The sequence below is a fragment of the Talpa occidentalis genome, unplaced genomic scaffold (assembly GCF_014898055.3).
Source record: "Talpa occidentalis isolate TD23 unplaced genomic scaffold, MPIMG_talOcc4v2.1, whole genome shotgun sequence".
NCBI classification, from domain to species: domain Eukaryota; kingdom Metazoa; phylum Chordata; class Mammalia; order Eulipotyphla; family Talpidae; genus Talpa; species Talpa occidentalis.
Genome location: NW_026555331.1, coordinates 33,914,438 through 34,058,616, shown reverse-complemented (window position 1 = coordinate 34,058,616; position 144,179 = coordinate 33,914,438). Strand labels below are relative to the sequence as shown.

General features: G+C 42.4%; 3 protein-coding genes across 7 annotated transcripts; 1 reads left to right on the top strand and 2 right to left on the bottom strand.

Annotated features, from left to right (window-relative positions):
• Positions 1–51,883: 51,883 nt before the first annotated feature.
• Positions 51,884–57,834, bottom strand: LOC119239346 (cytochrome b-c1 complex subunit 7). The gene is made up of 4 exons (XM_037503828.2): positions 57,732–57,834; positions 55,545–55,616; positions 54,652–54,818; positions 51,884–53,972 (listed from the first exon to the last, which is right to left on the bottom strand). Exons 1-4 carry the CDS (start codon positions 57,748–57,750, stop codon positions 53,895–53,897), a joined length of 336 nt encoding a protein of 111 aa, XP_037359725.1. The 5' UTR covers positions 57,751–57,834; the 3' UTR covers positions 51,884–53,894.
• Positions 57,835–60,848: 3,014 nt separating this feature from the next.
• On the bottom strand, positions 60,849–74,078 carry MTERF3 (mitochondrial transcription termination factor 3). 2 transcript variants are annotated; one of them, XM_037503816.1, is made up of 8 exons: positions 74,033–74,078; positions 71,369–71,717; positions 70,542–70,694; positions 65,812–66,001; positions 63,864–64,011; positions 63,445–63,516; positions 62,163–62,324; positions 60,849–61,109 (listed from the first exon to the last, which is right to left on the bottom strand). In XM_037503816.1, the coding sequence occupies exons 2-8, from the start codon at positions 71,700–71,702 to the stop codon at positions 60,915–60,917; spliced, it is 1,254 nt and encodes a 417-aa protein (XP_037359713.1). In that variant the 5' UTR covers positions 71,703–71,717; positions 74,033–74,078; the 3' UTR covers positions 60,849–60,914. The 2 variants fall into 2 exon arrangements, with proteins under 2 accessions (XP_037359713.1, XP_037359707.1); XM_037503810.2 differs by lacking the exon at positions 74,033–74,078 and adding an exon at positions 73,347–73,465.
• A 398-nt stretch (positions 74,079–74,476) lies between these two features.
• Positions 74,477–132,178, top strand: PTDSS1 (phosphatidylserine synthase 1). 4 transcript variants are annotated; one of them, XM_037503780.2, is made up of 14 exons: positions 74,556–74,793; positions 86,494–86,585; positions 95,388–95,432; positions 97,386–97,510; positions 102,135–102,293; positions 104,394–104,545; positions 107,073–107,214; positions 108,272–108,384; positions 108,872–108,937; positions 111,963–112,028; positions 118,656–118,755; positions 126,299–126,367; positions 127,025–127,085; positions 129,382–132,178. In XM_037503780.2, exons 1-14 carry the CDS (start codon positions 74,615–74,617, stop codon positions 129,489–129,491), a joined length of 1,479 nt encoding a protein of 492 aa, XP_037359677.1. In that variant the 5' UTR covers positions 74,556–74,614; the 3' UTR covers positions 129,492–132,178. The 4 variants fall into 4 exon arrangements, with proteins under 4 accessions (XP_037359686.1, XP_037359677.1, XP_037359667.1 ...); XM_037503770.2 differs by having other exon boundaries at positions 127,025–127,094; positions 129,382–132,175; XM_037503789.2 differs by lacking the exon at positions 108,872–108,937 and having other exon boundaries at positions 74,477–74,793; positions 127,025–127,094; positions 129,382–131,059.
• The last annotated feature ends 12,001 nt before the right edge of the window (positions 132,179–144,179 follow it).

The window sequence follows — 144,179 nt, the reverse complement described above, 5'->3', positions numbered from 1 at the left end:
ACCTGTCACCCCTGGGGTGCATGTGGTCTGGTCTGGCCTGCTCTGAATCCTGTTCCTTACATCCGTCTCTGGATTGTCATCCCGGAGAGGCTTCCTCCTTGTGGTCTCTCTCCATCCCTTCCCTTGGGGGAAATGAACACTTGTGGTTTTCGTTATCAGCATTTTAATTTCTATCAGTATGGAGTCTGGTTAATGATGATTCATGGCTTCAGACCCTTTATTCCAATAAGGATGTTTCCTGCCTGCAGCTGCTGCCCTGCTTGTTCTCTCTTCCTTTTGCCCACAGCACTTGTTATCTTCTACAAGTTATCGGTAAACAGGAAACAAAGTAATGAACCTATTTGCTGTGGCTTCAGATCTCTCAGCACATTAGATGGTCATGTGGAAGAGTGAATGACTCTGGGACAGGGACCACAAAGAATATAGTCTGTCCTCCAAGCCTCAGGATTCCACAGGCAGACTGGACCCACCTTTGTTGCTGCCAGCCTCTGGTCTGTGCAGGGAGAATGCTGGTGGTCTGCGCTTGAAAGGACTGCCATGCTCATTCACAGGTGAGTTACAGAGGGACAGACACACTCAGGAAGGGCACCAGAGCCAAACTCTTGCCAGGACTAGGAGACTAGGCTGACTCCTAATCTAGTGCTTCCTTCTATTAAAAAAAAAAAAAAAAAAAGAATTCAATATGTTGACAAGCATCTACTATAACAAATAAATCCTTACCTCTTCCCCCTCATGGGTATGTTCCAATAGAATCCACCCCAGTATCAATTTGACCATGCCAAGGAGCTCTCTCTCTTAAAAATATACAAAGAGCAAGCTTCAAGTCAAAATCTTTAGATCTTGTCAGAACATTTTACAAATCTGAAATAATGCTGCAAAGTTTTCAATGTGGCCTTAGATTTCCCTCCTAATTCTTCAACAGTTTTTTTCTATAAAGAACATTAAAAAGTGAGAGGCTCTTGAGCTGGAGCAAGTGGGTGTGGTATAGGCATCTTTAAGAGTGTAATTGGGGCCCTCTTAGATTTTTCCCCTCCCAAATATAAGGAGACAGAGACAGCTGGGCAGTGTGGTATGTGCTGCCCCCTTGTGGACTTTGAGGAAGTAACCGGAGCAAAACAAGTAATGCAGGATGTGGGAATATTTATACACACAAGATGAGCAAGGGACAGTGACATCCATGAACGTAGTTTTAACAAATTAAGAAAGTCATATATAAAAAATATATCACATTTACAACCAAACATCCATAAATGAGAGCTCTGCCTGCCCAGAGATACAGCACCAAAAACAAATAGAATTACCTTGTTACTCTCTGAAATCTGTGCTGTTATTGTTTTAAATCTATTATCTCATATTTGCCCAGGGAGAGAAGATTCTCTGCCTGAAGCTGCTGCTCTGCTTGTTCTCTCTTTGTTTTTCCCACAGTAATTGTTATCTTCTACAAGTTATCAGTATGAGCAGGGAAGCTTATATCTCTTGCTCATCTCATTTTTCATTGAAGTGTTCCTTGAAAGTCAGCTTTTATAAAAGTGGCTTCAGAGATTTGACTTTTAGTAAGGGACCTACCCACAGGTGAAATAACAATCTAATTATTGGTTTAATTGAGATATGATTTCATAAGGTCCCAGTTAGAATACAGATGTCAGGGTCCCTATTCATATTTTACTATCACTGGTGCACTGTTCCAAATATAATCTGAAAAGATTTGCGAGCAGCGACCTATGTGGTCCAAAAGAATTACAACTTGTAGCTTTTCACTTAAAGAAGGTTGATGGCAAAAAGGCCCAATGTGCTGACATTTAAATTCTGTTGTGTTGAACCTTTAGAATTTCTAGGAAATGAGGAAGAAATGAAGCAGGGAACTCACACTGCCCACACTCACTTCAACAGAAGAAGTCCTTCTCTTACCTGGTCCTGATATTTTCACACAAATTCATTAAAGAAAAACTCAAAAAAAATGAAAGCCATTGGCATGAATGCTGGGTAATGTTCCTCAAAGATGGGCTTCTTCGTCATAAATTAACTGTTCATATAGGTGTAGGTTTATTTCTGGGCTCTCAATTCTATCCCATTGGTCTATATGGCTGTTTTTTTTATGTTTTTTTATGCCAGTACCATGCTGTTTTGATTACTAGAGCATCACAATATAATTTGAAGTCTAGAAGTGATGCTGCCTCACACTCCCAGACTTCAAACTATACTACAAAGCCATAATCATCAAAACTGCATGGTATTGGAACAAGAACAGACATACAGACCAATGGAATCGAATAGAAAATCCAGAAATAAACCCACAGATTTATGGTCAACTAATCTTTGACAAAGGAGCAAAGACTATGCATTGGAGCAAAGAAAGTTTGTTCAATAAATGGTGCTGGGAAAACTGGGTCGCTACATGCAAAAGAATGAAGCTTGACCACTACCTCACACCATACACAAAAATCAACTCAAAATGGATTAAAGAACTAGACATAAGACCTGAAACCATAAAATACATAGAAGGAAATATAGGCGAAACACTACGGGATTTGCACATCAAAGACATCTTTACAGACACATCACCCAAAGCAGTGATAGTGAAGAGAAAGATAAACAGCTGGGACTACATCAAATTAAAGAGCTTCTGCACAGCAAAAGAGACAATAACAAAAACAAAGAGAAACCCCACCAACTGGGAGAACATTTTTGCACCCAACACTAATGATAAAGGACTGATCACAAAAATCTGCAAAGAGCTGATGAGACTCAGCAACAACAAAGAAAATAATCCAGTCAAAAAATGGGCAGAAGAGCTAAAAAGAAACTTCTCTGAAGAGGAAATGAAAATGGCCAACAGACATATGAAAAAATGTTCAACATCACTTGTAATCAGGGAAATGCAAATCAAAACTACCATGAGATACCATCTCACACCAGTGAGAATGGCACATATTAAAAAAACTAGCAACAACAAATGTTGGCGAGGATGTGGAGAAAAAGGAACTCTTGTGCACTGTTGGTGGGAGTGCAAACTGGTCCAACCACTATGGAGAGCTGTGTGGAGATTTCTGGACCTACTAAACATAGAGCTTCCATATGATCCAGCAATTCCACTCCTAGGTATTTACCCAAAGGACACAGAAACATCAATTCCAAAGAGCACCTGCACTCCTATGTTTATAGCAGCACTCTTTACAATAGCTAAGCTTTGGAAACAACCCAAATGCCCAAAAATAGATGACTGGATCAAGAAGATGTGGTACATATATACCATGGAATATTACTCAGCATTCAAAAAAGATAAACACATGCAATTTGCAGCAACATGGATGGCGCTGGAAGGGATCATGCTCAGCGAAATAAGCCAAAAAGAAAAAGAAAAATACCGGATGGTCTCACTCATAGCAGGAATCTAGAAAACTTAAATAAGGGACCAGGAAAATGAATATAAGAAAGTGAAAATCAAAATCAACAAAAAAACTATGAACCAGAGACACTTTTTGGGGGTGGGGGGCGGGAGGGGAAGGATTGGGGTCAGAATGGGGCGTTTGCAATTGTATGGGGAATATAAAAATAAATTTAATATTTAAAAAAAAAAAAATAAATAAAGATAGCTGTTAAACTTTAAAAAAAAAAAAAAATAGAAGTGATGCTGCCATTCTTCCTCTTTTTTTTTTTTTTTTGTCAGGATTGCATTGGCTATTCGGGATCTTTTGTGATTCCATATGAGTATCAGTAATGTTTGTTCTATTTCTTTGGAAAATGTTATTGAAATTTTGATAGGAATTGTATTGAATCTATATAGTGCTTTGGGTCAGATAGCCATTTTGACAATATTCTTTCAATCCACGAGCAGGGAATCTCTTTCCATTTCTGTGCATCTTCTATTTCTTCTAACAATATCTTATAACTGTCTTTATATAGGTCCTTCACTTCTTTGTTTATTCCTAGGTATTTTTTTTTTTGGTGTAATGGTAAATGGGATCATTTTCTTAATTTTTCCTTGTCTACTTCATTGTTTGCATATGCAAAGGCAACTGATTTTTGTGTATTGATTTTGCAACCTGCCACTCTGTTGAACTGATTTATTGTTTCATGCCCCTACACCATGAAATAGGGGCAAACTCAATTAGTTTTTCAGTGGAGTCTTTAGTAGAGACAGTTAAAATGAAATGGAGTAAAGGGTTGTGCCTGGTGGATATAGTATGTATAATCTCTCTGGGTCTCAGTTTCCCCCTCTGTCAGCTGACTTAGAGATTCAGTGGTCCCGTGTCTGCTATAAGTATGTCAGAACTGAGATTGGCAGGGAATTCAAGTTCAGTTCTGGATATTGAAATAACTATGATGGCTCACTGCAAGTATCAAATGGACCCAATCGCTGTTCTTTGGTTCCACCTCAGGGTATGTAGATAGGCAACCATTTTATAGTTTCTCAATACCAGTGGTTCTCAAAGTGTGGCCCCTGGATCAGCAGCATCAGCATCACCTGGAAAATTGCTAGCAATGTCATTCTTAGGTCTCACCCTAAGGCCTCGCCTTAAGTCTCACCATCATCTAGTGAATCAGAAAGTCTGGGACAGTGATCTAGGCTTTAACAAGCCCAGGGGGACTCTGATGCCTGCTGAGGTTTGAGACCCACTGGTATACACCATGAAATAGCAAACTGTATGCCAAGAACTTCAAGAAATGCTTTGATTTTTAAGAGACAGCTGTAAAGGAAATGCACAGTGTGCATCTTTATTCTCAGATTAATGATTCTCATTCCTAATGAGCAAATCATTTTCATTCCCCATGCAAACCAGGTGTATTTAATTGCCTACAGTCATATCATACCAGGTCAAACATGGCAGATCTGACCTGATCTCTAAAATAAGCAGGGTTGGTCCTGTTTAGAACCTGGAAGAGAGACAAAATCATGTCAGAAGAAGCAGGGACATCTTATATGCTACTAAACAAAAGGGAAGGGACTTGAAACTGATGGTTCCCACCAATCTGTCACTTCACAGTTTATGACCTCAAAATCTCCTAACTTTTGTTTTATTGCATCAGATGGAGATGAAAATATATCCCTCTGGGTTTTTTTTAATGCAGATTACATACAACAACCTATATAAATCCTTATTACAGATATCAGTAAGTATGGTGAATATTAATTGCTCAACCATTTGGATTTTTAAAATATCAAATACTTCCCTGTTAATCTTGGTACTCATTTTTTATAGACTTTTGCTCAGGAACTGCATTTAAAAATTTCAATTTAACTAGCTTTCATATCTTTTTAAGAGTTTCTTTTTGTTAAGTAACTTCTCTAAAAAGGCTAAGTTTGTTTGACATAGTGAGCTTTTACTGTATTTCACTGTGAATTTGTGGTAACACTTTTCTTCTGTAATGATTCGACATGTTTTATGTTTGTCCAAATATTCCAGATTAAAAACACATTGCAGTTTGCTAATGGGTATTGAACAGACAAAATGCCTTCTCAAATGAGCGTATAGGATGCTTATGAGAGTAAAGATGATTAAATTCTGGGAATGATTTGATCCTTGCCAAATCTTGCATAGAAAATTACAATTACATAGGAAATTGTCTTTCCTGTTTAGGATCAAATTTGGTTTTAAAAATTACTACCAACTTTGTAAACATTAAAATAGAAGCAATAAAGATGTGAAATTTCACACAGGGGTCCTACAATATCTGGATAATTATAAACATATGGCTACTTTACATGAGATCTCTGTTAAATGTGTATTTACTAGGGCTCTGGGAAAACAGAGGTTCTCAAATTCAGGGTTTATTTACATGCACTGAGAATGTTGCATTTACTACCAATTTATCATAATCTATTTTTGCTTCAGAAAACTAAATAGCATTAGCTAAATGATTGCACCATCTTTTGCTTATTGCTTTCTTCTCTGTTAATGTAGCAGGTTTACTTGTTAAAGAAATCACAGAGAACAGTGAACACCTGGAGCAACAGTGGTGACTACTTTCTCAATCACTCTTAAAACAATTTCAAATATTTTACGATAATATTCAGAGCATGAGCCTGACTAGCTTCAGTATATTCTAGTCAAATAGAAATGACTGATGCAACTATAAATTGCCATGTTGTTTTAAATTTTTTTAAAAAAAGATTTATTTATTTATGCATACAAGAACTGGGGTACAGGCCAGTGGTGTGGGAGGTGAGAGGATTCACCAGAGACAGAGCGGGGAGCAGACCAGGCAGACTGACAAAATACACTGCTGAGGGGAGCAGCAGGCAAGACGGGAGAGGTCTGCCGTACCCCATATGGGTTTCTCCCTGGCTGGCCAGGGATTGGACTCGTGCTGCAGAGGCTGCGGATTGCTTCATAGTACGGTGCTTAACCCCCTGTGCCACCAGGGAGGCTCCCATGTTGTTTTTATTTATTTATTTTTCCTTTTTTTAAGAGCTGGGGTACAGGCCAGAGGTGTGGGGGGTGAGAGGATTCACCAGAGACAGAGTGGGGAACAGAACAGGCAGATTGATCAAAGTACACTGCTGAGGGGAGCAGCGGGTGAGTCAGGAGAGGTCTGCTGTGGGTTGCTCCCTGGCGGGCCAGGGATCAACCTCATGCTGCAGTGGCTGCGGATTGCTTCATAGGCTGTGTCTTAATCCCTTGCGCCACCAGGGAGGCCCTCCATGTTGTTGTAAAAACAATACTTCAATGTATCTGTTTCTAGGAATCAATAAAAACAAAGATAAATGTGTTGCTTATTTATATAGAATTCATTAAATTAACACTTTAATCTGAGCAAGTTGAAATTTCATTTTGAAATAGATAAATATAGAATTGAGAGTTTGAATGGTGGTGACTTAGGGTGGTGGTAGCTTGTAGCCATGTAGCTCTTTTCCTTTCTTGAGCTCTTAACCCATTTCCCATGTGCCTTAATCCTAGTTGCTTAAGGAAAGACAGAATTGTAAAGACAAGATAGTCTGATGACCTCTCCTTTTAGAGACTAGGAGCTATGGCTCAAGAAATTGGTCGGGGCCTTACTCAAGCTGCCTCAGTTCATCCAGTCAGAACCCTGGTCCCTGGCTTGAGTCCAGAGCACACCACCATGACTTTTTGGCACTGTTCTCCCCTGAGTGTACATTTGAGTGTCTTCACTCAAGGAGACTGAGCACTACGAAAACAATGTAGGTGTTTCGTATACTGGACGAGTTCCCCACTAGAGTGGACAGATATGATGTAGAGATTTAGTCGCTCTATATTTACAGATGTTCAATATAGGTGTTTACATGCTTTATATACCTTTAAGTGGTGAGGCAGACATGATACAATTCTCAGTCTATATGGTCTGTATCAATATCTGTGCTGAAATAAACTGATCTCCACTTTATCTTGCTCTTTCTCCTACAGGACAAACTCCACAAGCATTATAACCCTTACTGAGCATTTTGCTACCTTGAAAACCATTATGGACTCGTGACCAATTTTCTCTCTTCCTTGCTGAATAATCCTGGCTTCTTCAAATGTTTCAACAGAATCCGCTGTTGCCAGGAAAATCCCACCCTCCTATATAAAGACTGGGGTGAAATTTAGTCTAGGTGGATGTCAGCTACATTCCAATAATCGAATCCAATCTTCAAGGATTTTTTAGTTCTGATCTTCATCACTTCTCACACTAGAAAACAATCACTAAGGTGGAATCTAGCTCAAGTCCATTCATTGAGATTCACTGTCATTTTAACATTGAAGAGGAACTGGAGTTGCACAAACGGTGGTTATTTAGCAATCAGTGATTTAAGAGAGCAAGGAGAAAGGACAAGACCCCCAGCCTGTCAATGAAGCAGGGGTTTGCTCTGGTCTTTCCCACTCCCCTGACTCCCGAGACCTGCAGATGGCAGCCTGTTCAGGGTGCTCTCGCTCTGCTTAGTTCAGCCATACAGTCATTGTCCTGCCTCCAGGTCTTCATTCCTGCTGCCTCCTCTTTCTCCCATGCCTTATTTTTGCCTTCCTCATCCCTCCCTCTTTTTTAAAAAAATATTTTATATTATATAACTTTTACATCATTTTTCATCTTTGCACAATGTATGCATTTTCATCATGGTTATATTCCCCATATAACTGCACACCCCCCTTATTTTGACTCTAGTCCTTCCTCTCCCTGCCCCTTATCCCCCCCACCCCCAGTGTGTCTCTGGTTTATAATTGCTTGTTGATTTTGATTTTTACTGTGCATTGATTAGTCTTTTTCTTGGTCTCTTATTTAGGTTTTCTAAATTCCTGCTATGAGTGAGACCATCCGGTATTTTTCTTTTTCTTTCTGGCTTATTTCGCTGAGCATGATCCCTTCCAGCACCATCCATGTTGCTGCAAATTGCATGTGTTTATCTTTTTTGAATGCTGAGTAATATTCCATGGTGTATATATACACCACATCTTCTTGATCCAGTCATCTATTTTTGGGCATTTGGGTTGTTTCCAAAGCTTAGCTATTGTAAACAGTGCTGCTATAAACATAGGGGTGCAGGTGCTCTTTGGAATTGATGTTTCTGTGTCCTTTGGGTAAATACCTAGGAGTGGAATTGCTGGATCATATGGAAGCTCTATGTTTAGTAGGTCCAGAAATCTCCACACAGCTCTCCATAGTGGTTGGACCAGTTTGCACTCCCACCAACAGTGCACAAGAGTTCCTTTTTCTCCACACCCTCGCCAACATTTGTTGTTGCTAGTTTTTTTAATATGTGCCATTCTCACTGGTGTAAGATGGTATCTCATGGTAGTTTTGATTTGCATTTCCCTGATGACAAGTGATGTTGAACATTTTTTCATATGTCTGTTGGCCATTTGCATTTCCTCTTCAGAGAAGTTTCTTTTGTCCCTCCCTCTTTCTATCCCTTCTCCTTTAGCTAGAATTTGGGACTGGAGCACATTTAAAAAACTTTTCTCTCACATTGGTCCTAACTTAAGTACCAAATGAATTGAATTTTATATTTTCCCCTTAAAAAACCACCACTTGAAATTAAACTACTTTTCCTTTTATGTAAAAATGTCCCTTGATAGATTTATTTTCCCACAGTGGCCTTGAGAGGGGAAACAAATACCCTACCTCTCCCATAAGGATTTTATTACTTGATATTTGTTTAAATATGGCATCAAATAAATACTGATTCTTTCCCTGTATGTTATATTTTTATAACTAAATGGAGCCAATACAATTATTCCCTTGGTGCACTTTTTTAAAAGTTCAAATGCCTGCCATGGATTATTTGACCCTCTCTTAGAAGTTAACTCATATTTGAGCAATATTAGGCAGTACCCAACTTGCCAAGAATATCACTTCAGGAGTGTAATACCTGAAATTATCACTTTAATGCTAAAGGTTTCTTCAATGAGCACTGAGCTTCTGGCATCCAGAGTCTGTTGCAGTCTAATCTTAATTTCTTGTCCCAATGCTCCTGAGCACACACCTGCCTGTCATGGTGATATATGAGGTCCTGGAGCCCTCTGAACCTGTGTGCATTTTCTCATCATCTACCTGTGCCTCATCAGGAAGGCTGGCTTGCCTGCCTGCCTGCATCCTCTCTACCACCTGCTCTTAATATTGACACACACACTGTGTCATCAACCTCTGCCACAGCCCCTGCTGTGCCCCGCAAGGGGCAGGAGAGTTTGTGGAGATGATGGATAAGGGGGAATAAATCTCCTTGGATGGTTTGATCAGTTTTCCTGCCTTCGTGTTCCCAGATCACCTCCATATATGCACATACCCCTTGTTCTAGAGCAAGAAAACTAGGGTTCATCTTATAAAAGTAATATTTCTCTCAGGCTCTGTATCACAGAACATATCCAAAGAACTCCAAGAAGGATAATTTCATGGGAATCACTTTTGAGAAACTTCTAACCACTATGACAAGAATTTTTAAAAGTCAGATTCAAGAAAGAAAAACCTAAGGTATCTCCCAAGATGTGAGTGTGACCTGGCTGTGTCTTCTGTCACCACACTCATCACCAGGGGAGATTCAACCTAACTGGCTAAGTGGGGGGTTCCTTCCTCTGTCACTTCCCCATGCAGATACTGCCTCCATAGAGGAGGGCCATTTGGTCCATGGTACACCAATCGCTGCACTCTCCTGATAGAATCTCCAAACAAGCACACAGGGGACATTTGTAGGAGAATGTAGGGCAGCCACGCTTCTAAGACTCCAGACATACCCAGATGAGGCACTACATGTGGCAATTGTCTTTCTGAAAATAATCACCCAGCTCAAGTAGCAGGAGGAATGATGATACAGTTTGCCCAGACACAATCTCTGTTCTGCCATTGTGGATCAAGACCCTTGCCATCTTCTACAACCTCTCCTGGACGTGACAGCTTCAGCTATAGTGTGAGGTCACCATAGCATCTAGCTCACATATTTGTGGTGAGGGGTAAATGAATGAATACTGGCAAAATACTAAGAGGCACATAGAAACATTTTCATTGTTAATCATATTACTATCTTATAGACAAGAGAAAAAAAGTCCTACACAGGTTTCAGACTTGGCAGCAGAGCTCGTACAAGAGCTGGAAAGGGAAACCACACCCTCGCACACCCCATTCAACTAGAGAAGAGGAGGGTGCCTTCATGAAAGTCATAGTGATTCTTTTATAAGGATGATTCAAAAGATCAGAAAAGGACTGATCAGAGGGCAGAGATTCCTGATGCCTTCTAGTCACTTTCCAGGCATGCTGGAATAAAAACAAATTGAGAATTTTAATATCACCTCTCAAGACCAAATGCTCTAGATGACAGTGTTTTACACACTGTGGATTGTGACATGGTAGTGGGTTATGACCTCAGAATATTAATAACCAATAGTTTTTGAACTAAAGAGTGGAATGGAATGGAAGATATTAGATTGGTATGCACAGTACAAGTGCAACCCTTAGAAAACTTGGTGACATGTATATATGTATGTGTGTTGTAAGAAAACCCATAAAATTCTAAGGGACATAGTTAAAATTGTTTTGTGTTTTTGAAAAACACTTCTTTAGAAAGAGTCTCAAATACTTTTTAGCACAGCACAGAGCTAGAAGATAGGAAAACAGTGAGGAAAAACCACCCCCTTAATTCCCTTGGGCTAATTGTTCCATTAGCAAAGCCTCTTCTATTCTTTCTTCTGTGTGGGTGCTAATCTGCTTTACGAAGTCAAATGTTCCATGCAAAAGAACCAGGAGAAAAGAGCACTTGGGGGTCATGGAGCTGTAGGAGATGCTGTTCATTGCTATCATTTTTCAGAAATCTCTCCCAAGGGCCAGCTAGTCCCACCGCACTGAACCAAACTTCTAAGTTTCCAATCAAACAAATTGCTTTGGCCTCATGATTGATGACTGAGAAAATATTAAAGCCATCAGCAAGAGTGAAAGGATTAAACGTTGGAGTCAGTGACTCCCAGGCTAGTCTCACCCAAGAAAGCCTGTCCGACAAGCCAATGTTTCCTTAAAAGTTGTCTGCAAAATGTGCCAACTGACAAAATGTTTACACAATCCCTAGTCCTCCACCAGCTAGGTTTACCTTTAACAACTTGCTGAGATTACTCTGTAATCACCACTGTTCTGTGATTATCTTACTTACATGGCTAGAGATGAAAGAAAACTAATAACCGGGGCCAGTTAATTCCACCTGCCATTCTCCCCCACAAAGAAGATGGTCACATTAACTGTTTAAAGTGGTTATTTTGACTCGTTTTATAGAATGCAAATACAGAAACAGTGAATGAATATACCCTGGTTATTCCACACCTTATCCCTACTCCCCACCAAATCACTGTCTGTGAAATTTTTTAATTTAGAAAAATTCAATCCATTCCTTTATCCTCAGGGAACACTAACATGTGCCAGAAGCAGGTTGATGACCACCAATAGGGAAATTAACAAAAAAGCCTATTGGCAATCCCCAGCTTGGTGCTTGAGAACTAGTGCTGACTTAAAGCCACCCACACATTCAGCTGCCTTGTGGGGTATCCTTTCTCTAGTAATTGACTTTAAAATGTCTGGACTGTCCATCCCAGATAAGGTTGGAAAATCAGCATCTCACCTGTTCTTGCTGTTTTGGGGCGGAGGTGTTCTTGGGGCACATGTCTGTTCTATTCCCCTTATTCCAACATCCTGGTTATGCTGAGTTCTCCCTCTGTCCTTCTAAGATTGACTCTTCTTGCATCTCAGCCTTGGATGCAGTTATCACCCTTCTAGCATCTAGCTCCCCCAACACACCAGGCTGCCACATATGCTAGATATTACTGAAGTGTATAGCCCCTGGGCTGTCTCATCCCCCTGTCCCCCCCCCCAGCAAATGACTTAAAAGGCATCATTAGATGTCATTGTTCTTAAGCAGTCTGCATTTGGACCTACCTCTGCCACTTCCTCTCTGCCATCTCTGTACTCCATCCCTTGGCCTCTGCATTGTTTACACACACTTCTCCATACACTGTCCAGAGAATCTCAAAATCCACTTTCTTTATTCCATAAATTAGTTTAGTTCTTGTTTCTTCCTCTCCTGCTGCCCCAGAGATACTTCAATACCTTGCAACAGTCAACCACATGGCCAACCTCTATTCATGACAGGAAGAAGCCCACACACCTCTTGAAATTAAAAGCTTATTTTTCCTTAGAATCAAGCTAAGTTCTTGGGTGACCTGATCTGAGATAGGCTGCTTGATCTTAGTAAAGAAGGAATAATATAGGTTTCCTAAAAATGGGTTTTTCAGTGTTTCTCTCATCACTATAATGGATATTAATAAACTTTCCTGACTCAGGAATGGCTTTTTAAAATATGTGACACAGAGTTTGTACAAACCAACTGTGCTGAAGGACTTCTCTGAGCAAGGAAAGAGGTGCTCAGATTTCCAGAACTCCTTGAGGCAGCACTTTGTCGCTGCAGTGGTTATTAATACCTTCCAGCCAGTGCATTTCCCTTTCTGGTGAAGGGACCGTCATTCTTCTGGGAACTCTGGATTTCCCCACTCCCGCTACCTCTCATGCCTTCATTGGGAGGGCCCAAGACTGACGTGGGGTCAATCATAGTGTTACAGGGCAAACCCCGATATAAAATGGGGTTGCCTGACTGTGGGTCCTCACCTGCGCGCTTGAAGGGGACTTATGAATGCTAAACAGACACACACAAAAGGTTGATAAAAGGTTTATTTACAAGGGAAGGGGAAGTGGGGAAATGAATAACTCAGGGAGAAAAAGAGGGAGATAAGTTCATAAATGTGTCCTACCCATTCTGCTGACCTGGAATCCCAATGACCCGCCACGCGAGCAAAAACCTAGCATGCCTGGTGGCTAAGCCAGCTGCCCCCGGCCACATGGCCAGTTAAATACCCAAACCACAAGGCTAGTTGTTTAACAAGAGCCTAGTTGTTTAACTCTGTCCTCGGGTCCTCGCAATCTTCCCTTTGGCGATCATGGGATTTGTAGTTCCCAGTGTCGTGGGGGTGGAGTCCACAAAGCCTGTTTGGAGTTTGCGCAGGACATCCTTTCCCCTATCAATAACATGAAAGACAGGTGCTGAGCCAATCAGGACTCTTCACTGAGATTTTTCCAAACGAAGTTGGGGAGGAGGCTGGATCCCTTTTTCTCTCCTGGCAAAGTTGAAAAGATGTTGGCAAAAAATTGCCAGCTGTGTTAGTTCTAGCCGTGTTAGTTCTAGCCCCTCAGAGAAAGTTGGCACATTGTAGGAGGGAAAAGAGCCCATATCCCAGGAAGGCTAAGATGACAGAGCATCTATGGGGCAACCTCCTTCCTTCCATCCCTTTATGATACCACCCTGCCCTTTTTGGCTGAAGTTAGTTTGGGTTGGGTTTCTGATACTTGCAACCAAAGGAGCTTTGACTAATGAAGTTGCTTCCAGCCTCTGAAGTCCTCAGAGCTAATGCCAAAGCATTATGGTCTTTCAGTGGTCTTTCAATTCTGGAACCCCCCACACTCCCAACGCCCCATCATTCCAGTAAATCCTGATCTCAGTGTGAGCATGTTCAAGCTGGGTGTCTCAGTCTTGCTTTTTACTTTTCTAGATCCATTTCCTCTTTTTTCAGCTTCTCCATGGGTTAGTGACCCTTAGGAAGTAAAGTTTTTCTGCTCTTCCTCTAGAGACATATGACCCATTTGGTTCCATGAGTGTAGTCAAGAAACACCTCTTTCTGGTCAAAAAGTAACAAGGCATAGCATCCCCAGGTGGGCCAGTAGACTCTCCCAGAAGTCTCCTCAGAGAGGGACTTGTCCTGCAAATGAGCCGTGGCTGGTTAGTTTTGAGAGCTTACAGAGCTCCAATTGCTCCAGGTTCTTCCAGCCTTATGACCAATCCCTTTGCAGCCACATACTATTAAAGTGTGCTGGGAATGGGAGAAAGCAAGAGGGAAGGGAGCACAAAGGTCTGTGGTGATGGACTATAGATGAGTTGGTGGTGGGCGCACTCATTTTTTTTTAAGATTTATTTTTATTTAATTATGCATATTTGAACTGGGATGTAAGCCACAGATGTGGGGGAGGGGGGAGAGGATTCACCAGAGACAGAGTAGGGAGCAGAACAGGCAGACTGAGTGAAATACACTGCTGAGGGGAGCAATGGGTGGGACAGGAGAAGTCTGCTGTGCCATGTGGGTAGCAAACTGGACAGGGATCGAACTCATGCTGCAGTGGCTGGGAATAGCTTGATAGTACTGAGACTTAACCCCTTGCCCCACCAGGGAGGCCCAAGAGCACTTTTTTCATAAACCTACTCTGATTCAGGCCAGATTAAAAAAACAGACAATGTCTACTATAAACTGATGAATGCTGTTGGTCTCTCTGGTAGGTTATTTGCCAAGTAGAGCTCAGCTCTGGGAACAATACTGAAACAGGCAGAATGCAGCGAGACAATCTACGATTTGGTTTTGAGATGAGTGAAGTGGCAGATCCTCAAAAACTTCTCACTGAAATAATTAAAAAGATTTCCTCATCCTTCCTAGAAGCTTCCTCGCTTCTAGGGCTCAGAATCACTATTATTTGCCCTTGTGCCTAAATTATCCCTGGAAACTAAACCAATCTTGTGGTTGCTTATTAGTCTTGACATTGGGCAGACAGGAACCAAGGAAGTTCTGTGTTACTTTGCTGTGACCTGAATTCATAGTGAAGAGTCAAGACTTTGCTCTAAAATTGATCTAAAATACTGGGTTTTTGGGCCTCCTTGGTGTGGCAAGGGATTAAGCACAGCACTATAAAGCAATCGCAGCCTCTATAGCATGAGGTCAATCCCCGGCCTGCCAGAGAGAAACCCACATGGCGCAGCTTGCTGCTCCCCTCAGCAGTGTATTTCAGTACATCTGCCTGTTCTGCTCCCCACTCTGTCTCTGGTGAATCCTCTCACCCCCCCACACCTCTGGCCTGTACCCCAGCTCTTGTGTGCATAAATAAATAAATCTTTAAAAAAGATATATAAAATACTGGGTTTTGTTTCACCGAGTGATAATTGTCAGGTTCTAACTCTGATCCAACCACAGCGAAAGCAGAAACCAGGCTAATGGCGCCCCCTGGTGTATGACCAGCAACATGACTCTTTGTAATCCTGGGAGCTCAAGGAAGGGACCCCAGAGAAGAGTATGAAAAACCACTCGCAGGGAGAGCTGCAGCCCGCCCTGCACCTTGCCTGTCATAATCTTGTCCTGAGTGGAGAGGGAGGGTCCAGCACTGCTGCCCTGGAAACCCCGTCTGATAACGCTGCATTATCCTCGGAATTTGTTGACTTCCTTTTCTGTTTCAAAGTATAGAAAGTCACTCTTTCCTCTCATTGGAGAAAACATTGCTCCACTGTCCCCCCACTCAGTGAGTTCCCCATATCTAAACAGAAAAGACTGCCCACTTTACTGTGTGTAAGATGGTTAAACATGCTAACAATGGGTACGGGTGTGGTAGGAGAGGCATGCACAAGGGAGGCACCGACGCGTCTTGGCTACCCTGCGTGGGCACCACTCAGAATCCACTCTAGTTTTACTTCCCACCCTGAAGTGATTCAGCTATCAAGAGGCATCCCAAATACATCTGCTTTCACCTCAGAGTGTCACAGAAGCAGCACATGAGCTTGGTGCAGAGGCGCATAGGTGTAACCTGCAGGATTGCCCAGCTCAGTAGGAACCCAGGCGTCTGGACAGGGGCATCTCCATGGCGACCACATGGGAGTGATCGCCAGACTGGATCCCCCCCCTCTCCTACTTTTCTGAAGATTATGACTCCAGGACACTACTGGCACAAAGAATGATGAAGAAGCCACAATAAGCAACTTACACTGAAGTGTTCACCTCAGTTGGAGAATGGGATCCTGAGCAAGTTTACATTTAGAAAAGTAAGAAAATGAACAGTCTTTTACCTTGTGGCATGGAGCAACTCCTGTCTGTTATAGGAATTTATTAATTCCCCCCATTCCACTCCATTCCACAAGGCTTTGAGCTATATAAGAAAAAAAATTCTCCCCAATAACCATTGTGATAACCATTTCAGCGCATATGTAAATCAAATCATTATGCTGAGCCTTAAACTTATACAGCACACATTGCCAATTATATCTCAATGATCTGAAAGGGAAAGACTTCACTCAGTTAAGTCATTCTTTAGAAGAGACATATTTTTAGTTTTTCTAGTACGGGTGGTATAGAATTTGGAATATTTAGGAAAAAAATAGTGAAGAACACACCTCCATAGTCGTTTTTCGTCAAAGTTCATAGGGGTTGAGTAGCACCCAGTTTAAAGTTACTGACTACGTGCAGCACTATTTACAATATGCAGGACTTGGAAGCAGCCTAAACACCCATCAACAGATGATTGGATCAAGGAAATGTGGTCTATTCACATTTTGGAATACTATTTAGCCATAAGGAAAGATGAAATTCATCATGGTAATATTACTTAGAAATAGAATCTTGAGGGTGAGAAGTCATTTTGTCCACCCTTCTGCCTCAGAACTGAAGTTAACTCAAATGGCTTCAGATAGATAAAGGCCTGGTGACATCTAAATATCTCTTCACAGATGGAAATTGCTGGCTGTCTAGATGAGAATCTAGACATATAGAAAATGATCAATAAACATTCCCAAAGTCAAATAGAAATGCAACAAAGCAAAGCTCGTGTTCAAGTAGATTTACTACAACAAGGAAACTACCCTTCTCATCCACACCTTTCTGGGTTTTGCCCTGGGTACTGGGCCACCTGTTAGAAAAGGAATAATAGTGTTTGTGTTTTCTCCCTCTAAGACAGCCTTTGACAGCTGGATGCAGGGAGAGGTGGCCACAGAGAATACAAAATTTGTGGTTCCCAAGTAAAAAGGTAGCTATATGTTTGGTTCCTCTCTTGATGTCCAGCAGGTGAACTGAGCTCATATCCTCTCAGTCTTATAACAGCAGGTAATTTGGGGGGCCTGAAATTAAAAGGTTTTGGTTGGGCTTTCTCCACGGGGGGCATCAAACCCTGATCTCATGACCACTGAGGATCTGCAAGCCACAAGAGACATCTCTAAACCAGTGCTTCGCAGCCCTGGCTATACAATAGAATTATCAGAGGGCTATAATAAAAATATCATCACCCAGGCTGTTCTTCAAACCATTTAATTCAAAATCATTTGGGGGTAAAATCCAGACATAGCTATCTTTGAAACAACCCAGATGATTCTAGTATGTAACCAAGGATGAAAATCACTGATACAAAGAAAGTTGAGGTTTAAGCAATCATCTTCTTCATCATCATCGTCATCATCTCCATCCTTTTACCCTATTTTTTCTCCCAATGCCACATATTTTGACATAAGAGAAAAATTAGTTGTCTGACAATAAGGTAAGTTGGGAATTTTAAAATTCCATTACTAATGGAATTAGTAATGTGATCCTAATATCAGAATTACTAATGTTACAGATGATGATGACAGCTTAAAATTATTGCACCCTTTGTGCCAGAAACAATGCTAAGAGTTTTACATGCCTTATTTCAAGCAATCCTCAGAACCAAAGCAGTATAGTAAACATCATTTTACTAAAGAAGAAACAGAGGTCTAGGAGGTAAATTCAATTGTCCAAAAATGACAGAATAAGCAACAGAACCAAGATTCAAATAAGTTGTCTGACCTAAAAGTCCATGTTCTTAACTACTTTTTATTACCACCTCCCTCAGTAACTTACAGAACTGATAAATCAGAGAAGATCCATTCTGCCCAACTTCAAAAATCACTCTTTAACTAGTATGTTGTACTACATACCAGTAACTCATGTTATCAGCACAAAACTTAATTCAGGTTGGCATCATTCCTTCAGACCTACTCACTTTCCTGGAAAAAATGTGGATGATATTGAAAAAACAATCCATGGCTAGAAGGATTTAAACAATCAGTCTAGTGGAAATGGTCTCTGTATTGAACTGCAATTCCAGGGACAGGCAACTGAGTCCCCCATTTGCATGTGCAGAGATTTATATTTGTCAGACAAAAAACACTATTCAGAGGTAAGATTTAGGACCAGAAACTGCAGGTTTGCAGGCTGGTAAATTTTTCTCGCACTGTATTCCATATGGCAATGGCAAATGGAGTCTCTGATTGCTTTCATTTCTTTAGAGACTATAAAAAGTATACATTTGCAAAAATCAATATGTGTTTCCTTTTCTGCCATTTGACATAACAGACAAACACAACCCCCCATCCCACCATAGAAATTACGTCGCACTTTTAGATCGCCCCAGAAATATGTACATAGCAATGTCTAAACTCATCAGGCAGTTTAATCTCAAAGTGCTCTGGTGTCCTGGGCTGAAATCTCTGGAGAGTATGTATAATATATATTCAGATGGTTCCTGGGAAGCTTCGAGGACATCTAAGGCAAGGTCTGAAATTGATTAGAGCAATATATTCCAGGAGAAATATTTTGCATGATCTTCCTGGAGCAGGCTGTCACCACTCAGGAATAAGACCATGAGCCCACAGTAACTCACACCTGATAACAGGACCTGGTAGGCAGGGCTGGCAAGAGACTCGTGGTCTTTTCAATGGTATGTGGCCAAGGGATGGGTGTCTCTCTGTTGCATCCATGTGAAGAAAGCACCTTAAGTGTGTGTGTGTGTGTGTGAGAGAGAGAGAGAGAGATAGAGAGAGAGAGAGAGAGAGAAGGAGAGAGAAGGAGAGAGGGAGAGTTGGGAGGGAGTCTCTGGAAGTTTATTTCTTGCAAGTAGGGTCCTATAACATGCCAATCATTTGTGATGTTTAATAGAGAGAGGAGGGAGGGGTTGCCTAAAGCAATGAAAAACCAGCTTTGGAGTCCTGCTACCTTCAGGCTCAGAATCCACCTGGGCGCTGTTGATTAGTCTTGTGTTCATTCACACCTTCTCCTCTCCAAATACCGAGTCCCTAGTAGGGAATCCGAGCCGGCAGTGGAGTAAGCAAAAGCCCCATCCGATGTAGTCGCCAGTCTAAGGTATGAGATAGACAATTGATAAAACAACAAAATAGATACATAATATCATGTCAGGAGGGAAAAAGAAAAACCCAGAGTAAGGGATTGGGGGGGGGGGCGGTGTGCCTGCTGAGGACATGGATTTCCAGCAGAGCCCTGAACCAAAGGCGAGATTGAGCCTGCTCTGGCAAAGAGCACTTCAGGCAGAGGGAAGCTTGAGCAGGAAGACCTTGAGGTGGGTAGTGTAGGGTGAATGATTGTCAGGCTTTTCTGCCCTCAGGCCACTAGGATTGATGATGGATCCCTGCAGTTCTGAATGCATGCCTGATGGTGGGCACCTGGAGTAGGGTGTGGGCATGCGTAGGTGGGTACACCTGGGCTAAGACTGGGCTTACAAGGGCAGCGTCACGGAGACGCCAGCAGAGCGAAAGAAGGAGAACAAGCAAGAGAACGCCTGGAAAACCCACAGAGAGTGAAGATTTGCTGGGGGTTGGGAGGCTGGCCATTGAAGAGAATCAGTGATCCTTAAAATCAACCTAGTCACACCCTGGAAGTAGTTATTTTAACAATAGATAACAATTTCACAAAGCAATGAGCCCCTCCCCAAAAGAAGAACACCCTGTCAGTGCAATTTCTGCACCAGCCAGAGGCCGCTCCCTGCCCTGGACTGCCCGCCTGGCCTGTGTCTACACAGGCTTCTCTTAACAAATCTGTCCCTTCTCAGCACAGCTCTTCCTGCCTTCTTGTATCTGTGCAAGCATCTTCTTCTCCTTCCCTTTTCTATCTTTCTTTCTTTTTTTTTTTTTTTTTTATACAATGAACCTGCCCTTTTGGATGTAATGAAACATCTCTGCCTTGTGGGCTAACTCACTGCATGCTGCTGAAAGGGGAAGTCTGGTGAAACTTTTCTCAGAGGGAACCCAAGGACCCTGCTCACTGAACCCAACTCCTCTCCAAACCGACATCAGGACTGGTTGCTGCTCTGGCCCCAGGTAATGTAACCCTGGCTCTGACACAGAAACATGATAGACTTGCAAGATAGCCACGATCGAACCGAATGTGCACAATCTGAACGTGGTACTTCAGCCTCACTGATGTGCTGTCTATCTATGTTGCAGAAATAAATTCTAGCCTTTTACCCAGGCAGGGGAAGAACAAGCGGTACTTCAGGAATGGTGAGGTCAGGAGAAGCTTTATTACTCATGCATGAGGTCCCAGACCTGGGCAGCCCCGTAAGGTCTGAGCACCTGTCTGGAGACAAAGGGCTTCTTTTACACACAACCGTTGTCACTTTTACAGTGATAACATTGGTTAGCAAGCACAACTGTTTGTTGTAAAACTCCTAGGAATCTCCTTTACCCCATCTGCTTGGGTCATAGAGATCTGCACTGTGCCCATCCTGCCGCTACAGTATGTGTTTGGCTTATCAGAGAAACAAGAAAGATGAAAACAAATCACCCTAGTTAGGAACAGAGGACCAGCTCAGCAAGTCAGAAACACATCACCTAAGTCTACCACGCAGGCTCCAGGTGCCTCTACTACATCATCAGTGATGGAGGCTGAGAGCAGAGAATTGTAGAAGAAGGCGTCACAGACTAGATACTGGAGGTAAGGATAGAAATGTAACCTCGTTTAGATAAGCTAAAACTTAGATGGAAAGCTCACTAAGGAAAGGTTTATCAAGTAAGCAAACTTGTTATTTACAATTGTAGTTGGATTATTTACTGCACCAGGCCTAAGACCCTTTAGCAGGAAAGATTTGCTTAGCAGTTCCTTTTCATCTACACTGTGTAGCTGTTCTCTGCAGATACACGCAAGTCACAGCGAGCAGAGAATGCTGTGTGAACATTAAAAAGTGCAAGACTTGCTTTTTATTCAATGCAGGGTTAAGGTATCTAAGTAAAATGTAGAAATTTAAAGTTAAAATTAAGAAGCTATTAATATTTGACATAACTATGCCTGCTCAGTAACTTTAAATGCCATTTACTTAAATAAATTGGAATGTATAAAATTACATAGGTGAATCAGCAACTAATGTAAAATAATATAATAATACAAGCAATGTAATTAAATTGAAACAAATCAGTGAAGATTATTTTTCCAGGAAAAATAAAACAACTGGGAAATTATTTCTTAAAATTATTCACAGTGAGCTTTTCATTTTAACTCAATATGCAAAAGTATATCTTAACTGCTGCTGAATAATCATTTGATATTGTGAATTGTTTTGCTTTTCAGCACTTAACATAAATACTGGTGGAAGAATTTTGCAGTTTTCTTATTCAATGAACTGTTAATTGGCTATTTGTCAACTATTTTATTTAATTCTCAAAGACAAAGTCTCAAGAGCAGGCACAAACACCGTTACAGGGCAGCTAACAGCAGCCCATGGGCAAGCACAGGCCACCTGAGAAATGACTCCAAGGTCATGCAGTGAGGTGAGAGCAAGCCCTCCAACCACAGGCATGTGTTCATCGTAGTATTGTAGCACCCATCTAACACTTGCTTTGTGCGTTTTCCTTAAACTCAGTGTCAGTGATGTTGTTGTGATACCTGAGAAAACCCAACTGACGGAAGCTAAAAGTAGAAAAGTTGAGAAGGAGGCATCACAAGACCAGAAACTGGCTCACACAAGGCCAGAAGCTGGAGGGAGGGGTAGAAATGATTAACATAATTGTTAAACAAGTTATATAGAAATGTAAAGTATCTAGAGGTGCAGAAGAGGTGAGGATATGGAGATGGAGGGTCACTGTAAAAAAATCACCTGTCCTTTCAAATTGACCTAGTCAAACCAAATACAGAAAAAGCCTTTAGATGCCAAGCCTAGAAATAATTAACTTAACGGCAGCTAACAACCCCCCAGAGGAATGAGCCCCTCCCAAAGAGAAGACTTCATCAGTGCAAGTTCTGCACTGACAAGATGCAGCAGCCTCCTGCCCGCCTGTGACTATGCAGGTGTTTGTCTTCACCAACCTTCTGCAAAGCAGCAGAGGCAGCTCTCCTCCCCAGACTGCCTGTCTGCCACTGTGCAGGCCTCTCTTTTAACAAACCTGTCCCTTTCGGGCAGCTCTTTCTGCCGGCGCATGTCTGTGCAAGCATCCTTTACTTCCCTTCCCTTTTTACAATAAACCTGTCCTTTTGAATGTAACTAAATGTTTCTGCTTCTTAGGGAAATTCATCGTGTGCTGCTGAAAGGAAAAGTCTGATGAAACTTCCTCAGAGGTCACTGCAGGACCCCGCTGAACCCAACACCTCTCCAAACTTATGTCACCAACAGTGGAAATTAAATAGTAAGGAATAAGATTTTGTCAAATGGGGTTGAGCTTTGGAGAGCCATATATTAATCTACTAAGATTTTTTTTTGCATCCCACCCAAGAACCAGTTTTCACCCCAAGGTGCAATATTGCTCTGCTAAGATTGCTTATCCTAAATTGTGAGCTCTTCAATCTTAAGGTCTATGTCCTTCTCATCTTTGTATTCCATACCAGTATGGGCAATTGCATAGAGGTGATAATCCAAATATTTGATGAGTAAAAGAATGAGAGAAGGAGATAAGAGTAGATTAGTGAAACAATAAACATTAATCCAAGAGACCATTGTACACTCAAGTGGTCAGTGGGAAAATTATGAAGGAAGAGAAAGCACCAGGAGAGGGCTTTCTTGACAGAAGAATCGTGGAAAGGAAGGACATGGAGTGAATTTCAAACAAGTGAGAAGAGGATCTTGGGCTGAGGATGATAGGGTTCTGGGTTGAAGAAACAACATAGCCTGGTAGGAAAGTAGCATATCTCCTTTTGGAAACTCACTGATTCAAGTCCAGCCATAACATTGATTGGCTTATGACTTAGTGCAATTCACATAGCCTCTCTCTCAATATTCTAACCTGTAAAATGGACATAACACTGACTTCATAGAGAAGTGATCAGATATAAACAATACACGTCAAAAGCTGTGAAAGTAAAAATAATCCTAGAAATATGGTTATAGAGCCTTACATGTGGAGAGAGACTGTGACAAGCCAGACTGTGACAAGCCCGAAATACCCCACAGAGATGTAGAATTGCCCAGGAGCAGACTACTAGGTTATTAAAAGGCAAGGGAGAGATGTTTATTGACCATCCACTGTGTAGTAGCACACACCTCTCACACACCTTGTCTAAACTCCACGGCCTGCCTTAAAGTAGATCTTAAAGTTCTCACTGGGCTGCTGAAGATACTGAGGCCCAGGAAGATTAAAGAGACAGAATTTTCTAATGGATTGGATATGGGGTGTCAGAGAAAGGGAGGAATTAAGGATGTGTTTTGCTTTAACATGAAGTGGATAGTGGTGATCGTTTTGAAATTAGGAACACAGGTAGGAGAGGTGGTAGCAGAATTCAGCAGCTTTTTGGTGGGCATGTTGTGAAGTGGGAGGTGACTTGGAGACTTAAATGGAGGAGAGTAGGAAGTGGGGTGTTTTATTTTTTTTTAGATATTTTTTTATGCACATAAGAGCGGGTGTACAGGCCAGAGATGCGGGGGTGAGAGGACTCACCAGAGACAGAGTGGGGAACAGAACAGACAGACTGACTGAAACACACTGCTGAGGGAAGCAGTGGGCAAGACAGGAGAGGTCTGCTGCGCCATGTGGGTAGCTCCCTGGCTGGTGGGGGATTGAACTGGCACTTCAGAGGCTGTGGACTCCCTCATAGTGCGGTGCTTAACTCCTTGTGCCACCAAGGAGGCCCCAGAAAGTGGGGGTTTTTAGTGTGCAGCTTGAAAGAGAGGCTAGAGATGGAGCTACACTTTAGGGACTCCTCGGTATAAATGTTGGGTTTTAAATATTTTTTTAAGCATATTATTGAGACCACAAGGAATTATGGTAGAGGAGAAGAGAGGATTTCCACATTTAGAGGCTGGGATGAAAGAAGCAAATAGAAGGATGTGGTGCCTTGCACTGGCAGCCGAAGGGATCAACTTCTGGTTTTTGTAGATTGAAGGGGGAACCAATTGGGACAAATGCTGCTGGGAGGTAGAAGATGACAAGTGAGAATTGACCTCTGCATCAGCATGCAGGTGACTGCTAGCCTCGTCCAGAAGGACTTCAAAGGAATGAGGCAGCAGATTCAATTAGAGAGAACAGAGAAAAGAGTGGGAGATGAGGGAGTAGAAGCAGTAAGCATTCCTTTGCAAATACTGTCATGGGAAAAGGAGAGATGAGGCTATTTGTATCTGGAGGAGGAGAAGGGGTAAAGGTAGTGTCCTAAATGATTGAGGACTTTTCAAAATGTTGGTATGCAGAAGGGAAGGATGACCCAGAGAAAGGGAAAGTTGCAGCAGCAGAGTTCTTGGATAACTGAGAAATGAGGGGACCTTGCACGCAGGGGAAGGGCTCCCCTTCTAAGGGAGATGGAAAACCAACAAAAGGTTGTCCACGATGGCAGCAGGAAAGGCAGGCATGTGGGTAAATGTGTGGACAGGTTCTGGTGGTAGGAAGATGCAGTAGTCCTCTTCGGGCTGCTCCTTTTTCCTACTTTCTGTGATGTAGGAGAGGAGGTGCAAAATAGTTGTCTTGGGGAAAGAAAGCAAATTGGGGAGAGGGTGAGATCAGTGTGTGGTAAGGAGGAGCCACTCAAGAACTGTTACCCTTCAAGGACCACATTTTTTCCTCAGTTGAGCCAATTGGGTGGAAATAGGCACAGAGTAGCCAGAGTTCGTTTTAATTAAAATTGGGGACTTTTCAGGGGGCCTCCCTGGTGGTGCAGGGGTTAAAATCTCAGCATTATCAAGCTATCACCAGCCACTGTGGCGTGAGTTCGATCCCAGCCAGGGAGCTAACCAGCATGGCGCAGCAGACCTCTCCTGTCTTGCCCTCTGCTCCCCTCAGCATCATGTTTCAGCCAGTCTGCCTGTTCTGCTCCCCACTCTGTCTCTGTGAATCCTCTCATCCACCCCCCTCACCTCTGGCCTACACCTCAGCTCTTGTATTCATAAATAAACAAAATAAATCTTTATAAAAATAACTGGGGGCATTTCAGGGGAGCATGATGGAGCAAAAGAGAAGTCACAGAGTTGAGGGCATGTGTAAGAGAGGGATTACCCTGATGGACTACAGAATCCATGCTGGGTGCCGAGGGAAATGAAGAGGTAGGGGCAGAAGAGGCAGTGGTGAGGGACAGTGAGGTCAATGGTTTGAGGTCCTAAGAAGAATAAAGAGTTTTTGATGTCTGAGTACTAAGCAGGGGACTATGGGATGCTGGAAATCAAGTTGTTTTTTGTTGGTTTTTTTTTTTTTTTTTGGAAAATGGCAAGATTTGGGGTAAGACCATGGGAGTAGGGGTCTAAAGAGAGCTGCAGGAAATGATCATTGAAATAATGAGGCTAAGTAATTGAGGCCAGAATGTTGATTATCTGTGTGGATGCTGAAACCACCAAAGCTTCAGAGATGCTTCAGAGATCCATCTTTAGCTCCCTGAGGCCTGCCCATGCCATAGTGTTTTGTGATCCCCTGGGTATTCCGTCTTTACTGCAGAAGCCAGCATTTCTGGAGCTATGCTGAGAGAGTTTCCATCCCTTGTAACCATAGGATACAATAAGAATTCCCCAGGAATTCCTCCTATTTTCTGCTAGCAAGTCATGTTTTGTTTTATTACCCTTGAGCTCCGCTGACAGAACCTGGGAGTTGGCATATGATATATGATGAGGCTGGATCCTGAGGTGGGCAGAAGAGGAGGGAAGGCTGCATACTGTGTTCTTGGTTTATCTTTGGCAGTAGATTAGCAGATTGCTCTAGAATTGCCCCTAACTTTGCTGTTACAAGATGTCTCTTGCATGCATGCTCTAGTCATGGTGAGTACACACCGTGTTCTGCACATGGTGGTAAGCTGTATTATGCTTTGCACAATTTTCAGACTTTGATCTACATCTTAAATTCCTAAACACCATCGTTTTTGTAGAGGAACTACAGAAAGTCTAGTCAGATCTAATATTTTATAGGATTCTCTTGACTGTGGGACAAGATTTATGATGAGATAAAACTCAACTGAATCACCTAAAAAGATTCATGCTCAGAAAAATAAAAGAAAGGAATAAATGAAAAAATATACACAATGACATCATTTGACAGATCCTGCTCCATTGAAATTCATTGGCACATCATTGACAGTGATTGAAATTTTCAGCAACTCCTAAGTTGGGGCTGCCTTCGATAGTTTATAACCTGCAGGGAGACAGAGCTGCAGCTGTCCATCCAAAAGGAAAAGAAATCATTCTCTGAAATGGTCATTTAATGTGTGGCAGATGTGACCCATAAGATAGAATATCATCAGAATTCTGGTTTTTACCCTGTTTCTCTACAAGGAAACCATGTAATAGAAAGGGATTTATCAGGTGTATTACCACTAATGTTCTTTGGGTGCTAGCGTCCCAGTGGAGTGGCCCAATGGCTTAAAAACAGCTGCCAGCTAACAATTAGGACACATGGAACATGTGAGCAAGTGTAGCAGGTAACAATGGAACAAGAAGGAAACAAAATCCCGAAAGAATTTTGTTGGGCCATCCTGATCATCAGAAGGCCCTTGGCACATGGAATATTGCTTTCCTCTCAGGCCCAGCACTAGCAGTCAGATGAGGTAGAACTCAAGGCTCCTGCAATTTTGTCTGCCTTTCTCTCACCAAGGAGCCAAAGGGCATTTGGGACATACGCCAGAAAACTTGTCTACAGGTTTCTATATCCTGGGACTAACCATGCTGTGAGTTAGAGCTTTATGGGCCAAAACACCAGCAATCCCAGCCCAATACAAATCCTGTCATGAAGAGGTTTTATTTTGTGACTTATTTCCAGGATGTTTTCTTAATGCCACCGTGTCTCTCTGTGTGTGTGTGTGTGCGCGTGCGCGCGCGTGTGCTCTTGCATGTGTGTTTAAACTCTGTTAAGTCCTGAGATTTTCTATAGAAAAAGGGAAGAAGACAAGAAAATTAATCTCCTGGGTGAGGTAGTGAAACATAGAAATAGAAGTCTGTATCTGCAATTACCAGAGGAGATGTAACACTTGGTGGGGAGCGCCTTAAAGATGCCAACTCTATCTTACTCATCTTTGACTCTTTAGTGCTTTGGAGATTAAGAAGAAATAGTCTATGACTGGAACACAAATTGCATGTTCCAGGAATGTTTGCTGAAATTAAATGTGTCAGGCCTATAGTGTTCCAGGCACATATACCACCTCATGTTATCCCAGACACTCTGCAATAGATGTCATTATCCCTCTATCACAGATAGGAACACAAGCTCAGACAGGTTCAGTCACTTTTTCAAGGTCCTACACAGCTGATAATAGAGTAAATTCAGTAAGTTGAGTCTTTACATCCTAGTTCATGATCTTTCTATTATGTCATGCTGCTTCCTTTTCAATTATAAATTGGTGGCATCATCACTACCCTGGTTAAGTCAAACCTTGATGACTTAAACATTGCATTCAAATAGTGTCTCTTTCTTTGTGTTTGCAACCAGAACATGAATTCCATGAGGACGGGGACTAATCTTAGTTCATACCTCCAAAGGAGAACACTCAACCTGGGGCCAGATATGCAGTTGTCTCATTTAGCTTTGTGTTCAGTGTCTGTCTCAAGGCCTGGCACGTTGTATGTAATACTGTGTAATAAAAACAGTATAAATCAATAACCAGTTGCTATGAACTGTTTGGAATTTCATATATATTATTTAATGATTCTGTGAGTCTTACCATGAAAACTATTTCTCAGTGATTCATTCTTCCATGCCTCCAACAATGTATGACTTTGTAGCCATAAATATAAGGAATCAGACTTGAACTCTCAGAAGTTTTAAGAGAACTCTGAAAGAATAATCTCCAAGCCCAGCCACACCTGATGATGTGGTTCTTGTCAACTTCCCCAGCCCCATTTTTCCAACTGCCTGTCACTTTCTTGGCCATCCCTGATGTTCCAAAGGACCTGTAGTCTCCTCAACCCCCAGCCCCACAACACCATTAGCCTAGCTCCCACTTCCTTACCTTTTCTCACATGGATCTTTACCCTGGATTCCTTCTCCCTGGGCCCCCCTCTGCCTGTCCATCCCAATCTCTTATTTATATCTTATGAACTAACTTGAGATGACACCTCTTTCCGGAGACCTTTCTGGATTCCCCACCCTATCCTGACAGAGGTACCACATTTTTGGAGCTTCCAATTACCTCCTCATCATTACATTTCCATTTTCCATTAAGTTGTATGTTTCTCAAGAACTAATATGTTTTATTTATCTTTGTATCACCATATCACAGAAGACTAAAGAAGGGAGGAAGAGAGGGATCTCCCGTACTTGATGCGTTTGGGACAAGGAAGCAAAGGGAAGAGAGTAACAGTTCCCAAAATTAGGGACAACTCAAGAAAAGACTAAGTTGGCTTGAACATTTAAAAATAGGATGGGGCCTCCCCTGGTGGCACAGCAGTTGAGTGCTGGGCTGCGAAGCTGCCCGCAGCCTCTGCAGCGCTGGTTTGATCCCTGGCCACTAGCGAGGGTCCCACATGGCGCACAGACCTCTCCTGTCGTGCCTGCTGCTTCTCTCAGCAGTGTATTTCTTCAGTCTGCCTGTTCTGTTCCCTGCTCTGGCTCTGGTGAATCCTCTCACCCTCCTGCACTTCTGACTGTACCCAGTGCTTGTATCAATAAATAAATCTTAAAAAATAAATAAATAAAAATAGGATGTAATTACAATTGGGCCAAAAATGGGAGAAGCAGGAAAGAAGAGAATGAAACTCCTGGTATTTGTTGCCCACAGCAAGGGAACAGGCAACAGGAGAAGCAATCTGATTCTCTAGTTATATAGACACTGCTGGGGTTTTCATTCTCATTACTTAAGTGATTCTTACAGCATGTGCTGGACTTTTATAAGCTTATATGACTGAGCCAACTTTGCATAGTGCACATATTCTGTGGAAATGAATATTTATGCTGAGATAGTTGGACAAATACACAGCTTGTTGGAGTTTCTTTGCACAAAAGGTATCAAACTGAAAGGAAAGTCGACTCATGTATAAAGGGATTTGCTGAATGTTCATCTCAGGGTTGTGCCAATGTGGGACTAGTAGAAAAGTAATTCTATGTCTATTAGGTGGTTAAAAAGCAGTTGCATAAAATCATCACCAAGTATCATTTTCATAGGGCCCCAATTCACTCTCACCAAGTAATTCTAGAGTTAGGAAACTTTCCAAAGAATTCCTGCATAGCTATACCGGGATAAAATCTGGCCCATTGTGAATATAAAATGGCAATTTTATTTAAACAGTTGTAACTCCTTGGGTCTCTCCTGGCTGACTCTAACGTTGCTGCTTCTCTATATACTTTGGACACATTTTCACTTTCCTCTAAAAAGAATTTTACTGCTTAATCATCTTCCTCTTGCCACCTCTCCCTTCTAGTGAGTTCTGTGTTGCAACAGTGGAATAATTTTGGCTTGGCAGTGTGCTGATCTCCATAAGAAAGTTATCCCTAAAAATCCCTAATTCATGCCCCTGATGTGGCACACTGACCAAGTCACTTCCCCTTCCTCTGCCATCATTTTTCCAGCTGTATAATTCAGCTGATAAGTCTTCATGCCTCAAGTCTCAACTGCAAAAGGTTCTGCTATGTAGAACCATTTCTTTGCCCAGAGTGAGTAATGGCTTTCAACAGGCAAATTAGAAAGGCTGACTTCAATTATTGTCCCACCTGTGTCACTTCTCTGGCAAACATGGACTAATAAAATGCATGTGACCTTTAGTAGTAGAATGTTTAGTAGTTTTTTGCAGGGTATTTCTAGTTTATGACCATGAACTTGAATGGACTGTGCATTGACCAGTTAATCGCATCATCAGACTTAGCCATCAGGATGAGTTTAAGTTTCATCTAATAACAGATCATGATTTAAATTTTTGAATAGAGGGGAAAAAAAGATTTACATGCAGACAAAAAAATAATTCTTGGATATATACTATGTGCCAGGCATGATGAAGGATAGTGAGAGTGTTGGTTGTTTTTTTCTTCAGTGGTAAGACTGAGCTAACCAAAGAGTAAAAGTCATGTGCTTTGGGAATGTGGGTAAAGCAGTTTCCATGGCAATGGGTGCCTTTAGGTATACCCAACAGGTTGTGTCTGACAAGGCTCCATCTTTTTTTTTTTTTGTGGGACCCTTACTGGTGGCCGGGGAACAAAACGGCGCTGCAGAAGCTCTGGACAGCCTCACAGGCCAGCGTTCAACCGCTGCGCCACCTGGGGAGGCCCCAAAGCTCCGTCTTTCCTCCACTCTCCTGATACCAACTCAAGATGGCCTTGACATGATCATTTTTTTTCTACCAACCTCTTAGCCAGATCAAAGAACCAAACACACCTGCCTAGGAGGAAGGGGCTCCAGAGCAGCACCTACTACATCAGCTGCATCAGCCTAAATTTGCAACCTTCCTAAAATCTATTCTAAAAAGTCTCTGCTAGTAAACACATAATCTTTCCTTCCCTTTGCAACCAAATATCTTGAAACAGAAACCTATGCTTGCTGCGGATGTCTTTTTATCCCACTTTGTTCCTCTTCCAGTTCATCTTCAATGTCACTCATTATGGGACCCAGTCACTTAACTTTACTACGCAAAAAGCTTTAGTGCTTAAGAGCTGACTCCCTATATGGTGACCCCCTATATGGTGACTGCATGCCCTCTGGGGTTTCATGGCACCCCATCAGGCTTTGAGAGATCAAGTATTTTGTTTCATAATCTCAGTAGGTTGCAAACTCCTTAAGGATAAATACCTTGTGCTCATTGCACCTGAGCATGTGTGTTTTGGCTCTATTTCCAGCTCTCTGAGAAGTCTTTCCTTGCACCAACCCACATGCCATCCCTCATTCCCAAGCAGAATTAAGAAAACCATTCTCTGTCCCCAAAGTATCACATTTATATCTCCAGCAAAGCCCTTGTACTGCAGTTGAGTTACATGTCCTATCTGTCTACCACCTGACCCCTAGTTATATCTCCAACATGACCTCCTTTACTGTCCACTTTGTTTTTTTATACTGCAGCCACCCTGGCCACCCATCCATTTCTCAACAAAGTACATTCCCACCTCTGAGCTTTTTCCTTTCTAGAAATTCTCTTCCCTTGGCACCACATGGCTTACTCTCTCATTGTCTTCGGCTTTCTCCTCAAGGTTCACCTCCTCAGAGAGGCTGCACTTCTATAGTGATAGAAGCTGTGGAGCTTCTATCACTATATCATTGCAGGATAAATGATTGTCAGGCTTTTCTGCCCTCCTGCCATTAGGATTGATGATGGATCTCTGTGGTCCTCAATGCACGCCTAATTGTGGGCACCTGGAGTAGGGTGTGGGCATGCGTAGGTGGGTACACCTGGGCTGAGACTGGGCTTATAAGGGCGGCATCACTGGACGCCAGAAGAGCAGAACACCAGACAGAGAACAAGAGAAGAGAACGAGAGCAGAGCCAGCGGAGAAGCAGAGGCCACAAGAGAACTCCAGAGAGCCCAGAAAGAGTGAAGATTTGCTGGGGGCTGGGAGGCCTGCCAGCCTCCTGGCACCCCTGCCTGCTGTGTACCTGCTAAGATCCCAATAAAACCCTGAAAAAGACACCAAGGGCTCCAGGATGACTCCTCTCACAGTCTGCTCCAGTTGTAGAGAAACTGCACTGTCTCTTCCTGCCACTACAATCATCTTCTACCATCATTCTCTACTTCCTGGTCCCTTCATAGCACTGACCCTGACCGGCTTGCTATTATTCACTTCTTTGTTTGTATGACTGCTCTCACCTACAGTAAAAGGTAAGCTCCCTGAGGGCAGGGATTTTCTCTATTGTCTCTTAGAACAGTGCCTGGCATGTAGTAAGCAGGTATTTACCTGCCAAATATTTGAATGAATGAATACAGTAATGGATTTCCTAAGGGTCTGTGAAAGCCTCCAGAGCCAGGATTGCTCCTTACCCTTTAACCTCCAGCAGCTGCTAGTGACTTTAGCCTTGTTGTAACTTGAGCTTGTTACCTGATTTCTGATGCAAATTAGAGGTGTGCACAAAAGCAACTGACTTTTAGGTCCATCCGTGATGGGTCTCTGCTATATGACTTGGGATAATGCTGTTTTCATTTCACAGTTTTATAAGGTATTTGCTGTGGCCCCCACTTAGAAGGGAATGAGACTCAGCAAAGGATGGACTTGGGATTTGAATGTAGTTCTGACTCCAACTCCTATATTCTTTCTTCAACTTGATGCCTCTCCTGAGACCCCAGCTCTATATTTAAACAAATGGATATTTGACCCGTGAAGTCCTGTAATTAATGAAGTAAGTCAAAGTAGAAATTTTAGAAAATTGTTTCTAAGTAATCTATTTTACTTTCTTTGATTTTTTAATTTATTTCCCCCTAAGTCAGTGATATTTTCAGGTTCCCTCTTGAGAAAGAAGTGGTAATGATCATGAACATAACAGTCATTGAAACCAATTGTGACCATAAATCGCAGCAATTATGAAACTAAAGTTATTGTGCCTGCTTTTGAATTTGCTTACTCATATTTTTCTGAGAAAAATTAATTTACTTGCCCTTGCAGCTCTTTCAGTGTAACCTTAAGTGTTCATAAAAGTTTATCATTTAAGAAAAACAATGGATTTGCAACATTCCATTCTCCAGTTCTCAAAGGCTTCCTTTCTTTAGAGGTATGCTATTTGGATGCTGGGGTATGAGGGAGAAGAGTAGCAACAGACTGAACTTGTTTAAACTCTTCGTGGAGAACTTCTTGGAGATGAGATATTTTGCAAGAGGAGTAAAGTTTGGACTGATTTTACAAAAGTACTGATTTTTAAATATTTTGAATTTTCCTAAGTCTGAAGTCAGTATCCGCACCAGATGACGTCATTATCTTGGCGATTGTGGTTCAGGCGAAGCTCCCCAGTCAATTAAGGACTTATCAGGAGAAAACCTGGGGTCCGTGACATCTGGAGGTAGACATTTGTGCTGTTTTCATGGAATAAAGGGTTTGCAATGTGATGGTTCTGCCATACAAAATGAAACAGACACCCCCATTTGTTTAAGACCCAACTTGGATTTAAATACAGTCTGTGGGTTGTTAACGCCTCCATTTACGTTGCCTACAGAACCTCTGACACAGACCCCTCACCCAGCCATCAGCTGCTACTTGGGTTCCCCTTTGGGCTTCTAACAAGCGTCTCAGATACCTCACGCTGGGCACTGCACTGCCCTTTGCCTCTACCCACCCAAACCAATTCCTGCTGTCCACCTCATCTCAGCAGTGTTGACTCTGCCCTTACAGAGGCTCAAGCCAAAATCTTGGCGTCATCCTTGACTCCTCTCTCTCACACCCTGCGGCTAGTCTACCAGAGAGCCTGTTGCCTTGTATCCAAAATCTGGTCCTTCTCACTAGCTTCACTCTGCCCCTCTGGTCCTGGCCACCATCACCACTCATTTGAGCTCTAGCCATTGGTCCCCCTGCATCTGCCCCTTGTGACCATACCCCAACATCATCCTATAGTGATTGATTTTTCTTTATTTTTTAATTTTTTTAAAGATTTATTTATACAAGCACTAGGTACAGTCAGAAGTGTGGGAGGGTGAGAGAATTCACCAGAGCCAGAGCAGGGAACAGAACAGGCAGACTGACGAAATACACTGCTGAGGGAAGCAGCGGGTGTGGCAGGAGAGGTCTGCCGCGCCATGTGGGACCCTCGCTGGCGGCCAGGATCTAATCGGCGCTGCAGAGGCTGTGGGCAGCTTCACAGTGCTGCACTCAACTGCTGCGCCACCAGGGGAAGTCCTATAGTGATTTTTTAAAAAAATAAATCAGATCATGTTATTCCACTACTCAAAGCCTTCCAAAGACCCCCATATCAGAAAGCCAAGATCCTTAATATGGCCTCTAGGGGCTGTGCACTTTCCTTGCAAGTTGCTACAACCTTAGTAACTTAAAACAGCAGAAATTTATTCTTTCACAGTCTGGAGGCCCAGAGTCTGAAATCAAGTCCCCAGCTTCCCGTGGAAGCTGTCGGGAAGAATGCAGCACTTGCCTCTTCCAGCTTTTGATTTCTGCGGGCACCCTTGGCTTGCTGCTCATCACTCCTTCTCCATCTTTCCATTGCTTTCTCTGAGTGTCTGTCATAAGGACACAAGTCATTGCATTTGGGGCCACTTGTATAATCTAATATAAATGCCTCCTCTAAGGATCCTTAATCATATTTTTACTATATAAGGTGATATTCACTTTTTGCCAAATAGGAGTCTAGTCACAGGTTCTGGGGATGAGGGCACAGACATCTATGTGGGAAAGGCTACCACTCAACCACTATAAGGCCCCAATGCACTTCCCCCATCACCTCTCTGGCCTCATCTTCCCCTCTCACCCTTTTATGTCCTCTTCATATTCCAAACCTCCTTGCTGCAGCTTATGTAGACCACGCTTATTCCTGTCCCAGGAACTTTTCATCTGCTGTTTCCTCTGCAAGAATGCTGGCTCCCTCCCTCCCTTCAGGTCTTTGAAGTTATCTCAGTGAGGTTCTCCCAGGTAACCATCTCTAAGTTTCAGTACATGCTAACATTTCATTTATATCTTTCCTGCTTTCCTCATCTCTAGAACTTTTAGATTTCATCATCTTATCTGACTTATTATAGATTTTACACAATTATTTACTGTCTGTCTTCCCCAACAGAATGAAAACTCCCAGAGGGCAGAAATTGTTGTGTCATTGATCTGTGTCCAGCACCTTCAACAGTGCCCCACACATAATCTTCCTGTAACCATCTGTTGAAAGAATAAAAGTATTTATCATGTAACCACTAGTAAGACTCTGTACTAAGGGTCATACATGTATTACCTCATTTAACCCTAATAATAGGATTCCCATTTTTTCTAAGGAAACTGAGGAGTCCGGGTTTAGTAAGTCAAGTTCACATAGCCAGAAAGAAGTTCAATCAGGGGACACAAACCCTGTCTGATCCTAAAGCCTGGGCTCGCTGAATGCAAATACTGCTACTGCTGTATTCATTTACTAGACCAGCCATAACAAAGCACGACAGACTGGGGGACTTAGACAACAGAAGTGTATCTCCTCACAATTCTGAAGGCGGGAAGTCTTGAAATCCAGATGGCACCAGGGTTGTTTCTCTGGCGATTTCTCTCCTTGGCTTGCAGATGGCCATCTTCTCTCTGTGTCTTCACTCCATGTTTGCCTGTCTTAATCTTCTGATAAAGACACCAGTTATATTGGAGTAGGATCCACTTAAATGACTTCATTTTACCCTAATTTTCTTTTTAAAGACCCTTTCTGTATATGTAGTCATATTCTAGATATTGGGATTCAGTCCTTTAACTTGTGAATTTGGGGGCACACAATTCATCCCATAATATTACTTCTTCATCAGAAGAGCAAACAAATTTAAGGAAGGGCTCCCATCTCTCAAATCCTTAAATTCTTAAATCCTTGTTTCATAGCTCATTTCTCTCTGCCACCATTAAACTTTCTATCTTCTGTGGCTCCTTCTCCTCATCAACAAATACAAATACATTTATCCAATTTTTTAAAATTGTGAATCTTTCCATCCCCTTCAAGTTTGCATCCACTCTCCTTCACTATCAAACTTCAAGAGCCTCTCTTGGTCTTGTTTTACTCACTTGAATTCATTCTCCCATCTTCTGTTGGCATTGCTTTTGCAAAAGTCACAAATCCATACCTGTGACATCTTCTTTATCTTCATTATCTCTTCACCTTTCCATTGCACACCATTCCCCAGACCTCAGGCTTACACCTCATACCATACATTTGCCTCTGACAATTATGACTCTTCTTTGGTTGATGAGGAAAAAAAGGAGGTCAGTGGGCAAGTTCTGCTCTTGACCTGGTTCAGTTGCCACTTGTTAAGCAAGAGCATCGAAGTATCATTGCAGTAAATGGTGGTGGGATTGGAGCAAGTTTTCTCATCCCTAACCCTCCATCTCTAACCTAAACACCCTAGTGTTTTATTAAGTCATCGTAACTAAGGCTCAGTTTACCGTAGCTTGTTGTCTGTGAAGAGTTGTTCTTTGTGCTTATATCATTAAAGTGGATTTGCCTTCGATCTTTAAAATGTATCTCTTAATCAAAGTTCTCATTATCTTTAAGGTAAAACTTCTAAGATTTCAAAAAGTCTGAAGCCTCTATTGTCTAGAAGACCAAAACAAGTCAACTGACATGATCTGGTTTTTTAAGGCCAGATCTGAGGTTGGGAAAAAACATCTTTGCTCCTTAGAAAGATGCTGATGGAGCTATTCAGAAAGGAGCTCTAAGGATTCCAGTTCTAAACAAATTCTAATAACAAAGCACTCTCGGCCAAAAGAGAAAGCCAATCTCCTGACATAAATGGTGCCAGCAAACCACCTTCCACCCCTCAGTGAGGCTGCTGACGCTTAATGACGCATCTTCCACCCCATTTGTGGGAGAGCCAATCAGTTCCCTTTGAATGAAATCTTTATTCAACTGTTTAAATCCTCCTGGGGAAAGGGTGGGGGAGGATGGGAGAGGTATTTCAGAAACAAATGAAACCCAAACGCCAAGTTTCTGCTCTTGTGACTGTTCAGGTTTTGGCCCTGTGAAGAAGGTCTCATTTCCATGTTTTTCATTAAGCTGGTTTGTTTGGCAAAACCCAATGATAAATACAAAACTCTGAGGTCAGTTTCACCTTACTCGGAAAGCTGGAGTTGGGAAGTTCAGCTTTCTGTGGTCAGGAAACTTTGGAAGTCACTGATCTGCTGTTGACAACAGGAGGCAAAGATATGGGCCAGATAATTTTTGCTTTACAAATGTACAAATCTAGGACTTTTCCCACTTAAAAACCTGACAGACAGGCTATCCTTTGTTGAGCTATGCTTTGTTGATAGTCCAGTACCAGTGGTTAGGTGGGGGAGAGGAAGCAGGGAAGATGCTCAGTAGAATAAGCACATGGAAGAAGCACCAACACTGACCCTGGCCTCTCCCAGTTTTTCTGATCCTCAGCTACTCAGAGGCAGCCATACCCCAAAAAGGATGAGATTTTAAAGGGAACTGGGTAGGAGCAAGGCCTAAGCAGACAGGCTAGTCAACTTGGAGGGGTCACTGTTTACTATCTGGGACCAGCTCCTTTCCTGTCGTTGACCTCCAGGTCGCCTGTCCCCACTACTGCTTCTCTCTAGGTTAGTAAAATAAACCTTTTTTCTACACTTACCAGTGTCAGTTACTCCCAGTTAAAAATCAAAAGATTCTAGGCGTGAAGAATCTGGTTTAGTGCTGGAAATCTAAATATTTAGTTCTTTATCATAACCTGTGAAATCCTAATGGGTAATACATCTTAAGTGCCACCGTCATGCACTGTTCTGTTCTTACATATGTAATCATACAATCTGATATAATGAATAATATTATCATCCCTATATTTTATAGATGAGGGTGACAGAGGCACAGAGAGGCCAAGTGGCTGGTCTTAGATGCCACAGCTGGTAAAGGGCAGAGCTGGGATTCGAACCCAATCTAAGTTTAGGGCTTTTAACCACCCCCACACAGACTCAGCCTTCCCCCTAAGTAAAGGTTTATGATGATGGCCTCACAGCCCAGGCAACAACCTTCCCAGCACTTATTCCTTGGGGGGAGGGCCTTCTAGCACAGCAGGAACAACCACATAAGAAGGCAGTGGTAACACTGATTCATTGCACAAGGTCTTGCCAAAAACACAAGTCTCACTGTGTGAAGTCAGGCACAGGGACTGTGCGTGCCAGCACCGCAGAGGCCTTAACTTTATGCTATTGGAAGTGAATGAGCAGGCACCCTGATGGGAGAGAAGGCCTAGCAAACTGTCCCCCAATGCAAGAGAAATTGTAACACTGATCCCAGATGAGAATGGATGTATGCTACCAGCGACCCCCCGAAAGATATGGAGCTTAGAATCAGTTTGTGGACTAGAAAACACAAAGCTCGAGGGCCTCCCCTGGTGGCGCAGCGGTTGAGTGCTGGGCCGCCAAGCTGCCCCCAGTCTATGCAGCGCTGGTTGGATCCCTGGCCACCAGCAAGGGTCCCACATGGTGCACAGACCTCTCCTGCCGCACCCACTGCTCCCCTCAGCAGTGTACTATGGTCCTTCTGCCTGTTCTGTTCCCCACTCTGGTGAATTCTCTCGCCCTCCCGCACTTCTAACTGTACCCAGTGCTTGTATAAATTAATTAATTAATTAATTAATAAAATAAAATAAATAAATCTTAAAAAAAAACACAAAGCTCGATGATCACAACACAACCAAAAGATCTGCTAGATGTCATTTTACTCCCTCTGGGCTGTTACCACAGAATACCATAGACTGTGGTTTAAAGAGTACGCATTTGTTTCAGTTCTGGAGGCTGGGAACTCCAAGCTGCCAACAGGCCGGTGTCTGACCAGGACTGGCTTCCAGGCTTGCAGATGACTGTCCTCTCATGTTCTCACATGACAGAAAGAAAGGACGGAAGCAAAGCTCTCTCCTGACTCTTCTCATAAAGGGCCAAGTGCCATTATGACTGATTTACTTCTCAAAGGCTCCTTCCTCAAATACCACTGGGGATCAGAGGCTCAACATAAGATTGGGGGGGGCGGATAAAAACATTTGGTCCATAGCAGGGGCCATTCTAGAAGGCTTCGTTGGCACTATACATGATTGGGAGGGGGAGAGGTGGAGAGGAGAGAAGAGGGAAAAGGAGGGAGAGAGAAGGAAGGAGGCCTGGGTCAAGTTCACAGGCTGCCTCGCCTCACAACTAGGCACTCAACCCTCATGCAAGCTGAAAGTTCAATTAATTCCCTCATTGTTCCCAAATGGCTTTTTAATGTCACTGTGTCACTAGGGCAGACAGGTTATCCGCTCTTTTCCCCACTGCATGCCCAGTGTTCCCTAGCTTGGGACATGGCGGAGCTCAGCTACAACTGCTGAATTTCATTACTCAGACTCCCCATTCCTGCACGTAATCAAGGTCTATCTTGAAATTTCCAGTGTGTCCAAGCCTTATGCAATGTCTCCAGAGTCTGACTAAGCTAAGCCACTTCAGAGCAGAGATGGCTACAATTTGTAGCCAATATTTTCATAATTAAAGTATTTTTCATAATTAAAAGGTTCTAGAGAAAAGATATTACTGGTTCCAATTAATTTAAATACTTTTCAAATTGTCAGAGAGAAACCTAAATACACTATCTATTTTTGTTTAACTCAGGCACATTCCCTACACTTAAAAAACAGATTTATCAAGTGAAAGACTCTCTTTGGATATTTAAATGGTTGTGTTTATCAATCCCTCTCCTTTCAAACCCTATCTTAAGTCTCTGAACCTAAGTCTGTGGACCCTTTCTTCATAGGTACAAGGGAGCTATGGGGTTGAGGTTATAAATTCAGTCAAGCCCCAAGACCAAGTTCCAATTTGAAGTGTTAAGATCTAATGTTCATATTTTATTGTTTAACCAAGAGATAATTTGAAACAGTTGCTCACTGGCAAATTGGTTCTCTTGCTTTTTCCTGATATTCAGATAACAGTCTCAACAGTTAAGAGATTAAAATATGGGTCAGTGAGCTAAGCTCTGTTTTAGGATCAATACTCAAGTTAGTGAACAGAATCTTATACCAAAATTTCAATGTGGATTGGAAAGAAAAGCAATTTGGGAGAAAGAAGAAAAAAAAATCATTGCCCCCAAATGACTATTCCTTCTTTTGGCTCATCCATTTGTGCTGTAAATATTTGAGCAAGGTAAAGACAGAAGGCACTCTCTCTTAGCCCAGAACCAAGTTCCAGTAAATAGTTCATATTCTCTGCCTTCTTAATTTCCAGAGGAAGCTCTCCCCCTAGGAAAGGCATCAAAAAGTGTTGCTTGTATACTGAGTTTTGCTCACCAAGTGAAGTAATTGAATCTCGCAATTTTCTAATTAAGGGGTGTAAAGATTTGACCCTTGCTCTGGAAGACGGATGATCTTCAAGATGCTCTTTCTGAGGTTAGCAAACTGTTCCCAGACTTCCAAGTAGGAACAGGAAGAACCACTGTCTGGTTGCTGAGCATTTGGACATTATTTAAATGGTGGCAGAGCAGCTTTGACTTGCTACCCTGGCAGACTTGGTTGGAGGTGTTCTGCCTGCAAGTTCAACTGCCAATACTCTATACTGTTTATAACAATGACACAAGAAATATTAAAGTGAGGAATTTCCAAGATACATGTTAGAGAGAAAAGTGCTTTCTGGTAGGTGGTGTGCTAGTAAGAAGTGAAAAAGAGGTGAAGAAATGAAGGGCAGTATCAACCAATGTCTTACTTATGGGAAAAAAAAGAGACAAGGCATGAGAGGGAGTTTTGGAATTTGTTTTGTCTCTTGAGAAATACATGCATGTTTGAAATTATTCTGTATCAGTGATCCTTAGCCAGGGGCACCCAGATGATTCTGATGATCATTATTTATTTGCATACTGAATCAAACTCTGTGGGGTGGGGGTGTTGTCTGGGTGTGTGTTTTATGGGAAAGTCATTACTGGTGCTTCTAATAGATGCTACTGGTTAAGAAAATTCATATACTGGGGCCTCCCCTGGTGGCACAGGCAGTTGAGCACAGTGCTGTGAAGCTGTCCACAGCCTCTGCAGCGTAGGTTTGATCCCAGGGCCAGCGAGAATCCTTCATGGCGCGGCAGACCTCTCTTGTCTCGCCCGCTGCTCCCCTCAGCAGTGTATTTCAGTAGACCTGCCTATTCTGCTCCCTGCTCTGTCTCTGGTGAATCCTCTCACCCTCCCACACATCTGGCCTGTACCCCGATTCTTGTATGCATGAATAAAATAAATCTTTAAAAAAATTTCATATACTGAATACATATTTTTTCTTTATTTTATCCTAATATCACACCTTGATTTTTCAAATACCATTAGTCTTTTTTTTTTAAAAAAGATTCATTCACTTATGCATACAAGAGCTGGGCTACAGGCCAGAGATGCAGGGGGTGAGAGGATCCACCAGAGATAGAGAGGGGAACAGAACAGGCAGACTGACTGAAATACACTGCTGAGGGGAGAAGTGGGCGAGACAGGAGAGGTCTGCCGTGCCATGTGGGTTTCTCCCTGTCTGGTCAGGGATGGAACTGGTGTTGCAGAGGCTGCGGATTGCCCCATAGTGTGGTGCTTAACCCCTTGCGCCACCAGGGAGGTCCACCATTAGTTTTTTTTTTTTAATGTTCTGATTATTAAAACTGCATTGAAAATTTGAAAAAGATGAAAAATCATATATAAAAAGTTAAAATTATCTCTAGGGCCTCCCCGGTGGCGCAGCGATTGAGCGCCGGGTTGCAAAGCTGCCCGCAGCTTCTGTAGAGCCGGTTCGATCCCCGGCTGCTCCCCGGCCACCGGAGTGGGGTCCTGCATGGCACACAGACCTCTCCTGCCGCCCGCTGCTCCCCTCAGCAGTGTACCTCGGTCCTTCTGCCTGCTCTGCTCCCTGCTCTGGCTCTGGTGAATTCTCTCACCCTCCCGCACTTCTGACTGGACCCAGTGCTTGTATAAATAAATAAATAAACATTAAAAAAAAATTATCTCTAATCCCATTAACCAAATGTCCTTTTCTGTTCAGGGAGTCTAAATGTAATTGAGAGCGTCCATGGTTTACAACTCTAATGAAAAATTACTGTCTTTTCCCCTTTAACATATATACAGCTTCTATAATATCAATATGATATTGTATGTTTTATTCTGAATCTGTTTTCAATTAGGACATTTCCCCATATCCTTTGACACCCTTTGGGAATATCACTTTATTTATTTATTTTTTTTTAATTTTTTTTTTTTTATAGAGGCATGTTATTTATTTATTTGTTTGTTTGTTTGTTTTGTTTATACATGCACTGGGTACAGTCAGAAGCGCGGGAGGGTGAGAGAATTCACCAGAGCCAGAGCGGGGAGCAGAGCAGGCAGAAGGACTGAAGCACACTGCTGAGGGGAGCAGCGGGCGGCAGGAGAGGTCTGCGCGCCATGTGGGACCCTCCTCCAGTGGCCGGGGAGCAGCCGGGGATCGAACTGGCGCTGCAGAGGCCGGTTAGCTTCGCAACCCAGCGCTCAACCGCTGCGCCACCGGGGAGGCCCGGGAATATCACTTTAAAGGGTGAATAATATTCCATTCACCATTCACCACTGTTGCACAATACCCTTACCCATGTCATGTCTGCTATTATAAACAATGCTGTGATAAACATCCTCATACATAAACCTTTGCGTCTTTGTTCTCCTTTCTGCCCATTCCGAAATGTAGAATCAACTGGGTCAACTGGTATGTTATTTTAAAGGCTCTTGGAAACTGCTGCTTTTGAGAAAAATGTTGTCAAACTGTACAGCCACCTAGAATGTATATTAAAGTGTGAGTGGTTCTAGCCTTTTGCATGTATGCTTTGAAAATATATTGTGTCTTCTATTTATTGTCAGGTCCCTTTTATTAGTAAAGTTCTTTGAACATGTCCTTGAATGAGTTACCAGAAGAACAGAAGTTCCCTGAGTTCCCGGAATGGCCTTCTTCAGCCCTTAGCCCAGACATGTCTTCCTCCAGGATGAGCCCCTGGGAACAGCTCTCTCCTGCTCTGTAGCTGTATCACATGTGGTCCTGCAAGGCCAAGTGAGGGGAAATGCCACAGCATGGGTCCTGGTGGAAGGCAAATCCCACTTCCTGATCTAGAACATCAGGAGGCATCTGCCCACAACAGGCAGCATGGGGTGCCTGCGTGAACGTGGCAGGGATTGCTGAGAAATCACTCAGGCCAGCAGCGACTGCAGGGCTTCAGTCCTGGGCAGGACCTGGACGGTGTGTACTTGAGCCATCATCAATTTCTGAAAGCTTCTTCCATGCCTTCATGGTGCCCTGGATAACAACGTTTTTCCTCAGAGATGTCCTTGTCTTACTGGTCAGCACCTGTGACTATGTTACCTTCTATGACAAAAGGGACTCTACAGATGTGATTCAGTTAAGAATGTTGAGATAGAATATCCTGAATTATTCAGGTGGACCCAGTGTCACCACAAGTACTGAAAGAGAGGAAGGAAGCAGGAAAGTCAAAGGTCAAAGAAGGTCATGCTGATTCAAGTGAAGATTCAAGTGCCCATGACTGAGCCAATGCTGGTGGCCTCTGGAAAAATAAAGAAGCTGGAAAAATAAAGAACAGGTTCTTCAGAGGTTCCTGAAGAAACCAGCCCTGATGACACCTTGATTCTAGCCCACCTCCAGAATGGTAAGACATAAATTTGTATTCTTTTAAGCTTTTAAGTTTGTGGTAATTTATTATAGCAGCTATGGGAAACTAACACACTATTGTGATTCTACGATGTTCTCCCAAAACAAGGTCTGCTCAGTTAAGCCACAATCCACTCTATAGATTATCATCAACCGAGTGTCACCCTCCTCCTGTCCTCATCTCACACCATCCAGGGAGCAGGTGGGTTCACCCTGAGGGGTGACTGTCTCCTTACTGGGCTATCTCCCCCTCCAGATGGTGAACTCAGGGCAAGGACTGAATGTGTTTCATCTTTGAAGCCCAGCATCTAGTGCATTGGATGAGTGTTGATTGAATGAAAAGTTAAAACTTATTTGGGCACAAATGCACGCAAAAGGTAGAAATGGGTTAAGGAAAAAAACTGAATAGATAGAGAAACATTCTTATTAGACTCTTTCTTTAGACAGTGGTATTTATTTTAAAAATAGCATACTTATCTATTGAAAAGGAAATTCTGTTCTGATTTATGACACCATTTTTTAAAGTTGACTTTTATGTGAACATAAAATTCTAAACATACAATATGTTAGCTAAATCGCTTGGACAGAACTGAAAGCAGAGCAAATGTAATCAGTTTGTGATGTTATTAAAACCTAAGGGGAAATGAAATGTCCATTTCAGTAACTCTGGGTGTGTCCATGTTTCTCACACTTCGGTGTTATTGTAGGACACTCCAGCAGCTGGTTGCAAAATCTTGATGGTCTGCTAAACCTGGCTTTATCCAGGCTGGTGTGGAACATGCAATTGAGATGCTTGGGCTTAAGAGTTCTTTCTCCCTTGCATGACAGGGAATTTTAAAGGATTTTTCCCCCTCCCCACCGACCATGTACCCTGTCTAAATTTTTTAAGCCTTTGGATTCTGTCCTACAAAAATGCAAACGCACAAGTGCACAAGGCTATTGACTACAGCTCTATTTGTATTAGCATTCCATTGGAAGAGACCCAAGTGTCAATCAGTGGGAAAGTGGTTGAATAAATCATGGGACATTCATAGTCTGGAGGCTTATGCATTCCTTAAAAAGAAAGAGGTAGTTTATACATACTACTTGCTTGAAAATCATAGTTCACTGTTCAGCTTAAAACCCTCAGGGCTTCCAGTTGTATTTATGTAAAATTCAAACTCTTTCCCCTGGTCTAAAAAGCCGTCCACTGGGAGACTCTCCGATTCTCTTTGACCCTGGGCTTGCCCTCTCCCCTCTCCGCTGGGGTTCAGCACCTCGCTGCCTTCCATCAGCTTCTCCTTTGCTGCTCCAGCTTATTGCCACCCCAGGGCCTTTGCACTGGCTCTCCTCTCAGCTGGGATCATCCTCATCTACATCAGTGTTTCTCTGCCTTAGTTTCACATTAAAACTATCTGGCTCCCAGGCCACCTCCCCAAATTATCAACTCAGAACCTCCAGGATGGTACCCAGGCATCGGTTGGTTCGTGTTTGGGTTGCTGGTGTTCAAGCTTCTCAGGTAATTCTCTGCATGGACCAGCTTAAGAACCAGGAGACTTCACACAGTGGATCCTCTTCAAATTCAGGGTGTGGTTCAAGTCAAAGACTAAAGATTTCCTTTGACTAATAGTGTTTCAAAAGAAAAATAAAAGCCAGAGAGGTGCACAAGTTGAAAATGAATTTTTTTTCTAGAAGTTATAGTTCAGTCTTTTTTTTTTTATTTTTATTTAAATATTTTATTTTATATAATTCTTACATCTTTTTTCATCTTTGCACAATGTATGCATTTTCATTTTGGTTATATTCCCCATACAATTGCCCCTCCCCCCTTATTTTGACCCTAGTCCTTCCTTTCCCCGCCCCTCCCTCCCCCATCCCCTCCCCCAGTGAATTAAATGCAAAGAAGGTAAACGTGAGGCAGCACAACAATGTTGAGGTGCATGAAATTTAAATTTCAGTTTGCTCACCTGCTAATTATGACCTCAAGCTAGTTACCTAACATTTTTGAGCCTCGTGAAAAGCAGATAACAACCCCCCTTCAACAACCCCCCCCCCCCCTTAGAGAGCTTTTTGTTTTTTTAAGGACTAAATGAGAACAGGCTAGGCTCATAGTGAGCGCTAAGTAAATAGTTTTTGTTGTGTGGCAATGATTGGTTGAAGCAGTAAGTGCTTCAGGAATTCAAAGAAATAGAAAAGTCAAGTGTTGGGGATCGGAGAGTGTCTTCAAATAGGAGCGTTTAATTTTGTCTTAAAGTGAGAAGCTGGGCAAGCAGGGAGAATAGTTGCTGGTGGCATCCTGAGAATTAGGGACCAGGAGGGAGAAAGGTGAGAGGTGGGATTTTGCAGAGTGTGTTTGGAGAAGAGGGAGTTAAAAAGGAGGAAAGTGCTTGCCCAGAAAGACAGCATAGTGGTATGTCAGGAGGGGCAGACCTTCTGTTTTCTGTCATACAGCATCTTTGTAGCCCTGTCATTTCCCTGAATTAACTTGTGTAGAAGAGTAAGTCTCTGATTGGAAGCAGATCCATCAGGCGCAGAGGCAGAGGTGGGGGTGGTAGGAGACAGGCCTTGGAAGCCATTCCCCTCACCACAAACCTGTGTGGTCTCTTATTGGTTGACTCTGGACCATGAGTTGGTCAGCCTCAAAGACCTAAGTTTGTAAGGTTGCCTAGGGACAGGCCACAGACCACTTCCAAGGGGGCAGAGCTGGCGTTCCCAGTGGCGATCCCAGTTACCCCTGGGGAAGGCCAGCTCTGTGTGTCAGTCTTGCTTGCCAGTCAATTACCAATCTAGCATCAAGTTCCTGCAAGCAAAGAACATCCAAGGAAGGAACTACTAAGGAAGTGCAAGCAGGGTGCTAGGGTGGGGAGGAGAGAGCACAGGAATCCTGAAAGGGGCTGCCTGGCAGGACAGTGACTTTTGGCAGAGGAATTCAGTCACTGACCATGCATGGCCCGGCAGGGGTGGGGAAGGCGGAAGAGGGTGGGCTGGGGGAATCAATACCACCACCTTCTTGTCCTCACTCTCATGCTGGTGACCTGCCATTGGCCAAACCCCAGCCAGAAGCCAGGGTGTCTATTGGTGCAGTTCATAAATGGTCAATCTCCCAAGGTGCAGAGCAGGTGGGAGAAGTGGATAGTGGATCTGGAATATCAGAGAACAATCTCACCAAATGACAAGCCCACAGAAGAGGCTGATTTCCAGCCTGCATCCACCTTAGTCACCCCCTTTCACACCTCCTTCTCTAGTCCTCCACTCACACCCCCTGCTCATGTAATGATCATTACATGAGTCTTGCCAATTGGACCTCCTAGTGTGTCTCTCAAAAATATACCCTGCTCACATCATATGCCTAAACTCCACAGGGATTAAAGATTTATGGTTTTACTTCTTTAAGCTAAAAGAACTAGATAAAAACCTCACTGGATATTTATATAACCTTGGTGTAAAGGGAGGATTTCTCAAAGCATATCCTTAAAGGCAAAACCACAGAAGAGAAAATTGCTAGATTGCATTACATAAAAATAGGAAACTTCCATTTGACAATAACTATGAACAAAGTTGAAAAGGCATACAAAAAAATCCCAAATAAAATTGAAACAACAAAATAAAAAATGCCATTTTATCAAATTTAAGTAAAAGGAGTGCTGCCCAAATACATGAAGGTCTTGTATCAATTGATAAGAACTAACCCAAACTTCAGAAAGGGGGCACTGAAAGAAAAACTTCACAAGGAAAAAGCTGTGAACACAAAAGTAGATGCAGAGACAAAAGCCATGAATAAGATTGATTGAGGAGGAAAAACATCATGATAACAGCATGTGGAAAAATGTTTAAATGCTACTCACTCTAAGAAATGCAAATTTAAACAAAGTCTCCACCCAATTTCACAAAGATTGTTAAATGACAGTGCTCAGTGCAGCCAGAGGTGCAGTGAGACAGACCCTGATGAATTGCTTAGAGGAGTAAAAATTATTATAATTTTTTTGAAAAGCAAATGGGCATTTTAGTATTGAGAAACTTTAAAGTTCATCCCCCTTGACCCAATTTGAAAATTCTGGGAATTATCACTTCCCAGAAACTATCCAACCAGTGTCAACTGTGGGGCCAGGAAGACCCTGTCCTCTGTACATCTATCTTATGTCTAGCCCAGAACCTAAAACACACACACCAAAACTAACAACAAAAGATTGTAGAATGAACTACGGTAAAATAAATTTTTAAGACCAATTTCTCCTTTCATACAATGTGTGTAATAATATCTAGGCCAAAGATTGCAAAGAGGATTAAAAGAGACAACACAGGAGCAGAGCCTGATTCGAAGTTGCTCTTCCCCTCATGATTTATCCCAACAATTACTTGCACTGATTAAATTACAGCCCCAGAATCTTTAGATGCTAAAGTGAGTCTTAAAGACTTTTTAGCAAAACAACTTCATTTTACAGCTGAGGAACCCCAAATCTATAAAAGTTAGTGACTTATCTAAATCATTAGTATCTGATCTCAGTTTACAGTTTAGTAGCAAACCACATTTTAAATGCATGCACCAAAAAGGAATTATAAGCTGACTCATGTAAAACAAATAATTATTTTTTTAGTTTGGCTTATAAATACAATTTTTATATATGTATAAATTTCTCTTTAAAATAGTTAGAATACTAAAAGGACAATTATTCAATTGAATAATGTTACCAGAAATTTTGCAGGGATTTGTTTTGAAATTACATTTTTGGCATTTGTGCAAAATAGGCAAATGTATTAAAATACAAAGTTAAACAAATACTACATTCTTTCTACTGCAAGAGAGATACAGTCACAATCCAGAATGACAATTTAAATAGTTTGTCATAATACCTAAGACCTTCAAATATTAACAGGCTCTCTGGAATCTACGCTAAATATTAACTACCTTGTAATGATTCTTTTCTTCTTTCCTGCTCAATTGCTAATATATACAATGAAATTTCTTAACAAAATATAATTTGGAGGTACCATATGATCTGAGGTCTCAGATTCTAACATGTTATGGCTTTTAATATGAATACCAGTATAACCAGAATTTAAACAAATTATGGCAAATAAATTAAAACATTTATATTTTAACATCTATAGACTTTATTAGGTGTTCCTTATACAGTCATCTGGTATGTTTAAAGAGTGAGCAATCATATAAAAGGAAATATGGTCATAACTGATTGAAGTAATAAAATCCTGAAACTAAATAACATCTCATAATTCATTGCACAGCATATATTAGATTTCATTACATCAGTGTATAGCTTAGTGGTAAATTCTCCTGATGGCCATAAACCTCTAAGGTGTTGTCATTCTGAAAAATGAAGGGGAGGGAGTCAGCGGGGGTACAGAATGAATAAATCTTCAATGGTGTGTGTGGGGGGGGGGGGGCTACATTTTAAGTTGTAAAGTTGTAGTGCATTGCCACCTAGCGGCAGAATTTAGTACTTATTCCAATGAAGGAACTCTTTTCCTGTGTTTAGTGAGGAATCTACTCATCCTTCAACTATACTCATACAGTAGTTCCTGCTTTCATGCTTCCTCTGCAGTGTAAACCCATCTGTGCTTTACCCACCAGGCTGTCAAGGATTTTGCTAGTGCAGGTTTTATGTCCTCCTAACTTTTTAAATTCCGAGTACTTCAGTTATTTTCAAAGCCACACTCACGATGATGTTACTAACATCATCTTGTTTGTGAATAAAGTATTTTTATGACTATAGGAATTTTAGGATTTGGTCCAGTTTTTAATTCTTATTGCTGGATCTTTTAACAAGTCAGAATTAGTGCAGAGTTAATGCTTTAAAGTGAACAGCTACATTACCAAAATTTACACTTTGGATTTTATACTAATCTAGATTTTGAAAGCAGGCAATAGTGCTGTTAGTGACGATTCCTTCTCCAGCATTCTAGTAGCACTCATAGAGCATTATGTGAATACTTAGGTCATGAGAACTCAGTTTCGGAATGTTCTCAAACATTTCTGTGCAGTTTGGGAATAGGATAAGAGTCAGCATTTGGGGGGTCTGAGGCCCCAACATCCCTTACTCTGCTTCCTGCACTTCAACAACATGAACTTGGACAGTGAACATAAGGCAGCTGCTGTTTGCAATTTTCACAATTCTTCAAAGGACTGAAAAACAGGAAGTGGACCTTTGCAGAGTAAGCAACTCCTCCTTCAAGTTCTAGGAAATCTATACTCAAAACCTGCCTCAACATCAAACATTAAAAGCTATCAAGCATTTTACACTGTACAAAGAAAACCAGTAGGATGCGTAAGGTTGGAAGTTTAAAAAATATCACCAACACAAAAGGCAAAAGAAGAAGACATCAGAGTCTAACCTGGTCTCCATTTTCATCAAGCCGCAATATAGAGCTGAGTCCACCTGTTCCTCCTAGGAAAAGGCTACCTCATTCAAGGAAGTCAGACATCCCAGCAGAGCAAACTGACCAGAAATGAGAGTGCCATATAGGAGATGATGGGAAACTGGCCTCAACTACTCAGCTATTAGACTTGATGCTATTAAGTATTTCCCCAGAACCTTCATTCTTCCTCCTACTCATGTGAAGAAGCTAACCCTTACACAGTGCTTACTGTGTGCAAGGATCTGTTTTATTTTACATATAATGAAGGCAGTTAATTTTCATCCATTATTAATTTTCAGTGATCCTATAAAGGAAGGTCTAGCATCAGTCCCATTTTAGAACTGAGAGAACTGAGGCATAGTGAGGTTAAATGACATACCTAAAGTAACACAATGAATGAATGGATTCAGATCTGAGCAGTGTAACCCATAATCGCCTCTGAATTGCTCACCCACTCTGTCTAGGGAATGAGGAGTCTGTTTCAGACACTCCCACAGTTGATTTTTCAAACAATACAGTTTTCAGTAACAGGACAGCCCTCTCTTCAAATGAAAGGCTTTCATTGATAGATTAACAAAATTCTTACCCCTTCAGCTACTCTCTCAATGGGTCAAATACTAGTTGTACTTTGTGTTATTCTTTATATTCTTCACTAGCAGAACAATGTCAATAATTAACAGTAAAAACATTGCTATAATGTTCCATAGTTTTCAAAGAACTTTTGCAGCCTTTTTCTCATTTAGAAGAATGAGGCAATGAGTGATTTAGGATCAGCATACAGTTTGGCTGCAGGAAGAACTCTCACAAAGTCAGAAGTTGCCCCACTGTCCTGCCACTCCTACTTGTGCATGCAGCTGGTCCAGAATTTCTTCTTCCTGTTACCACTCAACCTTTGTCAGAGGTTTGTGCCACTGTCCTTTATTGGTGCCCTCAGGCTTGCTCTCAACGTGGCAGCATTTTATAAGATGGCCTCTAGGTCAGTGTTCCAGCTTCCTGCTGCCCCCCCTTACACCTTTGCAGCACTCTGGTTTGAAATGTCTCAGTTCTGGTCTCCTTGTAAAGATGAACATCAGATGTCTGGTTGAATGAAACCAGAATCCCGCAAAAGTGATCTTGAACTTAAAAGAGCATCTGGAGAGTCCTCGTCAAGGAAATGTTTTGAGAATGCATAGGTTTTGAAAAACAGGGGTTCTGGACAATCCTTTCTTCTCAACTTCCTTCTGCCAAACAGCCCACATGGAAATGTTCTCGAACTGTGACCTAATCTTTTTCTTACAAAACTCCAGGGAATCTTGATCGCCCCTGGGTAGATTTCATTCCCTGTGCTAGGGAATGCACTGGTCATGTGGGAACACAAGGGCACAGTCTGCACGATACTCTTCAGTTCCGCCATCCTTATTCAGTCTGCAAATGCTTCAGGAAAAGGATTTCATGTTATTGCTAGCTACTACTCCTTACATAAAAGCCTCTGGAACAAGCAGCTAATGCTAGACAGTGGGTCCTGTAATCTATGGTTTGGAATTAGAATATAAATATCTGCTATTACTTTTTCTATTATAAGTGATTACTACTCAATTATTAAAAAAATGACTATAGGAGGGCCTCCCCGGAGGCGCAGCGGTTGAGCACTGGGTTGCAAAGCTGCCCGCGGCCTCTGCGACGCCGGTTCGATCCCCGGCTGCTCCCCGGCCACCAGAGGAGGGTCCCACATGGCGCGCAGACCTCTCCTGCCGCCCGCTGCTCCCCTCAGCAGTGCACTTCGGTCCTTCTGCCTGCTCTGCTCCCCGCTCTGGCTCTGGTGAATTCTCTCACCCTCCCGTGCTTCTGACTGTACCCAGTGCATGTATAAACAAACAAACAAACAAATAAATAAAACATGCCTCTATTTAAAAAAAAAAATGACTATAGGAAAAAGCATCAAGATCACCCTTACTCATTGAAAGATCACTGCTGCCATTTGTGTTTCTTCAGCCTTTAATGAAGTTGAGAATTTTATCTTGTTACAGCCTCATTTTTTGCTCAATTGTAGTACTGACAACAGTTTGCAAGTTTTAAAACTACGTAAATATACCTTTTCCTTTACTATAGCTTAATGACATCTTATTATCAAAAATTAAATATGCTCAATTTTTCCACTCTTAGAAGCAGTTCAGCTATTGACATCTATTTCTGTGGATGCAAGGCCTTGGACAAGTTGTTTGACCAATGTTAAGCCTTAGCTTCATTTGTAAAGGAGTAGTACTGATCTCACTGCAATATTGTCACATGGATTGACAAATGTTATCTAGTCAATAAATGGTGGGCTGCTACTAGAATTTAAAATTATTTTGCAGTTCTTATACACACTGGCAGAATGTTATCCAAATGGGTTATTATGAATATAAAATCAATCAGCAGTGTATGAGATTCAAATTTACTTGAAAAAAAATCTGAGGGGATAGGAATTGGCGCACTCAAACACAGGGTAGTCCTTGGTTGAGAATTTACCTTAATTACCTAGTTAGGTTTGATAGGGAAGCATATTGAAACAAAAATATTTTCTAATCAACTCTTTCACAAATAGTCCCTTACAAATACACCCTTTAACACCAGCATCTACCACCATCTGTGGTTTCCACTATTCCAGCAACATAATTCAAACTGATTGTAAAATCAAATCACAACCTACAAAATACTAAGTAAAAGAGAATTGCTTTAACCATGACCAAAACCATTATTAAGAGGATCTAGGCAAATTTCATTTCAGAAAACTGATATGAATTCCAGGAGAGGTTTTGCAGAAGATAATCTGAGTATCAAAAAGAGGCTCTTAAGAAATTTAGTGAGGCTTTCTAGTATTTTATCAAAAATCTTTCAGTACTCTTTAATGTTCAAGCTCTGAAGTGAAACATACACAAAATGTCAACCATTATTTTATGGAAAAAAATCATACCAAATGTACTTTTGTTTCAGGAATTTTAAGTATTGCACAAAATTTGTTTTTACTTTTGTTGCTTAAGATCCTAATCAGACACCCTTCTCCTTTCACCCTATTTGCTGTTGTTCCATGCTCATTTCCACCAAAACAACAAAAAAACATTGTAGGACTTAGGGGTGGGGATTCAATGGTTCCCTTATTAAATGGTTCTAATTTATATTTTAAAAATTAGCCTATAACCTTAAAACTGAGCATTATTATATCCAATCCTTATGCTTCGCAGCAATAATTTCCAAAGTGGAAGTCACTAAGATATGGGGGGGTAAAGTAACATTTGTCTTTGCTTTTGAATGTCTATTGTTTCTTATTTTATGTATTAGCACAGTCACACACACACAACCTATGCAGCCCCATCTTGGGACTGCATACATAATTTGTTATTGAAAAACTAGGATGGGAAACAAATTCTTCCTGGAGCAGTGACTGAAAAGGACTGTCCTCCAATCCTGGCACACTAGGGGGGAATCTTCTCTCATTTGGCAACTTTGAAGTCGGGCAGCCAATTGAGTGTTGTTTGCTTCAGGTAAAATGAAGTCACTGGTGCTTTCCTGCATCCCTGCAAGATAGGCCCTAATGGGGCTTCTAAGTACCTTGCTAAACTACAATGGCAATATAAAGGATGCTGTTCTATTGAATATGTCATCACTAAATTAAGAAGTTATCCAACTAGAGAAGAAAAATTACTAATGTGGCCTCTCTGAGCTCTAAGAAGCAGTTAAGCAATAACTAAAAAATATTTTAGACATCTGGGGAGAATTATGATAGGTGAATTTAGTCATCATTCAGAATAAGGTTTAGAAGGAAAAAAATCCAACAATTACAGTAGATATTTATTTAAAGTAATACATATGCGACTCAGATAATTATACATTTGAGGTTTAAGTAACTTCATAAAAATCCTTTGTGGACAGCTGCACCTAGATTTTGACTACATGATTATTTCTTTGCCCATTCTTCTCTCTCTCTTCTTTCCCGAATAACCTCTTTCAGGTATGGTTCAAGGTAGAATTTATCCTAAAGAATAAAAATTACAAATATTATATGCCACCATCACATACAGATCAAACACTTACTGACCATAAATAAAACTCATCAAAACCTATTTTTATTTCTAATTTAAGAAAATATATTCTCAAGCTGACCAAGATGAGCCTGCTTTTCGAAAATGTAGATACTATCAGTAAGTTGCTTTGATATGTTGTGAGGGGAAAGTCTGTAAGAAAAAGAAATGAATGTCCAGATGCCTATGTCTAGTTTCAACGCAGCTCAAGGGGCAAGGGCTTGTTTGCGTCACAAAATCCTTCATGGGAGCTAGAAGGCCACTCATTGGCTAATCACAGGGAAAACCACCACCAACTTTTCATCTGGTCAGGAAGCAGTGTAGAGGGAGAAAAACAGCAGCCTGAGATGTGGATTCTAGTCATGGGTCTTTATCTGAGAAACTTGCTCAGTGATTTTGGAACAGTCATTTTACCTCTTAAGTCTCAAATGTTTCTCTATAAATTGGAGCTGATTTCCATTTGATTTCCATCTGAGTTCCAGACATGGAGCTATTAACCAAGGTGGATTCTATAAGGATATTTATTTGACAGAACTTTAAGAACTCTAAAGCACTAAACCATGAGTAAGTCTCTCTTTCTATATGCTAAACCTTTAACTGCCAAAGTTATGAGGTCCATAAAAGCTGTGCTACCTCTTCGTATTTTGTCCACTGCTCTTTAGGCAAGATCTGCTGCCTGATGGTCAGATCCAGTGCTCTCTTAATGCGAAACATCCTGTCATTATAAACGTTTTCAGGAAGTCTTTTTAGGGCTTCTTTTACATCATCATCCTCATATATTGTATCATCTCGCATTAACCCTAACAGAAAACAAGGTAGAGTGAATACACATCTTAAAAACAAGAACATTTTTTTAAATGAGTAAACTAACATAATAATTTAAGATTCGGGTGAAATATCAAGGGTTAGGTATGACAGAAAATGTATTTCATACATAATGATGGGCTTTCAATGGGTTATTTCTTACAATATTTAAAATATTTACTGATAAGTCTCATTTTCAAACACACATCAATAAACCACAGCTCTACTTTCTTATACTTTAAACCTGAGATCAAGGTAATAAAAAAATCTTAAAATGATAGTGTATTAAGGAACCAATAACATTTAACAACACTTCCATCAAGAACAAAAAAATAAAAGCTATGGCAAATTATAAATTTGTAAAAAAAAGTTCAGGCATCAGATGATTGTAAAGATGTCAGGCTATTTTAATATTCAAAAAACCTCTACTTTCAAAATTCATATTGCTTAAAATTTAAAAAGCTAAGTAGAGGAAATAGGTGAAGTAACATATAAGGAGATCTAGGGTCGCAATATATAAGAACATAAATCATTCCCACCTCAAACATATAAGACAATTCCATTCCTCTTTTCTCAAAATAATGAAAAAGAAATTTATTCAATAATAAAAAGTGACCTGATTTTAAAATCTTTACATGTACAATTCAAGTATCTTTTGCATCCAAAACTACTTGCAAAAGCACAACTCTCAGAAAAATAAAAACAAAATCACAGATACTCACCCAGTTTATTGAATCCTGCAGCATTGTAATACCATTTTCGAATACCGTCCAGCCACCTGCCTGATGCTGAAACTGGTAATTGTAACATTGTTAGTAGTCATAATTCACTTATGCTATATGAACAGGTTGACAGGCAAGGAACAAGTACTTTTATAGTCACCTTGTTAGAGAATGCAAACATGGAAAGGAAACCTCCTGTTAAAAGCACATATACTCTAAATATTGTAAATAAAATTTTATGAACAAAAGTAACAATTGGGCAGCAAGTCATGGGAAAAAAAGGCTAATGTACAAATGACCTACAGACATAATTATCGTCACTTTAGCCTTTTAATGGCAAACTTGCCATCTCTTCATGTTCCCCTGCTACCATCAGATCTGAAGGGGTAGAAAATGGGAAAGGGACTCAGAACTCCTGTCATTCCTAGTTTCACAGATGACAGGAAATAACAGAACTTGTAGAGGGAGTTAAAGTTGTATGAAAAGGTAAGATTTCAGGAAGGTCTAAATGACCTTCCTCCAAAATTTCTATTCTACACTACCTTCACTTAGCAACTCTCTTTAATATTATACATATTTCTGGGAAAATTCTGATACCATTAGTTAGCAAAGTTAATATGAATTATGAAAGAAGCCCATTCTCCTCCTCCCAAGTTGTTAACCCATCAACAGAATGGATATCTGATAATGGATAAGGAAACTGGAGAACAAGACTGAACCCATGGGATAACACAGCAGGAGCTAAGGGCAACACAATAGTTAGTGCCTGACCTTTACAGGAGAAATGTGGTACAGAAGGAAGATGGAACAGGTTTAAATTTTCTTTTAAAATTCTGTCTTAGGTTAGCCCCTTAGCATGGAAGGCAACCAAACTCCCCTTTAAAATCCCACATTACCCCTTACTCCTTAGTTCACACAGATAATATGGCTTTGATAAATCTCCTTGGGAATTAAACACCAAAAGTATAAAACTGTTTTTAGAAAAACAAGTACCAAAGAATCAACACACATATTGTTGAAGACAAATTATTTGTAAATATATTTACCAGTGATGGTGATCAAGATTAATATTCACTGACCACTTACCGTGTGCCAACACTACATCCTACTTGCTTTACCTACATTAGTTCGCCCCCAGCCCACCAACACTCCTGTCGCTGCAGAAGAATAAACCTTCAGAAATTATCCTATCCAAGTATTCAAGACGAGAGCCAGCTAGTGAAAGAGTTGAGACTGGTCTGTTTCCCGACACAGCACAGAAGCAGAATGCTTTCTATATGTGTCAAATTAACGAACTAATAAATTCTTAGATGTCTCTCCAACCCTCCAAGAGCTCGCTGTCGCTTAGTTAAAGCTTCAGTTTCGGGTCATCAGGTTTTCTAGTTATCTGATGTCACCATTGCAGAGGGCGGGGAGAAAGGAACCAATTATCTTTTAAAAACTATTCCAACGTAAACCGCTAGAGGACAGATACTGGCAAAAAATACAAAGAGAAAATACTCCGTTTGCGTTGTTTTAAACGTACTGTTAATTTTTCTATCGTTCCATAATGTATTTGTCACAGTGCCTACAATTTAAATATAAATTCCTCCAAATCTACAGATCAAGCTGACGTTCTGGATAAGCCAAGGCTGAACTGAAATTTCACTGCAACCCTTGCTTAGCGCTATTTCCCGATCTGTGAAGCGCGAGGGTTGAAAGGAGGTTCGGATTCGATTTCCTCGGGTCATTTCGCCGCAATTATCCCAGTGTAAAGGGGAATTAACAGCTCCCTCGTCGCACTGGCCGATTCCGAGCTAATATTCGTGTCAAAGCTTCGCTCACAATAAGCACTCGGCTCATTCTGGTTCAAAGTCATTGACTAGTTATCTTGTGCCCTTGAGTTACTGGAGACCGGGGAGAAGAACTTTCGAGCACCGGCAGCTGGAACGCCTGGGTTTTCGGAGCCAAACGGGCCCCTTGACGAGCAGCAGCAAGTCCCCATCACAACCCACTAAGCGAGCCCGAGCCGGGGGCAGCAGGAGGGGTGGGGTGGGGGGAAGGCGGTCTTTTACGCTGGACCGGAGCTCCCGCCTTCCGAAAGCCGCAAGCCGGGCCACTCACCCGGCAGAGGAAGAGGAGCAAATTGCTGAGAGAACAAAAGGGTGAGACCTGCGATGCCCATCAGACAGAAAACCAGTCACTTACCAGCTGGCCTGCCCGCCATTTTGACCCGAGACTGACGCGTTGCCTACTGGGTAAGTCCTGGAGGACGCGCTGAGCCCACGGCGCAGTCGCTTTACGTCGCGTCGTGAGGCTGGGGAGGCCGCCCGCGCCCGCGCACGCGCAGTTCTGTTCTGCTTAGGGCACCTGCCGTTCGGTCCTCCCGCATGGGTCTAGCCAATGGGAAGAAAGCTGGACTTGGAATTAGGGCTCTGGGCCTTTAAGCTGGGTTCTGCTGATGGTGAGCTGTGAGTCTGGGAAGTATATTAATTGTGCCTTTTGGGCCAAGTAATTGTTTTACAGACATTTTCTTTTAATTATAAATCTCTAAGGAAAATACTCTGATTATCTTCTTTGTAGAGAGTAGGAAATTGAGACTTAGAAAAGGTTGGATAAATCGTCCAAAGATACACAGCTAGGAATAATACAGATTTCATCCTCCAGAATCTGAGAATTTAGGTAAAGCTTTTGGGCTCCTTAGTTATGGTGCAATATAATACACTACTAAACCTCTCTGGCCACATCATTTTAGGGTAGGTTAGGAAAAAAATGTTTCTAATACGAAATCTAACATGTATGGCAGAATTTGCTTGCAAGGTAGAAGCAAGTACACTTTTTAGGTTCAACCCCAGCAAACCATGTCTAGAGCTTAAAAATATAGGGGCAGAAAACAATGGGGGAAGTTAGTATGAATGATTCAGTTACTGGTCAGCTTCTCAACAGTTGCTGTCTTGGTTAACTGTTAGCTACAGGCTGCCTTAGCAAAATGCTATGCTGTAGTGGCTTAAGCAGAAGCTTATTTTACAGTCTGGAGGCTGGAAGCCCAAGGTTAAGGTGCCAGCGTGAACAGTTGTAGTTGAGAGCTATCTGGATTATAGAAAGCTAGCTTTTCAACTGTGTTCTCATGGCAGAGAGAGAGTACACTCTTTTGTGTCACTTACAAATTTACTAATCCTAGCATGAGGATCCCACCCACATGAACTCATCTAAACCTAATTATCTCCCAAATATGCCATCTCCAAATGCCATCACATTGAGGGGTAGGGTTTCTAAGAATTTGGGGGTGGGAGTGGGACACACAATTCCATCTATAGTCCAATATCTGATTTCTTTAGTTTAAGCTGAGACCTGAGTCAATACAGAACTGTATTTTATGGTAAATTCAAAAGGTTAGTGGTCTTAGTTACATTCCAGTTCTGAAATACTATTGCTTCTGCATATTCTTCTCTGTGCCACCATATCTCATAGTACTATACTCAGTCCTGGATATGGCACTGCACCCAGACCATACTAAACAAAGTGAAATCTGGAAAATATAAAGCAGTACATTTGTACACTTGCACATTGCTTTACAAGACATATTCAATAAACTCTTCTTTCCTTTTACCCCTTAAGCTTCAACTTGCTGGTTACAGAGTGAAGGTGGCAAGTCTGTCACAAAACCATCTCTTAAGGCATTAAGTGTAGGGAACCTGAATCTTTGCTGGTAACATTAGTGTCGATTGAAAGTATTTTTCCCTCCCAACACATTAAATATCAATAGTTAAGATTTTATGTCTCTGTCACCTTAAAGCTGGGTGTGTCCATGTGACATTTTAGCCAAGAAAAATGTGTTAAGAGTGATTCTCTACATTTTCTTTTCCCTTCCACAGACTGGCCTATTCTCCAGACTTGGAATTTCCACCAACCTCTATCGCTAAAGATGTGGAACATTTTGGACACCAAGTTAGACAGGTATGATAGAGATTACTTTGGTTTTAAATCATGTTGTTTTAGTACTGTTCCTCTTAGCTATCTCATTGGTATGAGTGGATTGTAAATGAAGGCATAATGAGGTTCTGAACATAGATTAGGCAGGATTGTTCATGCTTTGTCTCCTGGCTGTATCTTCCTTGTTGTTTCCTGTTTATCGAGCTCATCCATTAGAGAACTCCATGAAGGCACATATGTACTCCACACTCACCACTGTATTCTACAAACTCAAATGTCTGTTGAGCAAATGAATAAAACACCTAACAGGAAAGGCACTATACTTGGCCCTGCTCAAGTAGAATGTAACACCACCAGGCTTTAGGACATCTGATACATCACGAAGCCCTGGTACACAACAAATGACCCCCCCAATGTTAGTAGTAGTTTAAAACATTATTTCTCTCAATTCTCTGAATTCATCTGAGTAATTCTGCTTCATGTGTTATCTGCTGAGGCTGGAATATCCAAGATAGCTTCTTCACTCACACATCTGGTGCCTCGGTGGCATGGCTGAGATTTGACCAGGCATCTCTTCTCTCTACCTCATTTCTTCAGTAATATCCACCAGACCTATTTATCTAGTGGTTCAGGATTCCAAAGCAAATGTTCCAAGAAGACAAGCCCCAAAGTGCAAGTACTTATCAAGCTTATTTGGTAACGTCCCACAGATCAAATCCCATTGGCTCAGACTCAGTGTGGTGAGGAGAGGGGAGTAGATACCAGGTGTGTTTCCACCAGTGTTAACAGTGTATCAATCTTGTGATCCTAAAGCAGAGAACAAGGCAGGTGGCCTCATTTGACAAATAAGAATTAAACTCAGAAATTCAATTATTTACCCAGGATTACCTAAGTGGTAAATGGGAAAAAAACAAAACATCAATTCATGCTATAAATCTTCGCATACTGGAGTAAGTCACAGGTTTGTTGTGACCCTTTACTATGTCTCATTGATTTCTACTTATAAACTACTTTTTTCCTTCCTGATTCTCAGTAGCCAGCTATGGACAGCAGCTGAGGTTCTGCTTTGTGACAACATCCTAAATGGAATGTGTTTCATAGTGTTACCCAAGTGAGTAGCAGATAGTAGATAAATACAGTACATTCTAGGAGAGATGAAACCACCTCAGAAGACCTGTGAACATGGGTCAGAAAATCTACCAGAATTACAATGCACTAACCTACAGTAAACTAAATCTTTCCCTAAGCTTGCCATGCTGTTAGTTCTCTTTACTGAGAAGGAAGGAAGTGGTTGAGTCAAGTCACTGGGAACATGTAAGAAGAACCTATTAAAAGTATGCTCAAATTTATAATAACCAGTTATTTCAATATTAAGGAAGGCCTGAGTCGTTTATTTAAAAACATATTCATTTATTCATATATACATTCACTTTACATTTTACATTTTAACATCAAAAACTAAAGAGTTTTTAAAAATTTTTCAAAGTCCTTTACTGAGGCTTTGGCCATTTCTTCACAGAATGTTTCATCAGGCACAGATACTAATTTGTCCAAAGAGATGTAGTTAGGTTTTGCTGGATCGTACTGTGCTCTTCCTAAATAATTAAGAAACAAATGTCTTTCTTTGACTTTAAACAACCTTGTATTAAATATCTAGAAAAGAAAAAAAAAAAAGTCAAAAAAATTATGAATTGAAAGATACACTGTTTATTTGGTTAAAAGTACTACTAGGCTAACAAATATAAATTACTGACCAAATGCTCAGTAACTATGGTAAATGCCACAGAGTTTAAATCCTATAGCTTGTGCTAGGAAATTCTGATTAAAATAATAAGCAAGATTTTATAATTCTGTTTTTTAATTCCTGCTGCTGCTTCTGTTTATTATGAAAATGAAATGAACCTGAAATTTTAAAGGAGCGACTAGGAAAAGTATGTCTTACCAATCTTGAAGTTGAAACTCCCAAGAAGTAGAGTGAGTGGCAGCAACTTTAAAAAAGTACTTATAAGCAGACTAAATCCCTACAACCCGTTCCCTGCAAGAAGGGAGAACTGGGGGATCTGGCCAGACTAGAAATAGAGCCCTGAAGCTGAAGAGATGTTTGTGCGTCGCCCCCACCCCAGCAGGCCCATATGAAGCACATTCAGTATTTTGTCTGTTTCTTCTCTTGGCTATATCTCCAATATATTGGGAACACTGGTCATGGCCAGAACCTCACTTTAACATTCTTGTGAGCAAGCAATAGTGTCACAGGCAAAGAATAGGAAAGTCTGATTAGCTCAGAAAATATAATCATGGCTTTGGCATAACAAACTGGAATTCTTCTATACTTTGGGAGATCATTACAATATGGCTTGTTAATTAATGGACTTAGTCTGTGAATACATTGCATATAGCATATAAAGGCGTTTTAAGGGAAGTGATCTATTTCACATTTAAATTAGATTTCCAAAAGGCAAAACCAGGTAAAGGCAAAAATTACAGAGAAATAATCATTTTATTTCTCCTCAGATATACATGTGTACTCTGAAAGGTGTAAGCTTTTCACAGTGATTTACCTACTCCACTCCACTTCTGATATAAATACAATCTCAATATATCTTAGACTACAATGCCTTTGGTCCAATTCTGTCAGAAACAGCCAGGGATTTTCACAAGGGAACAGCACTGTGCACTGCCTTACAGAGAGGGTAGTGCGCTCATTACCTGAGGGGACCGGACAATGATGTGGTGGGGAATGCTCATCACATTGTGCACATAATCAAAAGTCTCGGTAAGTTTCCTTTTATTTGCAGTTAACATCTTTGGGATTCTGGTTATCATATGCTGGATTTCATTACGTTTAAAACCTAGTTCGAGCTGATAAACCTAAAAGAAAGTAGAGCTGCTATGAATAGTGAACAGAAATAGTTATTTTGGTGCTATACCAGAGGACACATGGGTTCTTTCAGAGTTTAAAATAAGAATATTAAAATCTGGAGATAGCTTTGCCAAAGCCCCAAGGGATTAGCATCCTTTTTGTGGGATAACCTGAATTCCAAACCCCTTTCCTGAGAATGAGCCACTCATAGAATAGTGATCATCATGAAGCTCAACAAAAGGGGCTCTTAGAATGAGCTAGAACGATGGTGCGCAGGGGAGGCCTGGACAGGTTATCTGTACAGGCCCCACACCACACAGACCAGCATTAAGATTTCTAAAGTACTTTTTGAGCCTCTACTCCAGGTACACCCATATATGTTATCTGAAAAACTTTCTTTTAGCATCCCAGAGATGCTAAAACTGAACACCCCAAAGTGGGTGAGTTCCTTTTCTTACCTACCAATCCATTGCTCTTTTCACTTTGAATGCTCTCACTCCACTAGATGTATGCTCCCTGAGAGCAGGGAACAACTCACCAGAACAGTGCGTTGGCATGTGCTCAACAAAAATTTCAACAATAAGAAACGCTATAAATACCTGAGAAAAGAGGCTTTCTATGGTCATTTCAAACACTGTTATAGTTAAGTATACTAAGTCAACTGCTCTTGGCTCCATACCATTCTCTTGGCAGAAAGGCAGTAAGGAGTGTCTAATGTGTTTTGTGACAGAACTAGACCAGCAATTGGCGCAGGTACTGAGGAGAATAGTGTACTCGATTCTTTTGCATTCAGCCTCCAAAAATTATCTCCTGCCTAAGTGGCATCAACACAGACTCTCATAACTGGGTAACAGAAGCAGGTTCCAGATACCACCCAGATACAAATCTATTATTCTAGAATTATGGGTACATATGCCAGCCAGGTGACTTATTCATCCAACACCTGGCCAACACGTGAAAATATTATTGATTAAAATAAACTGCCAGGTAGATACTTATACTGTATCATTTCCTATACTCATCTTTTTAAAATTACTTCATAGCAATATAGTTTCCTCTAAGTTTATAATAACAGAATCTATCTTAAAAGAAAGAAAGAGACTTCTCAAAAGCTTAAAGTTGTCCTACCTTAATATTTTCTTTCACAGGTTCCAGACTTCCAGTTAGTAGCCTTGGGAGACGAACTACCAGATCTCTAGTCTATAGTTATAAAACAGTCTCTCATTAATATGTATGCATATTTAACTAATTTGGAAAACCAAAAGCAGTACAAAGAATACAAAATTAAAATTTTAATGATGACCCAGTATATAAAAATACACACTTAATATTGTTTGAGGAAAAAACAAATATTCAGAAGAACCAATTTGATGGAATATTATAAAATGATACAGCTATGTCTAACTTAGAAGGGTAGTTTATTCTTGTATAGAAAACGCCAGGCATTTATAGCATTCATATTGGCTAGGGATCCATTAGAAACGTTAGATTTAGCAGTAGTAAGTGTAGCTGTCGTGAAAATATACAAATTCTCCCCTTTTCTTTACCTTCTTCACACTAAGTTCAAGTTCTTTCTGAAAAAATCCCAATCTGTTATCCAGTCTTTCCACTGAAAAATTCAGCAGAAATGGTGCATTTCTGACCATCTGTGTGATATCTGCCTTACTGAAATTTTTTGATTGTAGGTAAGACACTCTAGAGAAACAAACAAAAAATTACCTGTATATAACACATTAACTAATATCATGATCCTCTCCAAAGTAACAACTTTCAAAATGACCCCCAAAGGGGTAAGTGTAAACATTCTATAATAATGACCCAAATATAGTTAAAACAAGCATCCATTCAACTCTGAAATAGTTTCCATTGGCAAGAGAAATCAATCCTGAAATCAGTAACAGATAGATTCCCTTTTCAGTTAATCTGATTTATGTGGTAGAAAACAGTGAAATACTTTCTAAGAAAGAATATTTTTTGCTAAAAACAAAAAGTACCTCACAAATTAAGAAAATAAGAGATTTTACATTCTTACAAAAAAAGACTCAAGAATGGTTGAAACTGAGAAGCGTTTTTACTTTAATTGTATTTACTGAGTTTGTATGTTCATAAGTAATTTTTAATTTAATCTTTCAATATATATTTTGTTAACAACGGAGAAATTCCCTTCTATTTCTGGGAGCCAAAATAAAGAAATAAAATACAGGAAATAACAGTGATTTTATTTAAACTATAGACATAGTAAAAGGCAGTTTTATTAAAGCCTAAAAAATACCACGACATTATCTTAATTCTCATCAGAAAAACTACCCAAAAAACACGTGAGCCAGGGAATAACAGAGTTGTGATATGAACTCAGGTATTCTGACATCTAATGGCTATGGTATTTCTACACCATGTATATCAAAAGTTACAGTTTATACTCAAATGACTATTACTCCTAGACCTATCCTTTTGAGGTCATAAAAGAAAAGACTGATAATTAGGAAGAGCAGAGCTGGATATGTCAGACTGAGTTTCTTGGAATCATTTTCTCTCCCCCATATTTTATGGCCTGTCTATACTATAGCAACTGTAAGTCCAGTGAAAAGAGAGGGCTCAAGTCTAGTTCAATGCCTTCCTTATAACTGTTTGGTATAGGAATGAAATTTTGTATTTTTTCCTATTTTAGAGAAAAGGCATTCATTCTGATGAGTCAATTCTGTCAGTGTGAAAACAGCCCAGGGGGAAAAGACTAAGAGAGACCAGTAAGGAGCCTGCTGGATAATCTGGGTGTGAGATGATGGGAACCTGAGATGGGGAATTCAAAGTGAAGGGTATGAAAAGGGTGATTTGAGAGATATAAAATGACAGAACTGATATGTCTTAGTAATTTATTAGATGTTGATGCTATAATAAAAGAAAAGCCAAAGTTAATAACCATATCTCTGATTGGGGAAACAGGGTGAAAGTGCTCCCATTCAGTGCACCTGGGAATACAGGCAAACTCTGATTTAGGTGAGAGGTGAAGGTGAACCAAAAAAACAGGGACTCTGTTTGTTCTCTGTGGCGATCCCAATGCCTAGCAGGATTCTTACCTCACAGATCAATACTATCTCATTATATGGATTCTCACAGAATCAATATATTCTTTGAATTTCAAATGAAGTACAAGTGTTTATAGAACTGTTAAAGAAAAAAAAGGAACTAAAGTGGCCAATTTATATAACTCAGATGACTTAATCATTTATTAACAGATTATTTTAAAAAACTTACTCCAGTTCCTGAAAATAAACAGTTAAATTTATCTCAGCAAGAAGTTGAAAGCATAAAAATAATGTGCAGCTAAATAAAGATGTTTTATATAATTAATTCTGATCAAAAATCCATAACAAAAAGGTAGCATTCATGTTCATTATTTCAGTTAGATCCTTACCCAGTTGAGACTTAAAAATATAATGTACATATATTCCCTTCATAACTACTTGGGTTATATGAGCATCATTCTGAAAGCCCTACCTGGTCTTAAGATTTTCAAGGTCTTCAGAGAAAATAGCATAGTTCTTGGTCAGGAATGTTCCCAGTTGATTATCCTCTATACCCAAATCTTTAAGAAACAGGAGTATTTGCTTAATGTCTTTTTCAAAATCCAGTCTCAGGAGGTGGTTGGCTGCATCTGGATGTTTTTCTATCTTGGACAAATCAACCCCTATAATAAATAGCAAATACTGTTGAAGATAACTCCTTAGCTCAGTCATTAAACTTCAAACAAATAGTAACCCAAGAAATTACTGATGCAGATCAACAATCCAAAGAGCTGAGGTAAGCCAATAGAAATGTCTAAATATATTTTTTAAGATTTTATTTATTTCTGCATGGAAAACTGGGGTGCAGGCCAGAGGTGTGGGAGCAGGGGTGAGAGGATTCACTAGAGACAGAGGGGGGAACAGAACAGGTGGAGCCACTGAAATACACTGCTAAGGTGAAACAGGAGAGGTCTACTGCACCACGTGGGTTAGCTCCCTGGCTGGGGATCAAACGCAGGCCATCAAGGTTATTGTACTGGAATTTAACCCGTAGACTACTGGGGAGGCCTCTAAATATTTTTAAACGAAACTGGGTGCAGAAATAAACATAAATTGAAATGAAAACATGATACTTATTTCAAAGCCATGTATAGAGGAAGACAGTGTATTTAGGGTTAAATTTCTACCCCAAAATTTGCTAAGTAATATTGACCCAGGATCATCACTTTTATCTAAGATTTCTTTATTGTTTAAAGTATGCTTATGAATCCCTAAAGATCTCCATAGTAACTCTTTAACTGGTGATGCTGCAGGGTAACAGACCCTGTGAATTATTACTTTCTTTTAACTATTTTTTTATCATTTCCTTAGTTATACACATTGTTTAAAGAGTATAATTATGATGCCCTCTGTAGGGGAATGAAAATGACCTCACTGTCTCACTCACTGTAATCAATAGGTCTTTAGAACAGAGACAAGTACCTTGAATGAGCTTAAGAAATGTCTGTGTGAGAACAGGGTAAATGTATACATCTTTATGTACACAACAAAGCAGAAAGTATACAACCTTTACCTGTCACTTATCCTTATAATCTTAGGTAATCTAATTAATTGAGTAAAAGAGCAAGAGAGAGAAAGATTGTGAGAAATCAAATTGTTAATTTAAAACATTTTTTGGTTATAGAAATAATTACATGTGCGCATTAGATTAAAAAAGTAACCTAGAATTCAAAATTCTCACTTTTCCCATTTATATAAATTTTTTTTTAAGATTTATTTATTTATTTATTTATTTATTTATTTATTTATTTGTTTATTTATACAAGCACTGGGTACAGTCAGAAGTGCAGGAGGTTAAGAGAATTCACCAGAGCCAGAGCGGGGAGTAGAGCAGGCAGACTGAAATACACTGCTGAGGGGAGCAGTGGGCGGCAGGAGAGGTCTGCGCGCTATGCGGGACCCTCCTCTGGTGGCTGGGAAGCAGCTGGGGATCGAACCGGCACCACAGAGGCCGTGGGCAGCTTCGCAACCCAGCGCTCAACTGCTGAGCCACCGGGGAGGCCCCATTTATATAATTTTTTAAAAAATAAATTATACATGAATAGAATAGCTCATTTCTCTTTAGAATAAACGACTCAAATTTCATATTTATAAAAATATTTCTTTAAAGATAGCTCTCAATCTGATTTCAAGATACAGCATATAATCTTAAATATAAAAGCAATGAAATAAAATTCTTTAGCGTACAGTCAGAAAAATAAATTGTAACCCATTAATTCTAAACTCACATTTCTTGATATTAAGCAGAAATTGATACAAGGTCCTATGAACGGAAATATAGATTTCACGCACACAATGAAGACAGAAACAGTTCTCAGATGAACTGAAAATTTAGCATACAATAGTAATGGCACTTCAAATCAACAGAGAAAAGATGAGACTAGTCTTTAAAATATCTATTCATTTGAAAAAAATTAAGAATTCCTTTTATCTGATACAAAATTAATTTCAGATAGATTAGAAATCTAAATGTGTACTAACAAACTAAGAGAGGAAAATATTCTCTATGATATTTATTTCATAGAAAAGGACTAGAAAGCTACCCAACAAAATGGTAAATCATTGCCTTTGGAAAGTGCAACTGGAGAGGGTTAAAGAGTTCTTTCTCTTCCAATCTTTGTACTTTTAACAACTGTTGTAATTTTTTTGCAATTTAAAAATGTTAATAGAAAAATAAATTACATAATTGGATGGATGGATAAATAAGATAGAAACTAATTCCAAAAATCTATGATAAAAGAAAGAAAGGATGTTTTAAAAATAATATAAAGGGTTCAGGCTTCAAATCTAACTAAATGTTACAGCTTACATGTGCTGAAGTGTCTTACTCAGCATGAGCTGTCATACCCTGGCTGTGCTGAAACAGAAATCTTGAAAAGCTGCTTTTTAACAGCCATGGGAGAGCAGACTCTCATCAGGAGAGCGCACTGCTATCAGCACAAATCACTTGGGTTTCCATGATTTCATTAGCTTGGAAAAATAGTCACTGAATACCTACTATGAAGCAGGCACTTCTGGCAGGCTCTGGAAATATGAAAATTGAGTAATATATGATTCTAATTTCTAGGTGACCACAGTCTAAGTTGGCTTATCCCATCAGTTCAGTTGATACAAACATTATTACTATATTCAGTTATGACTACACACATTTAGTGTATCATCAGGGTCTGGCAGGCAACAGAACTGCCCCAGGATTTTAATGAAGGAACTCTCTCCAGTGGTCTGACCAGAGTGAAAGAAGCACCAAGGGCAATCCTAGCACTAACAGACAAAGGAGGAAAAAGTATTACCTGAACCTATAGGGCATTGGAAGTTATTTAAGAAAGGGATGCTCAGTCAGAGCTGTTGTCAGGGAGCAAGCCTGTCATATAACCCAAAGCAGGACCAGAACAGAGAAAAAACTACCCCCACCTGCCCCCTTCTCCTTTTTCAGATGCCTCCTACTGGCTGAAGCCGCCTAGAAGCCAGCTGGCAAAGGAGCCTGGATACCTCTTGGGATACAGAACAGGCAGGGAAGGCAGAAAACAGATCTGGGAAGCAAACAAAGAAACGGGACACTTCGGTGCTCAAAAATACTGTCTGAATGCACCCACAGTTCCTCTCAGGCACTATCAGTTAAGTTACTTCTAAGATAGGCTGTTAAAAGTATCAGCACACAGATGAAGGAATGGTTGAAACATATTCCAAAGCTCTAACTATGCTGTAAATTATTTAAAGGACCACATTTTATGTTTACTTTGTTTCATCCACAGTAACCATCACAAGTATGGGGATGCTTTTCCAAAAGGAAAGTGACTGCCTCTCCTACTGGCAGCATATATCACCTTTCTCCTTCCTTTGAGGCCACAGAACACTATATTATCTCTCATGTGGGGCCTATCACTTTACCTTTCATCTTTGCTTCAAGTTAATTTACATATGTGTGTTTAGCTGCTTCTGAAGCCCTGAATTTCTTGAGAGCTAACTAAGGCCATCACCTATGTATTTGTATCACTTGCACAGGAACACAATTATAATAGTATTATCAGTGCTAGGAATGCCACAGGAGGTGATGCGTGAGTCCAGAGGAGATTCACTGTTTGGTGGGTGCAGAGGCCAGATTACAAAGATCTCTGATGTCACAGCAAGGCTTTGAAAGATCTTAACTGGGTCACTAACGTAGTAGATTTGCATTTTAGAAAGAACATTAAAATTAGAGAGATTATCAGGGGAGTACTGCTGATACAAAGACTGCCAAGTTAAGTAGTTTCTAACTTAGTGAAAATGAGGACCTAAACTAAGGCAGTGAGTGCAGAATGAGAGAAGCGGTGAATTTGAGAGATAATCCCTTACTTGTTCCTCTCAATCCCCCCAGAGAAAGGTTCATTATCTGAACAAATCAAGTAAGAGAAGTGCCCAGAGCAAGTGATAATGAAAAAATCAGAGGGTTGCAATAAAGTGCTACAACGAAAACAAGAGGACTAAATAAAAGTTTGTAGTGCCGACATCACCTATCTAGATCCAAAAGCACACTATATCTGCCAACAAACTGAGACAGATATGGAACAGGCCTAGAGAGAAACCATTCAAATCTTTAAATCATGATAATGGCTTCTAGGAGGAAGATCAAGGGGTAATGTAGGAATGGAATTAATGCATCATCTGTCAGGGCTGGCTGTATGAAAAACTGTCCTGAGGCCATTGGAAGGGATGGGAAAATTTAATCCAAAGAATGAAAAAAACGAGTCAAATAAAACAAAGGCAATTATTAATTCTAGGAAAATAAAAAGTTGTACAGAAAACAATTACAGCACACTTCCTGGAATGAAGTGAGCAATATTTATAGTCAATGTAATCACTGCCTACTGATTTATCTAAAAATTGTTAATGTAACTATATTGAGAAAAGTAAAGAAAATAGGGGATACATGTGTCTATTATATATAAGATATCAACTGATTTCTAAAATGATGAACTAAGCAATAGCACTATTAACAATTACATATCTTTTTAGAGGTTAAAAATAATCAGAAAGAGCTATAAGAGTTAAGTAATGACCTCTGGGGAATGGGATGCAAGGTCAGAAAGGTTCATGTGTATGAGGTACTTTGATAAATGCTAACCAAAAAAGCAAAAAAATAAGCAAAGTGTACGCTCAAGAAGTACCAGTATGTTACTCACTTACCTAGATGCACTAACTGCTGAAGAGTCTCAGAATGATCTACATAGTCTCGAAGTGTAAATGAAATTGGGGGCAATGGAGGGTCTGCAATTATTTGAATGGCCTCCTCATCGGAAATGGGCTGCAGTGGAGACAATGGAGGCAAATCATCCAGTTCTGTGAAGCCAGTCATGTGAAAAGAGAGATGTTAGTTAGCTCTCTAACCTGTATTCAATGCTATTTCTATAAAGACAACTTCTTCTCTAGTTTTTTTTTTTTTTAAGTTTTATTTATTTATGCATACAAGAACTGAGGTGTAAGCCAGAGGTGTGGTGGGGTGAGAGGATTCACCAGAGGGAGTAGGGAGCAGAACAGGCAGATTCACCAGAATACACTGCTGAGGGGAGCAGTGGGTGAGGCAGGAGAGGTCTGCTGCACCATGTGGGCCGTGAACTCCTTGGCCAGCATGGGATCAAACTTGTGCTGCAGTGGCTGACTATAGCTTGATAGCGCTGTCTTTAACTCCTGCGCCACCAGGGAGGCCCTCTAGTTTGTTTCTTTTTAAATCTTGGGATCATTTCAGATTTTCCCTAAAAGGTCCAAATATATTCTACCTTCAAAGAGATAAAGTTAAGACTATTTAAAAAGTGATGAATTACTGTTCCTCCAAGAAATTTGTTGGTAAACTTCTATTACAAAAGGAGAAAGTCCTGAAATGACTGTACAAAATTCCTTTACTTTCCTTCACTTTTTCTTGGCTCTACGTATGACTTGAAATGGCCTAAAAGGAAGTAAACAGGTAATTTGTTTAAATTACCAAAGCTATACAATTACCTTCAGTTCAGAATTACCTTCTAGAGATAGTTCAGAATCAAAGTTGGGAAATGTTTGCGTCTTCTGTGCCTGCTCAGTCACAGAAGGAAGTAGAGCCCTCTGAGTAGAATTATCCTCTTGCCTACTTGAGGTGGAAGACTGGGAACTATTCCATAAGGAGGAAGTCCTGTATGTCTTAAATCCCCACTGGAGAAAGTAATTGTCAGTGGATAACTGAAGCTGAGCAGAAAAGCCATGCAACAGTGCTTTTCCTGGTCTCCGAAGTGGTTTTCTGAGTTGTGTAGCATTAATGAAGGTACCCAATTTGATTGAGCTGAACCATCTGGGTAACTGTTGGGCTGACAGGGCCATTTTCCTTACAGTAGCCTACAAACAACAAAAAAAATACAGTCATTAAAAAAGAAACTTACATTATTTAAATGTTTAAAGCAATACAAAGATAAACTGAAAACTGTTTTTTTAAATATAAGGTATTTAATAAATTTAGATGACTAATCAAATGTTTCTTAAGCACAGGAAAAGCCAAAACCAAGACAATGTCAATTACTAACCAAAAGACAAGAACTTCTGAACTAGAAAAATAAAGCTAGGCCTTACAATTTAGAAACAAAAAGCAAAATCATCATGTAAGAAAAACATTTAAAATAAACATTTGTAAATGCTCAAAATACAGCTAAATGCAATAATTTCTGTTAATTTAATCATTTAAGGAAAATAAGGTGATGTAATTAAGTGGTTTTGAAATTTATGTTGAAGGGCATTTAAGCAGCAGATTGGTAATCAAAATAGCAATGAATTATTCAAGGGCATTTGAATCACAAAATAGAAAACAACCTACTTTGTCATAAGTGAATCATCAAAATATTATTATGCTATGTAGAAGGCTGTTTTTGCTTCATTCTCAAGGCTAAACAACTGATTATTTCCCAGATAAAACTATCCCTCAAAAGGGAATTAAACAAAACCAGTTTTGTTAAAATCTGTCTCACTGTAGGAAAAAAGAGGGAGAAAGCCTTCCAAGAGAAAAGGGCAAAACTCACAAGCAAAATGAAATGACAGAAATAAGCAACCACCAATGAGTATATGTATATTTTGTCTGAAAAAACAATTTTTAAAGTTTATCAGGAAAGGCTGTTGCTACACTCTAGGAATAGAAAGGATTTTTATACTTATCCAACTTAGTGGTATTTGTTGTTAGCCAAGTAAATTTGATGCATCTAGTTTTACATAAAATAATAGTCCACATAAAATACAACATGAAATCTAACATGGGAAATACAATGTTAGTCACTTATTGATTACACAACCAAAAATGGATGAATTCTGCCTAATTGTTGCCTTTAACTTTTTGCTTAATTTTCTGTATAGTGGTATTCTGCTTGTTTTATACTCTGAATTAGACCAAATACTTGAGGCTCCAACCTCCTCTTGGACATCTCTAGTTCAGAGACGACTCTTGAAAGGGAAAGTCTCACTGTCATCCCAGAACGGTTTTAGAAAGGAAATTAATCTCAGCCTTGTGGAGTTGGTAATGAGCCCAAATCTGTCAAGTTATCCCTCAAACCTACAGCACTCATTCTCAGCACAGCAAATTCCTAAGGACACTAACTTGGAAGACAGAAGACCTCAGTGATGCCACCTTGACAAAACTAAGTTCCATGTGGTGATCAGGCACAATGGCTAGCCCATGCTGGGGGTTCAACAACCACTCTTTAAATTTTATACATACATACATAATAATACATTTTAAATATATATTTTATTTTATTTTTAAAATTATATATATATTTAAAAGATTGCACCTAAGATAAGGTGCTTCTTAAAGTCTTTCCCTGTCAGCTCTAAAATGTTCTGACTTCTACGTCTGCCTAAGCACTTCATCCTATTCCAGAACAAACTCTTGAAATCCCAAGTTCACTCTGAAGCCTTCCCTGGCTCAAATTAATACTTTAGAACTCTATCCATCGTCGTTAAGACATTCATGCACACCGTTACCATTGCTCATGCTGTGTTTCTGTACCAGCGCGCTCTCGTCTCTACATCACCCTCCCTTTGCTCTCCACACCTCCTCAGTGATTGTTCGTTCACGAGCGCAGGCCTGGGTCTAGTGTCTGATCCCCCTCCTCCCAGTGACGCCCACTCCCCACCTCCACCTTCGCGGGCCTCGAGCCTCGATCAACTCCTCTGGCTGTAAATTAATAAACCAGTGGCCGCCAAGATGACCTTAGCTGCCTAAACAGTCATCAGGGGCGGTAAGGGCAGGGCATCTGCAGGCGTGCAGCGAACAGTCTTCCAACACGTCTCCATCAGCAAGACGCGCCCCTACCTCTGCAGAGCTAATAAAAAGGAAACCAGGGCCTGGACAGGCAGTGGGGAGGCTGGCGCGGCGCCCAGGGGCCCGGGGCCGTCCTCCCAGGCCTTTCTCCCCAGCCCGCGCTCGCTCCCCGCGCCGAACTTCCGCAGGAAGCGCCCGCCGGGCTGCGCCTCCGAGCCGTGCCCAGGCCGCGCGCGCCCCGGCCCGGCGGCACTAGCGCCCCCGGGGTTGGGGGGAACCAGCCGGCCTCCTCGGGTGGGGCGGCCCAGCCCTACAGGCTGCGGCGCCGGAGCGCGGCCTGCGCGCGGCGGGTCGGGCCTGGAGCCCAGCCCGGGGCGCGGCCCTCGCCCGGCTGCCCTCGCTTTACCTGCGGCGAGGCGCGCGCCTCGGGGCTCTTCCGCGGCGGCCCCCGGCCCGGCCCGGCCCGGCCCGGCCCGACCCGGCCCGGCCCGGCGCGCTGTAGGGTCCGGCCGCGCCGCACGCCCGCCGCTCTGCCCGCCGCCCGGCGCCCGGCGCCGCGGCGCGCTCCCCGCCCACGTGGGCCGCGGCGGGAGTGGGCGAGACCATCCGCGCGCCCGCGCGGGGGGGGCGGCGGGCGGGGGCGGCGGCAGGGCGGGCCGGGGGCCGCGGCGTTCCCTCGCCCGCGCGCCGCCGCGCGCACACCCTCCCCGCCGCGCGCGCGAAGGCGGCGCGAGCCCGCGGCCACGCCGCTTCCAGAACGCCCGCTCGCGCGCGGGCAGCGGCGGCCCCCCCCCCCCGAGCCCCGTGGGCCGCGCCGCGACCCCGCCCTCCCGCGCCCGCCCTGCCCTCGCCGGCCAGCCCGTGCTCCGCGCCAGACCCGGCCCTGCCGCCCGGCCGCCCGCCCGCCCGCCCGCAGCGGCTCGTCATCCCCGGGGTCCCAGCCTTCGCGGGCCGGGGCCGCCGCCGCCGCAGGACGGGGAGGCGGGCCATGGCATCCTGCGTGGGGAGCCGGACCCTGAGCAAGGATGATGTGAACTACAAGATGCATTTCCGGATGATCAACGAGCAGCAAGTGGAGGACATCACCATCGACTTCTTCTACCGGCCGCACACCATCACCCTGCTCAGTTTCACCATCGTCAGCCTCATGTACTTCGCCTTCACCAGGTGAGGGGGTCCCGGCTGCGCGGGGGGCGGGGGGGGCGCGCCCTTGGGCGGAGGGAAGGGGTGGGCGGGAGGCGGCGGTGGCTGGGAACATGGCCCGGGGTGGCTCTGGGGTGAGGAAGAGGCTGGTACAGACACACAGACACAGACACACATGCAGACTCGGCGCCCACGCAGCTCCTCCACCGGTCCGATGTCTCATAGCACTTCCAGCTTCCTCCCCTACAGCTCCTCTGCCGGCGATCACCCCCACCGACCTCCCACTCCCTGTATCTCTTTCCCATTCGACGCCTCGGGCTATCGTATCAGGAACCCTCACTGGTCTGGCGAGATCTGCCCTTCCCCTATCTCCTACCTCCCCGATCTGGGCTTCGCTGCACACACACATCACATCACGACGCGGGCCCCCTCCCCTCCATTCCCCCTTCCTAGCCAGCACACCGCATGAATCATCTCCTATGCACCATTCTCAGCACATAGCACTACACACTGAGAACACCTCAGTCCACAGCTCTTCGGGCACCGTACACAGGCCTAGGACACAACCTAGATCCCTTCCCGTGGAACTCATCCAGCATTCAACACCGACCTCCCCACATGTGAGGTGCGCCCACAGACTTTTGCAGCACCTCCCAAATGCATCTAGCATAACCCATCCCCCAGCCACAAACACCACCAGTTCTACCACAACACAAATGGCTCTAACCACACCTCACAGCAGACCTGTGTCCTTCCAGCACAGATAATATTCAGACGCCTGCCCACCACACATCATATAGTGCACACTCTGCCCCATTCACCACCCCACATACATGCTAAAATGAGAAATCCTCAAGCAATTGGAGCATGACTGTTGAATAGTAAAAGCCCTGGAAGTATTAAATAAAACATGTAGACTTCACACAATGTAACAAAAATCTCTTATCCCATTGAAAGAAACACACACACGCTGATCAAAGCAATTCCAATGTATATATACCTGTGCAGAGGAACGGCACAGCCCAACTCTTACCAGTCACATCTGTAACTACCTCACCATACCTGTGACCCAAACCCAACCCAGGAAACTAATCCTACTCTGGCTTATAACTATACACACATGATGTTCCTGCTTATAAAGATTTGTTTTCTGAGTGAACCTCTTTGAAGAATGGAAAGACATGCTTATCTTTATGACTTAAAAGGCCAACCCAGAGAAGTGGAGTTTTAGAGCCAGACTGTTGCTTTCAAAACCAACTGTGTGTTCTTGGTTAATTTACTTAACCTTTCCTTACTTTGAACCCCAGGATCCACATCTGCAAAATGGAGATAAAACATGTACTCACTTATGGGGTTTTGAAGATTAAATGGTGTTTTCCCCACATTTTTACTGTGTATGGCACATATGTGTGAAGGCACCTGGCAGAATAACTACCTGGTACCTAATGCACACTTTAATGTCAGTTACATCTCTCCCAGTATTTTTATCCATTGGCTCTTAGTCCAGGTCAGCAAAAATTGTGCAGGGGTATGTTTGGTGGTCACAAACACTGGGTGAACTTCTGATATGTAGTATCAGAAGTGGGGGTTACGGATGCGAAATGTCTTAAGATACCATGGAACAACAAAGAAAGAATTTTGCCCTACACACATGCATGCTGTGCACATGCACAAGTACCAGTGGTGCCTCCCTTGGGAATCACTGCAGTTTCCCAGATTGTCATCAAACTAATAGTATGTTTCACATCACACTTGTTCCTTACCTCCATAATCCATTTGACTCTTGGTTCTTATTTGTGTTTATCTATTTGCATCAATCTACCTAAGTATAAAGCTTATGTAACAACTACCTTTAATAGTTGAGGGATATAGCTACCATTATTGTCTTCTGCTAATGCCATGTAGTGGGGATAGGATAGAGCAGACCTTTCCAAGATATCTGTCTGAAACCTGTTTCTGGTTTTGGAGACAAATTTGTCTTGTCCTTAATTGCGGTTACCCTTTAATACTTCATCATCTCATCTGATTTTACCAGGAATGACTATGTACCAATTTAATTTGGCTAAGCCTCAGTTTCTATATCTGTATGTAAAATGAAAATATCTAATAATACTTCAAAGGATTGTCACAGGGTTCGATTCTTTTTTTTAAGATAATCTGTGTTTAACTCAGCACATGACAAATAGCGCTCCATGAATATTAGCTTTTGTTATTACTACATCATCTCATTGTATGCTAATGCCTTCTAAATTATATTTGTGATTGAATGAGGATGTAATCTATTCTAATTGAGAAAAAGGATAAAGCGCATCAAAAAAATGGACATTGCTTTGCTTGGATAACAAGTTTGTTTCATATTAACTTCAGTTTAACTGCATCTCATATATGGGTTGGCAATGATGGAATTAGTGAAAGAGTTCTTTTTGAAACAGGAAAAGTATGGTATTTTATTTTAAATAATGAGAAGCAGGAGTGAGCAGTTTGTTTCACCCTTTTATCTTTAACATTATTCTAGGCCCTTTCAGAATAGACTGCTCTTCCTCTTTTGAAATACTGAAAGTCACATTCTTCTGGAATTTCCCTTTTACAGTCTAATCTGAAATAACAGTCAATAAATATCAGCGGTGAAAGTATAAAAAAGAAATAGGAATTTTAACAGCTTGCCAAAAGTAATTAAAAAAGTATAATCTGAAGCTTTGGCTTTTTCCAAAAATGTTATTATTCCACTAATTTCACTGATAAATGATACAATAAAGAACTAATAATAAATTTCATCTTATATACAATCATAAGCACCATTAATACCATTATTACTATATCTTTCTCATTTTTTACAATAATTCGTGACCCTTTATAATGGGACATTATAGTGATAGCTCTATTTTCCTCCATAAGAATTGAAAATAATAAAAATGAAATAATGAAGATTATTTCTGTGCTATTTTGTAATATTATCTTCAGCCTTTTTTTTTTTTTTTACAGAATGATTTTAATTCAATGAATGAATGGTCAGTACAATTCTTTCAGTGAAACTTAAAATATGTCTTAAAGTATGTTTTCTAAAGAACAGGAGATACAATAGTTTCATAATAGTTTCATGGAGTTGTAGTGCCAGCATGTGAGAAGCTGCCTGGGTAACCTCACATGCTGCAGAAATACAGCAAGAATTTAGGATTGTGAAGGATTAGGTACCTCATTAGTCAAGTAGTTCTTTGTTAAATAACAACTAGACCAACTCACAGTTAAGTCATAGTGTTTAAATCTCCTATTGCTATCATTGTCATTAAAAATAAAACCAGATGCTCCTGAGTCTTTCTGCCTAAGATTTGAGAAAGCTTATTTGCCACATTTTAGAATAAGAATTTTTATAAATTAAATGCTGTGGCATATATCTTACAAGTTTGTTCAGTCAAAGTGGGCCATGGAGAATCTTTGTCTTAAGCTCAGGCTATTATCATTGCTAAAGTTACTTCATATTTACATTCAGAGGTTGATAAATTTGGAAATTATTAAATGGCCTTGGTTTCAAAAACTCAAACTTTAGATTTGTGAGCCCCAGAATCTACTAAATTATATCCTTAGCAGCTTACTCTCTCCTTGAGAGGCACCTGGCAGCCTTACCGCGGACCTAGCCTCGCCACTAGCACTTGTCCAACAAAAATCATTACTTCGATAATAGCACATTGCCTCCTGCAACTTGTACCTAGTCATCATCAATTTTTCTGTGCTCGGCTCCTCCTTGTTACAGGACTAAGGAGGCAGATGAGAGTAGACAAATGGACACTCTTGATTTCCTTATTTTTATTTATTAATAATTATTTTTACTTCATTTCCCATCGTGGCTTTGGAGCTCCCGATCTTCATCATATCACTGAGCCCTAGTTCCAAGCTTCTGTGGCACTTCCCTCCTGGATACCTGCCAGCCTTCTGTCCTTTCCCTTTGGACCCTATCAATTCCTATTAGAAAATGTCTCCTGATTCTGCTGATTCAGTTGTCTCAGTCCTGTTTCCTTTATGTACATCATGTTCTGTTTCTTCCAATCACAAGAGGCCTGGATGTCCTTGTTCCCTGACACCAACAATATTTAAGTGATCTTCCATGGCAACTGCATACTGGGGTCAGTTCGTCCCTGGAGGGGGACAAAGAGCCCTATGTTAGGCAGCTCCTCTACAGATGTCTAATTAATAGGGACCTTAATTTTCCCCCACTTCTTAGTTAATATCATTGTTTATTAGATTTGAATAAGCATCTTTTTAAAAACTTATTTCTGGCATCTTAGGTCCCTAGTAGAGATTATAAACTTTTTGAAGGGGAAAATGTGTCATATATTTCTTTGGGGTCTTCTGTAGTAAATAGGCACCTGTGTGGCTCCAATATTTATTTGGTTTAGATGATGCTTTATCATATAGTTTATCTTGTGATATAATCCCTATAACCCAGATTTCTGTAGGGAAGTTAACAGGTAATCAGTCTCAATGTATCCAGAAGCCTTCTGGGACTGTTTCCTGAGCCCTTGGTCTAGCAGCCTGTTTAATTCAGTTCAATAATTCAGCAGTTTGTATTCCAACCAGCTCAGGTTCCCTCCATCCTGGAGTTCATCTAGTTTATCTCCCAGGTCTAATTGGACCTTTATAGCTTTCAGAACTGTTCTCCTCTTCCCATATTAGGCCTTAGCTCAGCAAACCCCCAGCCTCTTGGCTTCCAGGTCTTGACCCCATCTCCCTGGAGTTTATCTTCCGTGCTGTTGCCCCTATGACCTTTTAAAGACAAAATATGATCCTGTGTCCCCAGCTTGTCATCTGTCACTGTATCCTCATCAACTCTAGGAAAGTGCTAGCTGGATTCTAAGATCTTTCATTACAGAAAAGGCTGCTTCTCCAGGCTTAACCCTCCTCCTCCACTCAGTCTTCTTTCACCAACCCCCCTCACCCAAGCAGGTCCAGACAGCTCATCAGCCCCACACACAGTGCCAGGCTGCCAGCTCACTGTGACTTGAGCTCATCTCCTATTTGGTGCCTCCTGGCTACCCAGGAACCCATGGCACCTTCACAGCCCACCTGGATGGTCCCCTTCCATAATCCCTTTCTTGATTGTTCTAGGTAGCCCAGAGGAAGAAATGTTTATATACTACCATATCCTTTATTATTACACGTATCATATACTGATAATTGTTTCTATATCAATGTCTTGAGGCCAGATATTTTAATCATCCCAGGATATACACCAATATATATTGCATGAATTGATACAAGAAATCATTCCGATAGGATCTTATAAAAATATCACTTTTCTATAGTTGCTATTTTAGCTGTATCTCAGCTGTCTCCTAACTTTCTATAAAATGGCATGAATGTAGTCTGTGAAATAAAACAAAGCTAGGTCACATCGGTCTACCTTGAAACCTGGGTCCCTTTCCTGGGAGAAAGGATCCTTAAATAGTGACCAGCCTCATAAACATGACCCTACTTACACATCTCAGTTTTAAGGACTCATGAAAAAGAAGTGAAGGAGAAGATGGGAGGGGGCGAGGGGCATTCAGCTTAGGCGTCATGATCAAAGCTGTACTGATTATCTGCCTGGCCCCATCGAAACGCCTTGTCTTAAAGATTGAGTGTAAGTGAATGGAGTTTGCTTCAGTTTCCCCAAATCTTTTCACCCAGTGCCTATAGTCAGACATTAAACTCAGAATTTGAGTCCAAAGCTTTTTCTGAGTGTAAGCATTTTTTTTTTAAACTCAGGACTTTATTTACACTTTTCCTACTGTTTAGGACATTCTGCCTTCTCTGGGCAGTTCCTATACTGATTGAAACTGTTCAACAGAAAGAAATGAATTTTGAATGCGTGTTGGTCACTCAACATGGGGGCAGGGAAGACACTGTCAGAATCCTGTGGACTTAGGCTACCATTGACCCTCATGTTATTAGAACCTCTGGGGCTGTTCAGCTAGAGCATCTGGCTCATTCTGGCACCCCACTATATTGAAAGCCTGCTATGTGCCAGCCATCAGGTGGGGCACCAGAGGTACCTGGGAGGAATGAGATGGGAGCTGTGCCCTTTGGAGCTTAGATTACAGTTGTACAGTAATCTGTCCATTTGGTATTTTCACTGTATATGATCAGAGCACCCCCCAGTAATTTCAGGAACACCTTCTAAACTTAAGACAGAGAAAAGAACTATGCTGCCCTGAACTTAGCCATTTGTGTGATATTTTGACCAGAGCCAGCATTCCAGAAGGCCTGGCACCTACTTCTACTCTGCCTTTATTTGTGTGTAACTGGGATAAGATAAAGCAAGAGCTTTATTTTCCTTATCCTTCAAGTAAAGATAATACTCCTCCACAAAACTGCAACAGTTAAATAAAATGCCAGATGGGAAAGTTCTTTGGAAAGTTCAGAGCCCTGGAGATTGAGACATTTGTCATTGGGAGCTGCAGTAAACCTAGGAAAGAAGTCAGGGTGTTGTCATAACATCACACCTGAAAACTTAAAGTCCTTTTATTTTTTGTTGCTGTAAAGCAAAATGTCTTAGTTGAGTTAGAATCATGGGACCCTGAAGAGTTGAGATGAGGGTCTAGGCAACCCTGACTGCAAGTAATGACTTTCCCTGACAAGTGGAAACCACATTGCCCCCTCCAAAGCCTTTAGGAGGTGGCAACAACCGTGCAAACAGAGGACTAGTTATTTTGCTTTATTTATTTATATTTTTGGTTTGTCAGGTTAATCAGAAAATGTTCTAGCAAATTAAAAAAACCTTTTCCTCAGCCCAAAGCTATACTGAGATACTTGATCTCATTGTCTCTGTCATTGTGATTCATGAATAAGAAGCGTGTCTGTCTTCTCAGCCCAGAGCACAGCACCTAAAACAGGCTGGTGTTAACTAGTGAAGATGCACATGGACATAAATGAAAAACATTAAACATTATGAACTAATAAAACTGATCCTTCCTCTATGTCAGGCATTGTTTTGTACCTTGCTTATGTTATGTTACCCCACAAGTACCCTTTGAGTTGGAACTATTATCCTTCATGTACAGGGGAGGAAACCAGGGCACAGAGAGGTTGAGTAATCTGCTCAAGGTCACACAGGCTGATAAGTGTTGAAGTCAGAATTTTGGCCCAGGGAGTCTGGTCCCAAGCCTGAACTCCTAGTCTCTACATCAAAATGCCTCAAGAGTAGAAAATTTGGGGGCCTCTCTGGTGGCACAAGGGGTTAAAATGCAGCACAATGAAGCAATCCACAGCCACTGCAGCACAAGTTCAATCCCCTGCCAGGGAGCTACACACATAGTGCAGCAGACCTCTCCTGACTTAACCTGCTGCTTCCCTCAGCAGTGTATTTCAGTCAGTCCACCTGTTCTGCTCCCCACTCTGTCTCTGATGAATGCTCTCACTGCCCCCCACCTCTGACCTGTACCTTAGTTTCTTGTATGCATAAATAAATTAAAAAAAAAAAAAAGAGTAGAAAACTTGGACTTTGGAGCCAGGCTCCATCAATAAAATGTAGATTATAATCACTTACCCCATGAAGGTATTTTGAAGGTTAAGAGAGCTAACATGCAGAATAACTAGCTTCCTAAGTGGGTACAGATATAGATAGCTCATTCTTATTTCCTAATTTGAAGTTTCTGGAATCACTTCTGTGGTCTAGTAGCTTTAGCAGCCAAATTGTTTTTCATGATTAATTGTGGAAAATTTCTGTATACCTCAGCGTATGGTTAAGTCTCTGGATTATAGGATGTTTAGAGAGAATGAACTCATACCAGGCCTTAAAAATGGCCTTGTGTGGTCAGGTTGTGAGGAGGTGGGGGTGAAGGGAGCTGGGTAGCCTCATCAGCCATGCAGGTAGTTCTTTCTGGGTCCATTTCTTATAAAGGACTGTTCTAGTGCCTTGGGTATACCCTCTCCACCCTCAAGGGATTCAGTTTGTGAAGCTGGGGCCACTAGTCTGATAAAACTGAAATATCCTAAGTTCACCCGGCCACACTCCAATCTTTGATCACAGAAGTTGATCTTCCTGTGCTTTGTCTTTTCATTTTATCTAATGACCTCGCTGTCCATCTTTGATCGTTTTTTTCTAATTAGACAAATATAAAACTGCCAATATTTCAGGCCCACCTGAAATATTGCTATTTTATTCAGATTGTTTAATTCATCTTCATTTCTCTCCTGAAACTAGGTCATCACTGATCTCAAGTTACTATAGATTTAATAGTGAGGTATATTTTCCAACAGTGTGACTTGCAGGTCTTTTCAATAGGGAGTGATTTACTATTACCATAGCCATTTATTTCGTTAAAATTTTAGTTATTTTTTTTTGCAAAGAACATATCCACATTACTTGAAATCCAAGCTATCCCATAGAGCCTATGGTGAAAAGTCTTTCTTCCCAAGTTTCTTTTTTCTTTGGAGAAAACTGGTGTCACTCTTTCTTGGGTAGATTTCCAGAGATAGGCAGTGCAGCTAAAACACAAGTTGCACGTTATACACACACATTTTTTTTTGTTTTGTGTGTTTTTTTTTTTTTGTTTTTTTTTGCTTACTACAAACCCACTGGTCAGTTTGCTTTATTTACTTCATGATATCTTTTAAATTATTCTTTTTCAGTTAGTTCATAAAAGCTTCATTTTTTCATGGTTGCCTAGTGTCCCATTTTTGAGAGGGGCATCTGAATTTGCTTCCTCAGTCCTCTCCCTCTTGGTGTACTGTAGCTTGTTTCCAACCTTTTGCTAATACATGTAATGCCATAGTGAACAACCTTGTACACATGTCATTTTTGTATAATTGAGGGTATTTCTATGGGACAAATTCCCATACGTGGAATTGCTGACTCTCAGGTATACACACTTGTAAACTTAATATTCCCTGAAATGCCATCCATTAAGGTGGTTTAAATTTGTACTGTCACCATGTGTGAAAGGGCCTGTTCACCTCTTTATATCCTCACCAGTTCACTTTTTAAATTTTTACCTTTGTCATAAGGTAGACTAAAAATGCTCCCTTGGTGTTATTTTAACTTCTCCCTCTCTTACCATCTTAGGCATCTTTTTGCTTGCATGGGAGTCATTGGATTTCTTTGTGAATTGTCTCTTCACATCCTGTGCCCATTTTTCTCTTTTTCTTTGTTCATTTCTTGTCCTTTTTGTTAACTGATTTGGGAGGGCGGGCATTATATATTTAGAAAATTAACCTTTAGTCTTGACATGAGTTCCAAATACTTTTTCCAAGTTTATTGCTTTTCCTTTGATTTTGACTACTTTGCTATGCAAATTTATGACCTTTTTTTTTTTTTTTTTTTGTAACTTTTAAATTGTGTGCCCTGTCAAGCTCTTTTATACCACTCCTGTTCATTTAACATTAGCTTGATTTTGGAGGACAGGTAATTTTTCCCATGAGGTACATTGGCATAGGGAAAAAACCATCATCTTCTAGCAAACCTGGATTTGCATGCTGACTGTGCAACTTCTTACCTACCCAAGCAGGGCGAGTTATATAACCCTCTGAGCCTTTGTGACTTCATTTGTAACATGTGGTTGACAACATACATTTTGCAAATGAGTTGTGATAGAGATAATGTTTATAAACTGCCTGTTTAGTGTCTGGCACACTGTAAGTACTTGTTAAACAGGACAATTAGTACTGTCACTGTCTTTACCAATATCACTAGTATAATGTTAGTCGGAATAAGAACATTGTGTCCCCACCATCCTGTGTGTAGCCATTCTTCTCTAAAAGCTGGTCTCGGAGAAGAGGTTTCCCTGCCTAAGCCAAAGGCATCACAACTACCCTAATAATGATCAGGCTGGCATTTTTGGGGCCATATTCATAACCTCTGGGCAGATGTTAAAATGTTAACATCTATTTTTTTTTTTTTTAAGATTTATTTATTTATTTATTTATTTATTTATACACGCACTTGGGGGGCAGGGGTGGTGAGAAGTGCGGGAGGGTAAGACAATTCACCAGAGAAAGAGCGGGGAACAGAACTGGCAGACTGACTAAATACACTGCTCAGGGGAGCAGTGGGCAGCAGGAGAGGTCTGCACGCCATGTGGGACGCTCACCTGCTGGCCAGGGATCGAACTGGCGCTGCAGAGGCTGTGGGCAGCTTTGCAGCCCAGTGCTCAACCGCTGTGCCACCAGGGAAGCCCAAAATGTTAGCATCTATTAAAACAAGATTTCGCTTTGCTACAAGAGGAAGTCAGTTTTATTCTAAAGTTTTTGTAATCAGATCCGTGAATTTCCAGTTAACATTATTTATCCACATAGTGCTATTTGACAATATAATGATCTAAAACATTTATTATCCATATGATCCCTTATTTCAGAACCTTATATTCAATCCAGTCATAAGTCTGGAAATTACTAAACAGAGGGCAGAAATTTAACAGCATGAACAGAAATTGATATCTAAGTTACCTTCTGTGTTTAAAACAACACCCCAGGACCTATTCCTTAATGCGGTAATTCATTATTGTTTTATTCTACACGTCTTCATGTATTCTGATGCTCCAGAATTTTTTTCCTAGGCAAACTTGGTTTTCTTCTGAGACTTATTTTACCACTTATTTTCCTTTAGTAATGTTTAATCTTAATTTAATATTTGTCATGTGAAACCTCTTTCACTGCAGTTTTTTTCCACATAAACTCAATTTCTTTTATAACTTTTATGATTTATTGGTACTAGTCTCATTATTTCTAAAATATCTCTTTCCATTTTGTTCCATCTCATATTTCTGTCTACTCATCCTGCATCTTTTTAAACTGAAATGATGGACTTCCATCTCCCAAGCTTCTCTGTAATTATCAATAATTCAAAAAAATCTTAGCCTTTATATCTCTGTTCTTTTCTCTTCTTGATTCTTCACTGTTAATGTTAAGAAAATTTCCACTTGGGAAGTTATACTTGATTTTACACAATAAATTTTCCCCCTAATCTATATCTATTGAGCACCTATTAGATTCCTGGCATTGAGAATAGAAGCAACTAATGCCCTGCCTTCAGAAGCTTGCTTGCTATGGGAAAGACAGATAAAACATAAACTAACAAAGGGAATTATTTCAGTTGCTAGGGCTATGAAAGAGAGAGAGTAATAAATTAGAAATGACCAGACTCAAGATGGAAGAAACTCATCTCCTTTCATTTGATTCTTTTGCTTCTGTTCTGATTTTAAATCTTGTATTTTGTTTTTCTGTGATTTTGCTTTTAACAGTTTTTACTAATACTTTCTTATCATTCATCCCTTAGAGAGCCGGCTACCCATCTTAAGGTATAATTATATAATCTCCTGCATTATGCCCTTCTTCCTTATACTCTTATGCTGCTTTTCTGAACCCGAACATTTCTTTACCACAGTCTATATAATCATAATGAAGATGATCTTCAGTTACTCTTAAAACTAGAAAGCATTCCTCTTAAATACACCTTAACTTTTGAAACCCTGGGTACTTTTGAAAAAAAGAATAATGATTCTCAAATCCTGTCTAAGTAGAATATGAGTTGGTACATCAGATTGCCAGTTGCTTTTTTTGTAAGAACTGTACTTAATTATGAGATAGATGGTATTTTAGTAAATGATACTGAATATCCCATAGTCTATATAATGACTTGGCTCAGCAAAATAAATAAATAGCAATCCTCCAGTTTTTAGAACATGAAACTCATTCCTTCTAGGTTGACTGTTTAGATCTGAAAATGAATGCTCAATGTTATTTTTCTGTTTTCAGGGATGACTCTGTCCCAGAAGACAACATCTGGAGGGGCATCCTCTCTGTCATTTTCTTCTTTCTTATCATCAGTGTATTAGCTTTTCCAAATGGTAAGTGATGATATACTTTATCACATTTCTCCTGTGTTGTATACCCTTTTGGTATTTTTGAGATGTGTGTTATCTAGAAGATAAAACTAGAAGGTGGGTTAAAAGAATAATCTATGTTATACAATACAAAAATAATCAGTGTTATAGCACAGACTGTGGAGGCAGACCACCCATGCTGCCACTTCCTAGCTCTGTGGCCCTGGGAAGACCCTTTGTTACAGGGCAGGGAGGGGGGATCTCCCCCCTTTTCCTGGGGACAAGCCTGTTACACCTTATGTATCTGAAAGCGTCTTTTTATGATTGCTGCAGTTTCTCTAATAAATAGAAAATTGAGAGCAGGTTAGAGTACTTTCATAATGTTAACTAAACTAATGCATGTTAAGTTCTCTGAACAGTGACTGACAAATTGTAAGCCCTCAATGAATGTCAGCTGTTCTTCTCGTAGCTATTTTTGTATTACCAGCTGAGTCATAAAATACTGAATTACTGCTCAGTAACGCCTTTTTGCTAAAGATAGGGTCGATTCTGTAGGGAGTATTACTTATGTAATTTGTTCTCCTGAGTGATTTTTTTTATTGTAGTAAACTTTGCTTATTATGAATTTGGGGTATGAATTTTCATGAGGTTAAAAGGTAATTATGAATTTTACCCCCACCTCCATCATGATGATAGAGGGAGGCAAAACCTCTATTTTAAAAGCGAGGTTGATATTCTGCTATACTTAAGATTCATACGTTTGCTCTGAATTGTCTCTTATAGGATGCTTTCTTTTTTCTTCCTCTTCAGTACCTTCTCTCTGGAATATTCTTTACTTCTCTCTGTAACCATTTCTAAAGGCTTAATTTTTGTATGCTCTGTTTTACACTTAGGTTGTTTTGGAGATGTCTTTAGTCTTTCTTGTGAGTTATGCTCCACGGGCCCTACTCAGGTTTTAAATATGCTTTAAGATGTATTTCTTCCTTACCTCTCATCTATTCACTATAGTAAGAGAGCTCACTAATGAATGTTAAGGATCACTACCTGGAAATGTACCAGGGTAATAGGATTCTAATACCAATTCCAGTGTGGGAGAGAGGAGTGGTTCGAGGTTTTTCCCCCACAAGCAGTTCTCAACCAATTAATGATTCAATCTGTACTGGCACTATTTACCCAGAGGTAGCATCAGATTCTACAGGCTAAGGGCTCAAGCCCACAAAACCGCTCTCCACTTCAGATGACAATCACAAGTCCAGGTTGTCACCTTCACTTCTGACTGGCTGGCTATAAATCAGAGGTTCCCATGACCCCCTCCTTGCATTTGATGAATTTGATAGAATAGCTCCTAGAACTCAGGGGGCCAGTTAACTAACTAGATAACCAGTGTATTATAAAGTATGGTAATCATAGCCAGATGAGGAGAAGGGCTCAGGGGCTTCCATGTGCTCCCCAGGCACCACTTTCCCAGTGCCTCTACATAGCCACCAACGTGGAAACACTGTAATCCCTGTCCTTTTTGCTTTTCCTAGATTTGTACATGACTGATTAAATCATTGGTCATTGGAATTGAACTGAATCTTTTGCCCACTCCACCATGAGCAGGACTGAAAGTTCCAACCCTCTGATCTCAAGATTGACTCCACTGCTGCCAACTCCTGTCCTTCCTTCCTTTCCCAAGTCATCATTAACATTACAAAAAAAACACCTTTAGGCTCTCCTTTCTTAGGAAATTCTGAGTTGTAGGAGTCTCTTGCCAGAGATGGGAGCAGACTGAATATATTATTCTTATTATAAATCACAATATCTCATGTGGCAACACCTTCACATTTCCCAAGATAGTGGCAGTGACTTTTTCTGTCTGTATTTTTGCTTACCTTGCAGGATATGATTTTTGCTGGTAGCATAATAATACTACCGGTAAAACCATGACTGTACCCTTCAGGGAATGAATTGCCCTAGATAACTAACTTATTTAGAAGCTGAATTTAATTCTCCAACCAATTCTAGTTTTTGGATTAAATTTTTTTTTTTTTGGTGAAAGCCTTTCAAGATAAGAAAACCTGCTGTCCTGTACAGTACAGGCTGCTATAGCAGAATCTCATAGAGTGGGCGACTTAAAGAACAGAAGATTCATCCTGAGGCAAAATTCCTCTCCATCTGGAAACTTGTGAAGCCAAACATTACGTGCTTATAAAATATAGCCATCTCTTCAATGAAACTTTAGCAGAAGTTGGGTTTGGGGATTCCTTAACAGATTTAAGATACCATAGTCTTGAAGCTTGGGGGAATTAAATCTGGATGTAACATTTTGTGTGATTTCTGCTGGTTTTTCCTGTCTCCTAGTAAAGCCCTCCAATCTTCTCTGTCTTCTTAACTTGCTCGGTCTTGTGGTGGGACTGTCCTTTTGTTTTCAGTCGGGGAAGATAAAGATTAAGTTTGTTGTATGCTTTTCTTATATTGGCTGTGTGGATTTTGTGATACGTGCAAAGAGGGGAGGCCCCTGTGCTCACCTAGTTTAGCCTGCTGGGTTGACAGCCGAGAAGGCTGAAACCTGTGGTCATCAGTTCCCATGAGAGACACCCAGCTGCCTGATGTCACCCTAGTGTTAGGGCCCTGGTGTTTTCCTTTGCTCAGCATTGCATTGGTCACATCTCCTGTTAGGTCCATGGTGAGGTGTTTGATCTCTGGCTTCCTGTGTGTTCCATCTTTCTCTGCTTCTCTTTCTTTCCCTCTGTCTCTGGCTTTTCTCTTCCTGAGAGCATGTACCCAGTGTGCTTTGGATCCTGCAGATGGGTGATAGTTTTGTGCCCATGCTCCTTCATGGCCCAAATGCTATCTGTGACCAGCAAGATCGAGCAGACGATCTGAACTGTCCCACTTCCTCCTTTTTCTATTTGCATCCTGCCTTACCTTTCCTCCACCCGCTGTATGTGCACACACACACTCATCTGTAGGCAGACATGCCCAAGGCAAGGTTTCTGATAGTTACAGAATAGCAGAACAGCAGCTTAATATCCTATGTGAGAAGGATAAGGACATTACTGTCAGGGGAGCAAGTACTTTCAGGGATTCTCTTAAAAAAATGTGTACATAGCAAAAACACAGTATGTCTGCCTTGTTTTAGTCTTTTAAAGATCCAGTTAGTCACCCTTTGCATAAGATTAATAAAACCGTATGTTTTCCACATTAAAGATTGTTATTTTTGAATGTTTCAAAATTAGGGGTAGCTTTGGGAGGTGCCAGTGGAGAGGATGGGGGAGCTGTCAGGGCCACAGGGGAAAGGTGCTGAGCCATGAGACCATCCCCTTCAGAGCCAGGATTCTGACTTCTGAGCTTTCCAGGAGCTTCTTCAGTGCTGGTGGCTGCTGCCCTGAGAGGCATATACATGTCTCTTCTTGCTCCAGTCTTGTCATCTGATTTCCATTCTCCCCACCCTTGGCACATAGTGTCAAATTAAATAATGAAAATGAATGGGAGGGAGAAACAGAGTCCAAAATTTCTCTTCTCCTTGAAAGGCAGTTTTGGAGAAGTGCCGGCAATGGATGGCATTCCCAGAACTGTTCTGTTTGGGAAACACAGATGCATTTACCCTTGACCTAGTAAAGGATCCTGCATGTTTGAGTAAAGGTCTGGATTTTGTTGTGTTCCTTTATTTCTTAAGTGTGATTTCACATATACTGGCTGTGCCTATGTGGGTAGAATTGGTCAGCTCCCACAGGAATGGGTCCTGGGATTCGTTTTGCACATAGTCTAAATAGCAAAGAAGGCCCTTGACTTTCTCCAGCAGTCAGGATGCTTTCAGCTGTAAGGATTAGAGGACCCATTTCAGGACAGTTTAAAGAACAAGGATAATGTGTCCTCTCTGACATGACAGGAAGTTCTGAGGTGGGGTGATTCAGGCTTGGCTAATTCAGCAGCTCAGTGATGTGTGAAGACCAAGTTCTTGACATCTTTCTACTCTACTATGCTCAGCATATTGACCCTGCCCTGTGCGTCACTCCCTAGTGAGCTGGAGAAAGCTGCTATTATGGCGGACAATATCCAGGTGAAGAAGAGGTGTATCTTTTTAAGAGTAAAGAGTGAAGAATTTTTTCCTAGGAACCCTCTACCTTCACTTCTCTATGTCTGTGATTGGACTACCTATCTCTTCTCCAACCTGTGCTGAGAACAGAAAATGAATAGTGCCCAGGGGAATAGGCACAGGTCTTCAGTAAGCAGGTCTTCCGTAGATATTTATTGACTGAAAAAAGAGGAAGGGAATGGCTCCCATTGACTTAGAGCTGACCCCTGAGTTGCCCAATGGAGGAGTGAGCACTTAAACAGGATTTCATTTGACAATCAACAGGGTGGGTGCTGGGGTGGATTGTGGAGTTCTTCAGCCCTGTTACAGACATGGAAGGAGAGACCCTGATGTGAGCCTGGGAAGGAGAGGGTCTGATATCTCTCCTGCCTTCTTTTCCTCTTCCATGTCTCCTCATTCTCTTGGTTCCCTTAAAAATTTTTTAAATGCTGAAGGATGTAAACCAATGGTACCTCAGTTAAAAAAATTAAATTAGTTAAAATAATAGTTTTTAAAAGTTGGGCTGTAAAGTTAGAAACAATTTTTTTAAATGGCACCCCTATCATTATAGCAAGTGATGCTGTGTCACTGGAGTGTTCATATAACCATCCCTGTTATCACTGGAGTAGATTTAGAAACCTATTTGAATCTTCAGTTGGCTATGAGGTTTCTTCCAGCAGCTGACCTCCTATGTACTCTTCCAGCTTTGGAGGGATCTCTGGAACTGTTTCTCCCATTCTGCCCCACCCTACCCAAACAGTTCAAACCTTATCTATACCCCCAGTGCCTCACCCCTAGTGGCCTCGCAGGAGACATGTGTTGGATTAAGTCATGAATCTGCCAGGAAAAAAGTTCACAGAATTAGCCATCTCTCTTCCTTTCCTGTCTTCAAGAGAAACACCAATTAGTGCTCCGTTAGGGCATTTTGTGGAGAGCAGAATACTAGCATTTCTTTCATTTCCTGAGTTTATCCTTTTGTTCGTCCTCATTTGACTTCTCTGAGCTGAGATAGTGCTAATCACATCTCCTTGAGGTTTGAAGGTGAGCCAGAAGGTTTACTGTTTCCTAAATTTAAAAAAAAAAAAAAATTCTTTCTGAAGTCTGAAATGAAATGTGCTTAGAGGTAATTTTATTCACTTTTTCTAGGTTTTTCTAGAGGAATATAAATTTTGAAATAATAGCAATCAAATGCCTTATAATTTTGTCAGTAGAACTAAAAAAATAATAGTCAAGTGGAGAAACAGACTTCCTGGGACCAAGGAAAGAAATGTGTAGCCGTTGCAGGACAACTTCTGATTTTGTTAAAAGAATTATACCTCCCTTAAACTTAGTTATTCACAAGTATTGCTGGCAAATCAAGGTGTGATCTCATTTTCTAACTTCTGAGGTCCTTCTTTTCAGTGCCAGCTCTGCTTATGACAAAGATTTGCTTTCTCTTTCTTTTGAGTCAATCTCTTCCGAAACCCATTGGATTTCTTAAGCCTTTCTCAGATCAAAATGCATTTCAGTTTGCAAAGCTGAAAGGACATTTTTAAGAACTCTATTTTTTTCCAGAAACATTGTGATGTTATATTTTGATGTTAACATTACAGAGAAAAGAAATACAGAGAAAAGAAGAAAAGTCAATAGGGATAGGTCAAGATAGGGCTTTAGAAAAACCAAACTGCATTTCCATAAAATGAAAATTCTTTCCAGGTTCTGTAGCTACATAGTAGCAGTCACAGTCCGATAAAGAAAAATATCTTTGGGTTAAAGCAGTTAAATGTTAGGTGAGGAGCTGCAAGGCTTTGTCAACCCCAAATTCTTCAACTACCCATCCTCTTATTTACTCTGCTCAGGGTCAGATAAGAAAGGGCTGAGCTCTGTTGCCAGAGGCTACTCTTAATCATAGGTCCACACTTTGGAGGTCTTTCTGCTGGTCAGTGTGAGGGATTTTTCATGTTTCCTGCCTTTTCCCTCATCCTTGCCGTTTTCCCTGACCTTGTTTGTCCAGTCCACATTGCAGCAACTATAAACAGCACTTGCTCCTAGCTTGCTTCTCCCCTTGCCCTTCCTCTCCTGACCAGGAGACAGTCTTAGCTCAAGTCCTCAAGCCTCTCTCCCCTCCCTGCCTCCTGAGTGGGCTCTTGCTGACAGTGGGTGAAACGTTGTGCTCCCTGCATTTTACCTGGTAACAGTGTGGACTCTGACAGACTGGAGGTGGAATCCTGTGAGCTGTTGACCGGGTGAGTTCCACATGCCACCATGTCAAGTGGGACTGCTGGTAGCCTCGTCCCCGCTCAGGAGAACTGAGAGCAGTGTGGGTCTCCTCCCCCACCCCCCGTCCCCAGTAAGTGCTCAGGAAAGTGCTGCTGGTTATTGTAAATTACAGTTATGATTGCTCTTTGGAATTACATTATTTATATGGTTTTAAGTATCGGTTTGGCATGAAGTTCTGTTATAAGCCAAATAAAAGGTGATAAAATTTTATCAAATTTCAAACTCCTTTATAAGAAGACTGGGGTCCCATGTTGTGTCTGAAAGATTAATTCAGTGGTTTGGATGAAGTAATACTTGTAACCAGGCCATAGTATACAGCTGTCATTCTTGATGACGAGGCAAGAACCATGAACCAAAATTCGGTGAAGATCTTTTGGAAGTGAAGATTACTTAAAAGACAACGATTTTAGCCATCAGTTTTCCAGTGACTTGGAGAAAGTTAACCATGTTATGTTACCTGAAAGGGGATTCTGGTTTCTATGTTTCACTGTGCTTTTCTGAGGGAGAAGCAGTTGATAGAAAAAAATATGTAGATGATTCCTCACCTTCTGAGCCTTTGCTCTGAGAATTCAGAAATTAAACAGATTTAGATAAACTTTTTGATATACCCCCACGCTGTCTGGCTGCCCACTACTTAACCATCTAAAACTCAGAGACCAAATTAATTTGTATAAAGCAAGAGTTCCTGGTGAACCTAACTCACTTTCTACCACCTAAACTTAGGAACTGAATAGATTTCACTTGTGGTGGTGGGGTGTGTGTGTGTGTGTGTGTGTGTGTGTGTGTGTGTGTGTGAGGAGGGTATGTGTGAGGACTGCTCTCCTAAATATGAACTTGATTCTCCAAAAGAAAGCAGTTAAAATATGTTTCAGTGTAGTCTTTTTAGGAAGACAAGGGCTATTTTAGAATGAGTTCCAGAACGAAAATTATAATATAATGTTTGCTTCAGGCAGGATTCCAGATTGCAAGCAATAGAAGCTGACTCTGCTAATTAAAAACCTGTTCAAGGATATTGTTTGACTTGCAGAAGCAAGGAAGGCTAGGAAGCTAGGTCCCAGGCTAAGCTGGTAGCAGGAGCTGCCAGGTCACCCAGGATCGGTCTAATGAAGAGACCCAGTCAGCATTTGCTGTAGTCTGTCCCTTTGTCACTTCTGCTGCAAAGTCTTAATAGAGCTGCCACTGCTGCCAGCACCAGTGCCACCTCCCCAGACTATCCCTGCTGACCGGGACTAGAGAGAGGGAAGGAGAGTGGGAGGAAGAAGAGCTTTGTGTGCTTTCTTTACTGTCAGTAGCCTGAGGTCAAGTCTGAAGGACCAAGCCCTTGAAGGTAGGGCAACAAGTTCTGGCCTCTCAGATTCCAAAGGTGTGGGCAGCCCCAACCAGGTCAGATGCCCACTAGAGCAGTGTTCAGTATTTGCCACTTATGACCTTTCAGTTGGTGGTAAATCCATTGAGTAGATTAAAGCCCAGCTTGCTTGCTTGTTTGCTTCTTTCTTCTACTTTTTTTTTTTTTTTTAATGAAATAGAAGAGAAAGGATTGGCTCAGCACTTACAGTTAGAGGTTGTTCATCCTGTGAAACTTAAGTTTCCATTGAGTGGAATCAACGTCTCTGTATCTAAACTCGGTTGCCACTGAAAGGTATTTTTTGTCAGCCACAGGTCCTGATCAAAACACTGCACTGGCCTATTCCAGTGCCCCAGGGTTGTTGTCAGGTCTCACTCCCCTCCTACTTATTTCCAGAACACGGTATCTCTCTCTCTCTCTCATTTTTAGACTTGGTCTCTCTGTCTATCCTGCTCTCTCTTACACACACATACTCTCCTCTCTTTAACACCTCTCTCTCTCCCCTCGCCTCTCCCCCACTTCAAGATGTCACTTGTTAAGGTGCAGTATATATCAGATACACTTAAGGATAGCCTGGTAACCTATTTACTGTTAGAACATTGTTCCCATGGGAAATTCTGGTCTGAGTTCTAAAGATAAAACTTATAAAAAAAAAAAAAAAGAAAAAAGGGCCTCCCTGGTGGCGCAGCGGTTGAGCGCTGGGTTGCGAAGTCTCTGCAGCGCCAGTTCAATCCCCAGCTGCTCCCCGGCCACTGGAGGAGGGTCCCACATGGCACGCAGACCTCTCCTGCCGCCCGCTGCTCCCCTCAGCAGTGTACTTCGGTCCTTCTGCCTGCTCTGCTCCCCGCTCTGGCTCTGGTGAATTCTCTCACCCTCCCGTGCTTCTGACTGTGCCCAGTGCTTGTATAAATAAATAAATAAACAAACAAACAAGAAAGAAAGAAAGAAAACCCTCTGTTGGGTGCCTGTTACAGTTGTGAGGACATTGTTATAATGTGGATAAAATATTTCAACCTAGACTTTGACCTCAAAGTATTTATGTGGAATAAAAGCCTCCCCCCTCCCTGTTTGTTATTGTTCCTCTCTACAGAGATCAGCAGCAGGCACTTCAGTTTTAGTCTCTGAACCAGTCCTCACTAACCGTCTAATGTTCTCTCTGCAGGTCCATTTACCCGACCTCATCCAGCCTTATGGCGAATGGTTTTTGGTGAGTGACCCATTCGTACATTTAAAAATGTATTTTTAAAAATCCGTTTCTGCATATCATTCTATCAGTTTTGCTTAGCACTCTATGGTAAAACTTGAATAAAGCTTTTTACTTTTGGTGTCCCTAATGTAAGTTTTTTATTAAAATTCCTTGATACATACTCATACACACAAAGTACTGGTGATAACTTAAATTGCAAACATGTGAACTGTTCCACCTCCACTTGCTGGGTTCTACGCTGCTGTCTCTAAATGTTACAGGATTTGAAGGGAATGTAGCTTGTTTTTTATTATGCATCTTTATGTTGCTATTTGCTGATGCAAGTCAAGTGTGTCCCTGAACGTGTTTTGTCTTGGCCTCTGGGAGGGACTGAAAACCCAGCCAACTCCTCGGTGTTATGAACAGGGGAGGACGTCTCCAGACAAAGAGCCCGATTTGGATGAAGGTTTAGTGATAAGGATCTTAAATAGATAGTACATGTCTTATTTTTACTTGATTTCTAGTCCAAATGGCTAAATCACCTGAATAGATTTAAAATAGATCTTCAAAACTTCACATATTGGCCTTATCATGCCTAAATAAAACATCAAATAAATTATTTTAGGTTCAGAAAATGTAATCTTATGCAACCAGCTCCCTAAAAATAGATATTTCACTCAAGGTTGTCTTTTTTTCTTTTACCCTTGAGAGCTCATAGGCAAATCTCTTTGAATTCATTGGGTACTTGTCTGCATTTGTGCTGCAGGTGTGTTGCTGCCACTGTGCTGTCCTTGAGGCTGCAGAAACCCTGCTCCATACATGTTCCCTTTCTGTTCTAAAATAATGATTTTGAAAGGAAGAGGCATTTGGTGTGAAATTCATAAAAATAGACCGATAAGTGCAAGTCAGAATTGGTTATCATACCAACAGACCAAAAGTGTGTGCTCCCTAGGTAGGCTCTGGGACGCAGGATTGGATGGCTGTGCTGCTCTCCAGCCTCCCCTTGGCCCCCTGAGGCCTAGGAGGGGGGTCCTACTGGAAGATCTGGAGCTGTGTATGGTATGGAGGGTTTTCTCCAGCCATAGACATTCTTTCCTTAGAGCAGTTCATTGGAGATGAGTCCTGAGCCAGGTCTGGATGGGATGCAATAATCCAAAGTCATTTGTATCAGTGTCTAGATGTCCTATAGAAACATCTTATTTCTAGCAGGTTCCACAGAAAGAAAGGTGACAGTCAATGGTGGTTGATTTTTCAAATCGTTCTAAAGTATATTTACAGACTTGCTTTCTTAAAGTAGACCATTGACTTTTTTTTTAATGCAATGGGGGGTTAGTAGAATATCAGTTATGCTATGTGGCAGTAATTTAATACCTGCAAGGGCTTACTTAACATGGAGTGTAAGACATGGCTAAGCGGCCTTGAGCTACCTCACACCTCGCACCTGTCACTCACTCCTAGGATGTCCTCCTAGCAATCAGAGTCAACTTCATGAAATGTTACCTAGGTCATCTTCTTCCCCCAGCCCCCACCCCATTTGAAATCCATCAGGTGCTCCTCTTTCCACTTAAGATAAAATCTGAGATCTGGCATGACCCCCAAGCCCTGGCTGTTTCTTTAGTGACACCCTGCTCTATTTCTCTTTTTGTGGCACCCTCCCCCCACCATGTCACATGCCAGGTTCTAGATGGTTCTTTTTCCAGGGACCCACCTGCATGTTGTAGCCACTTCTCCATTCCCACCTACACACCCTTTGTCTGAAGCACTTTCAAGTCTCAGCTTAAGCATCATTTTCTTGGAGTGTTTCTGACCCCTCTTAGTTTGAGGTAGGGCTGTGCATCAGACAATGCTGGATTATAATCATTGTCTCAATGCACTGAATTATAATACCATTCTGCTTGGCAAATAGTGATTTGAGTCTGTATCTGTGCCTGGCTTGGATCTCTGCTAAATTGAGTGTGTTTTTATTTCTTATAGGACTCAGTGTGCTCTACTTCCTGTTCCTGGTATTTCTCCTCTTCCTGAACTTCGAGCAGGTCAAATCCCTAATGTATTGGCTAGACCCAAATCTTCGATATGCCACCAGGGAAGCTGATGTCATGGTAGGTACTGGCGGTGGTCTCTTAGATAAATCAGTAGGCTCTTGGGTATAGGAAGTAGTTGCTTTACATTCTAAACTTATCCTTCCTCTGTATTTCCCATATAAGTATCTTTGGGCAGGTTGGTGGGGTGGGGTGCCTGCTTTCCATGAGTGTGGTAGCAGTCCAGGGAAATTCTCTCGTAGAGCCAGCAGGGATGTGGGAAGAGAGTGACATTATCATCAGACAGCCTTGGGAGGGAATTCTCCCTCTGTCTCCTGTTGGCTGTATGAATGTGGGCAACATACTTGTTAGCTTGTTTCCTGTTGCATGAAGTAAGATGGTATTTGTTTTGGGAGCTGATTGTGAGCTAAAGGAAGGAGTGTTGTCTCCGAGGCTGGCCTGGTGGCTTGTGTACACTGGGTCTTCAGTCACAGTGGCTGCTCTCAGTCACAGTGGCTGCTCCACTCCCTCATACCAGCCCTGACAACATGATCCTCCCCACTTGCTTGCCATGAATTGCCAATAATTGCAGCCATTACATTCATTATTTTTATTAAACTACAAATTTTATTCTTGGTGAAAACTATTCCATATTTTGTGTTTTATGAAGAAACTGTTTTATACTTCAGTTTTGTTCTTTTACCCCCAAATGCAAAACATGTGGTACTTGTTGAAGAAAAACCTAATGATGCTGCAAAAAAAAGATAGGCCTTTGGGCCACAGGCAGGTTTGCTTTGAAGAAACAAGAACAAGAAACAACATGAAGGGACTTAAAGAAAGTCCAAGAAGTAAGCATTCTACCCTAGTTGAGATGGGTAGAACGTAGAAACCTTCTTGGCATGGTTTCCAGACTTCATCTTTTATAAAGGACATACAAAAGGCAACAGTATGTAAAAGTCTCAGGCAGAAAAGTCTGCTTCAGGGTTTCTTGCTGTAATGATGCAGATGGTACAGGATGACCTGCAGCCCCTAGTGATGAGGGTTATAGTTTGGGCAGTTACAGATTATGGATTGTCTGCTCTGCCAGGCTCCATGCTGGGCATTTTATATGTGCCAGCCTGTTAAGCCTCACACCTGCTTGCTAGGCATCACTGTCCTCACTTTACCAAGGAGGAAATAGACAGTTAAAATGGATATGTGGTTCACTCAAAGCCCAAACTGGGAGGCTCCCTCTGGTTTTAAAACCTATTCTTGTCCTTTGGACTGTGCTCCAATCATATATTTTGGAAAATAATAAGTGCTTTGATGCTCACAGGAGCTTTATGAAATAGAAACTGGTAGAAAGCTATCCTAGCTAATATTCCCCCCACAATATTCATGGATTTTTTGAGCAAATTGGTCATATTATGAAACAAACTATCTTGTCAGGTAGATTCCCTTTAATCTGGTTCTCTCGCAGGACATTGAATCTCATCATGCTAGTTTTGACAACTAACTTCCTTCAGAATTTGACATCATGGGGCCATGCGCAGGTCATATTTATGACCTCCAAGCAGTTGAAACTGGCCCTGAGCCAATCAAACTGGTTTGATTCTTTCCTGTCAAGTGGGAGGCTGTCTTTAAATGCTAGAGTCTAGCTGGTGTGAGGGGACAGCCTGGCATCTCCAGCTCTGATCCCTCATCACTTTATTCTTCCTCATTCACGGTCCTCATTCACGGCTCTGAGAACCTGATCACTGACAGATCTAGAAAAATACCGTCCCTGTTACAGAATTTGTGGTAATGAGAACACCTTTGCACAGACAGCAGGTCTGTAATTCACTGGTTCCCAGGGCCATGTGCTCTCACCCTGCCTGTGGCTCTGCCATCAGCTCCTAATCTTGACAGCCTCTAGTCCCTTCTTGGCGTTGCACAGTGAAATTCAGATTCCTCTCCTTTAGAGTTAATGTAAATTGGGATCAGGGTCACTGACATCCTATTAGAGGCAGTTTTTATGTAATTGTCTGAAATGTTTGCTATTCTTCTAAAAATTCATTCTTTTTGATACTAATGTATTCTAAGCTTCAGACAAGCTTTCAGAGCCCATCTCATTTGTTATTTGGGTTGTGGGAAGTAGCAGGCTTTGGTTTAGTAACTATTCACTGAGCTTTCCTCGGTCTAGGCACCCTGCAGCGGTGGTGGGGCAAGGAAGGGAGGGGGCACTCTGCCTGTCCTCCTGAGAGCTTAGATTCACAAGAGGGCAAATAAATGTATTTGTTGGCTCTTTTTCTTATACTCTAAAACAACAACAGTTTTTTAAAAATGTTATCAACTCATGTTCAATCTTCTTTCATTTACCTCTTACATCTTACATTATTTGAAATGGGTCTAAGACATTGTAACAGATATATGGACTTTTTCTAAAAAGTATATAACCATAATGCTATCTTCAGTGGCTTAATAGTTGACAGTATGCTGCGTTGACATTTACAGTCACCTCCTAAAGGCTCTTACAGTTCATTTGTTCAGAGCAGGATCCAGAGAGGCCCACAGTCTGCATCTGATGCAGCTCTTAATCTTTTAACTTGTAGTCCTGCTCTACCTTTTTTCACCTTGAACTTTGCCAAAGGCTGCATTGTTTATTTTATAGTTTCTCATGTTAGGATTTTGCAGTCTGCATTAGCAGGGTGTCATTTAATCTTCTCTCTGTGCCCCTATATTTCCTGTCAGCTGGGAAAGAGATGTAGAGACTGGGTTGGAGTCCAGATTCCAGTTGGGCTCTATGGCAGGACTACTTCGCAGGTGGTGCTGTACATGCTTATACATATAGCATATATTGCAAACTCATGGTGGTGGTGAGATGAAGAAAAACCTGGGGAGGGGAAATGAATGTGACTTGGTGTCGGGTTAAGTGTTAGGCAAGAAAGGAAGAGGGTGGAGCCACCAGGATCTGCCCTCAGCCCAGCTGGAAGGCAGGAAGAATTTGTCCTGACTTAAGCCCTTGCACACCTCTCCCCTTGACTGCTTGTGCAGGCCCTGGCTCTCGGATGTCTTCATTTAACTCCCCTTCCTCCTGCTTCCCAGGCCTGTGACTGCATGTGACTCCTGATTGTGAAACTGTGGCATTCTGTGTCCCTTCTAGTACCAGAAGCTGGGGTCTTACAAATGTGAAAAAGGACAGACCTTTTTATTAGTAATTATAATGCCAATAGACACATTTGGTGTTTATGATTTTCAAAGTGCATTTCCCTGTGTTGAAGCACAAAAATACTCTAATAGAGAGTAGAAAGGCCTCCACAGTCATCTTCAACCAATGATTACTTTAAAGGCAGCCTTCTGAAAATAGAACTCAGCCTTTTCTTATCTGACCTAAGCAGTGTGTTCCAGAGCAAATAAGAGGATAAACGGCTGAGAAATTTGGGGTCGATGGGGCTTTGCAGCGATCTTCACCTAACATTTAACTGCTCTCGCCCAAAGCTATTTTTCTCTATGATCTGTGACTGCCTGTGATCGGTACATGTTCCAGAACCTGGAAAGAGAATTTTCATCATAGTTAGAGCAGTAAGATTTGGGTTTTTTAAAGCCTAGCTTGACCTACCCCTGTTGAATGTTCCCTCTTTTTTTCTAGACTTTCATATTACACATCATAATACCACATCACAGTAATTCAGGAGAAAATACAGTTTTTAAAAATGCCCTGTCAGCTTTGCAAAGTGAAATGCATTTGACCTTAGGAAGGCTTAAGAAATCTGACCCGGTGGGTGTCAGAGAGATAGAGGAGTACCAGCCTGCTCTGTCACTCCCTCAGAGAGTGTCAGTCCTAGAAATTTGAAATGGTACACTTTATTGAAATTCTTTCCGCAGGATGATAACAGGTGGCTCTTTTCCAGATCATCCTTCTTCCTATCAGAGTAATCTGGGGAAGAAAAATGAAATGTGGAGGAAGTGCTGTGTTGTCATATGATATAACTGCTGTCATAACAGAGACATACAAGGATGTCTGTTTAAACTTACATAAAAATGTCTTATGAAATAACAAAAAGATTAGAAATGGAACCCGTCTTTGTAATGTAAAATTACAAGCTTTGTGATTTTTTTAATTTTTAATACTGTTTAATAATTGTTACATTTTTAGGGTGGGGGATTATTCTGTTTTCTTCTAATTTCTGAAGTTGGCTACTTCAGCCTTTTTTTTTTTAATATAGGCATTTAAGGCTTTATGATATTCTCTTAAGTTCTGTTTAACTCCATCCTGTCAGTGTTGATATACGGTATTTTCATTATTATTTTCTACAGAATATATTTTAAACTTTTATTATCCATGATATTTGAATGTTTTTAAATTTCCAAGGTTATTGATTCTATGATTTTTTTTATTAGGTTTCTATTTGTTCTATTGTTTTGTTTCTAGATTTAACACCATTGCCATGGTCAGATCATATGGGCTATGTGATCCCACTTGTTAGACATTATGTCTTGATAAAATTCTTATGCTTCCCATTTTAACCTAGTTTTTACAATATCACGCAAAGCAATTCTGACTTGTAAACTCTAATAATTGCCTGTTATTCCTCCAGAATCTTAAGTCATTAAAACTTTTAATAAACAGGTTGCATCAGTTCTTTTCATGAGTGCTCTTTCCATGGCCAGTCTATTGCTGTCATAATCCTGGCAGCAATTTTGGTTCCTAAAGTATCAATAATTATTTCCCATTTTATTTTAACAGGATTATGCAGTGAACTGCCATGTTATCACCTGGGAGAGGATTATCAGCCATTTTGATATATTTGCATTTGGACATTTCTGGGGCTGGGCCATGAAGGCCTTGTTGATCCGTAGTTATGGTCTCTGCTGGACAATCAGTATTACCTGGGAGTTAACTGAGGTAAGAAGGGGAGTGCATGCCATTTTCTAGACTCTATGGTGTGGACAGCTTTCATGTAGGAAAAAGACAGTCTGTCAGTTAACAGCCAGGTAACCATCCTCCCGCTCCTGCGATGCAACACTGTTTAAACTGTCCCCTAGAAAGTGGTACACCATTGTAGTGTGAGCCTCTCCTCCCAGCTCCTCCGTCAGTTGTGCTCTCTATTTTTGCACCTGGACAAAGTGTGCCTCATATTTTAGATACTTATATGTTGCTTTTATGCCTCTTGAGGGCAGTGTCCATGTCTGCATATTTCCAGACCCCAGCACTCTGCCTCACACATGCAGATACCCCCTGGATCCCTCAGGAATGAGTGAGTGTGACCCCTCCAGATCCTGTAACCGATCCAAGTCTCTCCTGGGTCCATCTCACCCCCAGAATCTGGAAAGCTCCTCAGGTTCAAGTATGACTGCACTTTCCTCTCCCCTGCATAGTTTTGTTTCAGGAAATATGTGTCATTGCTCCTGCTGAAGTTTCTCTTCCCTTTGTAAGGGCAAGAGTTAATGCTCCACCTCATGGCATTGAAACCTAGAATGTCCTTTAGGGGTAGTACCAGGCCCTCCTCCTGGGTAAGAATGCAGCCACCAGCCATCACATTCTCGGCAACAGGCTCATTGAGAAGGGATATTCCTCATATTTGTATTGTTGTGTAGGCTACAAAATACTTTCATGAATAGTTTTATTTTGTAGTAAATACTATTTTGTAGTAACTATTAATTAGTTCAGAGGTTTGTAATTATGGGCTTGCGTCTTCTAGGCATTGTCTTTGCAATTTCAGTTCTCCTTTAAGTGGATCCTCACCCAGTGGAGCATGTTATGGGCACAGCCTCCAACCCTTGGTTTTGTGCACAACATCCACACACCTTTGGTTTTGCACACAACTTCCCTAAGAGATCATTGCTCCACCCTTGCTCTTCTTGTTCCCCCTTGCCCTCATCTCCATCTCTCGAAATCAGTCATTCCTTTTCTCATTGTCCCTGCTCATTCCAATATTTCTTCCTTCCAGAGCCTTCTTCAATGCCCATCTGTCGGATGAGTCTCTCTTTTGTCCCTGCCGTGTTCCATTTATGTCACTGTTGTAACACACTTACCTCCACCTACCTTCTCTTTTCTTTTCTTTTTTCTTTTCTTTTCTTTTTGTTTCATTTCTTTTCTTTTCTTCTTTTGTTTTTAAAGATTTATTTTTATTTATATAAGAACTAGGGTACAGGCCAGAGGCATGGGAGGGTTAGAGAAATCACCAGAGACAGATTGGGGAACAGAACAGGCAGACAGATAGAAGACACTGCTGAGGGGAGCAGCGGGAGAGACAGGAGAGGTCTGCCATGCCATGTAGGTATCTCCCTGGCCGGCTGGGAATTGAACTCACACTACAGAGGCTGTGGACAGCTTCACAACGCTGTGCTCAACCCGCTGCGCCACCAGGGAGGCCCCACCAACCTTATTTTCTGGTTCTGAACAAATATCTGATTCCTGCCATGAGATTAAGAACCTTGACTTCAGTTGGTCACACCATCATGCACATCATAGTCCCTTAATACGTAAAAGATCATCTTTATTGTGAATCAATTAATGCGAGCTTTTTCTGTGAAGCTATCAGTTTCCTCCATGTCATCAAGATCCAACCTTTCTACTTTTATAGTATACTCATTGTTTTATTTAAATATCCATGGAATGTTTCTGAAATACACATTTTGAATGTCCGAACTGCTAATTTGAGGATTATGGCAATGCTTTATTATCAGATTTGAAAACTTTCTTCCTTTCCCCCTTCTGTGTCCTTGTCATGCCATTAGGTAATTCATTGGTAGTATTTTTCAAGAGTGGCCATCATGTCTATAAAGTTCTATATCAAAAAAGAAGAGGTGTTTCACTTTGTAGTATTTGTATACCATCCATAATATAAAACCCAAGAACAGGATTATAGACCCTGATTTTTTAGACACATGGAAAAACTGAAATGTCAGCAACTTTTCCTAAAACAATGTGTATTATTAAAAAGAAATTGAGCTTTCAGTCTGTTACCCATTTTTTTTTACAACCTTCTTTTGTGTTTCTCAGCTTTTCTTCATGCATCTTCTGCCCAATTTTGCCGAATGCTGGTGGGATCAAGTCATCCTGGACATCCTCTTGTGCAATGGCGGTGGCATCTGGTTGGGCATGGTTGTTTGCCGGTTCTTAGAGATGAGGACTTACCACTGGGCAAGCTTCAAGTGAGTTGTCTTCTTTCTGGATATTCGTCACAGTTTCTCAAAATCTTATTTCTCTGCTTTCATCAGTACGATTTTAGTACAGCCTTTGATGATACGGAATGAATTACATATTAGTAACTGAAACTCATAAATAATTGAGCCTGATTTCAACCATTCATTCATAAAATGCCAAACCAGTCACAGTTTTTTTCTTTCTTACTTTGAATTTTTAGAGCATCCTGGCACCCTCATCATGCTAAAATATTTCTCAAATCCATACCACTTCTTTTTACCCTAATGTCTCAGCCTGCATCCAGACTGCATCACACAATTAATTAGTCCCCTGTCCCCAGGTAAGCTCCTCCCAGTTTGAGTGACTTGAGTGGTCTTACTGAAAACATCACATTCATCATGGCATTCCATTTAGGACCAAGAGTGCATCCCAGGCTTGGCAGGTGAGGTCCCTTTCCAGAGGACCCCATGGTCCTGAGCTCACACATGTACTTCTGTGTGCCTGGTTTGACCCCTGTTCTTGGGGGCCAGGCTGACCAATCCTTTTCTGACTCAGCTCATTTGTCTTCTCAAGTATTTAGTTGTCTCTGATTTTTTAGTTTACCATGCTTGAGCCTCCAAGGAGGGCAGTGCATACCTGTTCTGTCCAGCTTCACTGAATCAGCTCCATTTGACTGTGAAATGGATCAGGCCATTGATCAGGAGGAGAGGATCAATGGTAGCAACATGAAACATTTTTCTCCCATTAAATATTCTTCTAAAAATGTATTTCTACAGGACTTCTTCATATCTTAATATATGAAGAAACCATAAAGTACTTGACCACCTCCCTTTTATGGTCATTTAGTGTGCCAGAGTTTTCAGTTTTATGACGCGAGCTAGAGAACACTCTCAACCGTATATATTGGTGTGCTTTCTGACTTTGTATTGTAAATAAATACTTGAAGAAACTATATCAATTTATATTCTCACCTGTACCCTAGTGTCTGTGTTCATTTCATTGTTTTTTATTTTAAACCTTTGTCAGTTTTGTCACACAATATTATGATACTGAATTTCTACTGGATTTTTCCTTTTATTAGTGCTTTTTATAGATTAAGGATGCTAACACTTTGTCATAAATGTGACTTTATTTTCCATTTTGTCATCTCTAATTTTGTTTGTGGTAGGTTTTCCATTTAAACTTCAAACATTTTTGTGTCGGTAAATGTTAACTTGCATTAGTAACTTCTTTAATCTCTCTTAAACTTATTTCGGTATATGGTATGAGGGGAAGATTTCACAATGGTTTTGCAGTTGATTGACTGATTTTCCCCATTGCTTTTATTAAATAATCCTTTCTTTGACCACTGAGTTGAAAGGACACTTTTTAATATATATGTGTATATATGTATTTTTAAATATATTTAAGGCAGTATAATATAACCAAAATTGTAGCTGCGTTGGGATTGCTCCAAGCAAGGTTTATAAGCAGTATCACATCTGGGCCTTACATCAATCCTAAGGGTAGACACTGATCTCTTCATTTCAGGGATGATGATCCTGAGACTTGGTTTAGTAATTTGCCTGAGGACAGCTAGCTAACAAGCAGCTGAGTCTGCTTTCTGGCTCCTCAAACATTGCCATATGCTTCCCATTTTCATACATTTGTGCTTCAAATTTGATATGAAAATCACTCTTGCAGTTTACCAAAATGTAAGCCCAACTAATAAACAAAAAAAATCCCATTCATTGTTGGGTTGGTGTGGAATGAAGGATCAAATCTGGTTCCAAGGCCTGAGGGCCTGTTTGTCCTTGTGCTTTCAACACTCTACTGTGTTTGAAACATGAAAGCCATTGATATAAAACTGTTGAATTAAAAAATCTTTATCACACCCTCCCGTGCTTCTGACTGTACCCAGTGCATGTATAAACAAAACAAACAAACAAAAATAAATAAATAAATAAATAAAGCATGCCTCTATTAAAAAAAAAAAAAAAATATTAAAAAAAAATCTTTATCAGTTAGGAAATGCTCTTTGCCTTCAAGTTAGCCCTCCCAGACTGGCATGAGGGGCCTCAAATCTGCACCCAGCTCTGATGCTTACCTGGAGAGCCCATGCCTGAGCCTCACTGTCCTCATCTGTAAAATGTGGGGCTCAACAATATGATTGCGTTACTACTGCACCCCGACTTGGGAGGGGAAAAGGATAGAACCATGTCCTGCTTATAATTCAGTCTTCCCTGCCAGGTGCCAGTGGTTGTATTTAATGCCTCTCAGCTTCTTTTGTCACCAGTTTCCAAATCCCAGGCCTCTCCTGGCTCTCCACTCACCTGCCCTGCGGAATGGTGGGTCATTCCCAAAACCTCTGGAAGTCGAGTGCGCCACTGCTGCGGTGAATAGAGACCATGTTGGAGATAGTTCAAATAGAAAAGAATCTTTCTGTTTTGATTATTTGTTATAATGTCAATACTCAGTTTTTTCTTGTTTTGAGGTTGTTTTCCCTTTCTCTTCCTTCTGTCTTTGGATTTTCACTGGTGCCATTTCCTCTTACAGGGACATCCACACCACCACCGGGAAAATCAAGCGAGCTGTGCTCCAGTTCACTCCTGCTAGCTGGACCTATGTTCGATGGTTTGATCCCAAATCTTCATTTCAGAGAGTAGCTGGAGTATACCTTTTCATGATCATCTGGCAGGTATTTTTTTCAGATGCCCAAAACTGGGGGCAGGGGAAAAAAAAGATAAAAACCATCCAGGAATTCAAGGTTACTATTAGTTGACATTATTACCAGCTTGCTACTTTAGATGATCTAATATTCTGCAGTTGACATGTAGACTAATCGGGACAAAGTATATTTGTTGTACCTAAAGTTTTGCTTCTTTATAAAGGCCTTAGAAAATATAGATCTTAGAATTATAAATTAAAAACATTAAAATTCCCTGTGAAAAGCTGTTGGTCAGCATCTATCATCCAGTGAGTCAGGCATTAGGTTGCTTTCCAGAATGATCAAAGAAACAAATGAGGTGTTTTTTTCTTATGTTCCCAAATCAGTGTTTGGTTCTTAGAGTTGTGCTGCAGCTAATCCCCCTGCGGGCAATGTGTAGGAGCTCAGTGAAGACTGGTCATCTGACGCGCTGTGCCAGCATGCTAACCTCTAACCTCAGAGGGGAAGCACCCCTACCCCTGGGTGAAACTTGGGGGCTGACCTTTCAGTCTTCAGAGCTCCCTTTCATTTTGGATTTACTCGGTCCCTGGCATGTTCTGGAGGAGTCCATATCATCTCTCAGTGATGTATCTCATGCTTCTTTTGGTTATCAAAGAGCTTACTTTCCTGCAATCAAACTTCCTGCAGACCTGGCCTGATTTCTGTGAGACTGCATAGGTGCTCCATGGCATGTAATTGTTTTCATAATTTTTGCTGTCCTCAAAGCATCTCTCTCCTTACTGTCCCAACAAATCACCCACGTGACCCAAGGGACAGTCACACAAACCTGGAAACTTGGCCAAATAGCTGATGCCCATACATGCCCCTCTTACCACTCCAGCAACTCTCTCTGCACCCCTGGCTGGTTGGTGTCCATATTGCACTGGCTGTTACCTAGTTTGAATAGCAACCCTCGGAAGACCCCGGAGAGTTCTGAAGATGCTTTGCACATTCCAGTTATTTTTAGCTGTAAAATGTCCAATTAAGAAATCTATGATTATGAGTTAGCACAAAGGATCGAACTGACTAATGTCCCCTTCTTTTTCAGCTGACCGAGTTGAACACCTTCTTCCTGAAACACATCTTTGTGTTCCAAGCCAGTCATCCATTAAGCTGGTGTAGGATCCTCTTTATTGGCTGCATCACGGCTCCCACAGTGAGGTAACTTTGTACACACCTGGCTGTCCCTGAGCACAGCGCCTGCTTTATTTACATTGTTCTGCTAGTTAATTTCCATGAATGAGCATGTTTTCCATGAAAATACCATTTTAAGGAACTATACATCTGAAATATGAAGTAAATATTTTATTCCCAGACCTCAGTAAAATGATGTGAACAAACAGCACTTGATTGTTTTCAAACCATTTTTACAGTCTCCACTGCTGCGGTTCTTTTTTCTTTCTTTCTTTCTTCCTTTTTTTTTTTTCTGTCTTGTGATATCCCATTTCAAAAAGAATGAGCAGCAGTGATGCCAGTTTTTCAAAATGAGATTATAGGAAAATACAGAAGAGTATATGGTGGATCTGAAGTCCTAAGTGGTGTTATTTTTAGAATAAGACTTTATTAGCTCCTTTAGAACAAATAAGTTCATTTCCTTTTATTTTTAAAATTTGTTTCTAGTTGTGCTTATGGCTATGATTTATTACAGTGAAAGGATACAAGACAAAATCAACAATGGGAAAAGGCATGTGGGGCGTAGTCCAGATGAAACCAGGTACAGACAACTAAGAGTCTTCCCAGTGGTCATTTCCTTTTCAGAAGCCCCTTCCTGTAATCCACCAGGACTGAGCAGCTGAGATAAGCTCTGGTGTTTGTGCTGGTACTCCTGGGATTCTATTGGGCCCCAGAGATGAGGCATTGTTAGAGACCATCCCTCACATCAGCTCTCAGTGATCTGCCAAGGGAAACATTCTCATTTTTCCTGTTTAGAAATAGCACTTGGGTTTTATAACTAGTACAGAGTTCCAGCATTGATCAGTAGCAACACCAAAGATCTCTGCACAGTTGATACAAATATAAGCGAAGCAGTTAAAAGGGTTAACTTTTCAGAAGCTGTAGGATAACTTAATTCATCATTTTCCACACATTTGCAAAACAGTCACATGAGGGTCTCACTTACCAAGGGATGTGGCTATTCCTCTTGGTCAAACTGACCCCCCTACTCCAACCAACACCTCCTCTTGTCATCAATCATTATTACAAACATATACCTATGTACATATCCCCAGATCATGGATTGAATAAACTAAATGAAACACAGCTGAGTCCTGTAGAGTTAAGGCCCACAATCCCATCTCTTTTTATCATGAACCAAATAGGAATATTAACAGTTGGGATGCAGGCAACCCTTTCACACTTCCTAGGTTGGGGTCATTGAAGTGGTAACCTCCTAAGTGCTGTTCCCCACCCCACAACCCCCTTCACCTGTTTCCCCCCAGAACCTGCCTCCATCATCTAAAATTTAATTTTGAGGCTCATGATTGTTTTCAGAAAAGATGAACAGCAAGCAGTTCCTTCAGAAAATTAGGAGCAACCAACAAAGTCAGTACAAAGGGGAAGATGCTGTTTTTTATAAAACAGAATGCAGATCTTAGCTGATTTATCATGGAATTTCGGTGTGGTCAGGATTCTCCGACCCCCAAATATGAAAAGCAACCAGTTTAGGTGCTGCCTCTGGAGGGATGGATTATGATTTGGGGGAGTCATGAGGTTGAGTCTGCGCAGTTCTATATAATAGCAACTTGCCACGTATATGGCTCTGGAGCACAGAAACATGTCAAACATTGTACCACAAAACTAAAATACAATTTTAGTTTTGCTTTTGCTACATTTTTTCTAAACCCTGTGGATATGCATATGATCCTTTTTTGCTTAAAAATCAGCCCCCCCCCTTTTTTTTTTTTTTTTTTTGCAATGCTGAGGCAGCTCCCAGTAAGGAGATACTCTTACAAGCTGTTTGGATGGTGGGAGGGCTCCTGTGGTGTTAGCGCAGACATCCCCGGCAGCACATTCCAAGCTCCATGAGCAGAAAACACTTATAGGCTTTGGGATGCATCACACTCACCGTATTTCTATTTTCTTCCTTTTTGATTTGGCTCTTCTGCTTTGAGAAAATGTTTGAGTGAACATTCTTTTAACCTGATAAGATAAAGTGCAGTATAAGGGGTTGGATATAAGTAGAGGGTAAAGTCGATAAACTGGTAAAAGCAAATTAGGTAGTATATATGTGAGGTTAGAGGTAAGCCTGAAGTCTTTACAAGGAGAATTCTGTCCTCGGACCTTTAGGGTGAGGAGGCAATACTTCTTGAATGAGCTGCCTCTGTGGACTGAAATTTAATGCAAAATATTGTGCTCGCGTTTCATATGTCTTTATCATGGCTTTCACCAAATCCTCAAAGGATTCTCTGGCCCCCAAATATGATGAACTCCTGGTTTCAGGTGCTGCCTCTGGAGAGATAGATTATATTTTGGGGGAGTCATGAGATTCTGAGTCTGTGCTGTCCTATACAACAGCCATTTGCCACATATGTGGCTCTGGAGCACAGAAACGTGGCCAGTCTGTGTTGAAATGTGCCACATACTTGAAACATACATTTGGATTTTATTTTATTTTATTTATTTTTTTAAAAGATTTATTTAGTGATTTATACAAGCACTGGGTACAGTCAGAAGCGTGGGAGGGTGAGAGAATTCACCAGAGCCAGAGCAGGGAACAGAACAGGCAGACTGATGAAATACACTGCTGAGGGGAGCAGCGGGCAGCAGGAGAGGTCTGCGCTCCATGTGGGACCCTCGTCCGGTGGCTGGGAATCGAACTGGCGCTGCAGAGGCTGCGGGCAGCTTTGCAACCCAGCACTCAACCGCTGCGCCACCGGGGAGGCCCACATTTGGATTTTAAAGACGCAGTACACAAAAATATAAAAGATCTCATTATACATTCTCAATATTAAGATGAAATTTTTTCTGTTTCTTTTACTTTTTTTTTCAAGCAACTACTGGGAAACTTAAAATGGTATTTGTGGCTCATATTATATTGCCCTTGGGCGAGTGCTTCACATCACATCCACTTCATTGCCTCTTTTGTCTGATGTTGTCAGTAACATTTAAAGTCATTTAAAGTCTATTCAGCATCGAGAAACAACTAGGGTCCCATGCCGGTTTGTGACACCCAACAATGCACATACACTGTTATGTAGTTAATGAGAAATAACAGCCCTACCTGAAGTGAAACAATGCAACATTATTTGAGGACCAACTTTTGGTATGTTGTTTCACTTAAAGTGACAGTTCTGAGAACCTATCAGTGATGTTGAGTGAAGACTTATTGTTTACTCCAGGTTATGATCTTTGTCCTGGAGAGAGCCCAGTGACAGACACTGGTGGTGTCTTCTCACAGACGGAGCAGATGACACTCTCTGTCACCACAAAGGGAGACTAAAGTACCCTCCTGAGCTTGCTTTGGCCCTAGACTATGGGAGTTTGTCATGAATCACGACTCCCTGTGCCAATAATCTGGCTCTTAAAATCTGGTTCCCTCATTCTACCCTGGTTCAGATGCTTAACTTCTTATAGGAATGTTTCAGTGGGCACCGGCCTCCTCATCCCTTAGACCAGGCAGCTTGAGTGTGTGGGACAAGGCAGGATATTTTTTATATCCGCTCTTTCAAAAGTGATTTAATTCTATATTGACTTGTTGGTCTTCCAGAAGCTCTCAATGAATTCCACCTTTGTTCTTTCAGACAGTATTATGCATACCTCACCGACACACAGTGCAAACGCGTAGGAACACAGTGCTGGGTGTTTGGGTGAGTAATCTGTTAATATGGAGATTTAAAAATCATTTAGGCCTCTAAATTTCCTTGGTTATTCCTTAGCCCTGAGGTAAGTACTTTCTAATCCAATTTTCCGATAAAGGCAGGTGAATGTGATTTGCTGGGGTTTTTTATATATTCTTTTATTTTTAACAGTATTTTTTTCTGATTTAGGTTTAGAATAGATTTTTGGAAAATTACAGAAAGGAAACAGAAACTCCTTTCTAAAAAACTGTTAAAAAGTCAGAAAATATTACAGCATTGAACTTTGAGTCCTTGTTTTATTAAATAAACTAGAAAATGGGTTGTTTGAATTCTGTGATGAGTTTGGGATGTGATCTTGTGATGGGCTTACCTACTCTTCATGTTCCTTTCACATCCAAAAGATCCCTCAAAGCAGCTGTTTGATATTTACTAAGATAGAATTTTATTTTAGAGAGAATGGACACATAGCCACATGGCCATAATTAGTTGTCTTGTTACAGACACAAATACTGTATCTTAATTTGCCATTACTTAAGTGTTTTGACTGAGACCATAGGTCTAGTGTAACCCCCTAAAGTTAATTGTGACCCTCCTCAGTATCTTGGGTAAGCCATTCTCGTGTTTAAACATCATCAATAATTTACCATGCTGTTTAGCAACCAAAGTCCCAGAGACATCCAGCAAATCTGTGCTTGAAGTTCATCCGTTAGGTAACTTAGATTCTAGATTTGGTCTGGGTTCTAAATTGACTCCAATAGTATAAAGAAAATTTAATGAAAACCTATAGTAAGGAAAAAATGGTAACTTTCTAAGATTTTTAAACAGAATTTTTTTTTTTCCAATTAACAATATGTTCGTATTGATGAAACTCAGAAAAGAAGAAATTCAAGATCATCCAAAGATGTCTTTTCTTCCAAACATTTCTGTGTGTGTGTGTGTGTGTCCAGATTCTGGAAGGTTTACTCAAATTAGATTTAGGTGAATCCCTCTTTTCTACCCCCCACCAAAGTCAAAAGGACCATTATCATTTGTTTCTCGTAAATTCTGTGAAGTAAGCTGTTTTCCTACCCAACAGTGATTGCAACTTCAAACGTGATCAGATGGATTAGATCCCCCTTATTTAATGATCTCATGGGAAAGAGCTTTTACACATCTATGAGGGCTTTGCACTTTCCTTCTTTCTGTCTTGTCCAAGGAGGAGGTAATCTCTCTGCCACTTGAGTTCTTCCTGCTGCCACTCAGATGCTTTTTCTACATGTCTCTCCCCTCTGATATTTAAAGGACCTTAGTAAAGTCTTTCTCTACTGCCAGTGGATAATTTTCCACCACTGTCTCTATTTACCTGTTGAAGAAAAGAAGATACGAATCAGAGGGAGAGGTAATGTTACAGCACAGTTTCTTTCTAATTAGGCAGCCAAAAATGATAATCCTGGCGGTGGGAGAAACGGCAGAGGTAAACTAGGCCGAGTGTTAGCACACCCTGCAACAGAGTTGTGCCTGGTTCCACTTGAAAAGTGATAAAAGAAAATAAAATGCAAAGGAAAGAGATCGTTTGGCTTATTCAGCGTGCTTTGTTGAGATTTGAGCACTCCCAGATGAGTGATACAAAGATTAATGAATCTTGAGAACCAATGGGCCACACTGAAAAATAACAAATCCCTTTTCATAAATCACACACAGCAGGTCTGCCTGGGTGGGTACGAGAACTCTGGCAAGAGCTGCCGCCTGCAGGCCAGTACTGTCAGCGGTGCTGCTGAAACAGGAGCCCAGTTCCTGTTCTCCTTTCTGAATATTTGCTCCTGGGAGGCTCCCACCCCACTTTCGCCCCATCCCTCCTCCAGCCTCTCTAATGTCCTCATTTTGTCTTTACTTCCTGATTTCCTTCAAAAAGTAGTAGCTGCCTTATAGCTTTCTTTTCACTGATTTCAGGCTTCAGCAGCCTTCACAAGGGGAGCAGAGATTGAGCACCCCATGCGGGTGACACTCGGAATTTTTTTCTTTTTAATAATAAATTTTATTTTTATATTCCCCATACAATTGCAGCCCCCCCATTCTGACCCCAACCCCTCCCCTCCCGCCCCCCACCCCCCATAGAGTGTCTCTGGTTCATAGTTTTTTGTTGATTTTGATTTTCGCTTTCTTATAGTTATTCATTTTCCTGGTCCCTTATTTAAGTTTTCTAGATTCCTGCTATGAGTGAGACCATCCGGTATTTTTCTTTTTCTTTTTGGCTTATTTCGCTGAGCATGATCCCTTCCAGCGCCATCCATGTTGCTGCAAATTGCATGTGTTTATCTTTTTTGAATGCTGAGTAATATTCCATGGTATATATGTACCACATCTTCTTGATCCAGTCATCTATTTTTGGGCATTTGGGTTGTTTCCAAAGCTTAGCTATTGTAAACAGTGCTGCTATAAACATAGGGGTGCAGGTGTTCTTTGGAATTGATGTTTCTGTGTCCTTTGGGTAAATACCTAGGAGTGGAATTGCTGGATCATATGGAAGCTCTATGTTTAGTAGGTCCAGAAATCTCCATACAGCTTTCCACAGTGGTTGGACCAGTTTGCACTCCCACCAACAGTGCAGAAGAGTTCCTTTTTCTCCACACCCTCGCCAACATTTGTTGTTGCTAGTTTTTTTAATATGTGCCATTCTCACTGGTGTAAGATGGTATCTCATGGTAGTTTTGATTTGCATCACCCAAAGCAGTGATAGTGAAGGCAAAGATAAACAGCTGGGACTACATTAAATTAAAGAGCTTCTGCACAGCAAAAGAGACAATAACAAAAACAAAGAGAAACCCCAGCAACTGGGAGAACATTTTTGCACCCAACACTAATGATAAAGGACTGATCACAAAAATCTGCAAAGAGCTGATGAGACTCAACAACAACAAAGAAAATAATTCCAGTCAAAAAATGGGCAGAAGAGCTAAAAAGAAACTTCTCTGAAGAGGAAATGCAAATGGCCAACAGGCATATGAAAAAATGTTCAACATCACTTGTCATCAGGGAAAGACACTCGGAATTTTACCTCTGGGGAGATGTAAGGTCAGGACTGCCTGAGGCAGCTTTCCCACCATTCCATGTCTTCTTCTCTTAAGAAGGGCACATTTCTCTTCTGTAAATGTTACGCCCTCAAAAAGTTTGTATTAATTACCTGCGGCTGTAACTAAACATGACTTACGCTGTGCTCTCCTGCAGTTGTACCGTAGATCTGAGCTTTTAAGCTTTATATGCTTGAACGTGCTGTGCACAGCGGAGATAGGACTTCTTCCAGCGAGGGAATAGAAACCCCACCAGGGAGAAAGCTGCAGCGTGAAAAAGTTGGCTCCTTCTCTATTTAGAAAGTCACATTAGCCACTTGGGCTCAGTGGGAGTATTGAGACTAGACCCATGTGGACATTCCCTAGATGTGCGCCTGAGGTTATCATCTCCATTCCAACCTGATAATAAGAGAGAATTGGCTCCTTTGTAAAGAAAGGAGGTGTGATCACTTGGTCCTGGAAGCTTTGACTATTGTGGGAGTGAGTTGTCACTTTCCTGGAAAAAGTCATGGGGAGGGTAAGAGCCAGCTTTGCCCAGGGGCCCTAATACTTCCCTTGCTTCTGTCCCAACCTAACAAGTGCCCCATTACAGTGTGCTTCCACTCCAGTAGTCTGTGGACTTCTCTGTCCAAGGTCACTTCCAAATCTAGAAGTCTTTTCTCCGTCCTTACCTCTCCTGTCTCTCCACAGACTTGCCATCTTGAAACTGCCGTTTTCCTTCCAACCACGGTCCTGTTGTCCTACTTCTCTGTTTCTTCTTAGTTTCTTTTGCTGGCTTCCCATTCCTCCCTCATCTCCCCTCCATAGCTTCTTGGAGCTGTGCTGTTGTTCTTGGAGGCTCTTTTTGAAGCACAGGGGAAGGGAGCTCGCTGAGGGGTGTGGACAACTGTAGGAGGGTTCACCCGACTCTCTGCCCATGCCCAGCCCAGCTCAGTTGTCACTTCCTCTGGAAAGCTGCCTTTGCTCACTCTGATCAGAACTAGAGCCTTGCTCCTGAGCCCTGCCCCCATGTGATGATACAGTAGCTATGTCATGTTACACACATCTGGTTTCCACTCCTGGAGAGTCAGCTCCTAGCTGGCTGGCTCCAGAGTGGCTCACCCTCCCATTAAGCCATTCCCATGATGCCTTCTTGTGAAGCCAGCCAAGCAGTCTTTGTGGATGCAGGCTGGCAGGGTATCATCAGACTCCAAAAGCAGGTTTGTTGGCAAACTGTAAAGATCCTTCGCTTCTCAGAATTGGTTTGTAATGCCCCCTGACACACACACAGTCTTGCACTTCCCTCTCTGAGTATCTATAAGGAGCCTACCGACATTCCTGATCCATTCAGTGCACAACTCTTCACCCTGGACTCTACATTAATAATCACTTTATTTCCTCCCTGTCTCCAAAGAGCAGGCTCCCCAGAGAGGGGGAGCTGGGAGTGTTCCCAGTTCTTCCAGCCCTAGGTCAGGATTCTCTATGCCATCTCAGGCAGTGGCACTCAGGCAGCTAAAATGTCAGTGTGCTCATGATCAGGAGCACCACTGGCATCATAAGGGTAGGTGCTCAGATTGAGTTCCATCAAGCCAGTTGACCACCTGGCTCTGACTGATAACCATCTGAGAGCCTTGTATTTATACAGGGTCTCAGAGCCATGCTGAGGGAGGCCTGGGTGACTCAGTGGACTTGAGTATCTAGAAAGCTCTCGCAGTAAATTCCCAGATGTTCTGTCTGACTGAAGGGCAGATAGGTCCTTACTCTTGGGCTTAACATTTCTGTTTGTAGTTCTTTAAGAAGTCCCAGCTGGAGGTCAGACAGTCCTTTTCATGTCCCCTCACAGGCAGCCTCCCCCTCACCAGGCAGCTGGAAGGAGCCAAAGTGTAGCTGCCCACATAGCTGTCAGCTCCCAGGCTAGGCCTCAGGATGACTGGGAAACGCAGCCCTCAGGCCTCCTGTCTACCCCAGCTAAAACCATGCTCTCTCACACTCGCCATCCTTTGAGGGTAGGGAAGACAAGCCTGAAATACTCAGCCAACCACTCTTAAACCTAGTATGGTTGGGACTCTGGGGAAAGACACAACCAGATGCTCTGAAGATAAAGACTTTTTCTGCTTTACTGAAGTGGTTCCAGTTCTAAGTGTTGAGCTGTTTAGAGCCATCCATAGCCTGGATGATGGCACCAAGACCGCCTTTGTGTATGTCCGTGCTGGGGGGGGTCCCTTCTCACCTGTGTGACTGTACATTCCCTAATTGTCCAGATTCTATCTCGAGTGGGGAACGCCTGAAGTGGGGTATCTGAAATCAGCCTGCTTAGGCAACTAAGGATCACATGACCAGGCACCCCACCACCCCCTCATCTGTTCTTACCGTCAAGCTCTGAACCTTTGTAGAGGTCTGATTTTTATATTCATAAATGAAAATATAGAACACAAGAGTGACTTTTTTCTATGATGTTTTAATTAGTGGGTTAAACATAATCTTTAAAAAAAATTTTTGTATTTTGTGAAATTGCTTACAAATCAAGAGCAGATATTTATGTTGTCAGTGAAAACAGAGGATATTGAATCTGGAAGTCCTTAGAAGGCTGGGAGGGGGTAGGGTTGCTTCCTTTGGAGTTACTGGAAGGCTCAAACTTGTTCTGGACAGCTGGAGGGCAGCCTTGGTGCCCAGGGGTGGAAGGAGGCAGATACCAGCCTGAGACCAGGAGAAGCCTCCCGGCAGCTGGAGAGGCTGAGCGATGGAATGAGCCACCCAGGAAGGTGGTAGGCTCCCTGTGCCAAGAGGGCTTCGACACAGATGCGACCATCCCTGCTGGTGGTCACAGAGACTCTGAGTCAGATGCCACCAGGTGGCCCAGATATTCAAATGTGAAAGTTGAGATTTTAGTCTGGGAGGAAGAAGTAAAAAAAAAATGTTAGGATTTCTGGGGAGGGCGGCAGGATGAACAGGCAGAGTGCAGAGGATTTTTAAGGCAGTGAAAATGCTCGTATGATCCCGTAATGGTGGGTACATGTCAGTGTACATTTGCCCAAACCCATAGAGCGTACGATACTGCAAGTGAACCTTACGATACACCATGGACTTGGCGGGAAAATAGTGTGTTAATGTAGCTTCATCAGTTGTAATAAATGCACCTCTGTGGGGGTGGGGAGAGACTGCATGTGGGGAGCATTGGGTATATGGGAAATTTCTGTCCCTATTTTTCAATTTTGCTGTGAATCTAAAACTGCTCAAGAAACAGTCTTGAGGCAGCTCTCCTCCCTGCCCACCTGTGACTATGCGCGTGTCTCTCTTTTCTCTCCTTTTCCTAATAAACCTATTCTTTTAAAATGCAAAGGTAAAATAAAATAATTTTTAAAGTCTTAATAAAAGGAAAAGGGGGTAACAATATAACTAACTTATAATTAAATCACATACATACTGTTTCTGAAGAAAGTGCAGTAGGCTAGAACATTGTCATTTTGTAGGGGACCAGCTACTAGTTTTTAGGACAGGAATCTTGTGACCAGCTACACTTTTTGATGAAAAAAGTGGACTAATGTATATTTCTATCAACATGTATGCTCCAGCATGAAATATTAATATTTAACCTCTTGTTTTCTAACAGGGTCATTGGCTTCCTGGAAGCCATCGTCTGCATAAAATTTGGACAAGATCTCTTCTCTAAGACCCAAATACTCTACGTCATGCTGTGGCTTCTTTGCGTGGTAAGTTAATACTTCTTTTTACCCAGAAGTCTCTCTGAAGTTCAAGACTGAAACACATATTGAACCACACAGCAGCCTAAAGGAATAGCCTTGGCTGGTTCTGGCCTGATGCTCTCAGCAGACACAACATATTTGTGTTTATGAATTTGTCAACCTGTACTAAGAATTTTAGGCCTGCCCTGAAGGGACAAGGCTAATTACAGAGGTCTAGAACATATATATATATATATATATATATATATATATATATATATATGCACCATGGTTTATGTACAAAATGACAAATTGTGGTTAGTAGGGAATATGAGATATTTTGAAGGTGAGAAGACCATGCTGTTCACAGGTCAGGCCTGTGTAGAAGTTTGAGCTTCTCCTTGGTGGGGACAAGCCCTGGGGCCTCCAGGTCTTGTGACTTTCCCCTCCTTTAAAATGAAATAGATCTTAGCTGGGCCTCCCTGTTGGCGCAGCAGTTGCGCACAGGGTTGCGAAGCTGCCCACAGCCTCTGCAGCGCCGGTTCAATCCCCGGCCACTGGTGAGGGTCCCACATGGCGCGCAGACCTCTCCTGCCATGCCCGCTGCTCCCCTCAGCAGTGTATTTCATCTGTCTTCCTGTTCTGATCTCCGCTCTGGCTCTGGTGAATTTTCTCACCCTCCCACGCTTCTGACTGTACCCAGTGCTTGTATAAATAAATAAATTTTTTTTAAAAAAAAAGAAATCGATCTTAGCCAACTTAAACATTAGTGTCTGTCCCTCTTAGTTATATTATTTTGGGAAGAAGTCTAATTTTACATTTATGCTTAAGACCCTTTGTTTTACTTGGTCTAAAAATTTATCTGGGCTTTTTTATAATCATAGAAAATTTCAAAGGTATTTGGAAGTAGATGGAACAGATGACCCCTCATGTGCCCATCAGTTTCCACAATTAGCAGCCATTTCTTTATAAACCTTATTCACTATCCTGACCCCAACTTATTTTCAAGCTGATCCATCTTTAATATTTCAGGATGTCTCTCTCCAAGAAGATAAGAATGCTTTGTTTGTTTATTGCAAGTGCCATGCAGTTATCATAGCAGAACAAGATTTAACATTATTTCTTAATACTATCAAATATCTAATCCATGTCCTAATTAATATTTTCTTCAATTTTATACTTTTTAGCAGTTTATTGAAATCCACATTCACTCATTGTACCTGGCTGGCATGCCTTACAAGCTTCTTCATCTGTAGTTTTCCTTCTGTCTCTAGCTCACTCTCCTTTGCAGTTTATTTGTTGGGGAAAAAACAGTTCTTTTGTCCCGTAGATTTTCCCACAGTCAGGATTTTGCTGATTCCATTCTATACTGTAACTTAACAGATTTCTTTGTCCTGTGTATGTTTTTTAAATTGGTAACTGGAACAAGAGGTTTAAAGTGTTTCTATTGCCTTTCATGGTGTCTATTTTTAGGGCTACTTGTTAGACATCCTGATGGTGCCAGGGCGCCTTGAGCCTGTTCTGCCCTGTTTTTATCTTGAACAATGAAGAGGGAATAATGATGTCCTTTGTACTTTAACTCCAGAATTAAGGCTTGAATATATTTTTTACATCCCAGTGAGATGAGATAGAAGGATCATTTAGGGGAGTTTGTCAGATGCTCCTGGAGATTTCAACCATGCGCTTCTCAGATTTCTCAGAGACCTACTGCAGAGGAGGACAGAGGTAGTGCTGCCCTCACCTAGCCCCGAGGGCTGTGAGGACCACAGAGAGGTTGAGGCAGGCAAGACTCCTGGGACATGGTCAGAAGCCCACTTCTCACCACAGCCCAGCACAGGCCCCTGCACATAGCTCTCCCTCGGGCCTCAGTAGCCAGAAAGATCCCAAGAAAGATCTCTCTGGTTCGCCCAGCCTGCAGGTACCCCTCCAGTCTCTCTTTAAGTTTTAGAGACTCTGTTTTACGTATACGATGTTTAGCATACGCTACCTTCTGTCGGTCATTTTTGATTTGTCCTTGTGTCTTTGCAATTGTAACTTGATTGAGGACATGAATCACTTTCTATGTTCCCATTGATCGCTACTTCATTTGTCCTGGTCCCTTCTAAGCCTGTCATTCATCCACAAAACATCAGAGCTGCACCTGGTGCTGGACTCACACAGGTAGACGATGGTGATGATAAAATTGGTTAATGCTTTCTATGTGCTAGCCGTTTTCACAAGTTGCATTTTGACTTTCACTTTGCAGGAAGAGACTTTATTATCCCTCTTTTATAGAAATAGAATTCCTCTTTTATAAAGAAATAAATAAGGCTCAGAGAGCTTCACTAATCTGCTCAAGGTCACACAGTAGGTAGCACAGCCACCTACTGCAGAGGAGGACTCAAACCCAGTCTAGCTAGAGAATTCCAGCCCCCCCCCCCTCCAAGAGACTGTAAGTCCAGATGGGAATTATCCATGCAAATGACTTATGTTAATAGGTGAGGAATATTATGCAGACTGCATGTCCTTGGAGCTGAAGGAGCATGAGGGTTCCAGACCAGCCTGGGAGGGGGTAGCTGGGAATGCTTCCTGGAGGCACGCAGGATCTTAGAGGATTGCAGTGAATGGGGCCCCTATCACTCGAGTGGACCTGCTAGAGCCTAGAGGGCTGTTTCTGTCATTCTTCACATTTGCAGATCACAAAGTCCTGTTACTCAGCAAGTAGCCCATCTCCATCCCCCTTCTCCATTTCCACCACCTCACTGGCTGTCTGATCAGCCAGTGAGACTGATCACCCCATTTTGCCTTTGACAGAATGGATATTCTGTCTGCTGGTGCCAAAGTAATTTTATCCAAAATCCATATGCTAATCTCTTTCCCCTGCTTAGAAACCATTCCCTATTGTTGGGGGCTTAAGAGGGTTCAGTAATATACCATTTTCCTGCACCCACATTCAAAAGAATTAAGAGATAGGTCTGTGAAAGGATGTGGAGATCAGAATAGCATCTTTGTTACTGAGAAACCACTTTTTGCATTTTGCATTTTGATTTTCACACTTTGTGGGAAGGTACTTTTATCCCTCTTTTATAGAAAGAGAATTTCTCTTTTATAAAGAAATAAATAGCTTTAGATGCTCAGTAACAAAGAGGCTTCCTAATAGTAGACCCCAGAATTAGACACACTTATCTCCAGCCCCAGGAAGCAGGCCTCCCCGTCTCCCTGGTGGCCTAGCCCCTGGGGAAAACAGCATGTGCCGAGCCTCCTTGACTAACATTCCCCAGCCCTGAGAGGGCTTTCCCTCCCTCCACCTCGAGTTGGGAGACAGGGGTTGGGGGGAAGCAGGATTACCACAGGGAAGCTCCAGCTCTGTAGAAAGAAATATCGAGAGGGAGAAAGGATTCCCACTACAAAACCTACCGGTGGAAATAGGAAATCTTGCCTGTGTGATTAGGACCATCATTATCTAGATCATTTGTCATACCACACCCACCTGTGCCCTATACTCAGGCTGCATCCAACTGCTCATAGTTCTCTCAGTGGTCATTCTTCCAGATTTCTCTTGCCTTCATACACAGTGCTTCCTTTGCTGGATCTGAATACTCTTCCCTGCCTCTCTCCCCCTGATTCTTTATACCCGAACACCAAACTTAGTTTATGCCCTTATGAAATACACCTTGTCTTCCAGGGAAGACTAGTTAATTCTCTCCTGGAGAACTAGTCACCCTTTCTTCATATATCTTTGAGTTCCAACCCCAGTGACTGTACCCTGTCTTGTTTATAACTTGTCTCCTCAACATTGTACTTTCTTGCTCTCAAAGAGTAAGTTTTCATTGTCCTTTGTCCTCACTGACACTAGCACAGTGCCTGGTGGATGCAAACACTCAGGAAATACATGAAGAATAAAGGAATTTGTGCAGGAGACAGAGACCAGGAGAATTACAGGCTGACTGAGAGGCAAGCAGACAAGAAGGTGGGCCAGTGCCCAGTGTCCCAGGAAGATGGCAGCCTGTTTGGGCGTGAGAGTGAGGAGAGCTAACATGCAGAGAAGAGGACAGGGGCATCTCCTTAGGCTTTGTGTGTCTGAAGTTGCAGGCTAAAGGTTTTTCAGCAAGAAAAGCCTTTCTCGACCTCACAGAGAAACCTGTAGAGGGATGGAGAGTCTAGCAGAAAGGAAGATGAAAGAAGTATGTGGTCTGAGGGGTTTGCAGGGCCCTAGGTGAGAAGTGACTGAGGCTGAACCAAAGCTACCTGTTCTAATAACAAACTGGGTATATCAGAGAGGCTGTTGAAAGGAGATGAATTTGGTTCAGGAGCACTGGAGTTGGAGAAACCTTTAAAACTTAAATTTCTTGTATCGTTGAAAACTCTGGTCTCTGATAATCTTGGAAAGATTTGATCAGTGGCGGAGGTAAGAGAGTTGGGAGCTACTGGATTAGGTAAGAGTTGGGGGAACACAGCATGGGGATGAGGATGGAATTTGGGGGAGCAGCTACATGTGGAGGCCAGGCTGAGGCTGAGAAGCTGTTGAGTATTATCAGTGATAAGTGCCATGGAGGTGGGCCTGGCTTGAAAAGAGGCCATCTCTAGAAGGATTAGTGGTCTCCAGTGACTCACATTTATTAAAGAAGAAGAATGGAAACAAGGAATGGTACTTTTTCATATTTATGAGAGATCAAGATTGATTTCAGTAGTGAGGTGAGCACTATTCAATGAGAACGTGAGGTTATGCCATGCCTTCCACACTACTTAAAAGCAACACCCCTAATTATTTCCCTTGCGTAATGAGACAACACATCCAGAATGTGAGATTAATGTGGAAGCAAAGACCACTTGTGCTGGTGAATAGGTCCTCATAAGCTTGGATGCTCATGTCCCCCACAGAGAGGTCAAGCCGGGGCTCAGGCCCCCATGGCCTCACACCCATCGTCCTGGACTACCTTGGAACTTGTTCCATGTATTTTTCTTCTCTCACTAAAGAAAATCTGTACAGTGGCTATTTTAAATCCAGGCCTTGACATTTTTAAGTAGGTACTTGTGTAGATTTGCACAGGTGTGATTACAAACCCATAAATTACATGCCTTTTGTCTCCAAGTGTAAAATGGGCCTCCTATACCCAGATGAAGGGGTAAATCTGGCACCCACAGCAGACCCTTTGTGTAGCGGTTGTGATGATAAGCACTTGTCGCTCACCACCTGTTGGGGTTTGTATGCCCGGCTGCAAAGCCAGTGCTGCAATCTGTCTGCTGCTGGAGCCCCTGCCACCCTCTCTGCCCTCCCAGGTGTGTGCCAGTGAAGTCAGAGCCCCACACGTCTGCCCTCTGGTGGACAGAATTCACAATGACAGCCCAACCCTCCTGGCTCCTGGCTCCTGGCTCTAGTGGAAGGACCGCTGCTCTGGCCAGTGTCCCCACCCCCATGGCACTACCACTGTCGTCCTGCTGGCCCTGAGCCCCAGAATGGCCTGATTTGCACTGTAAAGGACATGCCTCGTACAGACATTTACACACTGCTAGTCCTTCACTTGTCCCTACTCTTTCCGTGAATGAAGATGGTAGGTATATATCTAAGCAAGTGCTAGACTGTGTTCAAGGTGAGAAGTCATTTTCATTTTATAATTTTTTTTATTTATTTATACAAGAACTGGGGTACAGATCAGATGCACGGGAGGGTGAGAAGATTCACCAGAGACAGCTCAGGTTAACAGAGCAGGCAAACTGATGAAATACACTGCTGAGGGGAGCAGCGGGCACTACAGGAGAGGTTTGCTGCCCCATGTGGGACCCTTGCTGGCTGGCTGGGATTGAACCAGCACTGCAGAGGCTGTGGACAGCTTCACAGCGCCATGCTCAACCACCTGTGCCACCAGGGGAGGCCCCATCTTAAAATTTTAACACATTAATTGTCTGTTTCACTTTTTGATAGTGGGATGTGAGCTTTTTAAAAAAAGAAAAAAGAAAATGCCTGCTCCATCCATATATATGCCCCTTTGCATATGGGTTTACTATAAAATGAGGTGAGGGTCCTGTTTGTGTTTCTTGTTATCTCTCCCTCATTGTCAGGGATGAAATGGAAGGGGAAGGTCTGTGGGATCACATGAGCGCCTTTCTTTTTTGACACTGAAGAAGACGAGAGGACACTATACACCAGCAGACAGTACATGGGATTGACTGAAAGAAAGTGGACCAGAGCTAGACAGCAGGCTGCAGAGGTGACAGTGCAAAGCCTCTGCCTCCCCCTTGCTCCACCCCAGATGGGGCCATGCAGCCACTGCCGCTCCTGGCTGATCCCACCATGCTTTTCTTTCTCTGGGATGGATGAGTGGTTAGAGACCTACAAGTGTGCAGATACAAAGTTACCGCTTATCGTGATGGCCACCCCTAAAACTTGGTCAAGAGATATCCGTGCTGGCTCCGGTTCTAACACACACTAGCTCTGTGTCCTTGACAAGGCCATCTCCCCTCCTCTGAGAAATGAGGGGAGCTGGAGTTAATGAACTCTGAGGTGACCCTCTTAAAAAGATCCAAAGTTGTGATTCTTGGAAATAGTAAAAATAATGCCCTCAAGAAGTGAAGGTTCCAGCATGACCCCACAGCTATACCTATGGTTGGGACTAGGTAACAGGACCCCAGCAGGAAATGCATAGGAAGAGGCGAGGGTTAGACAGTGAAGATGGTTTAGTGTCAAAGATTCCTTAGAGATGAAATTCTAAAGCACGGAAATCCTGAAGAAATTTAATGGTGCAACAAGCAGTCATTTTATTTTGGCTGATTCACTTGCAGATGGGCAGGTAAGGCCAGCAATACTGTGGCCCACGCTTCTCCATTCTGAAGTCCTCTTCCCACAAAAGCTGACAAACCGAGACCTTTAACTCTCTCCAGTGAGGGGGCACAGTGGCGAGGATGGGTCTTGAAAACCAGTAACGAGGGCCTCCCCGGTGGCGCAGCGGTTGAGCGCTGGGTTGCGAAGCTGCCCGCAGCCTCTGCAGCGCCGGTTCGATCCCCGGCTGCTCCCCGGCCACCGGAGGAGGGTCCCACATGGCGCGCAGACCTCTCCTGCCGCCTGCTGCTCCCCTCAGCAGTGTACTTCGGTCCTTCTGCCTGCTCTGCTCCCCGCTCTGGCTCTGGTGAATTCTCTCACCCTCCCGTGCTTCTGACTGTACCCAGTGCTTGTATAAATAAACAGATAAATCTTTAAAAAAAAAAAAGAACAATTAAAAAAAAAAAAAGTTGTTAAAAAAAAAAAAAAAAGAAAACCAGTAACGAGGTTCAGGAGAACCTGCCATGCTGTCAAACACGCACCCCACCTTATCCTGCTTGTGAAGATGACCTTGTATTCCAGCATAGTCACGAGCAGTGACTGTGGTCTCATCCTAACTCCTTGTCAGAAGCTTCGGGCTGCATCCTCCACTCATCTCCTCATGTTCCATGCCTGCCACGTCCAGCCATTTTGTAGCAGACGACCCAGGAGAGGTGGCAGGGATGCACCGAGCTGTCTCATGAATGCCCACCCAAAACCTGGAGTTGTGGCAAATAGAGTTTTTTTGTGCAGCATCATTTCTAAAACAGTTTTGTGTTCGTCTTTCCTTTCCAGGCTTTCACCACCTTCCTGTGTCTGTACGGCATGGTCTGGTATGCAGAGCACTATGGTCACCGAGAAAAGGTACAGTCAGGGAGCAGAGAGAGTCCTTGTTTAAAGCAGGCATGTCCTGTGTGGAGCCTTTGCCCAGAGCATGGTCACGGGGGTGCCGGAGCTTGGCAGGAGCTATGAGAGTCCGACTTGCCCCTCTAGACACCTGTCCAGTTCAGGATTCATTCCCGAGCCCCTGCTGTCCATGTCAGTGACTGCCCTAGCCTGTAGGTCCGTATTTTTATCCTTTTATAAGGAGTTGAAAAGTTTCAACTACATGCTTGTTTAAACAAGAAACTCGGGGGGAGCCAGTGTTTGGACACCCAGGTTTTATTCAAGTCTCTTCCTGTGACCCACTTGGGGTTCCCCATCACAGCACCCACCTTTTGGTGAGTGAAGGTTAAATAGAGAAGAGATGTGAACGATTGAAGCACTGCAGCCCTCTTGGCAGCTGTACTATTTTTAAGTCAAAATAACAGCTTTCACCCTTTAGTCTAAGCAACTAAAGGCACTTTTTAGATGTATTCTGCATCACCTGCCAGCTAGCCTTGGTTTTACAGCTGAGAAGTATAGGCATAAAGAGGGGTTCACACTAGAGAGACAGGGACCCAGCAGCCTCACTTTTTGCATGGCCACCCCTCATCCCCGGGGTCCTGAAAATTCCAGGACTGAAACCTCCTCTCTTCCTAGACCTACTCAGAGTGTGAAGATGGCACCTACAGTCCGGACCTCTCTTGGCCTCACGGCAAAGGTACAAAAGGTATATCTTTCTTAAGTTTATTGTTTAAAACTTTTGGGGGCCTCTCCCACCCAAGTAAGGAGATTTAGAGTCAATCTTTCTCTTCTGATTATTGGTAAACACATACCTGAACACTCAGCAGCATGCCGTCTGTTAATTAATGAAATGAATGTGTAGAGTACTCGAAGGATCTCCCCAAAATAACTTGCTTCAAAAGAAAAGGCTAAAGGCTCCCCGTAGCTCTGCCTTTTCTGACGTGAAAGCATACCAATGCCCCTTCCACCTCAAGCACCTGAGCTGCCGGGAAGGTTCTTCCTCATGGCTTTCCTGGTGAGTGAAAAGGGTTAGGGGGAGTTGTGTGCCAGGAGGGGCCTTATAGCAGTGGTGGATCGATGGCATCAAATTTCCTCAGGAGGCAGCCAGGGTCAGGTGGATTCTCAGTGGGCTCAGGTACCTCCCATTGGCCTTTCTCCAAAGAGCATTTTGGAAAGATTTGGGGTCACCTGGTTTTTTAAAATAATTAGGCTTGTGCAGTCATGATGCTGAGGAGGTTGTACTGCACGGCAACTCCTTGCTGATTCTCCTGTGCTGAAGGGGGCTTGACTGCAGGGAGAGCATCACTAATACCAGAGTCTGACTTGTAGCTCACAGGCTTGCTGAGAGAAGCAGCGGCCCAGGGAGAGGAAGGCACTGCTGTGGCATCACTCTCCTGAGTTCTTTGGGGTCAACCTTCATTAGAGTTCTCCGAAAACACAAGCCAGCACCCTGCTGAGCTTCTGGGAGCCTTATTAAAGTGGTTTCTCCTGAATCAGGATGTCAGTCAGTGACTTGTTCTGGGAGGCTGGTAGAAGTGGGCGTAGGGGTTCCCCAGAGCTCCCTTATTCAGAACTATTGCCTTGCAGGTCCACTCTTGACACTTCTCCCTAAAAAGACAAAAAAGATGCAAGCTGCAGTAGGGGTAGATTTAATGGCAGAGAGATATTTAAATGAACGATACCCAGTGACAAAAGGAAAACCTTTAAAGTGGTAAAAGATTCTCTGTGACCAAGCCAAATACTATTTACAATGGAGACTAAAACTCTGGCAACTTGGATGATTTCCTTTTGGGCCAGGTCTAAGCCCTGGAGTGCAGAAGCTTTGGCTTGGCTGAGAGGCCCAGGACTAGGCCACATTCCTGGTCTTTTTTTTTTTTTTTTTTTTTTTTATAGAGGCATGTTTATTTATTTATTTGTTTGCTTGTTTGTTTGTTTGTTTGTTTATACATGCACTGGGTACAGTCAGAAGCGTGGGAGGGTGAGAGAATTCACCAGAGCGGGAAGCAGAGCAGGCAGAAGGACCGAAGTACACTGCTGAGGGGAGCAGCGGGCGGCAGGAGAGGTCTGCGCGCCATGTGGGACCCTCCTCCAGTGGCCGGGGAGCAGCCAGGGATCGAACCGGCGCCACAGAGGCTGCATGCAGCTTTGCAACCCAGCGCTCAACCACTGCGCCACCGGGGAGGCCCCACATTCCTGGTCTTGAGGGCAGAGCTAACCCAGTGCCAGGAAGTTCCTCTGACTTCCCAGGCCTTCCCCCCGCCTCTTCTCAGAATACCCCACCCCAGCTCCCTGGATTCAGCCTTCCACCTGGCTCGTGCCTACTGATTGCTCAGTGCTCAGCCCACCGAGGAAGTCTTGCCCCAACTCCAAAACAATACAGTGCCGTCAGTGATGTTGGCCCCTTGGCTTGTGAGCATCTTGGGGGCAGGTAGCACCTTCAGTGTATGACTCTAGGGCACTCTGTCCTGAACAGCAGGACCCCAGGAGGCTTCCAGATCCCACGGGAGAAAGCAGGTAATATCTTTAGCTTTGGGAAGGTAAGAATCCCTTCCAATGCAGGGATTAGAAACTCTGGTGTGTGGCAGGTCAAGGTGTGGAAATCTAGGTGATGCTTCCTTGGCTGCAAGGGGAGGAGGCAACTCCGTGTGGTCTAAGTGTTCATTGTTCCTTTTGTGTACCCTCACTCTGGCCCCCCTCACCACCACCCCAGTGCACTACATACTGTGAGTGTGGCTGCCTTCAGGACCCCCCAGCCCTTACCGCCGCCAGGGGCTGTCGCCTTGCCTACCCAAGCACGGGCTGTGCTGGTTCAGTGCTAGGGTTTCTGAGCTTGCCTGAATTTATTAGTGAGGCCACTAGGTGGTGTGCAAGTATCAGCGGAAGAGCTTGCACTTCCCCAGCAGGCCTGCGGCCACTGGAGAACTAGTGAAGGGGCGGCCAGTCCCAGGCATCCGGTGGCCCTCATGACTACAGCTTCTGCTTCTTCTGGCCAGGTTCTGAGGACAGCCCACCCAAGCACCCAGGCAACAACGAGAGCCATTCTTCCAGGAGAAGGAATCGACATTCCAAGTCAAAAGTCACCAATGGAGTTGGAAAGAAATGAAAGATGCTGGTTGAACAAAGATGTTCCAGAGAGTGCCTAGAACGGGGAGGGAACGGAACTCATTCAGACCTCCCTGTTAGGTCTAAAACCAACAGTGCAAACGGGAAGAGAGGGGACTTGGGGGGGAGGGGCCATTATCGGAGCGTGTAAGCCTTGTTTCCACGCAGACCTGGCCACAGCGGGCAGGTCACTGCTGGGTACTTGGCCAGTTGGGGAGTCTCTTCTAACTCCAGCCCTTGGCATGCGGTCACCGGGAGCCGTGCAGTGTGGCATGGAGAGGTAGCTCTTTACTCACAGTTGCCAAGAGCAGCTTTGTGCTTACGTGTGTTGTGGATGCAGTTGACACACTTCCACATGGATGAGGCGTTCACTATATGGCTAATGGACTGGTCATCAGTTTTTAATTTTATGAATCTGCCTTTCTCTCTGAGTGACTGGTTGATGTTCAGGCTACTTTACTGTCTTTTGTTGTTATTTGTTTTTATGTCAGGATACTTAAAAGTCTTCAGAAGCCACTGCTGAACTGGAATGGGGAAAGGTTTCCCTCTCTTCTGAAGAAAAGAGCAGGAGAGAGCTTTTATATTACTATTTAGCAACCTCATTCTCCTTTTAGGACCTTAAACCACATGGCAAGTGAACCAGTCCAAGGAAAGTTTAGCTACCGACATCAAATCCTGGCCTTCCAGTCAGAACCCCTATGTTCCGTTGCACATGTCATTTGTCCCGACTCCCCCACAGTGTACAGAAGTGAGCCTGTTGGAGAGGCATGAACACCATGGCTTCTCCCCCCCAGCCAGGTGCCTTCTACATTTTACTTGTCCTCCTTCCATGGTGTACTGCTGACGTTGTCTTAGTCTCACGTGAGGTGCTGGTGAGTATTACCTTTCATCCGTGCCATGCGCTAGGCCTTTACCCCAATAATTCACCTCCGATGGATCCCAGTTTTAAATAAAACAATTGACGTTAAAGCCCATCAAAGATCTGTCTCTGTAAACTATTCCTTTCTCTGCATCTTGCAAAGGTGTGCATCTTCAGTGGTATTTTCCACTGTTTATTAGCCATCACTGTATTTTTCAAGACTTTAGGATAATATGAATTAATAGGTGTGTTTTATAAAGTGACAAGAAAAAAGGAAAACATGTAGAGGGTTCACACACAGATATGTCTTATTTCTTAACCTGCCCAAGTAATCAGCAGGAAATGAACAAGAGAATCATGGCTTTTCACTCTGCTAATGGTTACATCAGCCAAGTTGGAATTTTTTCTCCAAGTGGCCAGTACCCAGCTTATAGACATAAATTTACTGAAAGCAATCCCTTTGTTCCTTCATTTCACAGAGCACAAAGGTTTCCCATGTCTTTTCCCCCTTTAAGGAAATCTTTAACCATAGAAGTGTCATGTTTTTCTTTTTCTGTCAAGGAATTCCAGGGTGAAGGGGTTAAATGAATCGTGCAGCCCGGGGTCACATCCTGTGCTCCGGCCACCGCTTGGTAGAGAGCCTCACACAGACTTGCTCCAGAGCTGACGTGCAGTTCAGAGAGGCGTCAGTGGTGGCCAGGCCGAAGCTACCTGGGAAAGGTGGCTGTGGCAGGCACAGCTCTGCACTTCCCCCACTCTCCAGCTATCCTTGCCATCAAAGCACCAAGAGAGGCCAAGAGGTGCATGCTTCATAAACCCGCTTGCACTCTATGACCCATCTAAGACCCTTCTGTAAACAGGCACAGTGTAAAACTTTATTTTACTTTGAAATCATGATTTGTCTGGTTTATCCTTGCACACTGCCTTCCTGAGCCCCAAGTGCTGGTGTCCTAGCACAGCCATCGTCCACCTCCGCTCTCCTTCCGCAGGCCTAGGCCACAGTCCCGAGTGCTTCCAAGTCCGTTTTCCAGAAGAGTTGGGCGTGGCACTCGCAGACCCTTCTGATGAATGGCCGGTCCCACTAAGGAAGCGTGTTCCTTTCCCCAAGAGCAGCACAGAGGGAGCAGCCCTGTAGCACGCCCTGACTATCTTTCCTGTGGGTTATTCTAAAAACAAAGCACATAGGAGACAGTTTTCCCTGCATGGCTTTGTACAAAAAGCCTGGGAAGTCCTCAGATCCTTTCCACGCTCTTTCTTTGAGTCGACTTTCTTTGTCCCCTTTCTGGAAACGCTCTTCACAGTGGCTACAAAGCCAGGGCTTTCGTGACCGGCCAGGACCACATTGCCATTCCTCCTAGAAACCGTGCTGCTGGATTTGGCCTACTTCTCCCACCCCTTTCTGTGGAAAGGGACCTCACGTTGATGGAAATAGGGAACAGGTTTCAGAGTCGTCATTTAATATGGGGAATGATTGAACATCATGTTCACCTCGCGCCATTTGCAAACCACCCTTGAAAAGCCACCATTGTTTCAGAATTTATGTGCAAGGATGTGTTTTCTCCTTGGGTAGCACGGTATTGTGTATCCACTCCTTTTCCCTTACTGTCATCCATTGTCTTTCCATGGCCTTTTCCCACTTTTCTTATGTCTGTTTTCACCATTTGTAAAAGCTTTGGCTGAACGCCCCCACAGCAATGCTAGGACAATCCGTTGACCCGTTAAGTATTTTGATGATAAAAGACATCCCATAAACCCTAGCCTTATTTTCACTAGGACTGTTTCTATAGTGAGCTCGTGAGTCAAGTACTCACCCAGGAGAAATAAAATCCTTTACCAAATGTGTTAGGTTTGGCTCTGTGGGTCCCCTCCCGAAGCTGCAACTCAGCATCTCTGTGTGATAACCTCTTTTTGTCAAGGCTCACCTTTGCAATTAGAACATAGGAGTGTTTTATTTGTCTAAAATAGTGTGCTTGGTCAGGCTCTGACAGGCAGGACGCTAAACATGGGGTAGAAAGGAAAAATGTATCCATAGGAAACCAGACTGAAGTAGGTCTTTACACAAGGGCATTTAACTCCCATGATCTTTGAATTAGGCTCAGTGACCGCTGTGGATCCTGGGCCCACGGCAACACCCAGTTCTGCAGGTGGGCTTCATGTATAGCATTCTTATTGTCATGGAAACTAGCACTCCCACAGGTAGACTATTGCAATTTTCAATGTATTTCCCACTTACATGATTGAAATGTGGATGTAAGGAGAGCCAAGACTCTGGGATTTTTTTTGTTTTTTGTTTTTGGTGGTCCCTTCAGTGGCTGGAGAACGAACCGGCGCAGCCTCGCAGCCCAGCGCTCAACCGCTGCGCCACCAGGGGAGGCCCGCCAAGACTGTTTTTATCAGTGTTTCGTTACAGAGGCATCCCTTCATGTGTGTGTGTACATGGCAAGGGTTATAGCAGAAATTTGGTTCTTGGCAAGGGCCAGCATTAGTGATGGCTGAGACCAGTGGTCTGCAGCGTCTCATTGCTGGCCCATAACAATTAGATTTTCACCATATTTTCCTTTATCACATATTATCCTAAATCTGATGATAGGACTATCACAGAGGAAGGTTACCATTTTTTTTTTTAAGTTGAACTTTAGTGGTATCTTTCATGTAATAAATAATTAGGGCTTCTAAATCTCTGAATTTAAAGGATTTTTTTTAAATTTTGCTGTTGTCTACTCAAAAATGGAAAAAATACTGGGATATGAATTTTTCAGTTTGTAGGAATGCTGAATTGTAAGACGATTTTCCTGGTCTCCGGTGTTTAGGAAAACTGCCTCTAATCCCTTTCAAAAATTTATCTGTGACTTTGTCCACCTTGACATTGCCTTTTTTGGGGTGGATTGGGAAGCTGTCTGTTCCCTGAGAAGGTGTTTGTTGTCATGATCTAACCCAGTTGAGGCTGTACGACTGGTCGGTGTAGGAGCAGCTTCATGAAACTGGTTGACACCTGGTCTCTGTGCAGCACACCTGGCTCTCCACAGGCTCAGTGGCAGGTAAGTGTCCACAGTCCTGGCAAAAGGGACTCATGTCCCCAGCATTATTGTCCTCTGAAGCAAGAAGCATATTGGCAAATTCATCCTCTTCTAAACCCAGTGAGAATAGAAACGTTCCAAAAATAGGATTTGCCCCAGAGTTTTGCTTTCACAGCTGATGCGGCCATCCCAGGCTCATGCTTGTATCTTTTGTGCCTCAAGTGTTAGCTATTTTTCTTTGGTATTGGAATGCTCCAAACACCTCCTGCTCTGTGGGTCTGCATGTTGTGGGTTCTCTCAGCAGCCTGGCCTTCTGCCCCTCCATGCAACCTCCCCAGGGCCGCAGATACCCATGTTTCTAGGGCAGGTGCACCCTTTTTGGATGCAGAATAGAGACTTGTGACTGGAAATACCAGGAAATAAGTTTGCTTGCCTCTAAAAGAAAAGTAGAGAAGTTTGAGACTATAGAACCAAATAATGAATTTTCATATCTGAAATAACACATACAGTCGCCACAGTTACAGTGTCAAATTGCAGGCTGGGCTGCCCTAAGAATCCACACTGGAAAATCTGGATTGTAAAGCTTACTATTCCCACTTGCCTGACAAAGGGCTGCCTTGGCTCATTCCCGTTGGTCGGTATACATCATGCACTGATTCAGTGTTTTACGGTGCAACCTGGGAGAGGCTTAAGAATGATCTCTAGCTTTCAAAAAATTTTCGAATCTTCCAACTTCTAGAGTGGATGAAGTACAGACCAGGAGCGGGAGGATGAGTTCACTAGGGCCATTGCTGGGATGGGGAACTTTCAAAGACCTCTATACTGGGCTCATGGAATCCCCTCCCTCCCCTGAATCTTCCCAGCAGCAGCCTCTGCCTTGCTGGCCTTGCCATTGAGCCCAGTGCCAGAGTGAGTGGCTTTTCCATTTCTGGGGCAAAAGGCATCCCGGAGCACCCTCTTCTTGCCCCACCCCTATTTACACCAGATGTATGTGTTTCCACTTTGAATGCACAGCTTGGGAGTGGTATCCCCACTTTCCAGGGTGATAAGGCTTAGTGTGAGTGCTTTGACCCGAGAGCAGAATTCGTGAGTGGGGGTGATAGGGTCAGATTGACTTGGAACCCAATGCTCTTGTGTCCCTGCCCCCATACTCCTGGGCTTGATTCTTGTGCACATGTCATATCTGTCACCAGACCAGAGCCTCCGCTGACCCCCACTTCACTGGGTGAGTAGACAATGAGGAACCTGTTCCTTGGGGACACCCGCACCTCAGTATTCCCCCGCCCCCTGGAAGGAGACCCACTGTGACTCAGTTCTCAGGTGCTCCCTTCCGTGGGGATAGCCAATCCTCCAAGTTGGTCGAAATGGGATTTCGGGTGGTTGTGTGAGGGCTGGGGGGAATCACTGGTGCCGGCTCGGGAGTCTCTCCTGTTGAGAGCGGCCGCCGCCAGCCACCCCTTTGTCTCTGTGGCCTGGGGGAGTCAGGGTGCTGCCCTGTGGAGCAGGGTCCCAGCTCTGTTTGGGTTCTTTTGTTGATATTTTGACACATTCTGCAAACTGTCAGAAGGCAATTCCTCCCGCTTGCAGCAGCCCTCTCTGCCCTCAGGAATCTGATTTACGATCTAGGAAGGCCATAAACCTCTGCTCTTCACTTCTGGAAAACAGCAAAGTATGGGAAAGAATGTAAATTGTAAATACTGAATCCCTATGGTCAGCAATAATGTAATGGCCTAGGTTTTTTTTCATTATTGTTTTATAATATGGTATGCATATGGCTTTAATTTCTAAGGGGCTGGGTCTTCCCCCACTCCCACCCCCACCCCCCCAACAACCACTATATTTCTAGGGAGAACAGATAACAGTGAAATGTCCTGCTGAGATACAGTATTTTCCAAGCAATGAGAAATAGCATTTTTCTAATGACTGTGGCGGCCAAACACTTTGAAATGCTCCTCTTCCTGGAGGGATGGGAGAGTAGGGCCTGACAATCCCCACACTTGTCAGCTTGTTGATCTGCCATCACTCCACCCCAACCGCACCCTGTGTTCTCACTTAGCAACCAGCCACCCCCACCCCCTTTTTAACTTCCTAGAAGGAGGTTTTCCTGTAAGATTTTTAAAATTCTTTCCCTGTCCCTCTTATCAGTCAAGGTTCTGCTCACTAACTGGGAACAGGCTCCTTACTGCTGCCGCAAGCAACAAGGACAGCCGCAAAGTCATCCTGGAGACCAAAAGCTGTGTGGGTTTGAATTTTCATTCCAGTGGTGGGTCAGCTTCAGGCTTAGATTTCACAAGCTGGGCAGAAGCAGCCCCTTGCTCTGCTGAGGCTGGAAGGAACCTCTGGTCACCCGCATGAATCCCGGCTGCCGTTCTCAGACCACAGAATCATTGTCTGGGATCGCTGTGCTCGGCTTCAGCATTTTTCCTTTTAAGTCCAACCTCATCCCCGCTCAACGTGATGGGCGAAAGCTGAAAAAACACCCTGAGTTTTGAAGTTCCCAAGCTACTGTAATAACAGCCAGAATCTGCCAGAACATCTATTAAAGCCTGTAGGATTGTATTTTTCTTTGTGTGGTCAGCAAGTATGCTGACAGTGGAGCAGTCTGAGTGAGAATATGATGCTTAAAATCACAGACGTGTCCACCCACAAAGATATCATCTCACAAGCACCTATTCACTCCGGCACTCACCCTTGCTGTCTTCCTGCTGTTTTCTTTGGACCACATTTGATTCACAAACTGCCAGGCTCAGCTTGAGTGTGGGCCTAGCCAGACCACACATAGGTCATGGGGGAAAAAACTAGGGGGTCTCAAGAACATCCGAGTGGGTATGTGCACTTTGGCTATCCAGATAACCCCAGTGGCAGGTTCACTTGTAGGAATCGTGTCTCTGCCAGAATTTTGTTTCTGTTCCTCCAGGTCATTTCAACAGGAAGTAAAGATGAGCCTAGCAGTGATGCCCAAGGGAGATGTGCCCACCAGTATGATGGGAATTGTGTGTGTCACCTTGGCTGGGTTACGAAATGCCCATGCAGGTTGTGAAACATTATTTCTCCATGTGCCTGTCAGGGTATCTCTGAAAGAGGTGTGCATTTGTGTCGGTGGGCTGAGCAAAGCAGATAGCCCTCAGGATACTGGCAGGCATCACCCTCACCTGAGTAGGACAGGAAGGCAGAGGATGGGCAGGCTGACTGGCTCTTTCTCTCTCTGCTTGAGCTGGGACATCCATCTTTTCCTGCCCTGGGACGTTGTCGGTCCTGGTTCTCTGGCTTTCAAACACAAACCAGGATTTATACCTTCACCTCTGGATTTCCCCCATTTCTCAGACACTGGACTCAGACTGATGTATCAGCTGATACATCAACTTTACTGGTTGTAGCAAATGGCAGATTGGGGAACTTCTCAGGCCCCATAAACATATAAGCCAATTCCTATAACAAATCAATGGCAGACAGGCAGACAGACAGATAGATGTAGATGATGTAGATACATCTACACGTACATGTGCAGATGTATCTATGTGTAGATGTATCTATAGGGAAGCTAAATTAGATGATATAGATAACTATATCTAATTGATTTAGATCCACATTTCTATCTTTTCATAGATCTCCTATTGGTCCTGTTTCTCTGGAGCACCCTAATACAGCCAGCCCTATATTTGGACTAGTTTACAAGCTAAATCTATAAAGGGAAATGACAGAACCCGAGTTCTTGAGTAATGAATATTCCCAACTGTGATTGTTGGCGTGTAAATGAACTTGTACAGTCACTGGTTTTTCAGACAGCTCTGCTCTGAACAGCAGACCTACACAGCTCCAGCACTGCTGCAGCACTGGCTGCCGGCATGACATTGCACCCAGATGGGGATGACAGAGAGACCTGGGGAAAAAAGCAAGTCCACATCATATGCTGGCCTCACTGCCTCAAACTTTCCCATTGGTCCTATCTGAATTTTTGAATTTTAAAAAATGATTGCCAACAGTTAGCTGTATCTTGTTTAAGATGATCATTTCATGTGCAGCTGCTTGGACAGGGAGAAGGAAAAAAGAATATTTTGATTTTCCAAAAAATTTCTTTATATTTAGTGTGTTGACATCACCCTTCTGTTGAGATATGAATGTGATTGGCAAGTGATGTTTTGTGCCCTATCTGGCAAAATAATATTTAAAAACTAACACAAAGGCTAACTATGTGCCAAGCACCATGGCTGGTGCTTTCCATGGATTATCTGTTCTCTTACAAGGTCCTCATTGGTATTGCTCCCATTTTGCAGATGGGGAAATGAGAATTCTGAAAAAGTTAAAGATGCTGGTCATCTAATTTCAGAATGCAAATCTTGTTTCCTCTGCTTGAAAGGTGGTAGTGTAATAACTCTGGCCGGGTTGCCAGACCCCCTGTTTCAAAGCCTCCAACACCACCACACTTGCAAGTTGGATGACCTTGCAAAAATTAATTCTTCCCCATGCCTCAGTTTCCTCTTTGGAGGACTGATGGGACTGATAACACACAACTCACAGGGGTATTAAGGTTTAATAAATAGGGCCTCCCCTGGTGGCGTAGGTGGTTGAGCACCGCGCTGTGAAGCTGTCCGCAGCCTCTGCAGCGCCGGTTTGATCCCAGCCACCTGGCCAGCGAGGGTCCCACATGGCACACAGACCTCTCCTGTCTCACCTGCTGCTCCCCTCAGCAGTGTGCTTCAATCGGCCTGTTCTGCTCCCCACTTTGTCTCTGGCGAATCATCTCACCCTCCCATGCATCTGGCCTATACCCCGGTTCTTGTATAAATAAATAAATAAATCTTAAAAAAAAATTAACAAATGAGATTAAATAAATAAATTTAATTCTTCTAAAAGCAAGTAGAACAGGAACAGTGTCCAATCTGTCATAAATGCTGAGCAAGATTGCACTACTGTCGTTATTACGCTGACTCCCTCTTTAAAGGCAGGGACCATTAAAGTTGTGATTGCAGTTTACTAGGCAGGAGCTAGTGAGGACCTGAGTTAGGGCAGCCATAGGATGGAGAGGAGGGGACAGACAGGAGAAGGCTTATAGAGAGAAGCAGATGGTCTGGATTCCCAAGGAGAGAGAAACTGGCTCAAATTGACACCCTCCTTGACATCTCGGGAATCAGCATGATCCAATCCAGCTGTGTCTATGTCCAGCATCAGTTCCTGTTCATCCCCTACACCTGGACACCTCACCCCGCCCCACTTATTACTATGGAAACCCTGGCCTTTTCCCACAACCTTCCAGGTTTCTCATTGTCTTTGGGACTGGAACATCTACCTCTGGCATTCTGCCTGGTGACTTCATGCACCCTACAAATCTCAGCTCGAACATTCCATGGTCTGTGAAGCACCTTCCTTGTGTGTGCTACTCACTTGTAAGGCAATTATGTCTCAGGTCTCTGCCCAGAATCCCAAACACATAGCCCATGCATGTGCTCAATAAATGCCCTTTGAATGAGTGCTTGCGTGAGTGAGGCTGTGGGACTAAACCTTCCAGAACGGGATCCTCAGCATGTGGATTGTCCAGTTTTCTCCAACTCTCCAAAACTCTTGCATGGAGTCCTCAAGCCCACCCACCCTTGACTTACAAGTTAGGTCCTGGTGCCTTCACTTTTTAAAAGATTTTTAGAAGAGTTTTTAAGTTCACAACAAAACTGAGCAGAAAATATGGTGATTTCCCATAGACCCCTGCTCCCACTCACACAAGCCTCCTTCATTATTGACACCCCCAACCAGAGAGGTGAATTTCTTGCAACTGAGAAACCTACATTGACATTATCACCCAAGTTCCACAGTTCACACCAGGGTTCACTCTTGGTGGTGTGCAATCTATGGGTTTGGACAAATGTGTCCACCATCATAGTGTTCTACAGTGTATTTCTACTGCCCTAAAAAGCCTCTGTGCTCTTCCTATGCTTCCCTCTCTTTCTCCAGAATTTCAGGCCACAACTAGTCACTTTGCTCTCTCTATAACTTTGCCTTTTTCCCAGGAGCAGTTGAACTCAGTAGGTAACTTTCATATTGGCTTCATTCAATCAGTAACAGGCATTTAGGCTTCATGTATGTTCATAGCTGAGAGCCCATTTCTTTTTAACACTGAATAATATTCTGTTGTACAGATGTACCAGTTTATTCAGTCACCTGCTGAAGGACGATGTGGCTGCTTCTCAGTGCGGGCAGCTATGAATAAAGCTGCTATAAACATCTGTGTGCTGATTTTGTAGGGACATGAATTTTCAGTTCCTTAGGTAAAAACCAAGGAGTGTGATCACTCAGTCATATGGTAAGAGTTTAACAGTTTTGTAGGAAACTGCCAAACTCTCTTCCAAAGTGACAGTGCCATTTGCATTCCCACCAGCAACAAATGAGAGTTTCTGTTGCTCCACATCCTCACCCACATTGGGTGTTGACAGTGCTGCAGCCTGGCCACTCTGATGGTTGTGTAGAGGAGCTCATTGTTGTTTTAAATTGCATTTTCCTGAAATTAATTTTAAAAAAACTCAAAAAAATAAAATAAATTGCATTTTCCTGACAGCGTATGATGGAGAAAATACCCTTTTTTTTTTTTTTTCAGGTTTCTCAGAACATTCCTCCTTTGAAGGTGATGAGTGAGGTCCAGTGTTTGATTCTTGGCACTTGGGATGGGTCTGATGCCAACGACATCCACTCTTTCCCCCGCACCTGCATTGCTATTGCCAGGTCCCCAGGAATGCTCCACTTCCCTCCCTTAGATGTCAGTACATGGGTGTCACTCAAAACTCCAAGTTGTGTGGACTCTCCATTTGCGGTTCACAATTCTAGAGAGCCTTTCTAAGAAAAATAGTATAAAAAGCTCTTATTCTTGAATTTTTATAAAAATTCCCACTGGGTCCTAATGCTAGACCACCTCCTGGAGGCTGGGAAGAGCCGGGGCAAGTGAAGGGTATTTTAGGAACATCTCAGGTAGTTGGCGGGGCTCTATCCTCTCCAACTCACTTCACCTGTGAAGGGCTCAAACAGGTCATAGCTTGAATTCTTCCAATTAATTGCTCAAACTCCGGATACTATTATCAGCTGGAATTGTAACCTCCCCCCACCTAAACACCAATCCCCACCCCACCCCCCCAGGCTATTTTCCATTCCACCCACATTCCCTGAGAACCTTAGGGATTTGTTCCATGCCTTGAAGTTAGAGAACTGAGCAGCCCCATCAACCATGGGCTCCTGTGATGCAGGTGCTGTGCCCCGCAATGCAGCGACCAGTTGTCCACTCTGCTCCAGCACTTCTTGCCAGTCCCCATCTGTAGTACAAGCAGCACAGGGGACGTTCACTATCGATTGGGGCAGACGAATAGGGTCCAGAGCTCTTGGTGGATTTTTCAGGCTTTGATGCTCTCTCAGGGAAACAGGTACATAGATACAGCAGGCAGGGAGGCTGGCATGCAAGGAGACAGGCACGGGCTGGGTGAGCTTGGAGTGGAGGATGCTGGGAGGCAGGCAGGCAACTGAGCCTCCCAGCACCCCACAGATCTTTACGCTTTTCCTCTGGGCTCTCTCTGGCTCTCTTCTGGGCACTCACCTCTTCTGCAGTCACGTTGCTTGTCCTCACTGCCGCCACTGCTACTGCTTTTAGCCTAGCCTCTAGGCTCAGGTGTGCACACTTAATACATGCATGTAGGACACCCCTAAGTGGAGTAGGACACCCCTACTCGAGGTGTCCACAATCAGGCACGCGTGCCCTGCACCCCCACTCCCAAGTGTCCGCTGCATGAACACAATCAAGGCCTCAGGTGATAGCTAGTGGCGTAAAAAGTCTGATTGATTCATTCACCCTATACCATCTCACAGCTTGGGCAGTCAGGTGGCACCATGCCCAAAAGTCACCCCCAAAGCACAATACTATAGGGGTTGGGGGCTAGAATATGGGGTGAGGCCCACTGGACATTCAAGCTTCAAACAGCGCATTCCAGATCCAACTCTCAGCCCTCCACCAGCCCAAGCCCAGTTCACCAGCTAGGCACTCTGTTGCCATTACTGCCAGGACAAAGCTAATCCACCCAGGAGATGACAAGCGTCCCCCCAGCCCCCCCCGCCCCCCGCAAGTGGTGGAGCCCCCAGACCCCTCCTGCCCCTGGCTTCTGTGCAGCTCTGTCACCTCCTGCCGGGAGCAAGCTGGCCCATAGGGGTATGGCAAGTGGGAGCCTTGCCAGGTCAGGAAGTGGAACTAAAAGACTGCTGTAGTGGGCTCCTGTTTCCCAGATTTATGGCTCTGTCCTCCTGAGGAGCTGCCTGGAAGGGCTTCATGGGCCCTGGTGGTTCACACAGGAGTTCCTGCTCCTGTGGAAGCTGCTTCCTTCCTGACAGTCCCGCAGCCCCTCTGGTTTGCAGATGGCAGCTGCGTTCTCGGGACTTCTTCCCAGAGCCGCAGGGTCTGGGCTGCGAAGGCTGTCTCCACCCGTGTCTAGGGAAGACAATCTTTCTTTTCTGTCTTGCAAAACCTGGTTACTGCTTTAATGAGAAAGGAGCCCCAAAGAAAAGGCACTTCCATTGGTGGTTCTGCCCAAACTGAACTAATTATCTTTCATTTTGCTAACTTCATCCTGCTGTGACCGGTTTAGTTGGGGGAACTATTTTTGCTTTTGAACGTAAATGTTCTTCCCTCTCGCATCTGCTCACCACAAGTTTTCCAAATGGGCAATGGCAGACCATTGAAAAAAAATGTTTTATCCTCAGAATAAAAGCACTTATGAGTTTTCTGCCAATGTGTCTCCCCAAGAAAGCTACCCTTCACGTGCTACATCGCCTCTTCTAAGCTTCCCTGTGTGTGCATCTGACTTCTTTCTGGGGGTAGCGGATCAAAAATGAATCACCCACTTGGCTGCAGAGAGAGGCCGGCCTGCTGTTCTGCAAGATTATAATTTGTAATCAGTCTACCAATCCCTTCTGCTGATCGAAGCCAGAAGACTGGGCTGTTTTAAAAGATGACTGAGATAATGACACTGAACAGCACATTTTCACCTCCCTTTGGATCCAAAGAGAGTTACTCCCAGATGTGCTTTCTGCAGTCCAGCTTTGACTTGCAAACCATCCAAGGAGGTGGTGGCTTGGATGGCAAGGAGCCCACGTGACAACCTCCACGTTGTAACACAGGAACAGGCAGAGGGAATGAGATGTTTGGGGTGTGGGGAGCACAGGGTCAGACTATGATTGAACCCCTATAGCTCATAGACAAGGTCCCCTCACAGCCAATAGGTGGCTACTATTAAAAAATAAATAAAAGCACGAAATAAGTATTGGCAAGGGTCTGGAGAAATTGGAACCCTCGCGTACTTTTGGTCGGAATATAAAATGGTACTGCTGCTGCAAAAATAGTGCAGCAGTTCCTAAAAATTAAAAATAGAATTACCGTATGGTCTAGCAATTCTGCTTCTGGGTAGATACCCAAAAGTATTGAAAGCAGAGTCTTGAAGTCCTATGTTTGTGGCAGTGTTATTCACAATAGTAAAACATGAAAGTAACACAAGGACACATTGGCGATGAAGGGATGAGCACAGTGTGGTAGCCACCTGCAGTGAGCTTTGGTCAACCTTAAAGAAGAGGCTCTGACACAGCTACAGCATGGATGAACTTTGAATACATCATGCTGCGTGAAATAAGCTAGTTACAAAGGACACGTGTTGTATCATCCCACCTACACGAGATACCTGGAGTCAACATCAGAGACAGAGTGTGGAATGATGCTTGCCAGGGACTGAGAGGAAGGAGGAAATGCAGAATCATTGCTTAAGGCTCATAGAGTTGCAGTTTTGCATGATAAAGAGAGTTCTGGGGTTGGTGATAATAACACATTAACTGTACATTTAAAAATGGTTAGGATGTAAATTTCAAGTTATGTGTATTTTTTCCACAATAAAAAAAAATGGGGAAAAAAAGATACAGACTCAGATTAGTAAAGTAACATGGCCAGGGTCACACAGCTGGCTGTACCAAAGCCAGGGTTCAGCCTGCCTCCGGATCCCTGCCCCAACATTCCTACCCTGGTCTGCCACATCCTCCTACAAGTCACCAAAGAGTGTTGGAATCTGTGTGTTGCTTGCGCAGCCTCCAAGATGTCATGTGTTTGGAGATTTGTCTTTTTTTTTTACCAAACTTCTTTTCTCCCCGTGTCCCTCACTGTACATTTCTCACCTTCAGAGCCCAGCTTCACACTCGGAAGACTTCTACCACTGACTGCCAAATTAAAATGGCATACACAAACACAGAGTGTGCATATACAAGCCAAGGATGCTTGTAAAAGAGTGGCAAAGCTCCAGAAAAGCAGAACAGCAAGAGTGGCCAAAGCCGGGGTGACCTGTGGTGTTTGGAAAAGGCTAAGTACTTTTGAAAGTCACATACATGACAAGAAGGGAAAACAGAGACATTGTGTCCACTGTTTGGAGAGAGTTCAGCCTGCTTATGCCTTTCCCTGCTACAGATCCTTCTGTGATTTCTCTTTGCTATTTGCCATGGCCCGCAAGTCCTGTGTAACCTCTTCCCCAAGCCTCTGTATTGCCACCATCTTGACCTGTTTTCATGAGCTGAATATTCACCAGGGTTTTCTTCATTATATCCTGTCCCCCACCATTTTCCTAGCAAACTAAACTGCACCTGTTCTTTCTCAATTAGCACATCACTTCTATAGGAAGAATTTCATGGATGCCCCGACTAGCATTTCACCCCCACAGCACCATTCACCTCCTTTTGTAACTCTTTGTTCCTCTTCAATATCAGCCATCCAGCCAGTCTTGACTCCAAGACTGCTTTTGGCTGGTCCACTGTCAAAAGC

Coding starts and splice junctions, on each gene's coding strand:
- LOC119239346 (XM_037503828.2), bottom strand. Junction 54,819..55,544: donor TGCAGGATTCAATAAACTGG/GTGAGTATCTGT, acceptor GTTTTCTGTTAG/GGTTAATGCGAGATGATACA. Junction 53,973..54,651: donor AGTGGACAAAATACGAAGAG/GTAGCACAGCTT, acceptor TTTATTCTTTAG/GATAAATTCTACCTTGAACC.
- PTDSS1 (XM_037503770.2), top strand. CDS start 74,615: ATGGCATCCTGCGTGGGGAGCCGGACCCTGAGCAAGGATGATGTGAAC. Junction 126,368..127,024: donor ACTATGGTCACCGAGAAAAG/GTACAGTCAGGG, acceptor CTCTCTTCCTAG/ACCTACTCAGAGTGTGAAGA. Junction 127,095..129,381: donor TCACGGCAAAGGTACAAAAG/GTATATCTTTCT, acceptor TCTTCTGGCCAG/GTTCTGAGGACAGCCCACCC.
- MTERF3 (XM_037503810.2), bottom strand. Junction 64,012..65,811: donor CTTGAAAATCTTAAGACCAG/GTAGGGCTTTCA, acceptor TTGTTTCTCTAG/AGTGTCTTACCTACAATCAA. Junction 61,110..62,162: donor TCATTGTCCGGTCCCCTCAG/GTAATGAGCGCA, acceptor TTTCTTTTCTAG/ATATTTAATACAAGGTTGTT.